Source organism: Manis pentadactyla, chromosome 11 (genome assembly GCF_030020395.1).
Source record: "Manis pentadactyla isolate mManPen7 chromosome 11, mManPen7.hap1, whole genome shotgun sequence".
In the NCBI taxonomy this organism is placed as follows: domain Eukaryota; kingdom Metazoa; phylum Chordata; class Mammalia; order Pholidota; family Manidae; genus Manis; species Manis pentadactyla.
In genome coordinates this window covers 40,436,712-40,564,260 of record NC_080029.1, presented here as the reverse complement: position 1 = coordinate 40,564,260, position 127,549 = coordinate 40,436,712, and the positions used below count along the sequence as shown (strand labels likewise).

Genomic DNA, 127,549 nt, shown 5'->3' with positions numbered 1-127,549 from the left:
AGAAGCCAGGCGTCTGCGGCCATTGTTTCCAGGAACAGTTTCCAGCGGAGAGTGGGGTCCATCTCAGCGTGTGGTGAGGAGGTCACGTGAGGGTGAGGGATCTTCTGTGGCCAGAAGCTGGTAGTTCCTGAGTAAAAGCTGGTTGAAAGTTTGATTAGAGATTTTACCGACTTGGGATTTGATAAACTTTACTATACAAGGCAAGAAGAGACAGACGAGAAGAATAAGTATTATAGGGCCTGCAATGGGCCACAGCCAGGTGAGGAGGGGGTTTGTTAGTATTGAAGAGAATGGGTTGGAATTGGAAGCAGAGTGGAGGCTGGAGGCAAGGTCGGTGAGTTTGGTAATGTCAGTTTCTACAATGCCGGATTCATTGATGTAATAGCAGCACTCTTCCCGAAGGAAGACGCAGGTGCTGCCCTTCTCGGCTGTAAGCAGATCTAAGGCCCGCCAGTTTTGAAGGGTGACCTTAGCTAGCGAAGTGACCTGTCTTTGGAGAGAGGCCAGGGAATCGGCAGTGGATGTCAGGGCTCCCTCAAGTTTGGCGTTGAGATCTTTAATTGCCCACAGAGAGTGACCCAAGGCTCCTCCCGAAAACCCTGCCCCAATGGCTGAGGTGGTCAAAGAGATACCGACCATGATGGGAAGGAAAACAGCCCTTTTTGTGCGCGAGGGCAAGGGAGGTTGGAGCTCAAGAAATTCTGCCATGCTGTAAAGTGTAAGCTGTGGGATTAGGGTGACAAGAATGCAGGGTATATTGGAGTTGGGAGGCAGTGAGTTGAAAAGACTGCCATTACACCAAAAGAAGTGTCCTGGTTGTGTAAAAGTTTTAGAGTCGGAGGTGGGGGTGTAGATAGAGAGGCAGTGAAGTGCGCTGGAGGGGGGTGGAGTTGGGCCTACACAGTGGTGGATGGTAAGATTATCTGCGTATTCTGGTTCCCATAGGGGTATGTCTGCCAGGGGGCGGAGGGGTTGTCTTTCTGCATGGAAGGAGTAGTTGGAAATATTAAGGGGCACGGCGGCCAGCAGTGGGCGCTGTAGTGATGCACACAAGAAACAATTGGCGGTGTTGAGGGTGTGGTTGAGAAAGATGGTGGTGTCTTGAATGAGCTGTAACCAAGAGTAGGAGAGATTAGAAGAGGGGCGGGGATAGGAAGATGAAGAGGCACCATCAAATGTTTGAATAATGACTTTTTTCGGAATGTCCGATATCTGATGCAACTTGAGAGATCTGGGAATGAGAAGGAACATACTCTCGAGAGATATGAAGGGTACCGTGGGGAGGTCGAAGACCCCCCCGTAGTAAACTGAGGCTGTGACTCCGGCAGCCCATTGAGGGTCCCAGGGATCAGGGATTGATAAGGAGAATGAGCTGTTGGGATATTTTATGAAATGGTTGGAGGAGTAATACTGTGAGTACCGAGAGTCACCCATGTAGTGAGTGGCACAAGACCAGTAGGTATATCCCCCATAGGTGTCTGGCCACTGCCTGCATGAGGCTTGTTTTTGATCGTAGAGGAAGCAGAGGTAGGAAGTGAAAAGGGGGCTGCTAGTGAACACTTTGGAGGAGGGAGGAAAGTGAAGGTACAAAGGCTCGGAGCAGCCTTTTAGAGGGCAGTCTGATGTGGTAATGAGGGCAGTGGTTTTTGTTTGATGCTGTGTGTAAGTCTGTCTGACCTTGAATCACCATACAAAGGAGGCTGGGGTGACAGGGAAGACGAGAGAAATGAGGAACGAGGGCGAGAGAGCAGTAAAGGAAGAAAAAATCATGATTCGGGTATGGATGGCAAAGGGGGTGAACAGGAGATGCGGAGTTTCAAGGGATCAGAGGGATGAAGTGTGGAAGAGTAGACAGTGTCTTGGGCTGTATCCGAAGGACTCTGGGTTGGGTCTTGGGTGTCCAGAGGAGGTGGGTCCTGGGTGTTTGGTTTCAACCTGGAGATATGAATCCAAAGGGTGACAGAGTTATCAGGCAGTGAGAGCTTAGCGGCCAAGGGGGTGCAGAGAATGACTGGGTGTGGACCTTCCCATTTTGGGGTGAGAGGGGGCTTATTTTCTGGAGGCTTATAAAACACTAGTTGACCGGGTCGTAAGACAGGAGGGTTTTGGGAAGCAGATGGGTCCGGGAGGAGCCAATCCTGATATGTCCATAATTCGGTGCAGAGGAGAAAGAGTAGCAGAAGGGCCATGTTGGGAGGAATTGGTCCTTTGTGGGGAGGGAGCCCCGGGGGTAAAATTGGGCAGCCGTACATGATCTCAAAGGGTGACAAGAAGGAAGGGTTTTTTGGGAGGGCCTGAATGCGGAGTAGAGCTAAGGGAAGTAAGTGAACCCAGTCAAGGTGTAATTCTAGAGATAGTTTGGTCAGGATGTCTTTTAGAGTCCTATTGACTCTTTCTACTTTTCCCGAAGCCTGTGGTCGATAAGGACAGTGTAGATGCCAGGGGAGTGAGAGCAACTTGGAGAGGTTCTGAATGATTTGGGCAGTGAACTCAGGGCCGTTATCTGATTGGAGGGAAGTGGGCATCCCGAACCTAGGAAAGATCTGGGTGAGGAGGATAGAGGCAACCGCGGAAGCTCGTTTGTTAGTGGTGGGGAAAGCTTCAACCCATCCTGAAAATGTATCTACCAACACGAGTAGGTATCTGGTAGGCCATATGGGGGGCATGTTAGTGAAGTCTATTTGCCAATCTGCGGCGGGGACATTACCCCTTGTTTGATGAGCCGGGAAGGGTCGGGCCTTGAGGGGGGTATTAGGGTTAGTGCGTTGGCAGATGGTGCACCTGCGGGTGATTTGGTTAAGTAGGGTTTTGTCTGCAGGAGAGAGAGAGAAAAAGGATTGTAAAAAATGGATCAAGGATTGGGGGCTAGGATGGAACAGATCGTGTAAGAAGCGGAAGAGAGACTCTTTGTCCTGGGAACAGAGGGTGTCTTGTGATAAGGCTAAAACCGCAAGGGCAGACGGATCGTTGTCTGGTACATCTTCTGATAGGGTAACTGACCGGGCTACTCTGTCAGCTTTGTTGTTACCCCTTGTAATGGGGGAGTCATCCTTTTGATGTGATTTGTAGTGGACTATGCCCAGTTGGTGTGGGAGTTGTGAAGCCTCTATAAGTTTGGTAATTAAGGCTGAATTAGTGATGGAATTTCCTTTTGTGGTGAGGAGGCCTCATTCTTTCCATACTGCCACATGAGACAAGAGAATGTGGAATACGTATTTGGAATCAGTGTACAGTGTGAGAGACGTGTCCCGGGCTAGAGTGCAAGCTCTGGTGGCCGCAATGAGTTCGGCCTGTTGATTGGTTGTACCGGGGGGGTAGGGCTTGTGCTTTGATGACGTCTTTGAGGGAGACTACTGCGTATCCTGCATAGTGGGTGCCCTCATGTTTAAAGGAGGACCCATCAGTAAACCAGATGAGGTCAGAGTGTGAGAGGGCTCCTTCGGAGATTGTGGAGTGGCAAGGAAGGAAGTTGTGAAGGGCTTCCAGGCAATCATGCAGGGGAGTATGAGGAGAGTAGGGTAGAGGAAGAAGAGTGGCCGGATTCAGGGGCTGGCAGGGGAGGAAAGAAATGTCTGGATTTTGGAGGAAAGAGGACAGTAAGGTCAGGAGTCTGGAGGGAGGGAGAGTCTGTAAACTTTTGTAGGTTAAGAGATCCTTTAGGTGATGTGGGGACAGAATGGTAAGGGGCACCCCGAATGTCAGTTTATGAGCTTTCTTCTGCAAGAGCTGTCCAGCGGCTAATGCCCATAGGCAGGGGGCCCATCCCTGAACTGTGGGGTCTAATTGCTTGGAAAGATAAGCTACTGGGGCAAAGGATGGGCCATAATGTTGGCCTAGGACTCCTAGAGCTTGACTGGACCTCTCATGAATGTATAATGAGAAGGGCTTTGACAAATCAGGAAGATGGAGAGCTGGGGCTTCCACAAGGGCTCGACGGAGCTTAATGAAGGAATGTCAGGGTGAGGAGGATAATGGTTCTTCAGGGGGGCCGTTGCTGAGGTCGTATAGGGGTCTTGCCAACAGGGAGAAGTTAGGGATCCACTGTAAAATACCCAGCCAGGCCTAGAAAGGAAAGGATTTCTGTGTTGGTTTTGGGAATGGGCAGGTCAAAGAGGAGCCGTTTTCTGTCTAAGGTAATGGACTTTCTTTGTTTAGATAGAAGTAATCCGAGGTAAGTGAAAGAAGGGGAAGAGATTTGAGCTTTGATGGGGGATACCCGATAACCTCTGGAAGCTAGAAGGTTAAGTAGGGAGGCAGTGTCAAGTTGAGACTGTTCCCACGAGGGACTGCAGAGTAGAAGATCGTCCACGTATTGTGTTAAGGTGGACTCAGAGTGATCATGATGAAACTGTTAGAGGTCCTGAGCTATGACCTGTCCAAAAATATGGGGACTATCTCGGAAACCTTGTGGCAAAACTGTCCAAGTGAGTTGTTCAGAATGTCTTGTGTATGGGTCCGTCCAGGTAAAGGCGAAAAAATCTTGGGAGGAGGGGTCCAGAGGGATAGAAAAAAATGCGTCCTTGAGATCTAGGACTGAGAAGTGGGAGGCCGAGGCAGGGATCCACGATAAAAGGGTGTATGGATTTGGAACTAAGGGATGGATAGGGACGATGACCATGTTAATGAGGCGGAGATCTTGGACTAGGCAGAAAGATCCATTGGTTTTTTTAACAGCTAATATGGGGGTATTAAACGGAGAGTGAGAGTGTCTGAGGTAATTTTTGTTTAAAAGGTCCTGAATGATGGGTTGGAGGCCTATGAGGGCCGAAGTGGTTAGGGGGTATTGGGCCTGACAGATATACTGTGAGGGGTCCCGTAATTTAATAGAGGCAGGAGGACATAGAGCCATGGAGGGACTTGTAATGTCACAGACCTTGGGATCTACAGGATGTATGAGGGCGAAACTGGAGCTTTCATTGGTTAGAGGGGGTCATTGGCTATGAGGGCCATCAGAAAGTGGGTACTGGGGGCTGTGGGAGTGGATATAGTTATGGAAACATGGAGGAGAGAAAGGATGTCCCGTCCTAGTAAAGGGATGGGACACTGGGGCATAACCAGGAAGGAGTGGGAGAAAGGTATGGGATTGTCCTGGATTGTGCATAAAAGGGGAGGGGTTTTCAATGGGAAGATCTGTTTTCCTCCTACCCCAACTATAGGAGTAATGGCTGGCGTGGTAGGGCCCCCATGAATGTATAATTATAGCACACAATACAAATTAAGTAGCAGAATGTTAGTCTTCAGCCTGCAAATGTGCGCTGGGAGAGCAGTGAGTAGAAAGCAGAGAGTAATGAGGTCCTGGAGAATAGTTTTGAGGTCACTAAATATTCACCTGAAATTGAACAGCTTAAAGGGCATCTATTGGTCTACTCTTAACTTGGCCTTTCCTGCAAGGTACTCCTTGCTACATTTTACTAAACTTACCAAGAAAGCTTACTTGATGTCACTGGAAAAAAGTATCTTAGTTCACAGAAAATGAAAGCTTGAGCCCAGTAATAAGAGCTCTCTAGAAGACCACATTCCTACCACCAAAATGTAATCACTCTATGCCATTTAAAGCTGAAAGCTAATTTTGCTCCCTCTTTTAAGGATTTATGAAACTGACATGAAAGGATTTTTCTACTTCCAGTTTTGCTTTTCCAAAATCTCTTCTCCATGTTACAGCAAGAACAAAACCCAAATCAGATCATGTCACTCCCCCGCATAAAAACCTCCAGTGGTTTTCCATCACACTTAAAATCAAAATCTTTACTATTGCCTATAAGTACTGAATACATAGTACTATCTCCCTCCTTGATTCTGCCCCAGACATCCCAAAGTTCGGTAGGTTCCTTGACACACCAAGCTCACTCCCACCCCAGGGCCTTTGCTCTTGGCTGGGACACTGCACCCCTAGATCTTCCATGGCAGCTTCCCACTGTCATGCATGCCTTCTCCAGCCGCCACCTCCTCTAACAGGCTTTCTTTGATCAACTGGTCTAAAGTAATGCTCTCCCATGTTGCTTACCCATGCCATATTTTGCTCTATATCCTTTATAAGTACCTATTCCTCTGCAATGACAGTTTGTTTAGGTCTTTTGATATCAGTTAAGTCCCATGAAAACTGTCTCTCTTCTTCACAATATCCTCAGCACCTAGAGCATTGCCTGGCATATTCCAGGTGTTCAATACCTATTGATTAAACAAAATGCATGGTGAATCAAGTCTATAACATAAAAATTACAAACAGTATAACATATAAAATATAGGGCTGGGAGTCCTTCTTTTGAAGCAGTAGGAAGAACAATCTAGAGTTTAGGTCCAGATCCAAATGTCTGCCTTTGGTACAGATGGTATGAAGAAGAAACTCATACAGAAAGGGTCAGCCCTGATGGTGGAGGCTGAAAGGAAAGGAGTGACACACAGCAGCAATTCACCAGAGAATTCCGCTTTATTAGGGAAAGGTGCTGGGTTATATAGGAAGGGGCATGGAGTGATTGTGTTGTCACTTCTACAGGGCTGGTGGCTATTGGCTAGGTGCTGGGATTAGGGGAGCGAGGGGTGATTGGGGCTCAGGTGGCGCCGGCGGGAACTGAGGACCCGGAAGAGAAACAGGAATTTCGCCATCTTATGGGTGGGGGCCCTTCATTCCCCCCTTTCTCCTGTATGGGGTTGTGGACCTTGCTTTCTCTCTGACTGCTTCCTGCTGAACGGGGGCGGAGAAGGGAGTGAGGGCTTGAGGGCTGGGAGGAAAGGGTTGATAGGACTCCCCACAGTAAGGGTGAGTAGATGTGGACTTCTTCAGGTTGGAAATCAATGAAGGTTCCCTGTAACCATAGGTTGGGGACTTGTTGATTCTAATGGTGCGAAGAGGATACAGGTGCCAGAAGCCAGGCATCTGCTTCCATTGTTTCCAGGAACAGTTTCCAGCGGAGAGAGGGGTCCATCTCAGCGTGTGGTGAGGAGGTCACGTGAGGGTGAGGGATCTTCGGTGGCTAAAAGCTGGTAGTTCTTGAGTAAAAGCTGGTTGAAAGTTTGATTAGAGATTTTACCAACTTGGGATTTGATAAACTTTACAAGGCAAGAAGAGACAGGCGAGGAGAATGATTATTACAGGGCCTGCAATGGGCCACAGCCAGGTAAGGAAGGGGTTTGTTAGTATTGAAGAGAATGGGTTGGAGGAGTAATAGTGTGGGTACCGGGAGTTACCCATGTAGTGAATGGCGCAAGACCAGTAGGGACATCTCCGTAGGTGTCTGGCCATCGCCTGCAGCAGGCTTGTTTTTGGTCATAGAGGAAGCAGAGGTAGGGAGAATAAAGGTAGCTGCTAGTGAACACTTCTGTGGAGGGAGGAAAGTGGAGGTATAAAGGCTCAGAGCAGCCTTTCAGAGGGCAGTCTGATGTGGCAATGAGGGCAGTAATTTTTGTTTGATGCTGTGTGTAAGTCTGTCTGACTTTGAATCGCCATACAAAGGAGGCTGGAGTGGCGGGGAAGACAGTAGGAATGAGGAAAAAAAGCGAGAGAGAGCGAGGGAGCAGTAAAGGAGGAAAAAGTCATGATTCGGGTATGGATGGCAAAGGGGGTGAACGGGATTTTGGAGGAAAGAGGACAGTAAGGTCAGGAGTCTGGAGGGAGGGAGAGTCTGTAAACTTTTGTAGGTTAAGAGATCCTTTAGGTGATGAGGGGACAGAATGGTAAGGAGCGCCCCGAATGTCAGTTTATGAGCTTCCTTCTGCAAGAGCTGTCCAGCGGCTAATGCCCGTAGGCAGGGGGCCCATCCCTGAACTGTGGGGTCTAATTGCTTGGAAAGATAAGCTACTGGGGCAAAGGATGGGCCATAATGTTGGCTTAGGACTCCTAGAGCTTGACTGGACCTCTCATGAATGTATAATGAGAAGGGCTTTGACAAATCAGGAAGATGGAGAGCTGGGGCTTCCACAAGGGCTCCACGGAGCTTAATGAAGGAGTGTCGGGGTGAGGAGGATAATGGTTCTTCAGGGGGGCCCTTGCTGAGGTTGTATAGGGGTCTTGCCAACAGGGAGAAGTTAGGGATCCACACTCTAAAATACCCAGCCAGGCCTAGAAAGGAAAGGATTTCTGTCTTGGTTTTGGGAACAGGCAGGTCAGAGAGGAGCCGTTTTCTGTAAAAAATCTTGGGAGGAGGGGTCCAGAGGGATAGAAAAAAATGCATCCTTGAGATCTAGGACTGAGAAGTGGGAGGCCGAGGCAGGGATCTGCGATTAAATGGTGTATGGATTTGGGACTAAGGGATGGATAGGGACGATGGCCATGTTGATGAAGCGAAGGTCTTGGACGAGGCGGAAAGATCCGTTGGTTTTTTTAACAGCTAATATGGGGGTATTAAACGGGGAGTGAGTGGGTCTGAGGTAATTTTTGTTTAAAAGATCTTGAATGATGGGTTGGAGGCCTATGAGGGCTGAAGTGGTTAGGGGGTATTGGGCCTGACAGATATACTGAGAGGGGTCACGTAATTTGATAGAGGCAGGAGGACATAGAGCCACGGAGGGGCTTGTAATGCCCCAAACTTTGGGATTTACAGGGTGTATGAGGGCAGAACTGGAGCTTTCATTGGGTAGAGGGGGGTCATCGGCTATGAGGGCCATCAGAAAGTGGGTACTGGGGGCTGTGGGAGTGGATATAGTTATGGAAACATGGAGGAGAGAAAGGGTGTCCTGTCCTAGTAAGGGGATGGGACACTGGGGCATAACCAGGAAGGAGTGGGAGAAAGGTATGGGATTGTCCTGGATTGTGCATAAAAGGGGGGGGTTTAATGGGAAAATCTGTTTACCTCCTACCCCGACTATAGGAGTAATGGCAGGCGTGGTAGGGCCCCGGTATTCCTGCAAGACTGAGAAGGTGGCTCTTGTATCTAGGAGGAAGGAGATGGGGCGACCGTCTACTATTAAAGTAACCCTGGGCTCCTGGTTGGTGATGGAAATGGTCGGGCGAGAAGCCCCCGGGCTCGTCAATCTTCTTCTGCCAGCCCCACTACGGTGGGTTTAGGATGGGGGTTGTTCGTCCAGCCTCCCCTTTGGGTGGCTGGGCAATCAGACCCCCAGTGACCCTTTTTGTGGCATCTGGGGCATGGGGTGGTAGGAGGTCTGGGGGAGGGGCATGCAATGTCCTTCTTGTCCGCACTTGAAACAAGCTCCTGGGGGGGGCTTGTTTGTAGAAGGGCGCCCAGGTTGTGGTTTTATCAGCTGGGCCAACATTTGGAAATTGGCCTGATCAGCCTTTTGTTTACAGCGTTCTTTCTCTTCTTCCCGGTTATGGAAGACTTTAAAGGCCACTGTTAGGATCTCAGTCTGTGGGATAGCGGGGCCCTGTTCTAACTTTTTGAGTTTAGCTTTAATGTCGGGGTAGCTTTGAGCTAGGAAGTATGTCATAAGGACATGTCTCCCGTCAGGCGTTTCTGGGTCCAGGCTGGTAACTGTAATAGGGCTTGAGTGAGTCTGTCTAAGAACTCGGAGGGAGTTTCCTCCCTCCTTTGAATTATGTCTTGGAGCTTTTGAAAATTGACTACTTTGCGAGCTGCCTTTTTCAGACCTGCTCTTAAGCAGCAGGCAAAGATATCTCGAGATCGAAGACCGACGGCGGTGTTATAATCTCAGTGTGGGTCTTGTTCAGGGACAGCGGTGGGGCCAGAGGGATAGGTGGGGTTAGTCCTGTGGGTTTCAGTGGCGTGCGTTTGGGCGAAGTCCCAAACTCGTCTACGCTCTTCAGGAAGGAGGGTTTTGGCTAGGAGCATGAAAATGTCATGATGTGTGAGGCTGTATGACTGCAGGGTCCATTGAAACTCCCTGATATATGTCATGGGATCAGTGGAAAAGGAACCTAGGCATTTTTCAAGTTGGGCTAAATCTCCTAAGGAGAAAGGGACGTGAACACGCATGATGCCTTCGGATCCTGCTAGCTCCCGGAGGGTGGCAATAATTTTGGGAGGCCCTCGGGACCGAGTCTGAGGGGGACTGAAGGGTTCTGGCTCAGTCTGTGGGGGAGAAACAGGTGATGGGGGCAAAGACGGAGGAGGCTCCTGGAACTTAGTTAGAGGGGGGCTGAAAGGCTCAGGCTCGATCTGCAGGGGGGTGAGGTGGGGGAGGTGATGGTGGTGGAGGAAGGGGGAGGGGCTGTTGTAGGAGAGGAGGGGGAAGGGAGTGAACGGGAGGCTTCTGTGGGGGAGAGACGGCTTGCAGGCTAGGAGAACTTGGGGGGAGGCGGAAAGCTTCAGTATAGGGAATCTCCTTCCATTTTTTCAGGCACTGGCAGTAGTTAAAGAGATCGCGAGTGATGTTAGGATCAAGAGTTCCCCCTGCGGGCCATTGGTTGTTATTGTCTAGGGGGCATGTCGGCCAATCTTGGGAGCAGTATTTGCGGAGAAGTTTTGGTTTTATATCAGGCGTCAGGGAGAGGGTGGCTAGATGCTTGAGCAGGCATTCAAGAGGTGAACTTCCAGGGAGGGATGAGGAGGCTCCCATGGCTAAAGGACAGAGAAGGAGACAAACAGGGGAAGACGAACGGAGACCCTCGGACTGGGAGCAGACGGCAAGGAGACAAAGGGCGTCCCCGGTGATCCTTGTGGGTCTGCGGAAACTCGTATAACGAGTTGGAATTTCTTAGGAAGTGTGGGTCGTCACCCAGACTTCTCTAAGAAGGCAGAGTGCTGGAGTCACGAGGTACCTAGTACTAGGAGTTTTCGGCAGAAAGAACGGAAGGGGGGGTGGAAAAGGGAGCGTTCTCATCCGCAAAGGAGTCACCTCGTTTATGGCTGTCGGAGGAGGGGCCTGAGGGTCCGCTGCAGCCGTGAAGGCCTAAGGCAGGGAGAGTTCCCTCCTCGTCCCCGAGTGTCAGGGCCTTGCCGGACGATCACGGTCAATGGCGCTGCAATAGCTCGGGGAAGAGTGGCCCACTCTGGGGGAAAACTTACCCAAAGGCCAGAGAGGAGCGGTGAGTGTGATGAGCCAGCACTGGAAAAAAGAGGACGAGGGCAAGCTGCTGCTGGTGTCGGGGGAAGACGGGGGGCCCAGTTGGGATGTCCCGTCTTCCGGGTTTCGGCACCAATGAAAGGAAAGGAGTGACACACAGCAGCAATTCACCGGAGAATTCCGCTTTATTAGGGAAAGGTGCTGGGTTATATAGGAAGGGGCATGGGGTGATTGTGGTGTTACTTCTACGGGGCTGGTGGCTATTGGCTAGGTGCTGGGTTAGGGGGGCGAGGGGTGATTGGGGTTCAGGTGGCGCCGGCGGGAACTGAGGACCCGGAAGAGAAACAGGAATTTCGCCATCTTATGGGTGGGGGCCCTTCAGAGGCAGAACACTCCAGCAGAGGATCCTTGTCATGTGTACCACCTACCTTACCATTGACCCTCTCTAAGCCAAAGAACTAGTAGTTAAAACAAGTCATGAAAAGAATGATTTTTTTGCCCTAAAACTGTTAACTGTAATGTAAGCCTATACCTAGGCCTATAGGAGACAGAAAATGTTGCATGGATGGTGTCAAATAATTTATAACATGTTGTTATTAAAAACATTACATGATGTGCTTAAAAGCGACCTGTTACATTTTCTTGTGTGTCTGTGCACCATGGTATCAGGCAATGTGGTAGGTTCTTTATGTGTAGGATTTCATCTGTTTCTGCAAGATGATCATTCCCATGTTCCAGATGAGGAAACAAAGGCTGAGAGGTGAAATAACTTGTCCACAGTCTCGACAGAGCACTGAGAGGATTTGAGATGTCCTTTTTTGGCTCCACCATGTTTAAGACACTTAAAAATTGTTTTGAACATCTTCAAGTGGAACAAATATGCGCTCCTCCACAGTTTTACCCAGCTTGATCTCACACTTACAGACATACCAGGTCCTACCTTAAGTGTTGGAGTTTTCAGTCTCTGGTGCTAACCTGAGTTCACCCTACCATCTGCTGCTTCCCTGTGAAGAGGATTCTGTCCTGTTTACACCAATGGCAAGACGAGGAGGCTCTCCTCCTGGGGTGGGGGTCTGTGGGTGTTGTCAGCTTTTGTCTTGCTAAGTGGGATTTGTAAGCACTGTGTCCCTGCTGCCAAAAGAAAGAGAGGAGTTTATGAAGAGAAGGGAAAAAAGACGTTTTCCTTGAGTGGAGAGAACAGGAAAATGGAGGAAGTGATAGTTGGAACCAAAACTCTAGGAAAAGTGATGATTTTACATAGAGCTTGAGAAGTATTTTGTTATGCAACATGCAGTATGATTCCTCTCCCGTCTCATGAAGACACCTTTGGTAAGGACATCATTGTTGGGACAGTTTTCTCTTGCGTGGGAAAGTGCAGTGCACAGGACCTCAGGAGAGAGAAAGTCATCTCAAGAAGGCCTAGTCAGCTTCTGCAACAGAAAAGGCTGGGATTTTGGAATCAGATGGCCCTAGGTCTTCAAAACAGCTCTTTTCCTCAGCCTTAGTTTCCTCTTTTTTAAAATGGAAAAGTAATATCACCTTTGCAAAGTTATTGTGAGAATTAAATAACACCCATGAGGGGGCCTGGTATGGTGCTTGGCACATTCTAGGCCAAGTTCATTCCCTTCCCTTATATTGAATACAGTCTTTTCTGTAATTCCCATCAGTTGGTTCTAGTTATACTCTGCAGGTAACAAAGGGATTCTGTGACCTTTTTCATGTGATGGAGCTCTAGTTTGTCTAGATCCTTCAAGAAAAGAAAATGTGTCTCGCATTCTCTGCATCTAATTGCTCTCAAGCTTAAAATGACTTCATTTTTAAATTACTGCTTTTACTACCCAATTAAAAACACTTTTAAGAAATAATCAAGAGAAGGATTAAAAGTGAATCTAAATACTGGACAAATCTGTCAAATAGTCAAAGAATAGATAAGTATACATCTGACCATGCAGCTTTTCTAAAGGCAAAGGATCTAATTTGGTGATTAGGTAACCTTACTGAGCACTCACTAGGTATCAGGGATGGACCAGCTCTTCTACTGGGTGCAAATAAATGAATGCAAAAATAAAAGAAGCCTTGGATTAATACTTTGTCTATAGGCACACACCTGATCATCTACATTTGCCCTCTTACAGCACTAAATTATGTTTTCTACCTTTATCTTGCATCTACCTACCACTTCAGCATTTTATTAAAAAAAAATAATAATAACAATAAGGGAGAAATGTGGGATTCACATATAAATCATGTATAAAAATCAAACGAATAATCGTATCTGACTTGATTGTTTATAGTTCATGATGCGTGATCAAAACCGAAAGTTTCTGCGATATGACTGCCCTTGCACTGTTCACCATGTAAGAACTTATTCACTATGTAAGACCTTGTTCACCACGTAAGAACTTGTTTGTTATGCTTCAGCAGATTGGGGACTGTTGAGATATAGGCTTGGGGTTGATTAATGACTGTGCATTGAGTCCCCTATACAGAATTTGATTGTTGTTAACAACCATTTGATCAATAAATATGAGAGATGCCCTCTCAAAAAATAAATAAATAAAAATAAAAAATAAAAGAAGCTTAAACAGATGAGGAAAATTTATTATCCACCCTGAAAATAAATTTCTGAGGTAGGCAATTGCAGGGATCACTCAATGTCTCAGCCACGTGCAGGACCCTGCCTTTTACCATCTTCCCCCTTCTCCACGTTACATTGCTTCTTTGCAAGATGGCCTAGAAGTTTCAGGCTCACCTGTAGACATAAAAACATATGATCGAATAAGGCATTTTCTGTTGTGTAACTTTTTATTAGGGAGGAAAATCTTTCCTAAATCCATCCCTGCAGGATTTTCCCACAGGTTCTGTTGGTCAGAATTGCATCACATACCCATGCCTTAAGCCGGTGCTTCCCACCTGTTTCACATCATGACACAAATAGAAAGATAATGTTTTTATGATATAGAGGCGTACCTGGGTGAGGTTGCTTTTGTCCAGATGGGACTATCTCAAGCATCTGAGCCTCACTAAAATCAATACTCCAAGAGCTTGAAGGAACAATACAGTGTAACATCTATAACCCATTCAAGACATACCAGTGTGTGCTGGCACATAGATGGAGACCCTCTGCTCTAGGCTATGGGAGACAGAGAGAACATGTATCCATATTCAAATTCTACTGAGAGAAGGGCCTACCAGTGAGGAGAAAGAACAACATGGTGGTCAAAGGTACCTTATCTATTCTAAATCTCACAGTACATCCTGAGATAGAGGCTAGTGATTTAAGTGAATTGCTTAAGGTCAGAGAACCAGTAAGTGGCCCAACTGGCACAGTGGATGCGGATCAAGTGGTGTGCTGGTAACTACTTAACAACCAGCTCCCCAGATGTAGTTCTGACGTGCCTGTTGGTTAATATTTTCACTCAAGATAAAACTGAAACAACAAAAAATGTATATGGGAACTTACTTATCAATGATGTGACTGACTCCTTTGCTGAATTGGATGTTACTGTGCTATTCGCCATATAACAGCTATAAACATAGCATGCTTTTAAAATCAAGAACCTGCACTAATAAGTTTTGGTGTCACATTCTTAAATGTAGACAATCAACAAAGCAATAAGTCAAGCCTGACTTGTGGCATTTTCAGATTTATATGGTGTAAATACACCCTCCACAGCCAATTTTAAGCTACACCAAAGTGAAGTCACTGAATGCAGCATTGGGAAGAAATGTGCAGTAACACATTCCAGAGTATTTCCATGATACAAACTATACACGTAAGTAACCTCAAGAGCATAGATTACAGTAAGGTTTATTAAAATCATTTGGAAGTGATGAGTTTATAATGTATATTATCTTTGTTCAAAACTTATTTAATTGGAAGTTCATATAACTTAATTTTTAATACTGCCTGTATAAGAAACTGTTGGCAAAATTCCTGAAAATGTAACAGTCTGCTCTCAGAAGCTAGTATAAGCCCACTCCACACACCACTGTTGATTCTAAGTGCATGCTCTTTCTACGCCTGACTCTCCTTACTGCCTTTATTACTGGCAAATAAAAGCTAGGAATGATCTGTAGGATGCATACAGGGAAAAACCTGGGTACCAGTTATTTCTTCCCATGACCCTTCCTAGTTCCTACTGCTCTGACACTCAGTTCTTTCTATAAAGCATGAGAACAGTCCTAGCCCTGCCTACCCATAAGGATTGTTGTGAGGATTAAATTGGTTGGTCTATATGGCAGGCTTTGTAAACTGCAAAGCCAGATACAGGAAAAGGCCTTTATTATAACAGTCATTTCATCACTAGTTTTCAACCAGGCCACCATTGTTGAGGATGCAAAATGTGTTGCGGCTTTGAAAGGCATGGTTTAGTTTGAGATCTTCTTTAACACCCACAACAGACAGTAATTGCCCAGAAAAACTGTTCTCAAGAAATCCAAGTTTTTGCTAGTCTTCACTAAAAGTAGCTCTCTCTACTGGGAGAAAAACAGGTTTTTGTTTTTTTTTTAACTTTTACTTTATTCATTTCTAGTTGGATTGTCTGAAGGGACCTCTCCCTGGGGTTGTGAAATGTTTTTTAAATCCAATTGATGAATAAAGGTGCCTTGATTTTTATTTTTAATTTCTAAGCTGCTTTGCTTTTAGGATCAGACCAATTCACTGAGTTATTTTGTATGGATTGTGCCCCTATGCTCAAGGTAGTTGCCTAATTGTAAATTGGATTCAGTATCCCAAATACCCTAAATTGAAATCCAAGGGTAGGCAACTTTATAAAATACTTGCCTTGAGTTTGCTGAACTTCTCTTTGGTCTGTAGACAACTTTTCTGCCAGGCTTTTTCTTACATCATGCCCTTTGCCCAAGCTGATCTCTCTGCCTCCAAAGCTCTCCCCTGATTCCTTGCAAAGTTGACTCTTACTTATCCTTCAGCTCAGATGTCACCTTACAAAGGTCTTCTCTGAACATGTTTCATCTCTTTGATCTATTTCCGTATTTATTTTCTTCACAGCACTCATCACAGTCTACGGCTTCTTTGTTTATGTGTTTACTTCTTTGTTTATACCCTTCATTATAATATCAGCTCCGTGGGGGTTGGGATTTTGCCTGCCGATATTGTTATCTACCCCCAGCATCTTGCATAGTGCCTGGCACACCAGAACTGTTGAACAAATGAATTTGTCTGACAAGATCCACACCATCATTGAGGGCCTGCGGCCCCAAGACAGTTCTCTTGAGGCAAGAGCCTACCCTAAAGACTGTCCAGGTCTTGGCCTCTGGTGCTCACAGTGGCCCATGTTGCTCTCAGGGCCCAGGAGGATCCACAGTGGCCACACAAGACTGCTGGCTCCCATCTGCCCCATTCTACAGGGCCACCTCAGTGATGTCACATAGGACACAGTTCTCTAATCCTTTTCATTCTATGACAGTCTTTTAAACAACTAAGCTTTTCATGACCCAACATGTTTGGAGGGGGAGGAGGAAGATCAGGGCAGGGGGCATATTCCACCCCAAAAAGAATTAGTTTAGGGATACCATCTACTAATATATACTGCTTCAGGAGAAAGTGTGTAGCAGAGACTGTAATTTGGGCTAAGCTAAGTTAAAGTGAGAAGAGAAGAATGGGGAAAAGAAGGGTAAAGGAGAGAAAAAGAAAACAGGGAGAAGAGTGATAAGAAGGAGAAAACAGAGAAGAGGACAAATGAAGAGGATATTTGTGAGAAAAAAACATGGAACAGGTAGTGGAGGAGGAGGAAGGAAGAGTTGAACCTATGTTTGAACCTATGCTCTGCTTGACTCTGTGACTCTTGACTAGTGACTGACTTCAGTGTGAAAAGGTGGATGGCTCAAGTGAGGGGGATTCTCAGCTCTCCCTTGAGGGTCACTTATATTGCTAGCATTTATTTTGAGAGACCCAAGCAAAGCTGTCTCAAGGGTGACTCTTCTAGATGGATTCATTGTAGTAATTTGGGAACAAGGAATGTAACACTTTTCTTAAACTCATGATTGTGGAGGTGAAGGAGAGAGGATTGCTGAGCAGGTTAAGCCTTGAACTCCTCACACAATCCCTGTCCCCACCCTAAGCCTCCCAATTACTAGGATAATCGCATACAATTAAATTCAGGACTTGAAAGCCAATCTCTCAGAAAATCTTCCTGTTTGGTAACTGAAACATGAACATATTTCCAAAGCAGAGTATTATAATACACCTATAAAAATTACTAAAATACAATTATGATAATATCACTGATGTTTCACAAAAGCTATGAACATTCCAAATATGTGTAGGAGGCCCAAGTAAAAGCCTTGTAGTTCAAAAGAGAGGAAAACTTTTTATCCTCTTTTTTCAGTGTTCTTTTCCTCCCTTCTGAATAGTTGGAGTTTTTTTGCCCTAGTATAATATTTATGGATTATTTGGCATAACATTTCAGGAATATAATATTTACTATAATAGTAAGGGAAGGAATATTATAAAATCAAGCATATTTATTCAGACAATATGCAGATATCTTTGTTCCAAATTTTAGAATGTTAATCTTATAAACCATGAGTTTCCTAGTTCATTCCAAAATGTCCCTGCAAACCAGAAATAAGAAATAGTAGATAGGTGCAGCTTTCTCAGCAATGTGTGATACACTGTGCAGACTCTCGAAACTCTATGCTCATATTTTCTATTTTTCTGCTATAATTGACCCAGAAAACCCTCAACTATAGAGCAGAAAATATTTTCAAAGTTTTTAGCATAAGATTGTACAATGTGCTTTATAAAAAAAAAAGAAACATCTGTATGTGAGGTGAATATAGCCTATTTGGCTTCTGATTTTGAATAATAGTTTTTCTCAGGCTAACTAGTGGTTTACTTATTTAACTAATTTCCTCTCATATAACTTAGCATAATCTTTACCTTTATCTTTCATAATATATGTTCCTTCTATATTATAATATGTTCCTTCAGCTTTTCTTAGGTTTTGTGTGAAGTGGTTGTTTTTACTTCTTGAGTTGAATATTTAATACACTGATTCTCTATTTATTACTAAGAAAGTAGGAGTTTTCCTGAAAAGGGTTTGGTCATATATCATAGAATTTGATGTGAGGTTTTTCTCATTGTTCTTACTATTCTGTTATTGTAAAAATATACAAACTCGGTGCAAAGGTGATTAGCAGTATGCGATTTAAAGCAGTTTCCAGATGTTTGAAGTTTTCTTCTTTCTTTATTGTTACCAGCAAAATAATGATACAGTAACACTATTGCTACTGTAACTAAAATCAGGTAGTATGGTCTGTATGATTTGGGTGTTTCTTTTGTTTTGTTTCTGTTTTTGTTCCCCAGGTGTGGGGATGAGAACGTGTTAGAAAACTATAACTTTTGTTTTCCAATATATAATCCAATAAATGCTTGATTTTTAATTAATGTTTTCAGGGTGTTTGAACAGAATACATAGTCTTGACTTCAGCATATAGTATTTTTGATAGGTTTGCCATGAATTATCTGGCATAATTCATAAGTTAAATTATTTTAGACTGTACCCTCATTAATTTAAAAACACACTCATTCTGCTTATTGCTTTATTCTTTATATGTCATTTCCTTTATCAGACATTAAAATTGCAACCCTTGATTCCTTTCTGATTATGTTTGCTTAGTATATTTTGCCTACTCCAAAGTCTTATATACTATGACACCCCCATTATTGAGTTTACTGTTTTGTTTAATCTCTCAATTGCATTAATTTGTCTTTACATAGGTTTTTCAGAAATAGCACATGAATGATAGTTTTTTAGTTCTGGTATGTTTGATTATATATTTCTATTATCTTCACATGCAAATGCTGAGTTTGCTGAGTATAGGATTCCTGGAATATTCCCTGTTACCCACAGCATATATATATAAAACTTCATTATTGCCTATCATCTGACATTACAAAGAACTTTGAGGCCAGCCTGATTTGTTTTTGTTTCTTTTTTTATTTTTTGGCATGTTCCATTTGACTGATTTCTTGTATTCTTGAAATTATCTTCACCAGATTATGCTTTGGTGTTAGTTTCTACTAAAATTATCTCTTATTTGATGAATGAAAGACATGAATGCCTAAAGAAAGGAAGTAGAAAGATAAACAAGACCTTCAAGTTCTCTTTGGTCCACTACTGCCATTGGCAACCCGGGCTCTACCTTATGAATAAGAAAGCATCAATGGTGCTCCAAATAGTGGTTGCCATGTGGGGTTTTTTCTATTTCAAAATGGCAATGAGTCCAGTAGCATGCTAATCATGTTGTTACTTGTCTGAAATATTAAGGATTTCAGTAAGGCAGAGTTTCAAAGATCTTTGATCTAATTTACTTTTCTTTTTTTGACAAGTGTGTTAAGTAATTAGGAAATCTGTCCTCAGGTAATACATAAATGCGTAAGTGAATTTTAAGTCTTTATTATGATAATAAAATGCATAAGTGAATTTTATTTTTGCTTTGTATACCAGTAAATCATCCATCTTCAGCTTATCCTAAGAAATTCTAACACCGAAGATATTAGGTAGACTGATTTTGGGGTTCCTTGAAGAACTGGCCTGCCAGTGACCATTTGGTGATATTGTTAGATCCTGTTGTTAGGTCCCACGACCAAAAGTGACAGGAACAGATCCTTCCCAAAGAAGTCATGTTGAAAAAATTGGAGATGGCTTTAAAAGCAGTAAATGGTGCAATTGACAGAAGGATAGTTTACACAGGTAGCTTTTATTCTAAGAGTTGGGGCAACAAAGTGGCAGGTACACATTTCTACAGTAAACTCGAGATAGAACGGAGAGGCCTCATGACAAATTTACCTTTTTATCGGCCAGAACACAGTTTGGTTAATATTTTCAGGTGTTCTTTTTAGTCTTATGATTCAGTATTTGGTTTTTCTTTGTATATGACAGAGCATCCTTTTAAAACACAGATTTTTATTTTAAACTTCTGTTGATTCTGCAAACGTGGTGTAGGTTAAATCCATGAACAGGTTAAGTCTCTGACTTAACCCAGCCAATCAGAACTCGTGCTGGTGATGTACAGCTTCCCAGTTCTGATTCATTGGCCTCCTAGGGTTTGTCATTCTATCCCCGGTGTCTGCGAACAGCGTGCATCGGGTTTTCTGCAGTCTAGCTAGCAAAACTGGATTTTGGCTGCCTGCACGTGCAGTTTCAAGTAGGTTTAGCTTATCTCTAACTCGTAGCTACTACATTGCCGATTATTCTTCAGATTTTGAAAAATCCTCCGTTCCTTTAACCTCACTGGGGGTCGTTGGAGGCCCCCAGTGACAGACTCACGTGATTGACTAATTTGTGCAAATAAATGCAATGTGGAATCCCAGGAGCTGGACAAGAGACTTGCCAAAACTCAGAACATGTGCCCCGGGCGTGTATCAATTGCACTTGGGCGTGGGTGGATGTCGGTAGGTTGCGTGTGTTGCTGCTTTTCCAGACGCTAGGTGTGTGGCTGGGACACCTGCGTGCGCCTCCCGGGGTCACTGGGGAAGAATAACGAGGCTTACGGCCCTGGGGGAGGCGGCCTGGCGGCTGCCCGGAACACACCGTAAGTTCACAGAGCCAGGCAGCGATCACGCAGCAACTGCGCCGGAGAGAGTCGTTGAAAGCTCTCGGTCAGTCCTCGACGCTTTGCGGACCGCGCCTACGCATGGAGTAGGGTGTGTACTTGCAGATGAGTGGAAGGGCAGGGGCGGGAGGCACTGTCGCCCTATGGGGAGCTTCCGAGTCCCGGCTAGGCAGATTGCAGGGCTGGGAGAGGCTCTCGAGTCCCGAGGCTCTTAGTCGCACACTCTGTCCAGCCCCACGCGCCAAGGCGTAAAGGCCCCGGTCCGGATTCCGATCCGGGATTCGGAGGCTCCCTGCGGCCTCGCCAGGAGCAGGAGGAGCCGGGCAGGGCAGCGACGTCATTTGAGGGCGCCCCTCCCCCGCCACCGGCCCAGGCTGCAGTTCCTGCTCAACAACATCCGGGTCTCTCCAGCTGCTCCGCCGCGCCGCAGCTGTAGAGGCCGCGGAGCCGGCGGGGCGGGGCAAGCGGAGGAGTGGGGGAGGGGCAGCACGGCCCCGTCGTGAGCGCGCCTGCGCGGGGACGCGCTCAAGGCGACGGCGGCGCTTCGGGCGGGAGCGCGCGCGGGAGCGAGGGAGCTGTGGTCTCGGCGCCTGCCCGGCCCGCAGCTTCGGTTGCTCGGGCGGCTGCATCTAGGGAACGGGTGGTTGGGGAGGGGGGTGGGGGGGAACCTCAGGCAGGTGGGGCGCGAAAGCGATGAATGTTCGGCTCTTCCTCCTCCTCCCCCGGGACCCGCTCTCCGCCTCCCGCTTCAACGCCCGGATGATCTGAGTCTCGAGGGCTCCGAGAGCCGGGGGCCCGGACTCAGCCCGGCTCCTCCCCTCCGCCCCCGCCCCGGCCTGCCCTGGCCGGCTGCGGCCGCGGTGACCCCCCTCCCGCCCCCTACCCGGCCGCCGTCGCCGCCTCCGCCTCGGTGGACCTAGGACCTGCCCGCCGGCGGCTGCTCCGGGTAAGCGCGAAGCTCGGGCCGAGGGCGGGCTGGCGGCCCGGGCCTGCGCAGCGGCAGCCAGGCCTGGGCCTGGGGCCTGTAAACAAGCCGGGCGTCTGCCCGGGCGCTCCCGGGAGGAGACGCGACAACTCCACCCCCTGGCCCGGCCTCCTCCCCGGAGCCGGGCGGCGGGCGGCAAGGGGTTAAAGCTCCGCGAGGGCGGCGGCGGGGAGGCGGCGGCGGGGAGGCGGGGGCGGGGTGTTTGTGGTGGCAGCGCGGGGAGGGAGCACGACCCTCCCGCCGCCGAGGCCTGGCGAGGTGTCTGGCGGCGACGCGGGCGAGGGCCGCCGGCACGAGAGCGGCGGGCGGAACTTTTCGCGAGCTGAGAGGGGGCGTCGTGGCGCCTAGCGCTCCTACCCGTCCGACTGCGCCGTCCCGGCCGCCCTCGGCTCCAACCCCTGGAAGGAGGCCGGTGGGGGGAAAGAGGGAGGCTTTCTTTGGACCGGACTTGGCTTCAAAACACCAAATTCTGGAGAATTTGCTTCAGGTTTTATAGGGGGCAGAACTGAGAGTGAGGTTCCTTCAGAACGCATGTCGTCACTGATGCCTCCAATTCATTCATTATTAAGGCAACGAACAAATCCATTGAAGTAAATCACACTGATTTCTTCTCGACTCTAACAGTGTAAATTGTGGGTAGAAGTTCTTGGTGTTAGAGTTTGGTTGCGGTATGGTTCTGTTCTGCTTGTAGATTTTAAGTATTTTCTGGAAAGACGGCTGTGGAGATATTCCATCAACCGCAGTATTAGGCGCGTTTTGAAAATTTCATCACCGGAGGTATTTTTCCTTCTGTCTCCTCAAGCACCGCAAGGTACTTAACAGATCCAAAGATTAGGCTTAAATTGTCCAAGCCCAGACATTTATGCGCACCCCCAGCTCTTAAGTTTTCTGCTTATGGGAATAATGAGACGAATGCATTCTATGGGATTGGAAGAGTTGGGAAGGTGTAAAAATCCATGGGAGATGGGTAGTACTTTCCCAGAGTAGATGATTTTGACATTATTGAAGGAAATCAGACTAAATTGTTCTGAGGAGAATGGCCTAATTTTTTCAAATTTGCACGTCGGATTTTACACACAATCACTTCCAAATGCAAAGAGCTCTGAAGAGTCCGGGGATTGATTGATTTAAACCGAACTCTACTGAGCCTTACGGGTTTCAGATCTCTAGGTGTCCAGCAGGGCTTGCTCCTCAACTCCTCTTTAATTGGAACAATTTCACTTTTATACTTGTATCTATTTACATACTGGGCCTTTTTTAAAGATTTTATTTCTGTAACTCTTTACATATTAGAAAATTGACTAGGGAGATACCCACTCCACCTATTTTCTAATCATAGTTGTTACTTTTACCGATTTTGTTTCCTTTGCCAATACCTCATGTTACAGTTCTGTTCTGACATGTAACATATCTGGTTAAACTTTCAGTCATGTAGGGATGATTGCTTTAAGCCTTGCAAATTATAGCAGCCCCACATTATCACAACTATAATAAATTGCACATGCATATAATGAAATGCTGAAGACATTTTTTATTTTATATTATTAAACATTTTCACATCACTGAAGTAATTATATTATGGAAAAGGTATATTAAGACTGGTAAAGTTTAGCTAACCACTTCAGTATATATTTGAGAAGTAAAACGGTTGAATGCTGGAGTCATAAAAATTTCTTTTTGTAGGAGTGCATATGTGTGTAAACATGGATTGTGTCTTTTAATATTTTAGTTAAAGGTCTGAAGTGATAACCATATTTACTGTATAACCTGTTGAAAGGGAACATTGCACTAGGAGACATGAATTGTTTACTGATGGCTGTGCTCCAAAATATCTGTGTCCAAGTCCTTTAACCTTTCAAGTCAGCTTACAAAACAGTAAAGCCTAAGGGTTAAATTATATCCTCAGAGGCACCATTCAATTTAAAAATTTGTAATTCTCTTAACATTGTTCAGTATGCCTTGACCAAATGCCTGGTATGTGTCAGTCACTTAAGATACTTGAGTCTTCTAAAACTGATTTTCTTTCTGGGTTTTGTCTTATTTAAAAGAATCATAAGTTGGTGACCTTTAGGAAAGGTATTCCTATAGGTATCCTTTACTGATTTTTTTCTGTTGGGATTGGGAAGTCCAGAAAATTCTTGGGAGGAAGGAGGATGGAGATTCCACAAGAGAAAAAGGGTGGTTGAGACTACAGGTTTGAACAAGCTCAGGACCCTTGGTAATTTGATGTGAAGGGCATTATAAGAACACATGAAGGTTTTTTGTCAGTTCCGGCTGGGTCTTGCTTATCTTGACTTGTTAATAACCCTTTGTTTGAAAATTTGTTCCGTAATGCCAAATTTTTGTTCTCAAGGAAATCTACAACTTGTCACATGTGGAATATTGCTAAGCAGTTACCAGAAACCTAGTATTTGAATTTGTTCAGATTATACCTTGATTGTTTATTGTAGTGGCTAATAGAATGTGTGGCTAATTCCAGTTTAACTATAAATGCTTATTTACTTAATAATGTAAAAATAAAGACTGACATATGTCCACAGGGAGCTTGTTATCCCTAAGATGCTCACCCATGAGAGAGGGATTAATCTCTTAAGGTGTAAGTCTGTAATCATGTAGAAAAAATTAATTGTAAGGTACCATTTTGATGATCCCCCTAAATGATTAACTCTTGCCTGGGCATCTGAGTGGTACTCTTGACAACTTTCTATCCTTAATCAAATCGGAAGAAAGAGGCAGCCATGTAAGAAAGTACTCAGGTAGAGTCCTATGAATTAAGCCAAGAGGTAAGAACAAGGTGTGGCCCTGTGAAATACATGGGCTTTGCAGGATGGGAAAGTGTTATGAGGCCACTGGTAAAAGTCTGTGTCTTCTCATACTTTGGGTAGTAACTTTATGTAGAATATGTTCTGTGTCCCATCTCAAGTAATGCTATCAAAATTTTTAAAATTCAGTTGCTTCACTTATTATTTCACTATTAGCCAGGAAGTATAAATTCTTAGACTTTCCACCTGGAATTATTTACCACCTGTGAAAGAAGCTTGGGTTAAATTACATCAGAATCAAAAAGTTGATTATATTCTTTCTTCTTATGCTCTTTCAAATGTCTAATGAGCTCCATATTACTTAAGTAACAATTTTATATTGCTATGAGTTTCCAGAATATATTCCTTGATGATTTTGACCTTTGCATGTCCATTTGAAATCTGCAGATCAAATTTATGTAGCATTCACATTTAGGATCTGGGTTCATAGTCATTAGAGTTTTTATGGCTGATATGATTGGAATTAAAATCCTATGAGACCAAACTACTTCTAGATACAGAAGAAAGTGAGTAATAGCCAAAATTTATTGACCATTACTTGTATTTTCATTGTAACCCTCTAAAGTATTTGATGCTATCTCTGTTTTATAAGTGAAGAAATACAGGCTCAGAGAATCTAAGTAACATGTCTGTAGAAAAAAAATTCTTTTCAAAATACTCCTGAGTGGATTTTTCCCAGTTTGATGAGCCTACTTATTCCTAGGAATCAAAATTCAAAAAACTGAATGTTAACACTTGTGGTTCAGATTCCTAGAATTAAGAGACACCTTATAAATATTTGTAGTTGTCTTCCAATACAAGAGTGTCTTCTAAAGCATTCAGAAAAGATTTAAGAAATTCACTTTCTTATTCCCAAAGTTTCAGAAGTGAACAGTTTGAACAATTTTATGTCTTCAACTATCATTGTTCAGATTGAAGAATGAAATCAATATTAATTCTCAAATGGTTGATATTCTTAATGAAGGACTACAGGAAATGCTTCTGAGTACATAGTCAGTAGAGCCACATTGAAGGTTCCAGAGAAGGGAAGTTAGTAGAATTTTCTAGGGGGGTGAGCTTGGACAAGCTCCTTGATTTCTCTAAGCCTCAATTTTCTTTCTCCATCAAAGGAAAAACCTTTCTCATAATTATGTAAAATTCTTGACATACATTCTATCATGAAGGAAATACCAAAAAAATGGTAGCAATTTTAAAATAGAGTACAGCTGACCTTTTAATAAGGTGTATGGGGCGCTAGTGGCGCTGACCCCTTGTGCAGTTGAAATTCCACAAATAACTTTTGTCTCCTCAAAAACTTAAGTACTATACCCTATTGTTGACCAGAAGCCTTACTAATATAGTCGATTAACACATATTTTCTGTTATATGTATTCCATACTTTGTTCTTACAATAAAGTAAGCTGGAGAAAAGAGAATGTACTTTCAAAATTGTTAGGAATCTCTCCAAAACTATTTTCCAATATATTTCCTGGGGGAAAAAATGTGCTTGAAAGTGGACCTGTACAGTTCAACCCCATGTTGTTCAAGGGTCAACTGTATATGAAATATTGAGTTACTTAGGGAAATAGAGGCTTAATGGGTATGAGATGGTTATCTATTAGTGTAGTTGTAGCAGTGAGCCTGGAAGTCAAACTCTGACTGAGAGGGACTTTGGGAGGAGTTGTAAAGTTTGTGGGTATAAGGAACTTGTATTTGAATAGACTGAAAGAGGTAATGGAAGAGAAGGTTGAATATCAGTAGATTTATTTGTATGAAACTGGAGAGAAGTCTTGGTTTGTAGTTAATGATTAGGTATGAGTACATGGTTAAGCAGAGGATAAAGAGTGAGAGTAATAAAGCAAAGGTGAATGTTCAGACTAGAATGATCAGTAAATGCGGAAGGATTAGATTTGGTATTTTAAAGAGGAGTTACAGTTCATGGCTAGAAATGGTCAAGAAGATACTACTACCGAAAAAGATGCAAAGAGTTCTAATTAACTCAGTTCTTCCTTTTAAAAAACAAAAATAGTGAGTCTCCATAAAAGGCATTAAAGCTTTATGTATGGGTCTTACATTGAAAAATTGCACTGGAATAGTTCAGGTCTTAATACTTCATACCCAAACCATGGTTTTTAAACCCTCCAATGGGTCTTTCCCACTTGCATCTTGTTACCTCCCTCCCCCATTCTATAGACCATCACAAAATTCTTCCTGGAATTCTATTTTTATTATATTATTTCTCTGTTCAATATACTTATTTTACCTCTAGAATAAAGTTTAGAATTCTTGGTTTAGCTTTTGACATTTTTCGTGATTTACACCTCAGGACAGATTTATTTCAACTGAAATGATACACTTGCCATCTCTGAAACAAACCCTGTACTTTTCTCTCTGTGGATCTTTGCTCATGACAATTGGTAGCTTGGAATTCTTGCCCTTCCTTCTCCAGCTTTTTTTTTTTTTTTTTTCTTTATCAAAGCTCATTCCTAATATTTCCTACTCCACAAAGACTTCCCTGATCACCAACATTTCATCTCTCCTTTCTCTTTATTGCTACAGCAGTATCTATTGTATTATTTGTATGGCTTCTTTAATCGTATACTTTACTGGTAGGTATTTGTATTTTAATTAAAATTGTGTGTTCAGTTCAGTTTTAAAATTCTGAAGGGAAAAATACAATAACTTTTTGTTATACCCAAAGTCTGCTAGCACGGTGCCTTGTGGATAGTAAATAATTCAGATATTTTGTAATTATTAGGCAAAATGTGAGAATGGAAGTAATTGCTGTAGGAGGTGGTGGAAGAAGTTAAGAGCTTTCAGGAACAGACATCTTTCTTTTCCTGTGTTTTTTTTTTTGGCTGACCCTGGATATTTAAGTATAAAGATTATACAAATCTGAAAGGTTGCAGAGTTCTTATGTTGGTACAGAAAATTAGGTTGACTAGTTCCAGACCTCATGATTTAATTTTAACTTCCCATGATTTGGCTTCAGGGCTTAACAAGACATTCATAGTCATGAATCTTTTTCCAAAGTTGTATTTGCAAATATTATTATGAACTAGGCTTCCTTTTAAACAGAGGAATTGTGGAATCATAGTAATTAGAAAGAAAGGAGATCAACTGATTTAATTTGAATAAAACAAATGTCTAATACATGGATAGTCTGTGTTCATATAAACAACTAATCTAAACTTTAAGCATTATCAAACTGTTCAACTATTTCCAGTATTTAGAAAATATATGGTTAAGTTTCCTTCATTGACTTTTTAAGTGGATAATTTTATATAGGAAGTCTGGCTGCTTAGATCCATTTATTGGAAGATGATACTAATGAGATCAGTATCATGACTTTGATTCTTTTGTGCCTCTTAAGTTTTTCTAGTCTTGACATTAGCTAGTAACAATGATAGCTAACATTATCAAGCACTTACATGCCAGGCATTATCATAGAAAATTTCAAGTACTGTCTGATTAAATCTTCATATCTATCTCTCTGAAATAGATGTTATTATTACCTATGTCTCAACAGATGAGAAAATTGAGAAGGGGTTAAATTACTTATCCAGAGTTTCACAGCTACTAACAGAAGCCCAACACATGTCCTTGGTCTTGTCATAGTAATTATATATGTACGTCACTGCAGTTTTATTCTTACTGCTGTAAGAAAGTCTGCTGCAATTGTGATGGGCTAGAAAATCTTTGTATATGAAGGATATGACTACCGTTCCATTGCACCCAGAATGAATCTTGTGATTGAGTTGGGAACTGAGGTAGAAGTATATATTAAATTTGGTAAGTACAGTATCATATGGCATGTCAGCTCCCTTGAGAACTTTTCACCAAGAAGAACAACTAAATTTTTTAGTGTTAAAAAGCATGTAACAGTGAAATAAGTCAGGCTGAAAAAGAAGTATCAAATGATTTCACTCATATGTGGAGTATAAGAACAGAGAAAAAAAACTGAAGGAACAAAACAGCAGCAGACTCACAGAACCCAAGAATGGACTAACAGTTACCAAAGGGAAAGGGACTGGGGAGGGTGGATGGGAAGGTGGGGATAAGGGGGAAAAAGGGGCATTACAATTAGCAAACAAGGGGGGTACTCAGGGAGGGCTGTACAACACAGAGAAGACAAGTAGAATTCTATAGCATCTTACAACCCTGATGGACAGTGACTGTAATGGGGTATGTGGTGGGGACTTGATGATGGGGGGAGTTTAGTAACCATAATGTTGCTCATGTAATTGTAGATTAATGATACCAAAAAAAAAAAGCATGTAAGACATAGCTATAAAACAACTAGTCCCACAAGCCATACACAGTTATGCCTTATGGCTTATTTTGCTCATGTTTGCTACTTTATAATCCACTGACATATGATTTCATCAGTCTTTTATTCAGATGAAATTTAGTGAGTTTAAGAAGGTAGTCTTAAACATAACTCACCGAATTGGGCCTACAGCAGAGATTATACTATAAATGGAACATTTCAGAATTAAGATTTATTAAAAATAAATTTCCTTAAAAGCAGGGCCAGGTTTCATTTATTTTAAATAGGTACTCAATATATGATTGTTTAATCTTTATAGTCTTCCTGCCCATTTTGTGATGAATACATGACAAAATTGAATGCAAGCCAGAAATACAGGAGAATATCAGAGAGTATAGGTCATGTATAATCTAATTTAGATTTTGGCTGGTACTTTGTATTCACCTGTGATGTGACTATCTCAGTCAGGGATGCAGATAAACAGGGTCTTTTTCTTTTTGTTTTAAGTAATGCTGTATATGGTTTAATTATTTAAAGTGTACATTATTCAAGAACTGTACTGTCTCAAAGAATAAGGGCACAAAATTTATTACTGACTTTGAATTAATGTCTTTTCTTTAGCATGAGTGGTAAAAAATTGTCGAATTTGGTAGTATATCTATAGGAGATGCAGCTTGCTAACCTATCATTGTTACCAAAAGTCAAAAATGAAGATGTCAGTGATAAGAATAGGCAAGTATGTTTTCTTTTTGTTTTTGTTTTTGCAAACAGAATTGCAAAACTTAACCAGGCTTTACAAAAACATCTTTTCCGAATGCTGTCATGCTTCAGATTGTAAATAGGTAGTAAATACAATTTTCAGTTTTTCGTAAAGCAATGGAATATAGGCATTCCCAGTTTTATTGTGTTTCACTTTATTAGGCTTCACAGATACTGTGTTTTTTTACAAATTTAAAGTTTGTAGCAAGCTTGAGTTAGGTAAATATATGGATGTCATTTTTCCAACAGCATTTTCTCACTTAGTGAGTGTGTCTGTCACATTTTGGTAATTCTCACAATATTTCAAACTTTTTCATTATTATTTGTTATGGTGATCTGAGATCAGATTATGACTTGCTGAAAGCTCAGGTTATGATTAACATTTGTTTAGCAATAAGGTATTTTTAATTACAGTATGTACAGATTAAAACATAATGCTCTTGTACACTTAATAGAGTACAGTATCGTAGACAGAACTTTCATATGCACTGGGAAACCAAAAAAATTCATTTGACTCACTTTATTGCAGTGATCTGGAAGTGAACGTGCAGTATTTCTAAGCTATGCCTGTATTGTCCTTACTGAGAGTCTGTAAGGCTGTTGTGGATGTCTAGGGGCTGATCTTAGAAGTGGCAGCTTTTGTTCTGTCATCAACTCAGAGCCTAACCCGGTATTACTCCATATTTGTCATCTTTTTCTCCGTCTGTGTAAAGGCTTCCTGTTAATATAAGCAAGTACTTCAACAACTAGTCAGCCATCTAGTGTGATCTTGTACTAGTTTACTACAGTCAGAATAAGGAGCTCCTTAAGTGCAAATGGGATTATTTATTTATACAGTAAAACTCCCAGACTAAGTTGAAGTTATTTTTGTCTGAAATACATTGAAAGTAGATTTCCTAGCTCCCAGGAATTATTCTTTTGCGTCTAAATTACTTTTCACTCTGCTTCTCACATAGAAAAGACTTTTAAAAAATTTTACCCATTCATGAATTTTGAATAAATGAACAGATAGATGAATAAGTAAATAGCTCAAGGAAAGGGAATGTGTGGGCTCTACCCTCTGGTCAGAGCTACATCTTTTCTCTTTGTTCTCTCCAGTATATCTTACGTGGCATTTTTCAGTAATTAGAGAGTGTATCTCATTATGGTCAGAAACTTATTTTAAGTCATTAATGAACAGTAATCTGAGAATAAAGTTTTTGATTGCTAAGCTGCAGATTTGCTTTAGGGTTCAATATTTTCTAATTGGAAATCAGTTACATTTCTGTAGCAATTTTAAAAATTAACCTGTATATTCTATAGAATAACAAAATGGAAATGGTTAGTTTGTTTGCAGGGTATAGTTTGTTTGCAAGTCAACTTCTGTGGGAATACCTTTTCCTGGGTAGAAAAGAATCCCTAAATCTGTTGACATGGAAGAATTTGTGGTGATGGCGGTCATTCATTTGTCCTACATATTAATCAAGTGTCACTATGTGTTAAGCACTCTGAAGAAAAAGGATATGATCTTCTTCCCCCATGGATCTTAAAATCTAAAATGAGAGGTAACTCACAGGATTTTGTGCTATGATAAGGGAAATACAGGATTCTGTGATCTTATGACTAATGGTAGATCTGTTTCCTGAGACTGGGATCTGGGTGGAAGAAGTGACAGAGTTGAGAGATTGTTTTGGGCCACATCATTTAGCCCAATGGTTAATCAGTAGCTAATGAAGTGTATATGTGTGTGTGTGTTATTTCTTAAGCTATTAGAAAGATAGAATTCTCACTCTAAAATTTTTTTTCTCTTCCCCAGCACTCTTTTCCATATACACAAAGCATTCCATGTCACAATTTATGTATTCAGTGATTGATTCTCTTTTAAAGAACTTTAGTTATTGTACGGATGGAAGTCTGTCTCTTAGAGGCAAAAAGTTTTTGGCCCTTTATTCCAGCAGGGACATTTTATATGTGTAAAATATTTAGAATTCCCACATATTTTTGTCTGAATTAACCTTTTGCCATCTTAAATATTTAATACATTTTATTTTCCCTTCTTTCAACTTAATATACAAGGTTATCAGCAAACACTTACAAATGCTCTATATGAGGGATTATGTTTGTTTTAAGCAAAAGAAAAAAGGATGGATTGGCCAAGACAGTCAGTTACTGTTTTCTGGGTCAGAAATTCTGAGTCTGAATCCTCAAATACACAAGGATTAAAACATAGCAAAACTGGGAATTGAATCCACTTCTCAGTCTGTACACAAGTTATCCAACACTGAAAATTTGAATGAGTTAAGAAATTAGGCAAATTGGAATTGCAGATACCAGAACATTCTTAGAAAACTTTAAAAACTAAATAGCTCTATGCCATCTAAAGCTTTTCAGTATTTGCTTGTGCTATAATTATTAGTGAAAATAGGTCAGTATCTAATCTTTATAGCCACTAGAACACTGCAGCTAAATTTAGCTTAGATATTTTTCAGGCAATTACATACTTCTAAAGTTTACTTTTAAAATTATGCAGTTATATACCTTTGTAGAAATTTAAGAACACTACCTTGTGAAGTATGTCATTCAGATCACAGTATGTCTAAAAGATGTTGGTACATAAAAAAACGTGAAACATGAAGGAAACATCAAAGATGGCAAACTATCTCACACACATTGTGAAATTGAAACTGCTGCTATGTGCAAACTGACTGTGGTTTGTGTACTTGTGAATTTTTACCTAATTCTGTAAAGAGTATTTCTGAATAATTTTTGGTAGGAAAAATGACCTGTGTCATGGGCTTTACAGAAATACTATTTAGCATACAAGAGCTTTATTTGACTTTGGTTGGTTTGATTGTTCAGTTTTGGTTTACTTTTTCCAATTTCATGTCTAAGGTTTTCATTTAGGGCATATAAGTTAGAGTATTTACTCAGTATTTTGCAGTAGAATTCATTTGTATATGAAATTTGGTTTGTTGGAAAAGGTTAAGTAATCACATATTGAAAAAGTGAAGTAAATATTTAGTTGAAGCTGTAAGTTGAAGTATTGGGCAGTTGAGAAATTTTCAGAGTTCAGCTGTAACTTTATCTAAAAAAATGTTAATGTATTTCTTACTGCTACATAAACTCTATAGTTCTCTTTTAACCTGTTTTATGAAGAAATGAAATATAGATACAGAAAGTCATGTAAACCATTAATCTTTTAAGATGATTTTATTCAGATATACCTTATAACATAGGATTCACCCATTTAAAGTTTACAGCTCGGTACTTTTTAGTATATTTATAGAATCGTGCAACCATTGCCACAATTCAGTTTTAGAACATTTTCATCAGCCCAGAATGCTTGTAGTTATTAGCATTTAAACTCCCCATTCTCTTCTCCCAGCCCTTATCAACCACTCTACTTTCTGTTTCTGTAGATTTGCCTTTTGGATATTTCATAATAGATGGAATCTAGATAGCTTTTTGATCAGTGATTTCTAGCCTTTATAAATATCCTGTATATCACATGCATGTCAGTTATGAATAATTTAGCCTCATTTTATAGCTTAGCCCCTCAGCTTTCCCTAAAATGTTGCTGTTAGTCTAAGCCATTTCTCTTCTACCTCTCAAACTCATCTGTTAACTGAAATGTTTCCCTTTGCAGCCAGTTTGCCTGATCTCTACCTTCCTACTCCCCTAAGCCCAAGAATGAGGAAGAATTAGTAGCAAGGAATGGAAAATAGAAGAAGAGATTGCTCATCTGGGAAGGGACAAAGTGATAAGAGCAGGAATGGAAATGGTATAAAATTTGCAAGAAGACAATTTATATTTTTTTACAGAACTTTGTAGGTATTTTGAAACTGAACCGTAGTCATGTGCTGTGTTTTGGGTTGTTAGAAGATCTTGAGGTTTGAACCAGTGCAAGAAGGGAAACCCATACATCTTGGAATTATTCTTCAGAGGAATCCAACAGAAAATTAAGTGGCATTGTCTCCCTGGGATTTCAAGTTGGAGGGGCAGAATCCTGTTCTGGGTGCCCCCATCCTCACTGGGTTGCCTTGGAGGCCTAAAATTAGCCAGAGAGTGGTGCTAATAGAGAAGTTACTGCTGCCAGAGAAAATCTGATTTGATTTGATAGATCAGAAACTTCTGGTTTGATTAGAATTGTTAGACTTCAGGGACAGACAGCCAAAGTGCCCCCAAAGAACCAGAATACTACATACAGCTTTAAAGTCAATTAAGTCCTCTAGTAAGCAAACCAGAAATTTGGGAGGAGGGGAGTGCCTCTGGTATTTTGTCTGGTATTTTATATATATATAATTTCTTCTTCCTCATTTTTATGTTTTATTTTTTAATCTTGTTAAACATTTCATAAAATAGTTATTTTATATCTTACATTTGCTAATTCCCATGTCTGATGACTTAAAAGGGACTTTTATGTTAATTTCTGCTCAGGGCAGCTTGTTTCCTTGAGTTTTTGGTGATTTCTTTTATGAGTTTATACTTGATTAAATGTTCAACATTCCTCCATCATCTGTATAGTTGCCTACAATTTTTCTTCATATTTTTGAAGCACAAAAAAGTTTTCATCTTCCTCTTTATAATTAATTCCTAATTTAATCAGCCAGTGTATTTACTGTTCTTTGTATCTCACTCCTGGCTTCATCTTTCTTGCTAAAGTATATCCTTTAGTAATGGAATGTGGCTTCTAAATGTGCTTAGTTTTTGCCTGAAAGTATGTTTTACACATTACTTTCTCTTGTTAGCAAATAAAGAATTCTTGGTTAAAAGGTTGCTTCCCCCACTTCCTATCAGCACCCTCAAGAAATTATTTCATTGTACTATGAAACTTGGCAAACTTGGATCTCTGAGAAGTCTGGTCTCTACCTAATTGTTAAACCTTTGTATATAATTTTTCTTTCAGTTTTTAAAAAGATTCCATTTCAGTATCCTTTTGTCACTATTTACTGTGTGACTTTGGACAAATTCTAAACAGATGATGAAATACTATTTATCATTGGAGTTGTAGCAATTATGCTGATATATATAAAATATGTGCAGGACAAAGTATATTGTGTGATATAAATGTTAGTATTTGTTGTTTACCATACTTAATGTTATCAAGACATTCCCATGATATGCCATGTGTGTATTGTGTTATCCGTAGGTACTCTTTGAAATAAACTGATCTGAAGACTCATATTTTCTAGAAAATTTCTTGCCCTTTATATCTTTGAATATTGATTTCCAGCATTCCTTCTTAATCTCTGTTATGTTCTAGGCAATTGCTAAATACCATTTTACAGTTTATTAATTCACACCTTGACTTTGTTTTGCTAGAGTTTACATGTCCTCAGTTGTTTTTATTTCTCTGTGAGTATTTTTCTCATGTTCAGATTCTCTGTGTCTCTGTCCTCTAATAGCCACCTTTTCTGGTTTGATTTCTGACTTATTTTTATTCTGTCTCTTCATGTCTGTGGTTCTTTTGAACTTTGGAAAAAATCCTTAAACACATTTTATTTTCAGATTATTTTTTTCTTCTAGATTGAATTCCTACAGTTGTTGATTTTGATGGCTATCCATCTTAGTGTAGTTTCCCTCATGTGTTTTAGAGGTTGGTTTTTGCTTTCTCATATTAAATAGAAGTTTTCTATTTTCTTTCTTTCCACTCTTCTAAAGCAAGATATCTAGTGCTGTTGCATGCACCTACATCTTGGCCTCAGGGTGCCCAGTCTGAAACCATATATTGTATTGGAGACTTGGTTCCCCTGATTCTTGATAACATCAGGATCAGGCTTCTCTCTCCAGGAATAAGACACTAACTAAAAGAAGGTCTATACTTCTGCTCACTGGGTGCCTTACTTCATCTAAACTATAGCCCCAGGCATTAGTAAGTAGGTTTTCCCAGCTCCTTTTACAGGCAGCAAGAGCCCCTCCACCCCAAGCATTAGTTTCTTTGAGCCTGAGTTCTAACCCAGCCTTGCACTGGGGCATTTAAAAGTGGTCCCTGTTCGATCCTGTCAGGATGTAGACTTTGTCCATCTCTGCTGCTTGAGCTCAGGAGACTCAGTTTCAGCTTCCCAAAGCACTTTGTATTTCAAGAGTGTATCTTAAGCAGGTGGCTTTTGTTTTTCTTAATTTTCTGTTTTATAATTAATTCATTTTAAAACACCTTTGGAGAAGAGGGGCACTTCAAAGTGTGAATACACAAAACCATTTAAATGGAAGTTGACATTTAAAATTAGTGTGTATCATACAATATCCTTCAGAAAGGTACTGGTTTATTCTTCTACTTATGAGAAGTATACATCTTTACTCCTTTGCCAAACGTGGACATTAGAAATTTTTAATCTTTGATAATGTATAAAAAATTTGTGTTTAATGTGTAGTACAATTGCTCCATTTATTTATTGGCTATCTGTTTTTCTTTCATGAGTTGTATTGCCTGTTCATGTTTTTGGTCCATTTCTTTTCCTTTAAAGTGTTCATTCTGGTATCTTAGAAGAGTCCTTTGTCTATTTTAGGAATATTAGCTTTATCACATGTATTAGACATACTTATTTTAAAGATAATTTGCCCTCAAGCTATGAGCTTTGTTTTATAGTTTAGAAGTTTTATTCCTCTAGAGTCATTTTAGAGTCAGTCTTTAACCTTTTTGCCTTTAATGTACAAAATCCTTTCCTACTGTAAGATTATAAACTGTTTGCCTAGATGTACTTGCATGATTTTGTTATTAATATTTCACCCTTAAATCTTTAATCACCTGCTATTTATTTTAAGTTATACAATAGGGATTCACCTACCCTTCACTGGAGGGCAGGAGTGGAATAGGCCAACTGTTCTTACACTGTTCATTGAATTTTTGTTCCCACACTCTCTTTCTGGAGTCTCAATTCTATTCCACTGATGAATTTATTTCTGCAATAATATTCCCTCTTAAATACCATAATTTGAAATTGTTTAATATTAAGTATGACAAGGTGTAATGCTTTTTAAAATGTTTTGGCTAGTCTCAAACATTTATTCTTTCTTATGAATATTGGAATAATTTCATAAAGTCTGGAAACAAAAAGACCCAATTGTGATCATGTTGAATTTATTGATTAATAAAGGGAGGATAAATGTCTACAGCAGTGAATCTTCCTATCTCAGAAAAAAGGGTGTCTTTTACTCTGAGGTTTTCTCAAAGATTCTGAATAGTTTTTGTTAATTATTTAGATATATTTCTATTGTTATTTTTTCTTTATTTTCTAAGTGAATACTATTAATAGTTTTTATATGGCTTTCTGTAGTCATTAACTTTAGTTATTGAACTTTTTCCCTCATGTTTTAGAAATTGAGTTTGCCATCACAGTCGTTGTCTGCAAATAATAATTTGATCTCATAATTTTATGCCTTTTTAATTTTAATCTTACTGCTTTCATCACTATTTCTAGACATTGCTAAATAATAGGGGTAAGGGTAGGTATCCTTGTTCTTATTTCTTTCCTGGGAATTGTTGCAATCATGATGCATCCTCTGGCTTGAAATACATATATCATATTAGGGAATTAATTTTATCAGACCCCTTTTACTATATGAAGAGGTGATCCTATGTTCTCATTTGAACTTTTAAAAAGATGGCTTATATTAATAGGTTGCTGAATATTAACTCCTAGTTGAATTGCTAAAATGAACCCTACTTGGTGATTTGTAAAAAATCCATATATTTTACTTAGGGGTTTTTGCATCTGCACTACTGGTGTTTTTGAACTACAGTATTATTTTCAGTGCTGTGTTTATCAAATTTTATATCGGGATGATGAAAGGTTTTAAAATGAAGTGGAAAGTTTTTCTCTGTTCTTTAGGCAATTTGGGAGTTAAATGTTCTTTTTAAGGCTTAAAAGACCTTCGTTGTAAAATTGTGTTTTTAATAATTTACTATGAAAGCAATTAAAACTTTCAGAAAATTTGAAAGAAAGGTACAGTGAACTTCCATGTTTATCTAAATGACTGATTGTTAACATTTTGCCACATTTGTTTCACAAACTTCCTTTTTTCCCTGTGTGTGTGTGTGTTGTGTGTGTGCGTACATGTATTTTCTCTTTGCATGCACAAATACATATAAGCCAGCATGTGCACACACATTTCACTTTTGTTGTCACATCTCTTTGGTCTTTTTTTACCTGAAATGGTTCTTCAGCCTTTTTGTTTTTTGTTTTTCATGATGACCTCTGGAGCTTTTTTGATAACTTTCTCATTTTGTTCCAGAGTTACTGGTTTTTATTCCATCACTTCTTGAAAAAAAGTTGGTAATTTGTTTTCCAAGAACATTGTCAGTGTACTCCATATTTTCAAATTTTTTAGCAAGAGATTGTACAATGTGCTTTATAAAAAAAAGAAACATCTGTATGTGAGGTGAATATAACCTATTCGGTTTCTAATATTGAATAATAGTTTTCTCAATTAGGCTAACTAGTGGTTTACTTATTTAACTAATTTCCTCTCATATAACTTAACATAATCTTTACCTTTATCTTTAATAATATATGCTCCTTCTATATTATAATATGTTCCTTTAGCTTTTTCTTAGGTTTTGTGTGCAGTGGTTGTTTTTACTTCTTGAGTTAAATATTTAATATACTGATTCTCCATTTTTTACTAAGAAAGTGGGAGTTTTCCTGAAAAGGGTTTGGTCATATATCATAGAATTTGATGTGAGGTTTTTCTCATTGTTCTTACTATTCTGTTACTGTAAAAATATACAAACTCAGTGCAAAGGTGATTAGCAGTATGCCTTTTAAAGCAGTTTCCAGATGTTTGAAGTTTTCTTCTTTCTTTATTGTTACCAGCAAAATAATGATACAGTAACACTATTGCTACTGTAACTAAAATCAGGTAGTATGGTCTGTATGGTTTGGGTGTTTCTTTTGTTTTGTTTCTGTTTTTGTTCCCCAGTGTGGGGATGAGAACGTGTTAGAAAACTATAACTTTTGTTTTCCAATATATAATCCAATAAATGCTTGATTTTTAATTAATGTTTTCAGGGTGTTTGAACAGAATACATAGTCTTGACTTCAGCATATAGTATTTTTGATAGGTTTGCCATGAATTATCTGGCATAATTCATAAGTTAAATTATTTTAGACTGTACCCTCATTAATTTAAAAACACACTCATTCTGCTTATTGCTTTATTCTTTATATATCATTTCCTTTATCAGACATTAAAATTGCAACCCTTGATTCCTTTCTGATTATGTTTGCTTAGTGTATTTTGCCTACTCCAAAGTCTTATATACTATGACACCACCATTATTGAGTTTACTGTTTTGCTTCATCTCTTAATTGCATCAATTTGTCTTTACATAGGTTTTTCAGAAATAGCACATGAATGATACAGTTTTTTAGTTCTGGCATGTTTGATTATATATTTCTATTATTTCACATACAAATGCTGAGTTCGCTGAATATAGGATTCCTGGAATATTCCCTGTTACCCACAGCATATATATATAAAACTTCATTATTGCCTATCATCTGACATTGCAAAGAACTTTGAGGCCAGCCTGATGTGTTTTTGTTTTTGTTTTTATTTTTTGGCATGTTCCATTTGACTTTATTCTTGTATTCTTGAAATTATCTTCACCAGATTATGCTTTGGTGTTAGTTTCTACTAAAATTATCTCATACTTGATGAATGCTGTCAATCATTAAGTTCAAATTTTCCCTCAGTTTAAGATTAATTTCTTCTGTGAAGTTTAATTTCTCTTCTGATATTTGATTTTCATTTTACAGTGTGCTAATTAAACTTTTGTATCTGCAGTGTTTGTACCTTTCTCCAATCTCACTTTTATTTCTGTATTCTTATTATCTTCATACTGGATGATTTTTCTCCTATTTTGGTTTTTTAAGCCTTACAGATTATTTTCTGTAGGTTCTTTGCTTGTTGTTAGTGCTTTTCCTGCCATTTAAAATATTACAATGATTTTTATCTCTTAATTTCTTCCCTTAGCTCTGTTAATACTTTTTATATTTTAATTTCTTATTTTTCATACACATTTATTCTCTTACAGTTTTGGAGGTCGCAAGCCTGAAATCAGTTTCAGTGAGCTGAAATCAGCGGGAATGTGCCCACTCTGGAGGCTTTAGGGAAGAATGCATTCTTGGCTGTTTCCGGCTTCTGGTGGCCATCAGTGTTCCTTGGATTGTAGCCATATCACTGTAATCTTGTAATCTTCAAGGCCAGCATCTTCAGACCTTTCTTTGCTCTGTTTTCACATCACCTTCTCCTGCATGTCAAATCTTTCTCTGCTTTTCTCTTATAAGGACATTTGTGATTACATTTAGAGGCTCACAAATAATCCAGGATAATACCTCCATTCCATGTTTCTTAATCACATTCTACAAAGAGTCTTTTTTCCAAATAAGAACATTTATAGTATTAGGACCTGATTATCTCTGGCAGCCATTACTTAACCTACTACAGGTATCATTGTGTTTTGCTACTTCAGGGTGAGGTGGTTATTCAGTGAAAAATCAGAGTAGAGTAAATCCTTATGGATTGTGTGCTGTTACAGCGCAGGTGTTGTCCTCTTACCAAATGATGCAAACTCAGATGCCATGGTGGAAAAGCAGATGAAATGGTCTATAAAGTCTTTCTTAATAAGGGGTAGTAGGGACTTGGGAGAATGATGCATGTTTGGGGAGAGGAGCTAGAAATATATGTGAAGGTCAAATTCTAGCTACCAGCTTGCAGTCCTTGTTGGTAGCAGCTTTTTTTTCTCTTTCATTCCTTAGGAGTTGATTTTTACATAGTAAAATAATCATGTTTATCTCTTAAAATCTTCATATTGGTATTGAAAATAAGAGTTTTTAAAAGGAAATTCATCAGCATTTTAAAGTATTAATTTCCTAATGCCATTTACCTAGGTATTCCTAGAACTTAAGTCTTCTCACTTCTTATACATTTCTGAGAATAAGTTAATTGTTTAATTAATTGTAATTAATCCGGGTTGCTTATTTATCAGTGAGGAAAGTTAGTAAAGGAGTTGTCCAAAATCACACGTTGGATACATCTAACTCTTAGATATAAGAGAGAAAAATCATTGTAGTATTTTAAATGGCATGAAAAGCAATAACAGCAAGATATATCTAATCATATGAAAGGCATTTCCATTTTTTTCGTGTTTCATATGTATTTGGCTATTAATATGAGGATTCTAAAGATATAGAAGGAATATCTCTCTAGTGTTAAATGGGATGGTTCACCAATTTCCAAGTTCTTTTTACTTTATATCTTTGAAATTTAATTTTTCTAGATTATTTTTTAAAAGCATGTTACCTCCAACTTTTTCTGTAATGTTATTGGAGTTAAACTAATGACAAGTCATAGAGATGAACTTAATTTTAAAACATAGTGGATGTTTGCTTGTCTGAATTTTTTGACAAGTAATGTATGAGTCCTTGTGTGTGTACTTTGAGTTCTCGTGTGTATCTGAAAACGTATTCCACCTCCTTTCCCCCATACACATGAATAATAGTTTGGATGATTATGTACTTCTAATTCATTAATCTTTACTCTTAGAACTGTTTATTCTCATTTGTCTTTTAGGATTCAGTTTTACAGTTGCATGGCTAATACCAGATAATACTCTTTCCCTTGAAGATTACCCAAGGTTTTACTAGATGCTTATGTTAATGGTATTTTTTTCTTTTCTTTGAATTTCTTCAATTGTGGGTCACTAGGTTTGCATTTTTAGCAAATTATCTTGCTAGGTTTTCAGATTTTCAGTGAGTATTATAACTGGAGGGAAAATTTCTTGTCTTTGATGAGAGCCTCTGTATCTGTTTTCTCCACCAGAAAGTCTTATTTTTCACAATCATATTTACTCTCTGAGTACAGTCTCCCTATTACCAAATTTTTATTATTTGCATCTACTTTTTATTAATTCAGCAAACATTTATTGGAGGTCTGCTGCATGCTTTGTGCTAGGGAAAATTGACCTAGGTTATTTGAAGGAGGCTCTTCTGAAGAACTGATACTTGAGTTAAAATCTGAAGAATTAGTATGAATTAACTAGACTTAGAGATGAGGGAACAGCTTTTTATGTAGAGGAAGTAGCATTTGTTGATATTATTTGGATGAAGGGAGCATGACAAGTGCTAGATACCGTAAGCAAGCCCTTATGATTGGAATAGAGAATGTGGAAAGAGAGACATTATGAAGTGAGGTAATTCTAGAGAAGGTTGGTAGGTGTCTGACCACTTGAGGCCTTAATGTGAACCATATTATAGAGCTCCTTATCTCCTCAAATAATGGAAAGACATTGAATAACACAGGAAGTGATATGATGAAATTTGTATTTTGAAAAGTTTATTTAAGGTGCAGTTTGTAGAATGAATTGGAGGGAGGCCAGCATGCATGTGAAGAGACAAAATAGGCTGGTACAGCATAGCATAATGCAAAGAGAAGTGATGGTAACTTGAAGGTAAGGTGGTTAGAGAAAAAAATGGTCAGATTTTTTTTTCTGGATATCTTCAAAATATTTAGGAAGTATAATCCGTAGGACTTCATGATGGATGGGACATGAAGTGGGAAGGTATCAAGAGAAGAGTTCCCTGGTTTCTATTCACTGATGAATGATGGTACCATTCACTGACAAGAGCTGCAGATATGTGAAAGAGGGTCTATGTTTACAAAGCCTTAAATGTCACTATTTAGTGTCTTAGGAGGTGAGGATGGGCCTGTAAAGAGAAAAATGGAAAAGTTAGGGGTAGAAGGAAAGCTGGGAGTGTGTAAAATCTTGAAGTCAGTGGGCAGAGTATTTCAAAAGGATGTGTTGCGTTGAGTGCTGCTGTGAGCATTCAATCAGAGGACTGCTAAAAATGTCAATTGTATTAGGTAACTTGGAAGAACTTCTTTTGGTGGAATGGCCAGACCACAATTTGGAGCATCAACACAGTTTTTTTTAGTGAAGTTGAACTGTAAAGGGGAGAGAGAGGTAGGTTGGTAGCCAGAGAAGAATGGTTCACATAAGACTTTTTTTTAAATTGAAGTATCATTGATATATAGTCTTGTTCTTGTGTTGGTTTCAAATATACAGCACAGTGGTTTAACAAATATCCATTTTATTAAATCCTCACCCCCCATTAGTGTGGTTACTGTCAACATAGAAAGATGTTACAGAATCATTGAGTATATTTTCCATGCTGTATTACTATCTCTGTGACCAGCTTATATTATGATTGAGGATATTTGTGCTCCTTTATCCTCCTCACTCTCCTCACCACCCCTACCCAACCCCTCCCTCATGGTAACCATTAGTCACTTTTCAGTGTCTGTGAGTCTAATGCTGTTTTGTTCATTCTGTTTTGCTTTATTTTTATATTACACAAATAAGTGAAATCATATGGTTTTTGTCTTTCTCCCCCTGTCTTATTTCACTGAGCATATTACCCTTTAGATCCATCCATGTTGTTGCAAATGGCAGAATTTCTTTCTTTATGGCTGAATTGTGTATGGCTCCATTGTGTATATGTACCACATTTTTGTCCATTCATCTATTGATAGACACTTAGGTTGCTTTCATATCTTGGCTATTGTAAATAATGCGGTGATAAACATAGGGGTGCTGCATGTATCTTTTTGAATCAGGGATTTTGTTTTCTTCAGGTAAATTCCTAGAAGTGGAATTAATGGGTTGAATGGTATTTCTATTTTTAGTTTTTTGAGGAACCTCTATACCAGCTGCACCAATTTACATTCCCACCAACAATGTAGGAGAGTTCCCATTTCTCCACATCCTCACCAACACTTGTTATTTTTTTGTATATTAAGATTTACTATTAGTAGTCAACATTTGAGTGTCTTTTTAAAAGTTGTACTCTAATTAAAAGGGAGAGAGTGAATGTAAAGGAGAACAAATGTTCAGAATAATATCGTAAAGTTCCTGAGAAAACATCTAAGTTGCATAAGATTCCTTTGAAGGAAACTTGGGCTCCAAAGCTGCAGTAGAGGAGTTTTATCATAAGTAAGAGGCCAGAGAGTCCTCTGTTATAACAGAAAGGTATGATAATAGGATGGGTATATATGTGAGTGGAAGTTTGTATGTTTGGAATCTAAGATGAGTTCTAAAAGAATTCCTTGAGGTGATCTCATTTATTGGTTTGGTTTTTTTTCTGTGATGTATAATTTGTTTTTCATTTCCATGAACCTACTTTTAGAGTGCCTTTTTTTTTTTAATTGACAACCTGCAAAATTGTTTTATTCAGTGTCAACTCCTATCTTAATGGGTAGTTTCTAGTTTGGAGTTAATGAATACAGAATGAGTAATGAATACCCCACATGCAGCACCCCCCCACCCCTGCTTTAACTTACGATTCTTTAAAAATATAGCTTCTTGTTTTTCTTTGTTCATTATTATATTTCATTTAGACTGAGTATTTGTGATGGGCTTTGCCAGAAATTGCAGTTAGTTCACTGTTGTTTTCTCATTCCCAGACAAAAAAGAAAATTGAGGTTTTTTTGCCTTTCTTCTTTTCTTTTTAACTTTCCTTCCATTTTTTTCTTTACTTTCTGTGTGTGTGTGTGTGTGTGTGTGTGTGTGTGTGTGTGTGTGTGTGTGTGTGTGTGATCGATCTCTGGCAGTTTAGTTTAAAAAGCAAATTAATGTAGTGTAGGCAGAGGAAGAATAGCACTAAAGGAACTTTCAGCTTTATTCTGCCACAATCTTCCCTACCTATCTGCCTTGTCTATTTCTTTAAAAAGCTTGTGTTTTTAGATTTCCATTATTTGTTGGCAAGTGTACAGAATAGCATGTATAGGAGAATTTTAAGTACAAGTCTAGAAACTTGGGTCCTATTCTCAGCCTTACTGTTGAACTAGCTGTGTGACCTTGGGCAAATCATTCTATTTCTCTGCACCTTCTCTGTGGCAAAATAGGTTAGACATAATTTCTGCATTTTGGCTCTGATTAATTATACAAGTTATCAAAATCAAATTGTAAATATAAATATGTGTAGTCATTTTTTTAAAAGTAACTATCAATGAGAAATTTCAGGCAAAATGAGAGAAAAATTACTCAAATATCAGCCTTTTTTTTTTCCTCAAAAAAATTGCTATAAAATTTTGTTCATATGATTATTTATCATTACTGTAGATAATGTGGAGATGGCTGCCTTGGACTACAAAATATAAATTATGAATAACCATGTCTCATAGTTTTGGAAGGTAGGAGTAGTTTGTGTACTGTAAATTATCTTTTGCAGAAATATAGCTACAAGGAGTCTTAACGTTTCTTCACTGAACCCTAGTTAGGCAATATATTGCTTAATATTCTATCACTAATAAATGTGTATTCCAGAGGTCAGCTGACCATTTGTCCTCTTTAGAAAGTCTGTCCACATATAAGCTTTGTTGGGCAATGTAGAATATATTAAAGATTTGGGAGTAACAGAGCATTTACATCCCACTCCAAATAACTTGAGTGGGCCCTGTTATATACACTGCTATGTATGCTGCTAATGTTGCATTTTTTCCCTCTTCCCCCAGTGAACTTCAAGTCTTGGTATGGTATAAAGCTTTTTTCCTCTGAATCTCCCCCAACCTTTAGATTTCTTACTACTAATGCCTATCTACTCCAGATTTTCTTCCCCGATTTTTATAACCCTACCTTATCTCAGTGCTTATCAAACAAGGGTCCTCCAGTTACCAGCATCTATCCTCCTTCAATTGCCTATTTAACAGTGATCTTTTCTTATGTGAGTATTTTGATTCTTACTTCCATCTTACATACCTGATCAAAGTAGTGTTTCTCAGAAAAAGGGCTTGCCCTAAGAATCCTCACATCAGTTACTACGAGAATATAATTTTCTCCACCCTGTTCACATATGTCTATTTTGTCTTCTGTTTATGAAGCCTGGAGGGATTCTGTATTAGATGGTGTGTCCCTAGGTAAACAGAAAAAAACCTTGTAGATTTTTATTCTTCATTTTTTTACTATAGGACTGCCCAAACTGTCAGTTGAATAACTCTTGCTGTTTCAGGGTTAATATGTTGCCTAGAGAATTTAACAGTAGACTATGTGGAGCTTTTTTTTTTTAATTTTTCTTTTTAAATTCAAGGTAATTCTGAGCAGATTAAACAAATGACCAGGTAGGTTCAAGACTGCTATTATTATGAGATCAGTTTTGCTTAATAAAAGGCAATGGCTGAACTTTAATGAATGACTTCCTGGCCCAGGCTTAGAATTTTTCAGTTTAGTAGTTTGGTTTTAAAAGACAAAACATGTTCATCAAATTTTCTGATTATATCTAAGATGAATTCAGTCTTAGGATTCTCATAATACTTTTTGAAAAGTTCAGAAATGAAATGCTAGGGTTGTAATAAGACCCCACATGTGCTTAGAGTAGATTTAAGACTAGGCAAAAACTAGTTTCTCTTAGAAGCAAACTTTTATGGGCAAATTGAATTCCCTTGGGGTTTACTATTTATAGATATGTGCTAATTTAATAACTTGGCTATATAAAATATTCTTTAGTAGTCCACTTATGGAAGATGACTGTGTAAACATAGTATTTACAAGTAAATAATTTCTGATAATTTCTGGTAAGTACAATCTTTACATAACCATTTGCTGTATTTATGTAGCTATAATTGGCTGCTTCACTAGGATTCTACAGATTACTCAGAATCCCAAGAGGTAAGATTTCTGAATTGCCTATTTTCAGTATGTGAAAGTCTAGCCACAGAATTATTAATTTGCCCTTCACTTTAGTTTCACATTTGCTATGGAGCCAGACTAAAATTTTATCAGATGGTTGATTTGGTTTGTTACTTTTTTACATTTCTAATAATGTATATTTTTCCAAAGTGTAGGGGTTATTTTTAGAACATGTACCTTTTTTATCTTTATACAATTATTTGTTTGGTAGTTTCTTATGTATATCTGGAAAATACCTACTGGACTTTTCTACTGGATAGAATAAGGGCCCTGTCAGGTAATGTCAGAATCTAGATGTGGCCGTGTATGTAGGAATGTAGTAATAGTCAGATAGTTTCCATTTGATTTGCTAAGTCCTCATTTTTGCCAGACTGTGTGACTGCTTTGCAGCCATTACCTCATTTAAGCATTGCAGCAACATTCAGATATAAGTATTAATATGCCCATTGTACAGATGCAGAATGCTAGATTAGTAGGTAACAAACATCTTAAGAGTAATACCTCCATCCTCCCCTTTAGCCTGGCTAAAGGAATTAAGGTACAGAGATGAGACAACTTGCAATTGACCTTCAGCAGATCATTTAACCTCCCCATGGCTCAGTCATAATTCTATCTACCTACCTGTCTAGGCATTCCATCTATTCTTTCACACAGATACTCAGATACCTAGGTTCCAACCCTACCCTGGAAATTTGTTCATCTTAATTTTTCAAAAGGCCCACAGATAATTCTTTTGTACAGCCATGATTGAGTAAATGGTGCTTTAGAGTCCGGCAGGCTTGAATTAGAGTCCTGATTTCTAAATTTATCAGTTGAGAGACCATGGCCCAGTTCTTTAGTCTCACTAGGGTTCTTACATCTATAAATTGGAGATATTATTGCCCACATTAGAGGGTTGTTGAGAATGAATGAGGTAATGATTGTAAAACATTTAACATAGTGTTTCAGATTTCTTAAACATTGTCTATTAAGATGTCATCATTATGTTAGCCTTTGTCCAGAAAAACACTAAGACTTGCCACAATAGTATCAATTTGGTGTCTGAAAAGTAATCTGATGAATACCACCGGAAGGAAGGCTGATGGCTAGTTCTCATTATTTGCCTTCCATTAGTGGACTTGTAATATGGAGACAAGGAGTAGGTGGATATTTTTTTCATACCAATTATCCAGACTTCTCTGCCTGTGTATTAGTTTGGCCCTAGTAAAAAAAAAGAGCAAGGGTCAGGGAACGTTGCAGGTTGCTAGAAACTCTGCTTCCTAAGGGGTTTTTTTTCTTCCCCTTTATCTTTCACCTTCTGCTTAGAGTTTAGCATCACTAGCTTCATCAATCCCCTAGTCTCATAAATCCATCCTGATTTACCTTGGCACTTTTCCCCACCCTTCTTCCACTACCCATTTTCCCTTCACTTCCATTAAATCTCATTTTATCCTTCTTTCAGATTTCTTTGAGTTCAGTTGTGACTCATTTGGTGGCTTGGACCCCAAGTCTCTGTGTTCCCAGGCTGTTACCTAGGAAAGGCAACCTAAATCCTGGCCAGCTGTCTTTCTGCCTTGTGTGGGCCCATTACAGACCAGGGGTTTTAGATTTTGATTATTGGGAAAGAAGTAGATTAGCTGAGCTTTCAGGCTTGTTCACAGGGCTGTCCCTAGACCCTTTGATCTCCTTTACCGTATATATCCGATGATCTTGGAGTACAATAATAACGGTACGTTATTACCACTAGATTAATAGACTACCAGTAGGTTACAAAAGATTAATTTTGTTATATGTAGTAAGCTTTGTTACATGTATATATAATTGCATTGCAACTGGAAAAATGAGGCTAGACCACTTAGAATAACTTAATAAATTACTGGCTTTACTGAAGACTGAAAAACTAGAAAAAAGGTAGAATTTGAGCCAGACTTTTAGGGAAGGGTACACTTTTTTTCTGTAAGTAGGGAGGAGAGGCAAGGGATTCCAGTTAAGGGGACTGACATAGGCAAAGGCTTAAAGGAAAGAGTGTGCAAATTTGAAATCGATCATTTTTAACTCATTTAGGTCATTTTTAAGAAGTTAATGTAGTAATAAAATTTAGGTACTTGTGAATCAAACTTTGGAAAATCCTGAATATTCAACTAAGATGTTTGTTTGAATTAGTAGGCTTTTGGTATGTCCTGTGAATTCATGTGGTTTTCTTAATTAGTGTATACATATAACTTAGTTCTGAGGTTCTGTGAGAGATTCACGTGTTTAAGTGCAGCCTTGAATGCCTGTTCTGGTTCATAAAAGTCGACGGCCACTGCCACGTCTCCTTTTAATTTCAAGTGGTTGTGCCTTAGGAAAAGTGTCCAATCAGTACCTCTGTCCTGATCCTTTAGTTATCTCTGCCTGTTGTCCATTCTGAGCAGTGCCTGATAGGCCTTTCTCTCCCTCAGTTCTTCCTTGTTAAACATCAGGTTCCAAATCAGCAATACGGTGAGTGTCTCCCAATCACAAGAGTTGTGATATTTGAAACTTTCTATCTCCTTCACTCTTAAAAAGGTTGTCAGATATGTATTTTGTTTACAAGCTAGTTACTAACTTTCCTGTTTCTCTTCCTTTACAGACCTAGAGGATCAAGACATAATGGGAGCATTTTTAGACAAGCCAAAGATGGAAAAACATAATGCGCAGGGGCAGGGTAATGGGTTGCGCTATGGGCTAAGCAGCATGCAAGGTTGGCGAGTTGAAATGGAGGATGCACATACAGCTGTGATTGGTTTGCCAAGTGGACTTGAAACTTGGTCATTTTTTGCTGTGTATGATGGGCATGCTGGTTCTCAGGTTGCCAAATACTGCTGTGAGCATTTGTTAGACCACATCACCAATAACCAGGATTTTAAAGGGTCTGCAGGAGCACCTTCTGTGGAAAACGTAAAGAATGGAATCAGAACAGGCTTTCTGGAGATTGATGAACACATGAGAGTTATGTCAGAGAAGAAACATGGTGCAGATAGAAGTGGGTCAACAGCTGTGGGTGTCTTAATTTCTCCTCAACATACTTACTTCATTAACTGTGGAGACTCAAGAGGTTTACTTTGTAGGAACAGGAAAGTTCACTTCTTCACACAAGATCACAAACCAAGTAATCCACTGGAAAAAGAACGAATTCAGAATGCAGGTGGTTCTGTAATGATTCAGCGTGTGAATGGCTCTCTGGCTGTATCGAGAGCCCTTGGGGACTTTGATTACAAATGTGTCCATGGGAAGGGTCCTACAGAGCAGCTTGTCTCACCAGAGCCTGAAGTCCATGATATTGAAAGATCTGAAGAAGATGATCAGTTCATTATCCTTGCATGTGATGGTATTTGGGATGTTATGGGAAATGAAGAGCTCTGTGATTTTGTAAGATCCAGACTTGAAGTCACTGATGACCTTGAGAAAGTTTGCAATGAAGTAGTCGACACCTGTTTGTATAAGGTAGCTAGACATTTTTTTAAGATGAAATGATTTTATGTTATCATAATTCCTATAGTGATTAGTCATCTTAGAACACTCATTCTCAGAAATAAGTTTTTGCATAATTGCAGGATACTCTTTACCAGTTATGAAAATATAAGAACATCTTTTAGAAATACCCAATTTGCATTACCCAAACATGCAAGAGTTATAATCAGAATGTTTAGTTTTTTTATTAACCATGATTATGTGAGCCTTTAACATTGCAGGAAATTATCAAAGGTAAAGATATTATATCAAAATGCTTGCTTTAAAAGAAAGGATGGGAAAGATTAGGCCTCAGTGTCTAGAGGTGAAAAGCATATTAGAATTTTAATATTTTTACCATGTGCGGTAGTGTATTCATAGGGAGTGCTTTGAGGCTATGGTCCAATGAATCTAGCACCAACAAAGAGAATTTAATGATCATTTGTTGTGATGTAATACAAATAGCTTCAGACATGGAGTCAGAAGAAACTTAGTAATGAGACTGTATGACTTCAGGTAAACTATTTAAATGATCTGGAAAATGTTTAATTGTAAAAAGGTAAGAGATACTATTACCATGTCTCATGGGGTTGTTGGGAGTGATCAGACGGGATTGTGCATATAGATGAGCCAGCTCAGCCTCTCTATTTTACAGGTGAGGAAGCTCTGTGGACTTAAGAGTCAGACAGACCTTGAATCAAGGCTTACTTCTGTTACTCTTATAGTATACAGTCTTGAACAAATTGTTTAACCTGTCAGCTATAGAATGGAGATAACAGTATCCAACTCATAGGACTGTTGAGGAATTAATGAGCTAACGTCTACATATGAAGTGCCTAGTTTGGCAAATAACATGTACTTGATACATACTGCTCCCTGTCCTAAAGAAGTTAAAAATAACTTGTATGAAATTATACATTTTACTTCTTCCGTAGCAGCACTAAGACTAGAAACTAAACCCTTAGGTTCAGTGTTCTTTTTACCACACTGTTCTGTTTTGTCAATAATGCTCATTAATTAAATCTTCGAATTTTTTTTTAACAAATGTTGATTTTATAACTTTTCTGAGGTTATTATGTGACCTTTAGCATGCAGATATAAAGAGTCAACATAATATTATTTGTAGCTTTATATGCACACTGCCAGCTCTACTTAAAATCTTAATTAAAATCTGATCATACTTAGAAATCAGGCTTATGTAACATCCAACACAAATCGAGTTTATGTAATATCCAATATGTTTTTTTTAAAAAAAAAACAATAGAGCAACAGCTTAACAGTGTATATACTGTTAATTTCTGAATTTGGGAAGAACTAAACTATGATGCTTATGTTCTTTGTCCCTTCTGGTATGCTTAAAAAGAGCAACTATTTGTTGGGTTTATTCTGTAACTCTTGAGAGTTAAGTACTTGTTAGCTAAATTAAAAGCCTTTTTCTTGAGAGAATTGTCAGATTCAGTTATTAGTAAATTATGACCCAGATTCCACTTTATCTCTTCTGCATTCTACTGTATTTTAAAAATTATTCAGTACCTTACCATTTGTCATATTTTATACATTTTTCCCCAAGAATCTTTTAAATATTAAATTCTTTGTATTGGTTTGCTTAAACTAATGATACAAGATCAATTTTCCCATATAGTGGAATTAAATACTTCAAATGTAAAAGGTAACTCCATTTACAAATAGGAAGGGGAATGTGGGGACAACAACATTGATTCAAGTATTTTAATTACAGTTGACCGTTGAACAACACAGGTTTGAACTGCGTAGATCTGCTTTTCTCTGTTTTCTTTCCCCCAGTAACTGTATTGGTAAATTTTTTTTGTAGATTTGTGACAACTTAAAAAAATAATTCTTTTCTCAAGCTTACTTTAAGACTACAGTGTATAATACAAAGATAAAATACATGTTAATAGACTGTGTATGTTATCAGAAAGGCTTCTGTCAACTTTAGGCTACTAGTAGTTAAGTTTTTAGGGAGCCAAAAAGTTACATGTGGATTTTTGGCCATATGAGGGTTGGTGCCCCTAACTCCTACATTTTTCAAGGGTCACCTTCACAACATTTTGAATACCTGTGTGTCTTTAAAAGTGAATGTATCTCATAAAAGTCCATTTCTTTTTTAATGATGAAAGTTAAAAGTTGGTGTATAAACTGTGTATGTGTATGTATGTGTGTAAATATACTTCTGATTTCCATACTTCTGTTTACTGTGAAGCAAATTAATTAGCCCACAATTCATTGTAATTTATTTTAAATATAAATTTATCAAGTATACATGTAATTACAGGTCAAATCCTGTTGTAAGGAATACCACTAAAATTTTGTTTTTTTGAATGAAAGTGTGTGTGTATGTGTAGTTATGTTAGGTAGGTATTACTTCATGTAAGCCACCAGTAAATGTTCAGAAATATTTTCATTTTACCAAATTTTTAAAAATGATTGTAACAGTAAAATTTAACCTGTGATTTTTCTCTCCTGTCTTTTGGAGTGTTGGTTATACTCTACACAATATATGCTGTATGTGTGTTGGGGGTGGGGGGTGTCCCCTCCACATATGCATTTTTTTTTCTCCTTTAAAAAATACGTATTTTCACTAGAACAAGTATAATATAATTGGCATGGCTATAAAGGTTTTCAAGGCTTTGAAAAGCAAAAAGAAAACCAAATATTTTCTCAAACTTTTTTCTTCCCAGGGAAGTCGAGACAACATGAGTGTGATACTGATCTGTTTTCCAAATGCACCCAAAGTATCACCAGAAGCAGTGAAGAAGGAGGCAGAGCTGGACAAGTACCTGGAAAGCAGAGTAGAAGGTGGATCATTTAACAAAAAATAAGTAGCTTTATTAAAGAAAAACCTCAACACAATCAAACTTTCACATTTTAGCTTTTAGATCTTTACAAGCCTTTGATATCCAGTGTTTAGTATACAAAAGTGGGAAAGAGCATTTCTGTAGTAACTGTTCAGATGTTTGCGATTGTCCTGTCACAGTTATATTAGAAATAGTAACTAGTGTGGCCTGTACATTCTGTTCAGGATACTTTTGTTTAAAAAGGCTAAAGTGTTTGTGTGCTTTAAAATTCTTGATAAACTCACTCGCATGAGTATTTTATGCCAGGGAAGTATGATTTGTGGTTTAATTATAAACATTATTTATGGTGGTGGTAATTTGAATGCCATCATTCTGTGTAAACCTGTGTTTATGAATTTAAGATCTTTAGGACTTTAAAAAAAAATAATTTGGAGATCACAGCCTCGTTATTGACAATGTTCATGTGCCACAGCTTTAAAAATTTTATTTTAAATGGTTTTAAGGCTTCTTGCCCAAGTCATAAACTGCCTCACTGATACAACATAGACCTGAATAGAAGACATACTTGGTCTTTACCTGGCAGAAATGTAAATGTTCGATAAAATTAAGAATAAGTTGGGAGTTCCAGGAATCTATTTGTCATTCTGCAAATTACTTTGAGACAATTAGATGTTTGTAACTCTCAAGAGTAATGCTTTTAAATATTTGAAAAATTTGATCTCTGATGCAGCTACTATGTGGATAAATATGAAGTTCCTCCAGAGAATTCTAGTTTACTGCATATATTGCAATACGCTTATAGATTATGCAGTTTCTTTAAGCAGAAAACTTGACATGACTATAAAAGTGTTAAAATACATTGGGGCTCCTAAAGTCATTAATTTGCAGGTCAGAGATCTCTAATAGCATGTAAGCATTGACCCTACACACAAATACATCTTGTAGTGCCTGCATTATTAACATTAATATGCACTTTAATTTTGTTTTCTCCCTTTTTACTGTTTGATACCAATTATAATCAGTCTGATATTAGAATCATGATTGGTTTTGATTTTCAGTACTATCTAGAGCTGCTATTTTGGTTTTTTTTTAATGCTCTCCCCCACTTGATAATGGTATATGTAGCATGTGTATGTACCATATAGTATTTCATTCATTGGACATACTACTCAATGAATTTGTTTCCTCACTATTACCAAGAGTCTTGAAATTTATATATTTTAAGTGAATCATTTCAATATAAGTTACTTATATATAATAAATTAAAATACTCAGAATGCTACCAAATCATATCATACTGTTTCAAGTTGCTGGTTAGTGTAAAAATAAGAAACTGTAAGAATATGTATTGGGATAAGTTGATATTTAATTTATTGGCACTTTAACTTGGGAATACATGTTTTCTTACTGATTTAAGAAAATAAGAATAAGTACTTTTATTAACTATGAAATGGGATCAAATTTTAGAATTGAATCGCTACTTTTTAGTGCATACCTTTAAGTTTTTTATGCAATTCTAAATAATTGCTTTAGATAACATAATTTTATATTACAATATTAAGTTTTATATTGCTTTTTTTATCAAGCAAGAATTGCCACCTGAACAGAGTTTACATTAATACTCAATGTTTTTGATATGTTGAAGTGTTGTTATACTTGAACCATTCAATTGGAGATCATTGTGTCATAAATACATATTCTTTACTAAGGTAGATTTGAAGAGACTGCAACTAGAGAATAAATATTACATTAATTAAAACCACTACTATATTTTGAACTGTAGAAAGAATGTAAACTATTTGCATTGTAAAAGTTGTTATATGTCTTAAAAAGTGAAAAATACTCCATTCAGCTTCCAAAACAGACACCAAATACCTTTCTCTTTCTTTTTTTCTTTTTTTTAAATACGTGCCTTCACTGAATTACTGTGACCTACTAAACCTCATTTTATTTGCTTTGAATACTTTTGGCTTCTCTGTCCACCCGACAGAAAAGGACAAAGCTTTTCAGCTCTCCTGTTATCTGTTCCCTTCTAAATACTTGACTTTCTAGGGTTGTGAAAAGATTTAACTTGTAATATAAGCCATCACTTAAGGTTGTGGTCCTTCTAAGCCAATTTGATATTAAATATGTGTGTATGTGTTTTTAAAACCTTCGCTCCCGAGTGCCCAAGCCTTAAAGTTGCTCATTTGGAGATAACTGATAAAATCCCTCTGCCTTGGTGGAGAGGAGTGGGGAGGAGCAGTATGTGTTTATATATGAGTATGTGAAACATACACAATTCTACACAAAATGTATTGTCCAAGAGCAATTAAAGGAATATTAAAATTGTTTCTTTTTCCTTTTTAAGAGCAGAAGGAAGCAGGCTAGTGTAGTATTAATGGGCAGATTAAATGTATTGTCCCATGTGTAATAGGAGATAACTGTTTTTAAAGCTGACTTTTTTTTTAAGATTTGGTTTTCCTGTAATTTTCTTCACAATTAAAATATCCTGATTTATATTTTAATAAAGGAGATGTAAGTTACATTAAATATAGATAATTCAAGGTAATGTTTTTTTAGACCTGAAACCATCATTGATTGAATTTATCATCAGTGTTCATTTCTGTTGTATCTAGTTATCTATCCAATAATTGTATTGGCTTAGCAGAGACTGTATGTTAAGTGTATTATAGCTTTAAATTGTGAAATTGTGCAGTTTAGGTAAACAATCAAATCCCTTTATTTTTGTACAGCAGATTCCCAGCATTAGAACCATGTAGAATAAATATATTAGATGTTAAAGATTACACAATAAAGGAACTTGGCAAACCAAATCTGAGATCCTTGCTTTTTGTTCAGATTTAAGATTGGTTTAAAAAGAAATAAAAGGAAAAAAAAATAGATGGTAAAATTTGGCCCTAATTCTGAAAGAACAGTTTGAGCCATTTAAAGAAATACGGGTAGGCAATGTTTGTCTTTTAATATTTGGTTTTAGTGATGAATTAATATTTTGAAATTTGGTCAAAGGATGGAAGATCTTTATAGGTATTATTTTCAAAGATAATTATAATTTGAGAACTAGAATGATAATTTTCCTGCCCCAGTTATGACAAAGGACATTTCTTAGTGTAAACGTTTAAAAAAAAAATTGAACTGAACTTGAACATACAACTTACAAATAGCTCTGGCATGATCTTGCATTTAGAATAAATATACTAAACTCCCAAGTAGAGACTTACTGTACTAAAGTGAATAGTTTGAGAATTCTTTGAGCTGTTTATATATAGTTGTTGGTATTCTGTGGTATAAGTAACAATGTGCATCTGCATGGCAGATCATATCACTATACCTATTTAATAACTGGATGTTTTGAAATTAATTATTTTAAATGCAGTTGCATAATTTATCAGATTTTCTCTTTTTAAAATTTGTGGAATTTAGACTTATTTCCATTTAATAGGCTTTATTCAAATAATCAACTAAGGAAACATCAATTTATTGCTTAAAGATACTTAGATGAAAATTAAACAGTGGTATTCAAGTATATAACCTAATGTGTACATGCTACTTAAGTATTATTTTGCAAATATAAACATGTATGTCAAATGATTTGGGTTAGTATATAATAAATAAATCCCCTATACTAAAAGGCCTTATTTTTCCCCCAAATCTTGAAATTGTTAAACTGTTATCTTTTTAAAAATCTGTGCAGTATATTTTCAGGGCAAAGTTCAGGAAACATGTTTCCAGTCCAAAGAGAGGGGTTGATCTCAGAAGTAGCTAGTTGGCATCTTAAGAAGAATATTTTCATTTGTATACACATATCCTGATTATGTAATATATTGATTTTAACATAAGGATTTTTTCCCCATGTTTATATCTTGTTTATTTTCATTCTTTGAAGTTAATCTGGCAAGTATCTCCTGTATCATCCTGTGCACCCCTTTTTCATAAATTTTCAAAGGTCAACTTGACTTTTTTTCCTATACCAGTTTAGAAAATCTCAAATGTGGTAAATGCCATCTTTAAAACCCTAAGTTATCTTTGTTTCAGTCTTTTCTTTTTTTAGTTATTATTAAATTTGAATAACACTTACAAAAAAAGTACTTCTGATTCCCAGAAATCATAAAGAAGCAGGGGGAAGGCGTTCCTGACTTAGTCCATGTGATGCGCACATTAGCAAGTGAGAACATCCCCAGCCTCCCACCAGGGGGTGAATTGGCAAGCAAGTAAGTTTCCTTCTGCATACTCTTCCTATTTATCTCAGTACATGAAATATTAGATGTCTGTTGATGAAATGTATTTATCTAATATTTAAAATGATGCAAATATATGTGTTTTCAAACCTGTGGTTGTGTTTTTCAGTATTAATGATACATGGTGCTGATTTAGAATGGGAATGTCATTGTAACTAATTACACTGAAATCTGTCTTTAGTGGAGGCTTGGATTACATTGATATACTCATAGCATTAACAATATAGTGAAATAATTTTTTAAATAAAATTACATAGCACTATGAAGTTCTAAGTATCATTATTATTACTACTACTATAATTCAATTTTGTCAGTTCTAGATAACTTAACACCCCAGAAATGAGCATCTTTCTCTTACTCCATCTGGGCCATTTTTCTGCATTTCTGATTTTCTCATTGTTTTGGTTGTTGATTGTTGGTTGGGTTTTGGTTTGAGGGCAGATAGGAGTATGCATTTCTTGTCTTTTATCTTTGCACTTTTGTTCATACAGCTGGACTAACCTGTGTTAAGTATTAATACATTTTTATAAACTAAAGTGGAGGCTTTAAGCAATTTTATAATTGAAGACTTAAAACACTTTTACCTCAGCTAGCCATATAATTGACCAACAAGGATACATTGACTAATTTCCTTGATTCTCCACTGTGTTCTCTAAACGTAGCCATGTTCTTTGTAATCTTTTCACTAAATGGTAATTGTAAAAATTCCTGTTTGAAGCTTTTATTTCTTGGAAACCTTTTCTTGCAATATGACCTGTGGAATGACTGTCTATAAAATTACTTAAAATCAATTTTGTAAGTAGGGAGGCTGTAACTTACAAATACCACTACAGCTTTTTTAACAAAATATTATTCAAAAACTAATTCCTGAACTTGTCAGAGAAATGTCATATTTGACTTTTCAGTTTTAATAGAGCTTTTTTAAAGGGCCACTACAAAAAGCAGAAATGTAAAGTATATCTAAATTATTTTACTACAACAGATGTTCAAGTTATTTGTACTTCAAAACTAACATTCATCTCTTAACCAGAATATATTAGTATCATATCTTAACTGCTTGGTCAATTCTGACTCATAACCACTTAACCCAGTTCAAATATAAGTAGACCAGATAGACTGAGTTTTTCACTTTGAACTTTTGTCTTTTATTAATTGGGTTGGTGAAATGTTACATTTCAGAGTAAACTCACCAGCACCTTAACTTTAGGGCCCAAATATCTTAAAGTGAATCTCACTAATGACAGTAAAAAATAGGACTAAAATAATTTTTAAGTGTAAGATTATCTTTGATATTTTAATGAACACCTGGCTGTGCATTATTAAAGAGTTTCGTGCTTTGAAGAAGGATTAACTTTCTGCATTTTTTAAATTTAGGCGGAATGTAATTGAAGCCGTTTACAATAGACTGAATCCTTACAAAAATGATGACACTGTAAGTAGCATTTTAGATCCCTCTGCTCCCCTTCCTCTTCACTCTAAATGCATATCCTTCCTGTTTTCTTTTTTTTATAAAGGTAGTATTGATATACACCCTTATGAAGGTTTCACATGAAAAACAATGTGGTTACTACATTCCACCCATATTATTGAGTCCCCACCACCACTCCTATCACAATTGCATTCACTGTCCGTCAGTGTAGTAAGATGCCAGAGTCACTACTTGTCTCATCTGTGCTATACTGTCTTCCCCATGATCCCCCACAGCATGTGTACTAATCATAATACCCCTCAATCCCCTTCTCCCTCCCTCCCCACCTGCCCTTCCCCACCACTCCCCTTTGGTAACCACTAGTCCCTTCTTGGAGTTTGTGAGTCTGCTGCTGTTTTGTTCCTTCAGTTTTGCTTTGTTGTTATACTCCATAAATGAGGGAAATCATTTGGTGTTTATCTTTCTCCGCCTGGCTTATTTCACTGAGCATAATACCCTCCAGCTCCATCCATGTTGTTGCAAATGGTAGGATTTCTTTCTTTCTTATGGCTGAATAGTATTCCATTGTGTATATGTACCACATCTTCTTCATCCATTCATCTACTGATGGACACTTAGGTTGCTTCCATATCTTGGCTATTGTAAATCGTGCTGCAGTAAACATAGGGGTGCATACATCTTTGAATCTGAGAACTTGTATTCTTTGGGTAAATTCCTAGGAGTGGAATTCCCGGATCAAATGGTATTTCTATTTTTAGTTTTTTGAGGAACCTCCATACTGCTTTCCACAGTGGTTGAACTAGTTTACATTCCCACCAGCAGTGTCCTTCCTACCTATTTTTATAGAGCTGTTCAGTGTACCCATTTTCTTTACACACACCCCTGCTTGATTGCTCTGAGCTGTGCCTGCACCACAGTACAGGACATAATCATGGTGAGTGGCCACCTCAGAAAAAAGAAGATTTTTAAGCCTCTGTAAGCAATCAACTTCAGAAGGTTTGTCTCCACTATATATATATTTTTTAAGTTGAGAATAATATCTCTACTCAGAATCTTGAATTACTTTGAGCTTTGTAAGCAGCCACAGCAGAACTTCAGAATGCCCATCTCCACTAAACACTTTTTGTGCCTGAAAAAACCTTTGCCAAGAACCCTGAAGTATATACTTCATTTAAATATTAAAGTTAGGAAGTTCTATTTATATAAACAGACATTAGAATGCCGTATTCTCCAATTGTATATCCTGTTACAATTCTGTTGCAGTATGATAGTCACAGAAAGTGGTGACTTCAAATCATTTGGGCTCTGAACTCTCCTGAAGCCTCTTCAAATGTCATGTTGTTTGTCTTAATCTCTAAAGCAGTGAGTAGTAGTGTTCTAAAAATAAATTGGGTTTTACTGAAGAAAATAATAAAATTCTTTTTAGTAGTTTTATTAGTTTAGAAATGCATTTGGTCAACCTCATGGTAAGACCTTATTTCAAGTATTTCATTCCAAGATAAGACAAGGGTTAACAACTTTTGAACAGATTAAATATTGGTGTTTCATATGCACCCATACACAAATACTTCTTAAAAATTTATATTCTGAAAATCAACTTTACAAAACCTTTCTGCATTATCCAGAAAGTAATGTATTTTGACTCCTCTCAGCTTTAATTGAGTCCCCTTGTTTTGCTTTGTTTCCTTTTATAAAGGACTCTACATCAACTGATGATATGTGGTAAAACTGCTCATCTAGCCATGGAGTTTACCTTCACCTCCAAAGGAGAGTACAGCTCAACTTCCTTGAACCTTTTAAATATCCATCCTCAACTTTAAAGAAGGGCATGTGACATGGGTAGGAGTGACGACACCAGAGAACAGCAGTACAACAGCTAGCCCAGAACTGGTTTTTTTTGTTTGTTTGTTTTTTTGTAAATTTGAGACTTACATAAACGTGATTTCAAACCATAATTCATGTTGTAAATCAGACTCCAGCAATTTTTGTTGTATGATTTTGTTTTTTGTAAAGTGTAATTGTCCTTGTACAAAATACTCATATTTAATTATGAACTGCTTTAAATCACTATCAAAGTTACAAGAAATGTTTGGCTTGTGTGATGCAACAGATAATATAGCCCTTTCAAGTCATGTTGTGTTTGGACTTGGGGTTGGGACAGGGAGAACAGCAGCCATGTCAGCTAGACACTCGGATGTGCATGTGATCATGGAGCATAATTCCAAAATGCTGCAAAGTTGAACATTCAGGAAGTCAATTGAAAACTGTCTTAATGTTCTTGGCAGTGTTGGCATTGTTGAGAAAGCTGTTCCCTTCATACAACTGTCGTTTAGGTTCTTTCCTTGTTGCCATGAGTATTGCAGCTAATGCAGTATATTCATAAGGATATTGATCTTGGGGCTAAAAGGCCTTGATTCTTTGCACCTCTTTTACAAGTCCTTACATTTAATTACTAATTGATAAGCAGCAGCTTTCTACATACAGTAGGAAACTGCCACGTTTTTGCTATCATGATTGGCTGGGCCTGCTGCTGTTCCTAGTAAGATATTCTGAATTCCATTTTATCAATAAAGCTTGATTTAACAAACAAGAAATTTAATCATGTATGTGTAATTCCTCCTTTACCCCACCCTTTTAAAACACCATGCCATTGTAAATGAGAAGTTTCTCATGGGGAGAGGTGTTAAGTCTTTTATTTGGAAAATACTATTATTCAAGGCATATAGATGGAACTGTTTCCCTTCCATTAGAAAGATGAACAGATTTAAGTCTCTGTTGTTCCTTAATCTGTTTTTTTCCATGGGTTTCTTTCTGGCTGCTTATTTCTTCATTAAGATGTGTATTAGCTTGATTTTGCCTACTGTTTAATTAAATTGTCAAAGCTTGACAATCTAACATTATGGTAGGTGTGTATGTGTGTAAGAGTATGTGTGTGTGTGTTTGCCTGTGATTTTTAATTGGCCCAGTGTCTTTAGAGTCCAAGTAGTTAAGAAGATGTATTTGTGATTTGAAATATAGCATGTTGATAATATTTAGCTGTTGGCCTTTAAAAATAACTTGCAAAGCTTAAAGAGTTATAGAAATAAAAATAACCTAATTTAATTTAGGCTTAAATTCCTCTGATTAAGCATGTGAAAATAAGTTTTAAAATTTGTCACATTGAAAAGACTACTGTTTTGTGCCCTTCTGTGTTTTGTCTTTTTAGGTTGAATATTGTATTTGTCACCATGTTATTTAATCATTCAGTAGGCAGATTCCCCATTAGAAAACTTTTAAAATGTAAAGTTAAAAAACATTGAATACAAAGTCAAAATTTTGTGTATAGAAGATAGTATAATCAATTTTGTTTTGTTTTTTCCCTAACTTGGAAATATACATATTTGTATATATAGCCTTAAAACTAATGTAAAGTTAGGGGAGTAGTGGGAAAAGTAATGTAAAATGTCTGATTTAAGTAGTTACATACCAGCAAAATATTTTCATTATCCCTCTTATTTGTGAGGCAATTAAATGTAACTTAATTGTATTTAATTTATATCTTAATCCAGCATGAATGAAGAAAAACAAATGCTATTTATATTTAAAAATTTGTAACAGTTGGAATTACAAAACAAATTCCATACTCACAAATATATGATTAATGTCTAAGTCTGTGGTAGAGTGCAAAGTATGATAATGTTCTAAGTTATGGCTTTGCAAACATCTAAATGTGCATTTAATGAATACCAGAGCTTCCTGTGTCAGTTAATTACCATACATACTGGTACTGAAAACTAAATCCCTCTTAGAAGTAGTTAGGTCCTTAATTTTTTAAGTAGACTGAAGCTTTTAGTTCTGGAAATTTTAAAACCTTGAATTGGACTTTGACATGGAAAATCTTAAATCACAGGTAAAAAATCTGTGATGGGAATTTATATTTCAGACCATAACAGCATATTTAGAGCCTCTTTTATTTGAGAATCTTTAAATAAAAAAGAGGAAGTTAAAATATTCCTCTGTTAAAATTATTAATGCTGAAATTAGGCTTGGAAGTGAGAGAGTATTAAGTGTGATCTAAGAAGACTAAATCTTTTCCACATGAGTTAGCGTTGCCATACTAGGTACAATTTTTCGTTATAAATATACAGGAAGTATACATAATATCAGCGGATTGTGTGTGTTCTTAATTCCTGGGGGCAATGGTGGGGAACCAACCACATTTTAAAAGGCACTTTTGCACCTCTATTATGCACTTCATTTTGTACCACTTAAATTCTTGACTCCCACCCCCTTTTGTGTGCAAATTAGCATCTCAGGGCAATGCCTCAACTTTTTGATGTGGTATATGTTATTTTCTTTGGAGGGATACAGTTCTTCTGTGATGATAATATTCTATTCAAAATGTACTTTCATTTAAATGTTTTAATAGGATGAACTCAATTTGCCACCTTTAATAGGAAATTCATTTTGTATAGCACTCTTGTTACCCTAACATTAAAAAATTTCGCTGATGTTATTGTTTTAGAAAGGTAAGCTCACTTAATTTTCACTTTCTAAAGGAATATACTTTTACAGATAACAGAAGCAGTACTCATTATTAGCATTAACTTTAAAAAAAAATCCGAGTGGTATTTTACTTTTTCAGCTTTAAAACTATTTCAAACATATTTTTTATTATAATGCATTAACTTGCTTCTAGAGTACTATGCAATTAGTTTACCACTCCAACCACTTAATTTTTTTTACTAACTTTGTAACATTAAGAAATTTGAATTAAAGAATAAATCTATTGCGTAATACACATAATCTGAATTATAGCAGTACTTTTAGAGATTATCTGTTTGACCATATATTAATCTAGCTAATAAGTCAGCTTTCCCACAAAACATAGTGTTATCTGCAAAACACTGTTCTAGGCTAAGCACCTTGGAACTATAAAGAAACAAATAGGTCCCTGCCCTCGAGGAGTTTACAGTTTGGGTTAGAATTATAATCTAATGTGTGTTAATATTATAACTGAATCACTTATCCAAAAAAAAATAGTTACCGCCCACCCACTGTTTGCCAGATGCTTTCCTGAACAAGGTGGTCTCTGTCCTAAAGAGCTAGTTTGTACTTCCTTTATTCACTTAAAAACTCCCGTTTTTTTCTTCTCTAACATTAAATCTCATTCTGCTCAACAAAGGAATAAAATTGGACTGATGGGCTCAAGTCTGTTCAGTATACTTGATTGCCCTTAACGAATGGCATTTATTCTTCCTGCTGACAGCCACCAAGTCAGAGGAATAGGTAATGGATTTCTTAAAATTCTCCAACTATGGAAATACTGGTGGAGTTTGAGTTTATGGCACTTAAATATAATATATATGTAGCTAAATTTATCTTATTTAAGTAAAACTCTTTTTCTTGAAAACACACTACCAGTGTTAATATCCAATGTTAGCCAAATGATTACTGTGGTTTAATTCTTAGAAATCACTGCCCATGTTTACTGGACAAATTCATACAGGAATTGAGTTTGTGACTTCTGAAAGAACTGATGAGATTGGTTATAGGTTTTCCTTTTTTAATTTGAATTTCACAGTATATATGTTTAATTCATGAAGTTTGAAGATGTTTAAGCCTTTAATGTTCTGATTACTATTTGTACAGTATTATATTAGGATTTGTTATTAGAAAAGAATGTGTAAATATCTCAGTACATGAATATTTCTCTTTTGAGGTTTTTCTTTGAAGGAACCTTAGAGAGTTTCATTTATTTTTGCTTGCAGATACTGCTGGTGAGATGACATTTTTTTGAGTGTGATCTAGTTTTCTATTTTTTTGTTTAGACAGGAAGAAGACTTCTTTATAGCTTAAAATTTTAGAGGCCTAATTTTACTTTATTTCCTTCAGTAATGTGCCATGGGTTTTGGATTGTATCTGTTTTAAATTATATATTACTACAGAATACGTTTGAAATATTTAAAAGTACATTTTCCAAATGTAATACTGTATGGTTTTGTTGGTTAGAATAAGTCTCAGTTTAAGTGTTAGTCATTACTGATATAACGCTGTACAGAAACAATGAGAGGCCTTTGATCCCACTTTGTCCTGTGAACTTTCTCTTTTGTTCACCTCCACACAGATTGTTTCCCTATTGCCTGCTTTATATATTAAGCTAGTGGCCTCTGCTCTCATGTTTCCTAATTAATATTACCAGCAGGTAGGAGTACACCATTTAGAAGAGCTGAGATGTATTGAAATTGTAGTTGACAACTTATAGTTTTATTACATGAGTGGAAAAGGTTGTTTAAATTGATAAAACAACAAACTGACATTTTTTCTCCCTTATCCTGCATGAAATGTTGCTTCATTTCCTCTACTACTCTATTGGTAGTTTCTCTTTTATTCAAACTGAAACAGGCCAATTCCATTTTCTTGAGCAAGAAAGCTTAGTGGATTACCTCACCAAGGTCAATTAATACTATGTAAAACTAGGCTGAAAATAAAATTTGGGAGATGGAGTGGTGAGGAGATGCCAGTGAGGACAGAGAAGAATTATTAATTTAAAAGCCATAGAAAGGTCTGCCTTGGATCCAGCTGTATATTATTAAGAGCTGTTGTGCCACATAAACTAGTGAGAACCAACCAACCTTGCTTCTTTGTATAATTTGATTTTTCCTGCAAAGGGGGAGGTAGTGATAAAAATTACTGCTGCTTCAACTTAGAAACAACTGGGAAAGATAAATGCCATGTTTCTTCACCACAAAACTCTTACGCTTCAGTTCAATTTCTCCAAAATCTAGTTTTCTACTAATAGCTTTCTCATTGAACTAAATATTTAGAAAAATTGTTTAGAGTTTTTCCCTTCTTTTTACATAGTCCTCCTGATCTGTAAAAGACACTTAGTAACACTGCATTTGTATGGTACTGTCTAAGTTAGATTTGTGTAGGAGTTTGGGTAGCTGCAAAACAAAATTAGTAATATCTTAATTGGTGTAGTGAACAGCACAGGATCATTATAGCATTGGTTCTTAACCTTTTAAGGTCATAGGTCCTTTGAGATTAATGAATCCTAGGAACTTCCTCACCCAGGAAAATGCTTATGATGTGTGTAACTCCCCAAAGTTTACAATATTGTAGTGGTTCATGGACTCCTGGGTAAGATTCCATACACAGCATAATAGGGCCCATACAAAATACTTCAAGGGTCAAGAAAAATTGACTCTATTTTAAGGAATTGTGTCACTTTTTTAAAGATTGATGAGGTGGATGGGGCTTAGGCTAGAGTCTGATATTAAAACATCTTTTTTTAAGGTTGTACTTGGGGGAAAAGAAGAGTGAGTGAGTAGAGGTGAAGAAAAAAACAGTATTTGGACTAGTTTTGGAGAATAACTTTCTCTAAGTTTGCCACTTTTGTAACAGGAAAGAGGTAAAACAAATTGTTTCTGGAATGTTTCTGACCTGCATAGTGCAAATACATGTTCACAAGCAACCATTTCATTGTCAGATCTCACATTTTAAGATTTTGAGCTTCCTGGTGTTAGAGTTTGTTAAATATTCAATTCACTTTAGATTCTAAGGAATTGAGTATTTTCTTTCTGATACAGAATGTTGAAATAGGATCTAACATAGCCACCAATGTAGAGGGTTAATAAGATTTCTACTACATTATAACCATCATGATAAAATTGATAAGCTTGTTGCATTTATTGCCAAAATTAGATGTTGAGTTACAGCATATTTAATTCCCATTTATGGGAATTTTGAAACATAGAAACTGTTGTCTTAGATGGTTAGCTTTTGACTAAATCAACTGCATTACCTGTGGGAAAATATCTTGTTTATAGTGATATGCCCCAATACTGTTTGGTTTCACTCTTGACATGATTTATTTCACTTAATTTGTATAAATGATACTGAGTGGAGAGACCATGTACATGTTAAAAGCATGTTGTGTTATATATAGATTCATTTAAAAAATCTATAAATGTAAAATTATACCACTGCAGAAATATTTTTTCTATACACAGTGTATAACAAATTCTCCATAGTAACTCAGTCCTGTTTTCAGTTTATGTGACCCAAACTTTTGAAGGAATTCCATAAATGTATATTTTGTATTATGTACTATTTCCTGGTCCAGAGAAAATATGTAAATTCAGTTCTAACTTTAAGAATGTGCTTTCTGTTTTCAAGTCCACTGAAGAAATTGCATTCAGCCTGTGAATGGTTGCAGATTGTATGTGAGATGAAAAGTAGAAATAACTTTTAGTTTGCAAAACTGGTGCCACTAAATAAACAGGCAATTACATAATGCGTGTGTATTTATGATTGTTTGATATCATTGCAAGCAGCAATTTTGTTCTTCCTTGAGACCTGGAAAATTTAAATTAGTTATTAGGAGACTTAAAGAGAATTTTTTGTTTAACTAAATTTGGTTAATTTGCTTAAAAAGATAGACGTAATAATCACATTTTGAGCTAGACTTTTCCCTTCTTGGTTTTTAGGAAGATTACTGAAAGCTAGTAAGTTTTGAGTTGATGGTTATTTTCATGAAGATATTTCAGAATAAAAAGCCAGGAAGAGTTTGTACCTTTTTGGCAAGAACATTCTCACTTGTCTACTTATAGAGGATATATACATATATTTCTTCTTCCTCAAAGAGTTGGGATTGGGATTGGGAGTGATCTTGAAAAGGACTTCCCAACTGGTATCCCCTGGTGTAGTGCCCCCTTCTGTAGCAGATGTGTGTGTTTTGGGAGACTTCCTCTGCTTATTCTGATCATTGGTTGTACTGCCTGTGTTCATTGCTGAAAGTGTGACTTACAGGCTTGCACAATTAAATTAGAAGGTTTTCAGAGTACATTGAATTGGTGATGGAAGTGAAGTTCTCTAAACTGTAAGAGTTTATTTTCTTAGTTGTAAAATGTTAATGAAGCATCATAACCAAAGGCAACAAGTATTTGAACTAAGTAAGGTTGAGGCAAACAAGGATTTATTTGGCTTATGTGTAGCTGGTACCTATTCACTTGTCAAAGTAGATCTTGTAGTTTTGTTTTTGTTTTTGTTTTTTGCAGTTATTTTGAAAGTTGAATGTGGGAGTGGGTTTCATAAAAAGTGTTTATTTCATGTGTTTTTTCCTCTTAATTGGTTACTTACTGAGAAACTAATACTAGGGTGTTTTTTTCTCCTTTTTTCTTGTTACCACTTAATAGCTCAGACTAAAATTCTCATCAAATCACAGAAATTTTTATTGTAATTGAAAAGTCTGTTCTTAAAGGAACTACTCCAGAAAAACTTGGCTTGCATGACCTCCATAGATAGGGCTTTGTTTACTTGCTACAAAATCAACCACTTACCAGACACTGGTTAAAGATTTCTCTTCTGCCTGTTGTCTAAATGAAATTTGTATTTATTTGTTCTGGTGTCTTACATAAGGTGATTCAGAGTATCTAAAAAGCTTTCTATGATTGTGTGTTTCATGTTAATAGTCCTACTGTTACCCAATACTGAATTAGCTAAAATTAGTTTGTTTGTTGTTATCTGCTATAGTTTAGGTATGGGCTTGAGTCCTCCCAGACCAAAGTACTTTCTCTATGGCTTTCTTTATACTAACTACACACAAGTTTTCCCAGATGTTAATTCAAACCAGTGAAATTTCCAGTAGTTGAGCATTTTTTATCTACCCAAATGGCAGTTTTATATGGTTCAATTTGACAGTTTCTGAAGTAGTTGTTCGTGAATGATCAGATTACAAGTCAGTACTTCTCTGATTATTTATATTCCAATTTAGTCATTTAGTCATGTCGCCTTAAAAGTGGATGACAGGTTTAAAGAAAATATTTATTTATTTATTTGCAAATAGGAAGTTTGATAAATATAGACAATGCCAAATTTATAATTCCTACCTTGAAATTAAGTGAAAGCTCTCAGGATAACTTTATTTTAAATTACTAATTCTTTGTCATTCCCGTTCTTACAGAACTCCTACAGATGCTCTAGTATTAGATCAATTTGTTCCTTGATCAGTGAGAAATGTTATTCCAGCAATGCCCTAGAAAGGAAATAATATTGAATTTAAATGTTAAGGCAAGATTATAATAAACAGTAAAGACGAAGGGAAAATGAAGGTTTTTATTTTGAATTACATGATTCAGTGAGTGGAGAATTCCTTTCAAACATCTTATTAAGGGTGTTGAGATGTATAGATTCAACAGTCTGCTACTGTGAAACTTCACTGAAGCCTCTCTGAAAGTTGCCCTTTTCAGTGCAAAGGTGGATGAGGGCTCTAACTTTGACCTAGGTGACAAAGTCCCATTTAGGTGGAAAGCCATGCTGTGCTCTTCCTGAATATCTTTTTTGTATTATATTTTGCTATTTAAAGTGTTTGCTTTGTTAACAGTTCACTAAAATTGTCCAGTATTTAAAAATCAAAAGATTTGCTAGAAAAGTCTGTTCTAGGTCAAAAGGGTTATTATATGTGTACCTTACATTAGCATATTGAAATTGTTCAGGGATTGTCTTGTTTTTTAAATTCTCAGTGTAACAGACTTGAGTGTATATTTGGTTCTGTTTAATCAAGATTCACTATCAGTGAAAAAGCAGTTATTTTAGCCACTGATCTTTCTACTAATAAAACTCAAAAGGTTTTTTTTTTTAACTAAAAAATCTCCAGAACATTACTAACAAAACAACTAAAATTTTCTATTGACTGAATATAGTAGAAGCACATGGGAAGTGACTGTTTTACTTGTTCATTAGGCAAACAAAAGTCTTTATGTAACTGATGTAAATTCATCTTTTATAACTGTCTGCATTTCTTAATGAATTTTGACAGACTCTGCTGCAATGATCCTTAATAAAAAGAAAGAGAGAGAGGTCTTAGAATTCCCTAAGGGCAAGGAAACTGCTTTGGTGCCTAGAGCTTGCTGGGTGTCCTCCTTTGTATTTACCTTTATGCCTGAAGTCTGAATGCTTGCCTTGTTTTATTACTTTGGGTTTGTTTTAAATATATAAGTTCCTGCACTGCATTCTGCTTCAGGACTTCCGTAAATATTTTTTAGAAAAGTCTGAGGGCATTGAATTCTGCATCGTTGGATATCGTAAGGGTTGCGTGTGCTCTCTCCTGAATTTTACAACATATACAGACTAAACTATTTAGTGACAATATGGTTATAAGTGTAACACCACATATACATACATAGATATCCTTGTTCAAGGTCAACTCCACAGTGCCTGTCACTAGTATTACTGGTTCAACTTGACCTTCAGGGAATTTTGCCCGCTTCACGACCAGATGGATTTGGCATCTGACAGAACCAACAGTGCTGGTAAAAGCTTCATCTCAGGAGGAGCAGGGCTCCAAGGAGGAAAATTCCTGGAGGGCAAGTCTCCATAATTTGAGATAAGGAAGACAGCAGTAGCAATTTTTGGAGATCGTATAGTTGGCTCTAAAATCTGTTGGAACTGTCTTGGTATTTTAGTTTCTTGGACTGAAAGTCACTTTTGTTCAAAAATCATTTGTTCAGTTACATAAATTTGCTTTATGTGAAAATAATTGTATTTTTAATCATAAGACTTTAACAAGTCATTTAATGAAGTTTACATTTTTCTTTTTGGCAAGGGAGGAAGGAGGAAATGGAATGTGGAGGAGGGGAAGAAGAAATAAGGGCGAGAAAAAGGTTTTAAAGTGAGAATATACTTTTTATTTAAGTTAAAAAAATTCTGTTTTTCTGAAACTCAAAGTGGAATTTTGGGCCCCATAAGTCATCCTTATGTTTTATAGCAGTCAATAATACATCCCTGCTTTGTAGATTAGGTCTTTCTTTGTTCTCCATTATGTCCCTCCAGAGGCCCTGGATTAGGGGAAGGAGGGACGATTCAACTTCACTTGTCAACTGTCATGTGTAGGTTCAATTAGGAAAGCAATTAAAATGAGGCTTAAGATTGCAGATTTCCCATCTTTTAATCTGTTCCCTGGCTTCTCCAAAGCAGTGGTTCCAAACCTGCTGGAAAGTGGTTCTTGACATGCTGGTAGGACGACCGACCTAGGATGCTTTTAAAAAAATCCTTAAGTGAAGGGTAAGCTGGAAGGGTCACACTGGCCCCACCACCATCCCCATTGACTGCACCCTCCCTTGCCCCTTCTCAGATCTCTGTTCAAATCCCCTCAATGTCTCCCATTTCACTCAGTAAAAGCCAAAGTATTTCCAGTGGCCTACGAAGCCCCCTATATGATCTGGTCCCTGTGACCCCTTGGACTTGCCTCCCTCACCCTAGCCACAGGGGTCTCCTGGCTGTCCCCAGAACGTGCCTGTCTTATTTAAACCTTAGGGTCTTACAGGCACTTGCTTTAGCTGTTTCTTATACCTGCATTGTTTCACTGGCCAAACAAGTCACATCTCACTTAAAGGGGACCTGAAAGGGACAAACCAGACCATCTGTGAACAACCTAATAACTACCATGGGGGCACAGTATGCATTTGGATGAATAAGGCTGTGTGTGTGCACGTGTGTGTGTGCATAAAGAAACTAAGACTGTTGGTGTATATCCTCCAAGAGACGTGGTTGTATTTGAACTCTGCACTGAGACGAGTGCCGATAGCAGAGTCTGGGACCACATGGGATGTTCTCATATCGAACGTGCTCTTAATTCTAAGAGGTTAGTGTTCTTGCATCTTTGGGGTGGAGTGGCTGACATTGAGGGCGAGGTTGCAATTTGCATGGGCAGGGCTAAGTGGGAAGTTTTCCAAGCAAACAGCTGAGCCAAGGAAAGAAGGGTAGGCAAGGCGGCTGCCGCCGCTGAGAATGCTGGTCTACGCAGGAACCTCCCACACTCAGACTCCTCACAGGGATGGGAGAGGTTTAGCTGAAGGTAAAAGGAGGCCTGCTTTCTGTCTTTTGCTTCTTGAAAAGAGCTTTCACTAACTTTGTAACTTATACTAATGAATATAACATTAGTACATAATTGGACATATATGAACATTAATATATATTAATGAATATAACTGTCCCAAGTCAGCTTTACTCTCAAGTCTAGTGGCATTTCGTTTAACACATGGAGGAGCTGTCCTCCCCTCCCACACCACCTGCCCCAAGCCTAACAGTCCAAACAATTTTGGCTAATCGCCCAGTGAGAAAAATTTATCTGTTATGTCCTCTACCCACGTCAAGTTCTGGAGCCGCTGGAAGAGAGATGGGCCGCAGAGAGCCTCGGCAGGAGCTGGGGCAGACCCGCGCGCCCGCAGGGCAGACGGCGCCACCCTAGCCGAGCCGCTCGGACGGCCGCGCTCCGCTTGGAGCTGCGCGCAGAGGCCCCCGGGCGGGGGCCGCGGGAGATGCTGCTCCAGGTGTCCTGTTTGCTCCTGCTCGGCTGCGGCACGCTGCCCTGGCACCACCACCCTCCACGCCCAAACAAGACATTAACGTTCAGAATGCAAAGTTGGAGCTAAAAGCAGTCAAGTATTTATCATTTTCCGAGTTTTTACAACAGCATACATTTCATAGTTTAAAAAGCAGCCTCCAATTTATCAGCACCTTATTTTTGATGTGACTACCTTAAGATGTGTAATTATTATACGCATATTTTTGAGCCGCTTCTAAAGCTACTCCCCAGTCCACGGGTTGTGAATGCTAATTTGGGTGTGAACACGGCAAGACCCTCTATCAGGAAGCTCCCCCTCACCCACGGTGCTCTGCTTCCTTTCACTCTACAGCAGAACATGTACTAGCTGTGGCTAGGACACGAGGTAAAACAATAATATAGTTTTCTAAGTAACTGGTTCTCTCGAGTAAGAAGTTCTCTGAACGCAAGTGGTGAGCAAAAACCAAAAGCAGAACACAACCGCAAAGGCTGTGCTCACTGGATCCTTCATCATCCTGCTGCTCCACTGGCCTGCCCGACGTTGCTACGGAGAATTATTAGCCATTATTAAATAAATAAACCCCTGCTGTCACTAAGTCGGGAGAATGCCAAAGCTGCCACTGTCAGAGGCCTCTCCACTGCCAGTTGAAATTTATGCCGTGGCGACCCCGAAACTCAGCAGGCAGTTCAGGTGGGCACCCTTCGCTGTCCCTACTGTGCGCCGCACACCGGCGGATACCCGGGCGTCGCCTCATCTCTAGACAATGATTCCTTTTTGCTTTGAGGCGATAAGGGCACCGAAGAGAATTTTGTTTGTCACAGAGCGTACAATTTTAAGCTAGACTACCCAAAACCTCCAAGTTTGGTGACAGTCTTTCTAATCATTTTCCAGTGATGCAGGGAAAAGATAGAAATTCTAACATACATGGATTGTTGTATGAATTAAAAAATATTAAATAAAATATACTAGATTTATCCCCTACCAGATTTAAATAACCTGTTTTAAAAAAATTCTCAATCTGTAAAACTTTTTCAAACATCTTTGATAACATTAGCCACCTGAATTCTCAGAAAAAAATCTCAACAGCTTTATTATCTTTTGACATGAGTTTTTATTGTTAAAATATACATAATAAAAGTTACCATTTTAACCATTTTAAATATGAAATTCAGAGGCATTAAGTACATTCACAATGTTGTTTGACCATCGCTGCTCTTTCCATATAGCATTGTCCAAACAAACTCTTACCCATCGAGCAGTAATTGCCCTTTCTAACCTCCCCCCTCAGGCCTTGCAAACTCTATTCTACTCTCTACCTCTAGGAATTTGCCTCTGTGAAGGATTCATAAAAGTGAAATTATACGCCATTCAGTCCTTTTGTGACTGGTTGATTTTACATAGCATAATATTCTCAAGTCTTATCCATGTTGTGGCATGTATTGTAATTTCATTCTTTTTCATGGCTGAATGTTATTCCAATGACGTGTACCAAATTTTGCTTATCTGTTTATCCATTGATTGACACTTGGTTTTTTCCCCACCTTTTGGCTATTGTGAATAATGCTGCTATGAACATGGGTACAAGTTTTTGAGTCCCTGTTTTCAATTGTTTTGGGCATATATCTAGAAGTGGTATTGCTGGGGCATACTGAAATTCTTTGTTCAACTTATTGAGGAACTGCCAGACTGTTTTCCACAGCAGCTGCACCATTTTACAGTCCCACCAGCAATGAAAGAAGGATCTGGTTTCTCCACATCCTCCCCAACACTTATTTTCTGTTTGAATAGATGTCCTGATGGATAATGGTGGTATCTCACTGTGGTTTTGATTTGCATTGCCTTAATTAATGTTGAGCATCTTTTCACACGCTTTTTGGCTATTTGTGTATCTTCTTTGGAGAAATGTCTGTTTGAGTTCTTGGTCCACCCTGTAACTGGGTGGTTTGGTTATTTTGGTGTGTTGAGTTGTAGGAGTTCTTAATATATTCTGGATATTAATTTCTTATTATATAGGTGATTTGCAAATTTTTTCTCCCATTCTGTGGGCTGTCTTTTTACAGACTTTGATAGTGTCTTTGATACACAAAGTTTTTACTTTTTATGAAATACAGTTTAGTTTTTCTTCGTGTGCTTTTGGTGTCATACCTGAGAAATCATGTCTAATCCAAGGTCATGAAGATTTGCACCTATGTTTTATTCTAAGGGTTATAGGCTCTTAAATTAGGTCTTTGAACCACTTTTGAGTTAGTCTTCTGTGTATAGTGTAAGGTAAGGGTCCAACTTCATTCTTGTGCATGTGGATATACATACACTTTCCCTAGCACCATTTGTTTAAAAGATTACAGTTTTATTTGTGACAACAGATTGAGCTGTTCCTTTTCTCTTCCTGTCTCACCTGACACTGGGCACAGGCTGGAGACAGCCCCATTCTCGTCAGCCAGGTGAGACCATGGAACTGGGGAGAAAGGGACGGGAAGACAGTGTAGCAAGAGACCCTTGGCCTTGTCCTGAATTTGAAAACAATGGGCTCAGCTAAGGAACTGGCTCCCTTTCATTTTGGCTTATGTTCCCAAACTCTTTTATAGTATTTATACATTTGGATGATGGCTGTAGAAGAGTAAATGTGTTCCTAAATATAGCATTTAATTTTAGCTAGACAAAGCCTCAGGGTTACATCACTCAAGGATATAATAGCTCCAGCCTCCTACACATGGGTAGCCATTGCTGTTCACTTTCAAGGTTTTATCACATGGTGGCTCAACTTGTTTCTACTACTTCAGCTGCCACCAACTGATGGATTCTGTCCACAGTTCTTAAGTCCAAACTCTCTAAGAGAGAGGATCTAATTGGCTGGCCAGTCAACGTCCATTCTCAAGAGTGTCATTGGGCTGAGCTCCTTCCCTGGCCCATCTTGTGGGCCGTGGCTGGCTTGTGAGACAGCTGCCTTCGATGCAGGTGCCAACCTCTGACCTAGGTGGCAAGGTCACCTGGAGGATGGTGGGTACTCAGCAGATCACATCCAGTGTGTGAGTGGAGGATTAAACTCAACATTTCTCACGTACATGCAAGCCCACAAGCTAATCTCTGTAGGAGATAAAGATGTGGGAAAGGTTTGATTCCTGTCACTGAGGAACAGCAATAGATTTCCTATGCAGTTACGAGACAAGCCAGTGAATGAACAGGGAGGTGGAAGACTGCAGTGTCCAGTTGGTGAATAATGTTAATTCTGCTCGGAGTCAAGGATGCAGGTCAGCTGCCTAACTCGGAGTCTGCTCCCCACTCAGAGTCAGTGAGTGATCGTTGTTATAATGGAGACAGCAGATAAAGCCTCCCAGGCATGTTCTTGTGTCCCACCCGGTTCTGCTGGACCAAAAAGGGTTGGGGAGCAGGCACGGCCAGTCTGTGGTGCTACAGCTTTTCTGCAAATGGAAGAGAGCAGGGCAGGGGCAGAGTCCTTTAGGGCTGCCACTGTCTTTCTAAACAGCTCCTAACAATGCCCCCAGGAGCCCAGGCTGGGCCTTGAGGGAGCTTTGAGCACATTTAGTTCTCCAGTCCCACCACTACCTGGGCTTGTCAGCCGGTCAGCGGACACCATCCTTTCACGGCACAGCTTTGATGTGTTTCTTGGAATTTGTGGATTCAGATGAACTTTTATCCCTGAGATCTGTGCAGCACCTTCAACAAAGTCTCAGGAGCCAGTTAGGGAAGGGGAGTTGTGACTTCTTACCCGAGGACAGGTGCCTAGTCCTCTCTCACATCCCCTCTGCTTCTCAGGGGCCCCACATCACTCCCCTATATTCCTAAATCCTGGACTTGCTAAGGCCTTCCTGAATCTCTCCCAAGGGCAGAGCTGGCTATGAGCTAGCATTCCTACCGACTCCTCAAAGGCGACATAGGCCATGGAAGGGCTGGTGGGGAGCAGTGGCCGGGAGACCTGCTTTCTGAAAGAGGACTGTTAAAGCCTCCAGGACTGGCTCCTTAGAAAATGCATTGGTCTCAATGAGAATCTGCGGGGACTCTTGGGACTTGGGCCTTATCATCCCACTCCTGAGAAACCCCAAGCCAAAGGGAAATGCTGAACACAGTCCTTTGCATTTGGGTCATGATACATGATTTGTTCATCCCTCTGTCGTCCAAGATGAAATTATTTACTAATTATTCCCTTCTGGTCTTTTAACTCCCCGTTGGGGACTTCCCAGCCTCAATCCAGGCCACAAGGTCTCCTGAGCCCAGTAGAGATGTGGAAGTAGGGAGCAGTCTTTTTAAGTCTGCCTTCCTAAAGACAGGCCCACAGACACAAGCTAATACACAAAACCAGCTTCAACTGCATTGTTCCCTTCTTCAAGATACAGGACATGACAGGCTTAGATATGGACATGGCTATTCTCTCCCACAGCCACTTCACACAGGGCCAGATGAAGCAAATCAAACCAGCACCACCTCATGGCTGACGTCTATGCATGTGTCCTGGGCCAGGGGCCGCACCAAGTGCTTCCCATGCAGCATCTCATTTAAATCCTCAAATTAACACCATGATGGACGTGTGATAATTGTCCTATAGCTCAGATAAAAAATGGAGGCTAAGACAAGGTTTGAATCCAGGGGGTCTGCCTCCAAGTCCAGCCCCCTAACCACTCTGTGGCCCCACTGGCAATCTGTTGAGTGGATGAACTTTAGCTTTTGCATTAATCTCAATTTTACATTACAGCAAGTGTGCCGCTTGGGGCTACTGAGCTGACTCCAGGGGCACTCCTTGCTCTGTTCTCTGAGATTCCTGCACTCCATTACGCATGGTTATCTAGGGCTAAAGAGAAGCGAGCTGCAGACTTTGTTCCCTGGGTAAATTCCATTTCCTTTTCTATTGTCTAAGGATTCTTAGTGATGTAACATTACACCCAGCATATCCTGCTTTTAAAAAGAAACCTCCATTGAGGTTGGCAAATTACCACTTACAGCGGCCTTGAATGATGAAGTCCCAGGAGGTGAGTGGAAGGGCGCACCTGGGGTCAGTAATTACAGGCTGAGCGGAGGAACGAGGCGGGCACGGGAGCCTGGCTCCCGGGGGTCAGAGAGCACTGGGAACGCCAGCTTCCTCACCCCCCGCACCCCCACCCCCGTCCTGCCCCGCCTCCTTCTGCTCCTCACTCTGCATTTCTTTTTTCATCTGTTTTTCCTCACCTCCAATCTTTGTCCATCTTCCCACACCAGCACCAGATGGCCTGTGAGTGTCACAATAAAAGCTCTTAAGGCATCCTCATGCCAAACAATCTGTTTTGTCTCTTCATTTGGGTTTTCTGACCTATGTACTATGAGTGAGAATATGCCAGGAACACTTCAGGAATTTACTCCATAGACAAGACTGAAGGGGTTAGAAACGAGGTCACAATGTCCACCATCCCTCAAGCTGGACTTCTTCAGTTACTGCTTTTAATTTTAAAGCAGTTTTAGTATATTTTATATCTGCAAAATAATTGAAACTGTTAGACCTCTACTGTGGCTATTTAAACTGTAATTTAAACTAATGAAGATCAAATACAATAAAAAATTCAGTTCTTCAGTTGCACAACCTTACTTCAGGTGCTCAGTAGCACATGTGGTTGGTGGCTACCACATCAGGTAGTGCAGGTAATAGAACCTTTCTGTTACACTAAAAGTGCTGCTGGAAAGTTCTGGTTTAGACATTTGTCCTAATGCTGATGACACTTCATGGGGCAGAACTTCTTAAGGGTGAGCGAAAAGATTCTGCTAACGGCTGAATCAATACAAAGCCTCTAGGCAGCCTCGGCCCAGTGCTTTTGGGAAACCACTTAGGCAGTGATCCCATCTGTTACCTCCTTCTCTCCAGGGATTATCTGAGTTCCGAGGGTGAAACGGGGGCTCCAAGAATTATCCTGGCATTAACAGGGCATTCAGGACATGTGACATCCTCTGTCCTTGATGGCATTTGGATATTGGCTCAGACTCTGATGCTGCTTGGACCTGCAGGGGTCTCCAGCACGCACGTTCCAGCCTGCTTGCTGCCCCATTCCCATGTCACGACTGAGAGACTTCCTCCAGGCTGCCAGCCTGCTCAGTCCCTTCCAGCCCCTAAAAAGGGCTGGAAGGGACAAACCTTCTGGCTGCCCCTGCAGACCACTCTGCTTTGAGGCTGCCCCCAGACCTTTCATGTGTAACAGTTCCTCTACTCTCTGATTCCCTCCAAGTTGATCTTAATTTTTATTTCCCACTCCCTCTTTGGGGCTGAGCTCAGGATGGTGGGCTCTGTGTCCATTCTCCAGGTCCCAGAAAGCTCTTAAGCTCTAGTCACCCAACCTTAAATTTCTCCCTTCCTCCTCAGATCAAACCCATATCTCCTTTTGGAGGAGAAAACACCACCTCTGCTTGTGTTATTTCTCCTTTCTATGGTTTATGCAGAGGTCAGCAAACTTTCTGAAAAGGGACAGATAGTAAATATCTTGAGTTTTGCAGTCCAGACAGTCTCTGTTGCAACCACTAAACCTGCTGCTTTAGTGCAAAAGTAGCTACAAACAATACATAAGCAAGTGGCTGTGTTTTAGTAAAACTTTATTTATAAAAACTTTACCCCTAAAGGTCAAGCCTGCTGACCCCTGGTTTATAGAATAAAGTCTGTACTCTAGGTTCTCTTGTCTTTGGCCCTTAGTATTTAGAAACAAGCTTTTAGAATTAAAAAGCATTCAAGTGCCCAGCTTTTATATTTGAAAGTCAGATGAAACCGCTTTGGATTTTAAAAATCTAACTTTGAACTCATCTACCAAGAATTTCCACCTTTCTTCTGGGATATTAGTCCTACCCTAGCGCATATACAAAGTCCCCATGGATGTTTGAATAGTAAGAGAAGGATATGGATAAAGAATCAGAAAATAGTCACAAGTTTTCTTTCTCAGTTACATTACAAAAATGGACTTAACAGTTCTTATCTATGATTGTGAGGATTAATGAAAAAGGGTGTTTTATAAAATGTGCCTCCCACGTTGTCAGGTATGTTCCAAAAATGCCCCTCCCTTTCCATTGCTAAACCTCTAGGGTCAAAGCCATGTGAGCAACAGTTGGAAGTCCTGCTCTTTCCTAAAGTATCTGCACTCATCAGCTTATTGACTTGAAATGCATTATTTTTTCATTATTAAAAAAAATGCAGATTTTCCCCAAAGGAGGAATTTTAAAATTCTTACCTTTTTCTTAAAGCCACATGGCAGAAAGCTGAAGGCCAGAACTTTGAGAAAGGAGACATCAGCCAGCTGGTTTTGAAATGGGAGAAAACAGTGGCTCCTGCAGGAAGGTCCTGCCTGTCCACCTCAGAGAAGAGGATACTGAAAATGAAATGGAGGCTGAAATCGCATTCCGCACACTTCCTCTGTATGAGTCAGGACTTTCTTGGTGACAAGTGATAAAAACTTAACCAAATTAGGTTAGGCAAAAGGGGAATTTGTTAGTTCAGAGTATGTACAGTTGAACAACTAAATTGTGGCTGGTCAGGAGTGCAGTCGGGTCTCAGGAACAGCTGGGACCAGGCATCTGTCCCCTTCCTACTCTCCACAGCCTTTCTTACCTTCTATGCTGGGCAAACCAGCTTCCTCTCTATAGGAGGCAAAATGGCTGCTGATAGCTCTTAAGCCTCAATCTCTTCTCTACTGTCACTGGGAGGCCGGTAATTCCTTTTTTCACTTCCAGTTTTAAAATCCCCAGGGAATGACCAGTTGGCCCAGCTGGATCCGTGCATCCGCCCAGCCAGTGGTGGTAATGCCTGTTCCTGTTCCCATTCCCGCGCCGGGATGAGGAAGGTGGCAGGCCTCAGAGTGGGTCACATGCCCCACCTGTATCCCAGCACAGGCCCAGAACAGCAATGCTTTGTTTTGTTGTCATGTCCAAAATTGTTTATTACCATGTTTGTTCAAAGCTTTTAGATTTTTGCTCGTCTTGGGCAAACTCTGCATTTGTGGCTGAGGTCTTGGGAACCATGTGTTACAGGAACTGTGGGCCTTTGCTGGCTTTATCGTGGGTTAGGCTCTGCTGTAGAGGCAGGCCGTGTGTGATGAGCCCTTCTTTCTGGCAAAGCAATTCAGCTCCTGTCATACTCGGTTTCTTCCTGCATCACTGAGTCAGCCTAATGCAGCCCCTCGGCGGCCAGCCTGGTGTTCCCCAAGGCTGAGGATCTAATGTCAGTAGGACACAATTCAGTTCACACTGAATATGGGTATTAAGTCTTTTTACTGAAGGTCCTGTCAAGAAAACAATATCTGCCCGCTCTCAGACACAGAAAATGCCCCTTGCAGTAAGAGCGCCTGCCTGTCCCCAGGACAGCTAGACGGTTTTGCCAAGGTCAGTTTGGCTGATCGTTCTCAGTGGTGACCCAAAGAGGATTAAGTTAACATCTGACCTTTAAAGAGCTTTATCTTTGGGGAACCGGGCTAATTGAAAATTAAAAGGCTCCTTTTCAAAAGTATTTAGACTACTGCCTAGGGAAAACATGAACACACTGCTTATAGCAGCAGAAACAGCAATTCCAAACAGTAAGCTAAATTTACCACCACATGGATGGGCTTGGCTCAGGGATTCCGGGGTGGGTTCCTGTCTTAGTTCTGCCACTTTCTAGTTGTGTGGCCTAAGGCAAGGATTGCTCACCTTTTCTAAGCTCTGTTGTCTTATTTGTAAAATAGGTGTAGTAATAGCAACCATCCCATAGGTTTTTGAGAAGATTAAATGAGATCATACACAGAAAGCCCTGTCATTTAGGTTAGTTATTAATATCACTGTGAACATATTTACATTTTTTAAATGTTTAATTTTGCTTACTTATTTGCCCTATCACGTTGATGGCTGTCTTTCCAATGGGTTTAAGCCCCAGGCAACTTCACTATGGATTCAATGTGACCAAAGAAATGACAGTAGAACGTTCTTAGGGTGAAAAGGTTAAACCCAACTTTATTTCCATAGTGGCAGGTTAATCACTGGAATCTCTTCCACTCAGCGAGTCTGCATGCAGCAAGCTGGTCTCTGCCTCTGGGCCTGTCCTGGGTGCTGCCACAATTCCAGCCTCTGCTCTGCTCCCCTGCAGCCTTGCAGTCCTGACACCGTGTCGCCCAGAGCAGATGACGATGCATTGCCCACATGTGTGTACTGAGCCAGCCAACCCGGGCCAGGTGAGAACCCTGGCCACAGGAACCTTTACTTTATCCACACTCCACCCTCCAGGATTCTTGCCTCTCAATGTATGTGCCCTCAGTCCTCTGCAATGGTCCCTGTGCAAGGTAGCTGGAACATTGTAACCAAATTCCATAATCTACGACAAGATACAAATAACAAAAATTACAACAAATTATAATAACCCTCACACCTGAGGAGATCCATTGCCACCAAGTGGTCACCCTGGCTGTATTCAAACCAGTTCTATTCAAAGGAATTAACCAAAAGGACCATGGGTGGAGTGGGCCTTACAATATCCACCTTCTCCAGCCTCACCAGCAAAAAGTCTTGCAGACACACAGGCTGATCTTGCTGCTTATCTCTGCCTTCTGCTTCGTCCTCAGCAGCCGGAACCGCTGCTCCAGTCTCAGTTGTTGCCACAGCTCCTGTCCAATTTCTCTCTGTCTGCTCCTGCCTTTTCAAACCAACCAACATCTGGGTCCCCGTGAACTTCACGGGGTCGTTTAAATTCTTCCTTCGAGAAGCAGACTGTATTTCCTTTTGTGCTTGATCCTGAGGACAGAAGCAAAGCATGGACTGCTCCACAAGTTGAGGAGGGGGCTGCACCTCTCCTGGAAGAGCCCGCGGTTGCCGAGTCCTGGCTTTCCACCAGCTTTCAACCAGGTGCGGCCTCAACTGAGGAGGGGCTGATGCCTCTGGCACCGGCAGGGCCTCCATCCCCACCTGTTCGTCAAACCTCAGCTCCTCCATTTCTGGGGCTGACCGCTCCACTATATCCTTCACCTGCCCCATGGCACCTGGCAGCCTGCACGCTCGTGCTGCTCCTTCTCATGCTGCTTCCTCTCGGGCCACCACGACATCCTTTACTATTTCCACAGCACTTCGTAGTGATGCCATTTCAGTCAGCAACAAATTTTCTTTCTCTTGGGGTGGACCCCAGTCCTCCACCCCTGCACAGTACCACATGTCCACAAGGGAACCCTCGAATGTCTCCCTGCTCGTAGGTGCAGCCTGCTGAAACACTCCTTCTATGAGGGCAGCCTGTTCATTTTTCTCGATCACCAGTGAACCCTGCCGATGTCGCCAATTGTCTTGCCAATGGGTTTCAGCCCTGGGCAAGTTCACTATGGATTCAATGTGACCAAAGAAATGACAGTAGAACGTTCTTGGGGTGAAAAAGTTATACCCAACTTTATTTCCACAGTGGCAGGTTAATCACTAGAATCTCATCCACTCAGAGCGAGTCTGCATGTAGCAAGCCCGTCTCTGCCTCTGCCCCTCTTGGCCTGCACAGCCATCCTCTGGGCCTCTGTCCTCAATGCTGCCACCACTCCAGCCTCTGCTCTGCTCTCCTGCAGCCCTGCCACCGTGTCGCACCCAGAGCACTGGGCAGGGCTCTTTATATAGAGTCGATGACACATTGCCCACATGTGTGTAGTGAGCTAGCCAACCAGGGCCAGGTGAGAATCCTGGCCACAGGAACTGTCACTTTATCCACAATGGCTAAATGGAATCTCGTGACAAAGTGACTCGTTCTCCTATTCCCAGAACTCAAGGAAAACTCCAGGTTCTGAGATGGAGTTACTTGGGACCAGAAGCTGTTAGCACAACACAGCAGTGCCAGCATTCCAGCTGTGCCTGGACATGACTGGGTACCATTATTGCAATTCTGCTGCTGCTAAAGCCTCCTTAAGAAAGGATAACATGAGAATAGCGATGGTTATATTGCCCAAAGAAGCCAGGAATATGTCTGTCCTCTTAAGTCTGTAAATACTTTTCCATTCAAGGAGACACTGATCATTGTTAAATATTTTCATCCAAATTAGTGGTCTTGATGTTGATATTCTTTTCATTGGTTTATACGATACTTGAAGTTGTCTCCTTAGCATTCTGGCAAATGTCATACAGCCATCAGCACTTTGACATGACCGAATGTAAGATCCTGGGAGAGAGTTTAGTCTCATTTCAAAGGTTTTAGCCCCTTGCCGCTCCAAGCCTGGTGCATGGACCAGACTCTGACAGCACCTGAGAATGCAGGAGCTCGGGGCCTACGCCGGACCTGCTGTGTCAGAGCCTGCGTTTTAACAAAAATCTCAGGTGGCACTAATGCACACTACAGGTGGGGAAGCACTGCTCTATTCTCAGCTTTAGCTGTACATCAGAGTCACCTGGAGATGCCTGGGCGCTCCCTACAAAGGCCTGGCTTAACTGGCATTGGGATTCCTAAAACCTCTTCGGGTGACTGCGACGTGCAACCAGTGTGGAAAACTGGTGCTCCAGGGACATTCTTTCCTCTTCCTCTGCCCCCTGCAATATTTATTTCTCTATAAGTGAAAATCGCTCAAGCTTCAGCAAAGGTTCATCTCATGTTGTTTATATCAATGGATGGATGCACATTTTCTAGATAATGTCACACAATTTGAAGATTCACTTTGCATTTTAAAAATAACCTTTAGAGGATTCCCGGAAGATGGCGGCGTGAGTAGAGCAGCGGAAATCTCCTCCCAAAACAACATATATCTATGAAAATATAACAAAGACAACCCTTCCTAGAATAAAGACCAGAAGACACAGGACAATATCCAGACCACATCCACACCTGAGAGAACCCAGCGCCTCGCGAAGGGGGTAAGATACAAGCCCCGGCCCCGCGGGAGCCGAGCGCCCCTCCCCCCAGCTCCCGGCGGGAGAAGAGCAGGCAGAGCGGGAGGGAGACGGAGCCCAGGACTGCCGAACACCCAGCCCCAGCCATCCGGGCCAGAGTGCAGGGCCCTCGATACTGGGAAAACAGGGCAGCAAGAACAGTGAGCAGGCACTGGAGGCTGGGCGACAGAGGACATAAGAAAAGCGCGCGACCATTTTTTTTTTTTGCTTTTTTGCTGCTTTGTTTTGGCGAGCGCTTTTTGGAAGTCTTAAAGGGACAGGGACCCCAATATTAGGGAAACAGGGCAGAAAGACCGGTGAGCAGAGGCCAGAGGCTGGCACTGGAGAATAAAGAAAAACGAACGACCACTTTTTTTTTTTTTTTTTAATTAAAAATTTTTTTTTTTTTTAATTAAAAAAATTTTTTTTCTTGTTTTTTTTTTGTGGTCGTTGTTTTGTTTTGGCGGGTGCTTTTTGGAAGTCTTAAAGGGGCAGGGCGGGTCACTTAATCCAGAGGTAGGGAATCCGGGACCTCTGGGCACCCTAACCCCTGGGCTGCAGGGAGCAGGGAGGCCCCTTACGGAGATAAATAGCCTCCCAGCAGCTCCTGCTCCAACGCGACTCCACCATTTTGGAGTAGCTGCCCGAGCCAGGCCACGCCCACAGCAACAGCGGAGATTAACTCCATAGCAGCAGGGCAGGAAGCAGAAACCCTGTCTGCGCGCAGCTGCGCAGCACAAGCCACTAGAGGCCGCTGTTCTCCCAGGAGAGGAGGGCCACAAACCAACAAGAAAGGAAGTCCTTCCAGCCGTCACTCGTCCCAGTTCTGCAGACTATTCCTATCACCATGAAAAGGCAAAGCTACAGGCAGACAAAGATCACAGAGACAACACCAGAGAAGGAGACAGACCTAACCAGTCTTCCTGACAAAGAATTCAAAATAAGAATCATAAACATGCTGACAGAGATGCAGAGAAATACGCAAGAGAAATGGGATGAAGTCCGGAGGGAGATCACAGATGCCAGAAAGGAGATCACAGAAATGAAACAAACTCTGGAAGGGTTTATAAGCAGAATGGATAGAATGCAAGAGGCCATTGATGGAATTGAAATCAGAGAACAGGAACGCATAGAAGCTGACATAGAGAGAGACAAAAGGATCTCCAGGAATGAAACAATATTAAGAGAACTGTGTGACCAATCTAAAAGGAGCAATATCCGTATTATAGGGGTCCCAGAAGAAGAAGAGAGAGGCAAAGAGATGGAAAGTATCTTAGAAGAAATAATTGCTGAAAACTTCCCCACACTGGGGGAGGAAGTAATCAAACAGACCACGGAAATACACAGAACCCCCAACAGAAAGGATCCAAGAAGGGCAACACCAAGACACATAATAATTAAAATGGCAAAGATCAAGGACAAGGAAAGAGTGTTAAAGGCAGCTAGAGAGAAAAAGGTCACCTATAAAGGGAAACCCATCAGGCTAACGTCAGATTTCTCAACAGAAACCCTACAGGCCAGAAGAGAATGGCATGATATATTTAATACAATGAAACAGAAGGGCCTTGAACCAAGGATACTGTATCCAGCACGACTATCATTCAAATATGACGGTGGGATTAAACAATTCCCAGACAAACAAAAGCTGAGGGAATTTGCTTTCCACAAACCACCTCTACAGAACATCTTACAGGGACTGCTCTAGATGGGAGCACTCCTAGAAAGAGCACAGCACAAAACACCCAACATATGAAGAATCGAGGAGGAGGAACAAGAAGGGAGAGAAGAAAAGAATCTCCAGACAGTGTATATAACAGCTCAATAAGCGAGCTAAGTTAGGCAGTAAGATACTAAAGAGGCTAACCTTGAACCTTTGGTAACCACGAATTTAAAGCCTGCAATGGCAATAAGTACATATCTTTCAATAGTCACCCTAAATGTTAATGGACTGAATGCACCAATCAAAAGACACAGAGTAACAGAATGGATAAAAAAGCAAGACCCATCTATATGCTGCTTACAAGAAACTCACCTCAAACCCAAAGACATGTACAGACTAAAAGTCAAGGGATGGAAAAACATATTTCAAGCAAACAACAGTGAGAAGAAAGCAGGGGTTGCAGTACTAATATCAGACAAAATAGACTTCAAAACAAAGAAAGTAACAAGAGATAAAGAAGGACACTACATAATGATAAAGGGCTCAGTCAAACAAGAGGATATAACCATTCTAAATATATATGCACCCAACACAGGAGCACCAGCATATGTGAAACAAATACTAACAGAACTAAAGGGGGATATAGACTGCAATGCATTCATTCTAGGAGACTTCAACACACCACTCACCCCAAAGGATAGATCCACTGGGCAGAAAATAAGTAAGGACACGGAAGCACTGAACAACACAGTAGAGCAGATGGACCTAATAGACATCTATAGAACTCTACATCCAAAAGCAGCGGGATATACATTCTTCTCAAGTGCACATGGAACATTCTCCAGAATAGACCACATACTAGGCCACAAAAAGAGCCTCAGAAAATTCCAAAAGATTGAAATCCTACCAACCAACTTTTCAGACCACAAAGGCATAAAACTAGAAATAAACTGTACAAAGAAAGCAAAGAGGCTCACAAACACATGGAGGCTTAACAACACGCTCCTAAATAATCAATGGATCAATGACCAAATCAAAATGGAGATCCAGCAATATATGGAAACAAATGACAACAACAACATTAAGCCCCAACTTCTGTGGGACACAGCAAAAGCAGTCTTAAGAGGAAAGTATATAGCAATCCAAGCATATTTAAAAAAGGAAGAGCAATCCCAAATGAATGGTCTAATGTCACAATTATCGAAATTGGAAAAAGAAGAACAAATGAGGCCTAAGGTCAGCAGAAGGAGGGACATAATAAAGATCAGAGAAGAAATAAATAAAATTGAGAAGAATAAAACAATAGCAAAAATCAATGAAACCAAGAGCTGGTTCTTCGAGAAAATAAACAAAATAGATAAGCCTCTAGCCAGACTTATTAAGAAGAAAAGAGAGTCAACACAAATCAACAGTATCAGAAACGAGAAAGGAAAAATCACGACGGACCCCACGGAAATGCAAAGAATTATTGGAGAATACTATGAAAACCTATATGCTAACAAGCTGGGAAACCTAGGAGAAATGGACAACTTCCTAGAAAAATATAACCTTCCAAGATTGACCCAGGAAGAAACAGAAAATCTAAACAGACCAATTACCAGCAACGAAATTGAAGAGGTAATCAAAAAACTACCAAAGAACAAAACCCCCGGGCCAGATGGATTTACCTCGGAATTTTATCAGACATACAGGGAAGACATAATACCCATTCTCCTTAAAGTTTTCCAAAAAATAGAGGAGGAGGGGATACTCCCAAACTCATTCTATGAAGCTAACATCACCCTAATACCAAAACCAGGCAAAGACCCCACCAAAAAAGAAAACTACAGACCAATATCCCTGATGAACGTAGATGCAAAAATACTCAACAAAATATTAGCAAACCGAATTCAAAAATACATCAAAAGGATCATACACCATGACCAAGTGGGATTCATCCCAGGGATGCAAGGATGGTACAACATTCGAAAGTCCATCAACATCATCCACCACATCAACAAAAAGAAAGACAAAAACCACATGATCATCTCCATAGATGCTGAAAAAGCATTTGACAAAGTTCAACATCCATTCATGTTAAAAACTCTCAGCAAAATGGGAATAGAGGGCAAGTACCTCAACATAATAAAGGCCATCTATGATAAACCCACAGCCAACATTATATTGAACAGCGAGAAGCTGAAAGCATTTCCTCTGAGATCGGGAACTAGACAGGGATGCCCACTCTCTCCACTGTTATTTAACATAATACTGGAGGTCCTAGCCACGGCAATCAGACAAAATAAAGAAATACAAGGAATCCAGATTGGTAAAGAAGAAGTTAAACTGTCACTATTTGCAGATGACATGATACTGTACATAAAAAACCCCAAAGACTCCACCCCAAAACTACTAGAACTGATATCGGAATACAGCAAAGTTGCAGGATACAAAATCAACACACAGAAATCTGTGGCTTTCCTATATACTAACAATGAACCAACAGAAAGAGAAATCAGGAAAACAACTCCATTCACAATTGCATCAAAAAAATAAAATACCTAGGAATAAACCTAACCAAAGAAGTGAAAGACTTATACTCTGAAAACTACAAGTCACTCTTAAGAGAAATTAAAGGGGACACTAACAGATGGAAACTCATCCCATGCTCGTGGCTAGGAAGAATTAATATCGTTAAAATGGCCATCCTGCCCAAAGCAATATACAGATTTGATGCAATCCCTATGAAACTACCAGCAACATTCTTCAATGAACTGGAACAAACAATTCAAAAATTCATATGGAAACACCAAAGACCCCGAATAGCCAAAGCAATCCTGAGAAAGAAGAATAAAGTAGGGGGGATCTCACTCCCCAACTTCAAGCTCTACTATAAAGGCATAGTAATCAAGACAATTTGGTACTGGCACAAGAACAGAGCCACAGACCAATGGAACAGACTAGAGAATCCAGACATTAACCCAGACATATATGGTCAATTAATATTTGATAAAGGAGCCATGGACATACAATGGCGAAATGACAGTCTCTTCAACAGGTGGTGCTGGCAAAACTGGACAGCTACATGTAGGAGAATGAAACTGGACCATTGTCTAACCCCATATACAAAAGTAAACTCAAAATGGATCAAAGACCTGAATGTAAGCCATGAAACCATTAAACTCTTGGAAGAAAACATAGGCGAAAACCTCTTAGACATAAACATGAGTGACCTCTTCTTGAACATATCTCCCCGGGCAAGGAAAACAACAGCAAAAATGAGTAAGTGGGACTATATTAAGCTGAAAAGCTTCTGTACAGCAAAAGACACCATCAATAGAACAAGAAGGATCCCTACAGTATGGGAGAATATATTTGAAAATGACACATCCGATAAAGGCTTGACGTCCAGAATATATAAGGAGCTCTCACGCCTCAACAAACAAAAAACAAATAACCCAATTAAAAAATGGGCAGAGGAACTGAACAGACAGTTCTCCAAAAAAGAAATACAGATGGCCAACAGACACATGAAAAGATGCTCCACATCGCTAATTATCAGAGAAATGCAAATTAAAACTACAATGAGGTATCACCTCACACCAGTAAGGATGGCTGCCATCCAAAAGACAAACAACAACAAATGTTGGCGAGGCTGTGGAGAAAGGGGAACCCTCCTACACTGCTGGTGGGAATGTAAGTTAGTTCAACCATTGTGGAAAGCAGTATGGAGGTACATCAAAATGCTCAAAACAGACTTACCATTTGACCCAGGAATTGCACTCCTAGGAATTTACCCTAAGAATGCAGCAATCAAGTTTGAGAAAGACAGATGCACCCCTATGTTTATTGCAGCACTATTTACAATAGCCAAGAATTGGAAGCAACCTAAATGTCCATCAATAGATGAATGGATAAAGAAGATGTGGTACATATACACAATGGAATACTACTCAGCTATAAGAAAAGGGCAAATCCAATCATTTGCAGCAACATGGATGGAGCTGGAGGGTATTATGCTCAGTGAAACAAGCCAAGCGGAGAAAGAGAAATACCAAATGATTTCACTTATCTGTGGAATATAAGAACAAAGGAAAAACTGAAGGAACAAAACAGCAGCAGAATCACAGAACTCAAGAATGGACTAACAGGTACCAAAGGGAAAGGGACTGGGGAGGATGGGTGGGTAGGGAGGGATAAGGGGGGGAGAAATAGGGGGGTATTAAGATTAACATGCATGGGGGGGTAGGAGAAAAGGGAGGGCTGTACAACACAGAGAAGGCAAGTAGTGATTCTACAACATTTTGCTATGCTGATGGACAGTGACTGTAAAGGGGTTTATAGGGGAGACCTGGTATAGGGGAGAGCCTAGTAAACATAATATTCGTCATGTAAGTGTAGATTAGTGATACCAAAAACAAAGCAAAAAAAAAAAAAAAGGGCAGTTCCTGTGTGGTAACCTCCAACGAGTTCTACACAAGGGTATAAAGGGCATATAAAAGTGTAGGCAAAGGGTCTGTTTGTGTTTACACAGAGGATCAAAGCCTAATTGGGCTACCCCGAAAATGAACTAAGATACGATATGAAAAAGAACTTCCAACATCAGCACTCTCTGGAAGACTCATGCCAGAAGATGATCATCGAAAAACCCCAACAAAGATCCACGCACTGCTACAGCTGTAGATGCACTCATCCCACCAGTTCCTGGACTTGCCATGGGAATGAGGAAGGAGATATCTAAGCTGGCCTGTGCATACAGTAAAACAACAAAATTGGACTGGATCTATACTGTTGGAACTCAACCAAGAATTTGGAGAAGTGCAAATTGTAGCGCTCCAAAGTCTTACAACTACAGACTATTTACTGTTAAAAGAACATATGGCATGTGAACAGTCCCCAGGAATGGGTTGTTTGAATTTGTCTGATTTCTCTCAGACTGTTCAAGTTCATTTGGACAATATCCACCATATCATAGATAAGTTTTCACAAATGCCTAAGGTGCCTAACTGGTTTTCTTGGTTTCACTGCAGATGGCTGGTAATTACAGATATGCTTTGGTTATGTAACTATACTCCTATTATGTTAATGTGTGTGTGCAATTTAAGTAGTAGCTTAAAACCTATACATGCTGAAGTTACTCTACAAGAAGATATATCAAAGAAATAATCAATCTTCCCATGTTTTCTTCCGCCTGCTACTTCTATAGCTTTTCTTCTTCCTTCCTAATTACAACCCTTAAATAGAATTCGTGCCTCATATCAAATTTACCGAGTATCATAATTCTTCCAAGTGGTAAAGATACCTCAAGACAAATGCTGGGCATAGAAGCCACAGGGCATAAATATGCAAAGAAGTAAAAAGCTAACTTTTTCAAACAATAAGGCTTCTCTCTCACTTACCAACTTCACATTTCCCTGTATGGCCCCGGAAGATGACTGGTTAGCCAGAGACGGGTAAGATTCCTCAAGGGAGGAACAACCTAAGACAGGCACAGTCGCAGGGGGGCCATCAGGTGAGAAATTGGGGATCAACAGAGGTGAGGCTTAGAACCTCACCCCCCCGTTCTGAGAGAAATCTTCTGCATACGTGGATGTTTTATTGCCCTGGTCTAGCTTGGATTAACACATAGTCTACAGGCACACACCTGATCATCTACATGTGCTCTCTTACAACACTAAACTATGTTTTCTACCTTTATCTTGTATCTACCTACCACTTCAGCATTTTATTAAAAATAATAATAATAAAGAGAGAAATGTGGTATCCACATATAAATCAAGTATAAAAATCAAATGTGTATTCATATTTGAACTGACTGTTTATAGTTCATAATGCATGAGCAAAACCGAAAGTTTCTGTGATGACTGCCCTTGTACTGTTCACTATGTAACTTATTCATTATGTAAGAATTTGTTCTACATGTAAAAACTTGTTTGTTATGCCTCAGAAGATTGGAGACTGACAAAAATTAGGCTTGGGGTGGAATAATGATTGTGCATTGAGCATTGACTCCCCTATACAGAATTTTATTGTCGTTAACAACCATTTGATCAATAAATATGAGAGATGCCCTCACAAAAAAAAAAAAAAAAAAAAAGGACAGACTTCCAATGGTAAAATAAATAAGTAACCGGGATGTAATGTATAGCATAAGGAATATAGTCAAGATATTGTAACAGCTTGGTAGGGTGATAGCTGGAACCTAGAATTATGTATATAAATGTTCTACCACTGTGTTGTACACTTGAAACTCATGTAATGTAATAGTGTGTGTCAACTATCCTTCAATAAAAAATAATTATTATAAAAAAAAAAAAAAAAAAAGAAAGTGCATTTACCATCCTTCACCAGTCTGTTTCATGCTGGTCTGAAGATGGTGGTAATATATACATGACTGGCTCAACCTCATGCTTATCCTACAACCTTCCCCACCAGCCAGCTACTTCACTCTGACTCCTCAGGAGCCTCCTCAGCCCATCACCATGAGTTGTCTGTCCACAAGGGGCAGAGCATTGTGCCAAGTAACTTGGGAACACTCCCAAGATTTAAAACCTGAACCTGCTAGCCATCCAGTGTGAACCATGGAGCCCACACTTTCAAGTGTGGACACTTGAAAGCAAAAGGTCTGGTTTCTAGTGCAGCAGAATGTGGGCTTGGCAAGGCTCAACATCTCTGGGCTTTCCTGCCTGTAAAGACAGAATAACAATTCCTACCCCACAGTGTTTGTAAGGATTTAATGAAGACCACATTTACAACAGTATTTTGTAAATCGTAAAACCCCATGCCAATGTGGAATATAAAAATGATCATAATACAAAATGTAACACGGTAAATGCTAATTAATTGATTAGACAGAAAATAAATTGATTTCTGTTGGACTGATAAAAAAAAAAAAAAAAAAAATAACCTTTAGGAATTTCTTCTGAACTTTTGCCAAGGTCTCCACACCCCTCTTTTATTGTGAAGCCCAGAACTAGACACAGTCTTCTCGTACAGCCCTAAACAGCACTAAGCATCAGCATAAAGGGCTTTTGTGTCCTTTTGAATGAAAGGTACTGTTACAAATAAAGTCAGACCATTTGAATTGGGGGGAGTGTTTGATGGCCAAGCAAAAGATTTTCTCATGCCTGTTACTCAGTCTGGTAGTGGATGAGCCAGTTGTACAAAGAGAATATCTGCCTTCCCAATTCTGAGCTTTCCTATAGGAGCAATAAATGTGTTGTTATTTAACCAAATAATTCATAAGCTTTCTTACATCGGTAATTCACAGATAACTAAACAGGTAAACTCACCCTGTACCAAACTTTAAGGCAGTTCTATGGATTCAGAAGTGTGGCTGATGTCATGAGGATAAAAGTCACCTGAACCTTAGACCTTAGAGCCAAGGGGCCTCCAAACTTGACTACTAAATTTGTAAGAATCACCTGGCCTGCCTACTACACACATACAGATGTCTGGGCAAAGGTATTTGTGTTTTTAAAAAATCAGATCAATTCTTTTCAAACTTTACCGCTTGTTAAAAATTTCAATGCCCATTCCGTAAGTCTGTCTGGGCCGGGCCCTGAGAGTCTGCATTTCTTTTCTTTCTTTCTTTGTTGTTTTTTTTCCCACTATTGTCTTCATTTAGTCATAAAATACATTACATACAGACCAAATCTTTCATGATAGTTGAGATTGAGATTCTGCATTTCTCATGATCTTGCAAGTGATGCCATGCAGCTGGGCAGGGACCACACTTTAAGTGGAAATGCCCTAGAAAATTCTAATAATCAGCCTGCTGGGGAACTTTAGGCATCTCACATGTTGCCTGAAATATAAAAAAGCTTTTCTCCACTTTAATGTTTATCAGCAGTTCAGGGTGTGTCAGTGAGAGTGAGACATAGATGATATAATGTGTCAGTGGGCAAATTCAGTTTCAATCAGTGGAAGAAACCTGGGTGAGAATGTTTACTTACATTCGTGCTTTGACAATGCAAGAAGAGAGTGGAATTCTAGTTCCTTTATTTCTCTAGTGATCTATTTTTTAGAGTTCACCAGCAAACACAAAGGCAGGAGGAACCGTTACTTTAAATTCATATTATTTTAGCTGATGTATCTGGAGCACGGTGATAAATTAGTCATGACGTCTAGTCTGATTCACAATCATATTCTAGCCCAATTTACACTTCGCATTTGCAGAACTGAAATGCGATGCATTAACATGGTGCACACTTCACTGAACCCACGGAGGGAGGCCCTCTCTCCGCCCTGTTACTGAAGCACCTGCCTGTAGGGCCAGGTCAGCAGTGGGCCGGCCTCCTTCACGGAGCTGAGAGGCAGGAAGGAAGGACCGGGCACCCAAGCCTCAGCCGCCGCCTGTGGGGCAGAGCCTGCCGGCGTCAGGGAGTGGGTGTCGCTAACTTCCCGGCCTAATGAGCGGGGCAGGCTTACTCCCGGCAGGGGGGAGCGGCCCGCGGTTATTACTAAACAGACAGATGGCAGCTGCCTGGGCGATACAGGGCGCGCTGGCCGACCCGGGTTGCCCCTGGGCGCACGGGGCGCGCTCGCAGGGCCCGGCGCGGGGGCGGAGGCTGCCTGCCGAGGTCGAGCCTGAGTCCCGCTCGCTGGCCCGGGCGGCGGGGCCTCTCAGTGGCTTCATCGGCGCCGCGCGGCGCCCGGGGCGTGTGAATGCACCGGGCAAGCGTTTATCCCGCCTGCCAGCGCTGGGCGCCGAGCTGAGCGCGGACTGAGCGAAGCCCTGGTCTCCCCTCGGCAGCCTTAAAAGCCCGAGTGTGGCTGGGGAAGCAGCTGGCACGCACACCCTCAGGATTCTACCCAACCACTTTTGGGGAGTAATTTCATGTGAAATGGGTCGTGGCTATGATTTCCATGGGGCAAACCTATTTTCTAAATCCCCTATCATCTATATATCCTACCTTTTGATATCTGTTAAATGACTTTTCTGTGACTTAGGGATGTATTCAGATTGGGAAACTAATACAAAGCTAGAAAAAAGTAAACCTCATTTAGAAATACACTTTTAAAAGTACTTTCATTGAAAATAGTAAAATGAAATGAAATGAGCCTGCACTAGCCAGCGGGGGGAGGCTTCCGGAGAGGACGAGGGAGTCAGGCGTCTGGGCTGCCGTTCCGGCAAGGGGCAAAAGGCAGTGGATTTGAGAGTTCTGAGGACGGAATAGCCTGACACTAATTTTCAAGCTGCAAAGACCGTTGAAGACTGAAGACAAACAGCATACATCGGAGTTCATCTCTAAGTCAACGGGAAGTGTTCCCAGAGAAGAACTGTGTTCACACTTTCTGGCTAAGTTTCTACAGCTCTGACACGGGCTGCCAGAATAACCACATGCATGTCCTGGTGCGTTTCAAGCCTTTCACTCCGGCTCGTGCGGCATAGAGAAGCCTCCTCTCCCCAGACCACATGGGCTTCTTGACACCCTCCCTCAGCAGTGTCCCGGCCCAGGCTTCCTTACTGTCTTCCCAGTCACTTTGTGGTGCTTTTCACTGAAGCTGGGCAAGGGCAAGGTTCACTCATTCATTTGGCAAACATTTAAGAGCCTTCTATGTGCCAGGCCCCAGTGCTCAGACTCAGAACAAAACAGGCGAGTTCCTGTCCACTTGGAGGTCGTAGGAAGCAAGATAAATCAATAAAATCTCTGGACAGTGTCCATCTGATGATAGGCTGATGCTAGCTTCCTGTGAGTAGGCTCTTCCTGAAGGGCCCCCACCCATAAGATGGCGAACTTCCTGCTTCTCTTCCGGGGGCTTGGTTCCCGCCGGCGCCATCTGAACCCCAATCACCCCTCGCCTCCCTAACCCCAGCACCTGGCCAATAGCCACCAGCCCCGTAGAAGTAACACCACAATCAGCTCATGCCCCTTCCTATATAACCCAGCACCTTTCCCTAATAAAGCGGAATTCTCCGGTGAATTGCTGCTGTGTGTCGCTCCTTTCCTTTCATTGATGCCAAAACCGGGGAGACGGGACATCCCAACTGGGCCCCGTCTTCCCCCGACACCAGCAGCAGCTTGCCCTCGTCCTCTTTTTCCGGCGCTGGCTCCTCACACTCACCACTCCTCTCTGGCCTTTGGGTAAGTTTTCCCCCGGAGTGGGCCACTCTTCCCCGACGAGGAGGGAACTCTCCCTGCCTTAGGCCTTCACGGCTGCGGCGGACCCTCAGGCCCCTCCTCCGACAGCCATAAACGAGGTGACTCCTTTGCGGATGAGAACGCTCCCTTCCCCCACCCCCCCTCCTTCCATTCCTTCCGCCGAAAATTCCTTCCGCCGAAAACTCCTAGTACTGGGTACCTCGGACTCCGGCACTCTGCCTCCTTAGAGAAGTGTGGGTGACGACCCACACTTCCTAAGAAACCGACTCGTATACGAGTTTCCGCAGACCCCCAAGGATCATCGGGGATGCCCTTTGTCTCCTTGCCGTCTGCTCCCAGTCCGAGGATCTCCGTTCGTCTTCCCCTGTTTGTCTCCTTCTCTGTCCTTTAGCCATGGGAGCCTCCTCATCCCTCCCTGGAAGTTCACCTCTTGAATGCCTGCTCAAGCGTCTAGCCACCCTCTCCCTGACGCCTGATATAAAACCAAAACTTCTCCGCAAATACTGCTCCCAAGATTGGCCAACATACCCCCTAGACAATAACAACCAATGGCCTGCAGGGGGAGCTCTTGATCCTAACATCACTCGCGATCTCTTTAACTACTGCCAGCGCCTGAAAAAATGGAAGGAGATTCCCTATACCGAAGCTTTCCGCCTCCTCCCCCCGCCTCCCCCCAAGTTCTCCTAGCCTGCAAGCCGTCTCCCCCGCAGAAGCCTCCCGTTCACTCCCTTCCCCCTCCTCTCCTACAACAACCCCTCCCCCTTCCTCCACCACCATCTCCTCCCCCATCTCACCCCCCTTGCAGTTCAAGCCTGAGCCTTTCAGCCCCCCTCTAAGTCCCAGGAGCCTCCTCTGTCTTTGCCCCCATCACCTGTTTCTCCCCCACAGACTGAGCCAGAACCCTTCAGTCCCCCACTGCCGTGGGTCTCCGCTCTCAAGATATCTTCACCTGCTGCTTAATAGCAGGTCTGAAAAAGACAGCTCGTAAAGTAGTCAATTTTCAAAAGCTCCAAGACATAATTCAAAGGAGGGAGGAAACTCCCTCCGAGTTCTTAGACAGACTCACTCAAGCCCTATTACAGTTACCAGCCTGGACCCAGAAACGCCTGACGGGAGACACGTCCTTATGACATACTTCCTGGCTCAAAGCTACCCCGACATTAAAGCTAAACTAAAAAAGTTAGAACAGGGCCCCACTACCCCACATACTAAGATCCTAACAGTGGCCTTTAAAGTCTTCCATAACCAGGAGGAGGAGAAAGAACGCCGTAAACAAAAGGCTGATCAGGCCAATTTCCAAATGTTGGCCCAGCTGATAAAACCACAACCTTGGCGCCCCTTCTACAAACAAGCCCCCCCCCAGGAGCTTGTTTCAAGTGCGGACAAGAAGGACATTGGACAAGGGCGTGCCCCTCCCCCAGACCTCCTACCACCCCATGCCCCAGATGCCACAAAAAGGGCCACTGGGGGTCTGATTGCCTAGCCACCCAAAGGGGAGGCTGGACAAACAACCCCCATCCTAAGCCTGCCATAGTGGGGTTGGCAGAAGAAGATTGACGGGGCCCGGGGGCTTCTTGCCCGACCATTTCCATCACCAAACAGGAGCCCAGGGTTACTTTAATAGTAGACGGTCACCCCATCTCCTTCCTCCTAGATACAGGAGCCACCTTCTCAGTCTTGAGAGAATACCGGGGCCCTACCATGCCTGCCATTACTCCTATAGTCGGGGTAGGAGGTAAACAGATTTTCCCATGAAAATCCCCCCCTTTTATGCACAATCCAAGACAATCCCATACCTTTCACCCACTCCTTCCTGGTTATGTCCCAGTGTCCCATCCCTTTACTAGGACGGGACATCCTTTCTCTCCTCCATGTTTCCATAACTATATCCACTCCCACAGCCCCCAGTACTCCCTTTCTGATGGCCCTCACAGCCGACGACCCCCCTCTACCCAATGAAAGCTCCAGTTCCGCCCTCATACACCCTGTAAATCCCAAAGTTTGGGACATTACAAGCCCCTCCGTGGCTCTATGTCCTCCTGCCTCTATCAAATTACGTGACCCCTCTCAGTATATCTTCAGGCCCAATACCCCCTAACCACTTCAGCCCTCATAGGCCTCCAACCCATCATTCAAGATCTTTTAAACAAAAATTACCTCAGACCCACTCACTCCCCGTTTAATACCCCCATATTAGCTGTTAAAAAAACCAACGGATCTTTCCGCCTCATCCAAGACCTTCACCTCTTCAACATGGCCGTCGTCCCTATCCATCCCTTAGTTCCAAATCCATACACCCTTTTATCGCGGATCCCTGCCTCGGCCTCCCACTTCTCAGTCCTAGATCTCAAGGACGCATTTATTTTTCCTATCCCTCTGGACCCCTCCTCCCAAGATTTTTTACAGAAAACGGCTCCTCTCTGACCTACCCATTCCCAAAACCAAGACAGAAATCCTTTCCTTTCTAGGCCTGGCTGGGTATTTTAGAGCGTGGATCCCTAACTTCTCCCTGTTGGCAAGACCCCTATACGACCTCAGCAAGGGCCCCCCTGAAGAACCATTATCCTCCTCACCCCGACACTCCTTCATTAAGCTCCATCGAGCCCTTGTGGAAGCCCTAGCTCTCCATCTTCCTGATTTGTCGAAGCCCTTCTCATTATACATTCATGAGAGGTCCAGTCAAGCTCTAAGAGTCCTAAGCCAATATTATGGCCCATCCTTTGCCCCAGTAGCTTATCTTTCCAAGCAATTAGACTCCACAGTTCGGGGATGGGCCCCCTGCCCACGGGCATTAGCCGCTGGACAGCTCTTGCAGAAGGAAGCTCATAAACTGACATTCGGGGCGCCCCTTACCATTCTGTTCCCTCATCACCTAAAGGATCTCTTAACCTACAAAAGTTTACAGACTCTCCCTCCCTCCAGACTCCTGACCTTACTGTCCTCTTTCCTCCAAAATCCCGTTCACCCCCTTTGCCATCCATACCCGAATCATGACTTTTTCCTCCTTTACTGCTCCCTCGCTCTCTCTCGCTTTTTTTCCTCATTCCTATTGTCTTCCCCGCCACCCCAGCCTCCTTTGTATGGCGATTCAAAGTCAGACAGACTTACACACAGCATCAAACAAAAATTACTGCCCTCATTGCCACATCAGACTGCCCTCTGAAAGGCTGCTCCGAGCCTTTATACCTCCACTTTCCTCCCTCCACCGAAGTGTTCACTAGCAGCTACCTTTACTCTCCCTACCTCTGCTTCCTCTATGACCAAAAACAAGCCTGCTGCAGGCGATGGCCAGACACCTACGGGGATGTCCCTACTGGTCTTGCGCCATTCACTACATGGGTAACTCCTGGTACCCACAGTATTACTCCTCCAACCATTTCATAAAATATCCCAACAGCTCATTCTCCTTATCAATCCCAGATCCCTGGAACTCTCGATGGGCCACCGGAGTCACAGCCTCAGTTTACTATGGGGGGTCGTCGACCCCCCACGGTACCCTTCATATCTCTCAAGAGTATGTTCCCTCTCATTCCCAGATCTCTCAAGTTGCATCAGACATCGGACATTCCGAAAAAGTCATTGTCCAAACACTTGACGGCACCTCTTCATCTTCTTACCCCCACTCCTACTCTTGGTTACAGCTCATTCAAGACACCACCATCTTTCTCAACCACACCCTCAACACTGCCAATTGTTTCTTGTGTGCATCACTACAGCGCCCACTGCTGGCTGCCGTGCCCCTTAATATTTCCAAATACTCCTTCCATGCAGAAGGACAACCCTTCCGTCCCCTGGCAGACATACCCCTATGGGAACCAGAATACGCAGATAATCTCACCATCCACCACTGTGTAGGCCCAACCCCTCCCCACTCCAGTGCACTTCACTGTCTATCTACACCCCTACCTCCGGCTCTAAGACTTTTATGCAACCAGGTCACTTCTTTTGGTGTAATGGCAGTCTTTTCAACTCACTGCCTCCCAACTCCAATATGCCCTGCATTCTCATCACCCTAATCCCACAGCTTATACTTTACAGCATGGCAGAATTCCTTGAGCTCCAACCTCCCTTGCCCTCACGCACAAAAAGGGCTGCTTTCCTTCCCATCATGGTCGGTATCTCTTTGACCACCTCAGCCATTGGGGCAGGGTTTTCAGGAGGAGCCTTGGGTCACTCTCTATGGGCAATTAGAAATCTCAACGCCAAACTTGAGGGAGCCCTGACATCCACTGCCGATTCCCTGGCCTCTCTCCAAAGACAGGTCACTTCGCTAGCTAAGGTCACCCTTCAAAACTGGCGGGCCTTAGATCTGCTTACAGCTGAGAAGGGCGGCACGTGCGTCTTCCTTCGGGAAGAGTGCTGCTATTACATCAATGAATCCGGCATTGTAGAAACTGACATTACCAAACTCACCGACCTTGCCTCCAGCCTCCACTCTGCTTCCAATTCCAACCCATTCTCTTCAATACTAACAAACCCCTTCCTCACCTGACTGTGATCCATTGCAGGCCCTATAATAATCATTCTCCTCGCCTGTCTCTTCTTACCTTGTATAGTAAAGTTTATCAAATCCCAAGTTGGTAAAATCTCTAATCAAACTTTCAACCAGCTTTTACTCAGGAACTACCAGCTTCTGGCCACAGAAGATCCCTCACCCTCACGTGACCTCCTCACCATATGCTGAGATGGACCCCTCTCTCTGCTGGAAACTGTTCCTGGAAACAATGGCCACAGATGCCTGGCTTCTGGCACCCGTATCCTCTTGGCACCATTGGAATCAACAAGTCCTCGACCTATGGTTACAAGGAACCTTCATTGATTTCCAACCTGAAGAAGTCCACATCTACTCGTCCTTACTGTGGGGAGTCCTATCAACCCTTTCCTCCCAGTCCTCAAGCCCTCACTCCCTTCTCCGCCCCCGTTCAGCAGGAAGCAGTCAGAGAGAAAGCAACATCCACAACCCCATAGAGGAGAAAGGGGGGAATGAAGGGCCCCCACCCATAAGATGGCGAACTTCCTGCTTCTCTTCCTGGTCCTCGGTTCCCGCCGGCGCCACCTGAAGCCCAATCACCTCTCTTCCCCCCTCAATCCCTGCACCTAGCCAATAGCCACCAGCCCCGTAGAAGTGACACCTCAATCACCCCATGCCCCTTCCTATATAACCCAGCACCTTTCCCTAATAAAGCGGAATTCTCCGGTGAATTGCTGCTGTGTGTCACTCCTTTCCTTTCACTTCCCTTTTGACTTAGGAGAATTCTGACACATAGTGTCCTCCATACTATTATTATGATTATTCAGTAATTTTGAAGAAAAAGATATAGCTAATGGAGGAACCCATATGTTTGAAAGAATAGAAAAAAAATCTAATTCCTTCTTATGAACTTCTCTGGTGGAAGGATGATTGGCCACATGCAAATCTCCCAGTAATGTGGGTCTGTGGATAGAATAGCAGTTTGACTATGAGGCTTTAAGGATAATGGACTTCCGGTCTCTATTCCTTCGAACTCTTAGGTCAGACGGTCAGTGCAGGGCCTTTGGTACCCATCTTCACTGGGACCACAATCTATTTACCCTTTTTAACTCCCCCTCACCCCACTCATATCCTCACTTCCCTCCTTCCCCACCTTCGGTTTTATGACCAAGCATTATCATTACTCCCTTGTCTCTGCCACAAGATGTGTCAGTGATTTCCAGAGCTTAAAATAAATTGTGTATCTACCCTAGAGGAGCCAGAACAGACTGACCCATATGTCCGATTCCTTTGCTTTTGGCCACAGCAACAGGAATTCATTGCGGTGATGCTGTCTGAAGATTTTACCATCGTTGGGGAGGAAGAAATTTCCTCTACCCTTCGAGGTTCTGTTCTTCTAGCTGGTCTAAGAATCAAATTGATATGAGACAGAGGAACAGATAAAAACCAAAGTTTAATTACATATGTACAGGGAAGCCATTGGCATGGGTTCCAAAGACAGTCAGGGAGAATGAGGTGTATATGCCATCCTGAAGCAAGAAGAACAGGGTAGGAGTCTGAGGCTTCAAAGGAGAACGGAAGCAACTCACAGGAATATGTAAAGAGTAAATGTTTGATAATTAAACATTTGCTGGGCCACACAGTAACCATGAGGGGGCACAAAGAGGAATTTTAACAGACTTGGCCAAATCCCTCCCAGTCCACCACTCCTAGCTTACGTTATGATATAGTTATCTAAGGTGATAGCTCTCTTCCTGGAGCACGTCCTCTGTCTAAATTCTTTTTAGGCAGTTGGGGGGGTGGGAGGTCACAGTTTCTTTCTGAGTCTTTTGGGCCTTGATTGTTCTCAACTCTGAAATAGTCTGCATGTCCCAGTGCACATCTTGGGGCAGCCTGCCCTTAGCCCCTACACCAGTCACTTATTAAGGAGTTTTTGGAACTTGATATCAGGATGTCATATAAGGCCACAGGAATATTAGATGTGATTGATTGTACACACACACCAACTCACATTCACACTCATGCTTAAGTCAACTCTGTCATAAACTTGTATGTTCCCATTATGTAAGCATGGGCTTATTTTTTCTTTTAACACCTTCATTTTCTATATAGAATCTGGATTTTAAAAAATCCTTTGTATTATTTGTATTAAAGCATACAGATTTTTAAAAATCCTTTGTTATAGGTTATGGTTATGGTTACACTTCCTGGAGATGATTAAAGGTAATATGTGGATGAATGCTTAAAAATTTTAATAGTTGTACATATATTTTAAAGTATGTTTGAAAAATACAAATAGCTTATTAAACCATCTTCACAGAAATTACTCAGAAGGCAAAACATGTTTTTAAAAAGTGAGTTGATAAAAAATTTTAAGTTACTTATGATGCACATGGTACTCAGATATGACAAAAATAACAGGCATGCCTATTTAAGGCATTCAAATTTAAGTCATGGGTTCATATATGATCCAGAAGAACCAAATAAGACATCTGCAGTTGGCCCTATAGAAAGGGCCCTTAACAAAGTGTGTTCCAGCCTGACTTTGCCAAGCTTCCATTAGTCCACACCAGCACACAAAATCAGGTAACGATGGCCTAAGAAACAAATGTGGTTTTTTGCAATTCAAGAAGATTCTGCCATACAATTTTATCAACAGAATATTTTCCAGCTCACAGGACATCTGTGTTCAGTGTGATCATGGCTTTAGATCTTTAGAGCTTGAAGCTATTAGAAATATGCCAGAAATCCTCCAGTCACAGCAAAGCTGCTTCTTTTAGGAAATCTCCCAGTATTTAAAAGCCGGTTTGGAAAGTGCTGTATAAATCATGAGCTAGTTTTTGCTTCCTTTCAACATTTTAACATTAACTCTAAGAAGCCCATTTAACATAACTCCAAAACTTAAAATGACTTTGCTTATATTTTTATAAGAGACAACTACACAGACTCTGAACCATCCCGGGTTTCTCAGCAGGGGTGCTAATGGGCTCGGTTGGACGGTCAGCTTAAGCATCCTGGCTCCTGGGTGCTGAATGACAGTAACACCCTCTCCAAGTCTTTTTTTTTTGACACTCAGAACTACCTCTGCTCCCTCCACACACACATTCCAGCTACCCTCACTCGAGAACACAACTGCCTTACTTACTGAAAAGACACAGGGGACCCAGAAAGGAGAAGACATTTGCCCAAGGACCTACACCGAATGGTGCTGTTAGACTTCCAGGCTGAAAGAAGCAAGAGGGGCCAGACCGCCTCAGATCCTGGGGGTAACTGAAAGCTCACACAGGAGGTGAGGAAACCCGGGAACACCTCCGGGGGCCACCCAGCCAGGCCTCACACAGAAGCAGAGGACTGTTTCTCACTCTCACAGATGGAGCAGGTGTGAGCTCTCAAGGGCAGCTCAAGGACTTGGTCACCATGTCACCTCTCCCAGGGACTCGTGGGGACTGGGGACTTGGCTTTCTTCTGACCACATCACTCTCTGCCTCTTTTTTCCTGCTTTCCTTCTCTTCAAACTGTTTCCTTATTGCCTGTGCCCCTGCTACCCTCTCTCTGATTGTCCTCCATTCATACTTATCTCAAGAAAATACAAATGGGAAAATTGAACGTTACTAATATAAAGCATGCCTTTGGTACCAAGTTTTCTTACCTGGGCACCCCAAGGCCACGGAGACAGCAGAAAGCTGATTGCTTTCGCTTAGCACCAATAGCTGTTTCCCAGCAGGGGGCAGCATAGCTTGCAGGCGTCCACGGTCCTATTGCTCAATCTGGATCTGGAAGCCAGACTGCTGGGGCTACAAAGCCCGCCCCACCCCACAGCCCCTGTGTCACTTCAGCTGTCTGTGCCTCAGTTTCTCACCCGTAAATTGACACATTAACAGTATAGAACCTCAAAAAGGCCTATGTGTGCAGGGTGGGATGGAGGACAGAGTTTAAGTGAGATAAGGCATTACAAATACTTAGCACTGAGTAAATAAGCATTTGATAAACAATAATCTGTGCCACTGCTGTTGTTACTAAGTAGTAGAAAATGGATTATTATTTTTATTAAGTATGAAGTTAAAACTTGTATCTCCTGACCACATCACGCCCCTCCCCCTCACCAAGTGCTTTTCAGACTTTTCCGCTCAAGCATCTCCCTCCGCCAAAAGTGGCGAGGACACAGCCCAGGAAGTCCTGGGGCAAGCCTGGAGCTGCTCGAGTGAAATCACTTGTTTTATCTTGGATTTATATTGTTTCACATAGTACTTATGCGGCATGAATAGATTCAGTGTGCCTTTTTATATGCTTATCCTTAACAGAGCCATATTTGTTCTAACACAAAGTGTTTTAAATTACTTACCAGTTCAAATGTTGAGTGTTTGCCCAAAAGAAGTCTTTAGAAAACTTGTCCCAGGGAGTTTACCACGTTGCTCTCGAAACACATGCCTAGGGGTGTGCATGCCTTCTTGTGTGTCACCATGATTCTCATGCCTTCATGGTTAGGGGTTTTCCTCCCAGGAGGTCAGATAGAAAGACATGCAGTTATTAGATTGTCAAAGATTTATGGCTTTTTATTTCGTGGAAGACATGCAGTAAATACTACTGAGGATTCAACCACATACCATATCTATGTTCCAGGAGTTTATCATGTTCAGTGATGCTAGTGATGTCTTCTGGGAGTAGCCCACATCTTTCAGCCTTCCCCAGCTGCTGAGGAGAGATGTAAGCACATTCAGTGGCCCAAATTTCAGTGGCTGCAGGTCCCATTCTCCCTACTGACCACACAGAGCACTTTCTTTCACATGGGCCCCTCTTGGCTAAAGGATTTCTAGGAACACCCTTGTGGAGGTCCTTCCGGGAATTCACAAGTCAGTCCTGGTCATCCCTTGCTGCTCTGGGGGCCAAGTCACAGCTCAGTCCCAGGACCCAGCAAATGCACAGAGGCTGGCACCTGCCCTTGTTTTCACTGCCTCCACCAGGGTGCCACTAGGGCTGAAAGTGTGCTGTGCCCTAATTCCAGGGGCCATCACTGTTCTCATGAAAAGAGGAGGGTCAATTTTCACTTTTGCCCAGTTGGGGTCCCACAGAAATACTGCTTAAATATGTGCAGGTGACACCTTCTTTCTTTGCCACCTGAGCCAGGACTCTGCTGCCTCCTTCCTTGAGAGTTCCACAGAGGGGCTGCCTGTTCCCCACATTCCTCTCACTGCTGTCACCACTGGTGGATATGCACAGAGCAGGAAACCCTCCTTGGCTCAATGCAAGTGGAGCATGACTGTAGCCGCCCAGGACTGATAGAACTTGAACATGGGGGCTGCATTGAAAGGCCAGAGATCTAACTCAGCACTTGGGAATGTGAGAAGAGCCCACTGGGTTGTATTCAGCTTGAGGGGAGAAGGGGAGGTGTTCCCCTGCAAGTCTGTTAGCTCTCCAAAGTGCTTCCGCCTTACCTGTGCACACACACAACCCCACATCTCATGACACATGGTGTAAACAGAGCTGGCTCCCACCACATTTCCTGTAAGCATTTTATGCAGTTTGGTTTTGATTAGAGCTGTATATTTCCAAACCCATTTGAACAAAGATAAAATCTTTTTTACCGGAGGTTCCTCAGACTTTAAGTAAATCAATAAGTACAAATAGCTCTGGGAAGCTCTTTCAGGCCACGATGAGCCACCCTCTCTCTCGCCTCCGAGCCTCTGCCAGGCTATTCCCTCTACCTGTCTTACCTTTCCCTCTCTCCTTCTTCAGGACATTCACTCTGAGAAATTCCTATCTTTCCTTCCGGTCTCAGGTTTTTCCTCTGAGAAGATTTCATTGACCTCTGGGCCCCAATTCTGCCTCTAGCACCTCTCTGTTCTTACATGAACACCTCAACTTTCCCTTCTCATTGTCACTCCTTATGGCACTTGCTTGTTTCATTGTCTCTGTCCCCTGGAAGGTTTAATCCCCCATGAGGGTGAATTATAATTATGAAAAGGCCAGCTCTTGCCTGAAATTCAACAGGGAGGTCATCGGCATTTATTGAGTGTGGTTTAGCCCTACTCTCCAGAAACCTTCTGTGTTATAAGATAAAAAGGAGAAGAACAGCTATGTGGGCAGTATATTTTCTTTTGGTGTAAGTCATGTTCAGATGAGCAATATGACCAAATCGTGACACAGCCAATCTGAGCTTTAGATCATCTTACCAAAAGATTCGACTCATTTGTGTCCAGTAATATCAGTAACTGAGGAACTGGTTGATGAAACAATCTCCTCTTCCACAGGAGGACTGTCAGTGACTTAGTCATTGTGTGATGGTTCTGCCCCTGATGGTTCCCCAGGCTTGACACAGGGGAACTTGATCTTAGGAAGCCCTTAGATTGCAACTGAATAGTAAAGCTCCCTTACGACAACTTTGCCAATAGTAAGGCTGTTAGAGTAGCTCCCTATAAAACTGGCAAGTCTGTAAAAAGCAGAGAGAAGTGTGGTGTAGAGCAAAGAGTGGCATAGAGAAAAGGAGGAGATGGAGCCCCACCCAGCTCCACCACTTCACCTTCCTGTGTCTCACGTCTCTAGAAAGAAGCACAGGATGGAATGGGCTCTTTCCACTCTGCAGGTGCTGACATCTGGTTGCACTCTGGGCAAAGATCCACTCCAGGCCAGCACGGGGCAGTAACAGGTCATTGTACCTGAGCTTTCTGGGATGTAGAGCTGCATGGTAGTTAGGGTTCAGGTCTCAGACAAGCAAAGCTGGGTTTGATCCCCTGAGTGGGCCTCTTACTCACTGTGCGACCATGGACAAGTCTCTTGCTTAAGTGTCAGTTTGCTCATCTGTAAAATGGAGATAATAATACCAACTTCATCAGATCATTATGATTAAGTGAGAGATGTTCTTATACATAAAGTACAGAGAACAGAGCCAGGCACACAGAACGTTCTCAATAAATGTTCTCTATTTTTCTTAAGTGACTGTACACAGTTTGTAGTACTTCTGTATTTTTGTAATGTGTGTGTACTTCTTAAAGTTAGAGCAACAAATAGCACTTCTACCATTAGTAATAGAGCCTTTCTCTCAGTGCAGCATGTTTCTGACCCCATTGTCTATGGCTTATTATTTCCATTTCAGGGGAGGACTTGTGGAAGTCAGGCAATTGTACATAGTTTTCTATCTCATAAGCTGTGGCAGTTGGGGGAAAACTGAAATACCTATAAATTATTTCTTTTAAAGAAAGGTGGTTTATTTTTTGTAGCATCACAGTGCATTGTAAAAGTAACAATTCTTTTTGAAACTCATTTTTAAGAAGGAACTTTTCTATTTTTTCAAGTCACTGAAGCGATATATACCTTATATGATTGCAGACTTCCTGGCATGTTTTCTGGCATTTCCTGGTGGGCTACAAATATTCCTTTGAACATTCTCTGGTTAACTGCCAGGAAATGGAAATACACAAGATCTGAACTTAGCAAAATTCAGTCTTTCAGATTTTCAAAACAAACTTGTGGTTGGGTAAAATGATCAGCTTAAAAAAATAGTCTAAAGAAATAGAATGCAAGAGAAACATTGGCTTTCTTATGAGGAAACTGACTCATGATTAATTTACAAGTGGGTTATGTCATAATGAATAATTCAGTCAATTTTTCTAAGTTTATTGACTTGTAAATTCAGTGAGTGAGACAACATAATCTTGAGAATTGTTGGGAGGAAAATTCAGGTATTTTGAGAAAGGGAGGAAAGGCTTTTTACTTCTTGGTAATAAAAGAGACAAATCCTTCACTTCATTGTCCATATTCAAGGCATGGAGAATCTGCCACCCATCAGGTCCAGACTCTAGGGGGCGCCATGTCACTTGCCAGAAAATCACAAAGGGAAAAAATTCATGGTATTTCTGATTATTTTAATCTGTATTTTTATTTTTGGCAGGGTCACAGAGAGACTCAAAGGCCCAGAGTAAAATATATGTGATGGAGGAAGACTTCTTTGACCAGTAAGGCTAAGAGGATCTTTCAAGGGTTTCCTAGTCTAGTATGGGTACAAAAGTAGATTGGGTGAGAGAGTTTTCAAAGGCATTACAAAAACTATGGAGCACTTAGTTTACTCTTTTAGTCCATTTGCCTGTGTTTTGTTAGGCGGTAACTATAATTTGTTACATGATAACTCCTTGCCATGATAATTTTTTTAAAAAAGCATTTTCAGTTCAAAGCAGCATCTCAAATCTTTGTTTTAAACATCCCCAACCCTGTGCCTAACTTCTAGAACAGAGACAAGAGTCAGTGAAATACTAACTGGATTTGTTACTGATTGCCCTGAGTCACTCTCACAGCTTCCGTGGTGATAAAATTCTTATATTGATATTGTAGACTTTTACAAATAAAAATGATTACTGACATTATTGTAAATTTTGACTATCAATGGAATTACAATTTAAGGTATAGAGCATAAGTCTGTGTCAATTTTAACTTACTTTTTTTTTGATGTTTCCATAGAAGCAAATATAAACTTAATATTGTTATAATTTTCAAGTATTAATGGCATTATTACTGTTGTACTATAGCCAAAAGAGTAAAGTTCTGCAATGGTTCTGATCACTTTCCCCCTTTTCACTTACTCTCCACTGGGCCTTCTTAGAGGCAAGCATGGTCTTGCTGTTCACCCTGCCCAGTAACTTTCATGTGGATCAGCATTTACTTCTTAGATGCAACATACCCAAGCCACACCCCTTACCCGAACTCCTCTTGCCTCAGCTCTGTGCTCCAGCAAACTGGACTGTTCACAGGAGGCAGCTTCTCCTGCCTACATTATCTCCACCTGTTCAAGTCCTGGCTATCTTCCTTATTAACAGTCACCGTTTCCTATGCGTTTTCTCTGTGCCAGGCATCACCCTTAGAACACCACAGGGCGTCATCTGGCATGATCCCATTACAAGCCTGGAAGTGGGGAATAACTCTATACCTGTTACAGATGGGGAGTCTAAAGCACAGAAAAGTAAACCGACTTGTCCTAGGTCACACCGCCGGTGTGTGGGATGGGGCCAGGACTAGAAGTCAGGTCTGTGAATTCCATGCCAGACCACCACACCTCCTGGTGCTGTATGCCTTTCTCAGCCACAGAGCTTTGCCTACTTTCCCGCCTGGCCTTGGGAGGTCACTCTTTGACTCTGGAGATGGAACTCTGCGGTGTTCCTCTCCGGCCCTGGCAGCACCTCCCTCAGTGCTATGTACCTGTTAAATTAAATTTACCTGGCGAGCAATTCATTGCAAAATATCATAGTTCTGACAGATTCAATGGAAGTTCAGAGGAGAGACGCTGTGTAGCCGCACATGGCCTCCTGTTGGGGGGGAAATCCGAGGGCTTCGAAGGCCTGGGCTGGTTGGGCGGGCAGCTCAGAAGAGTCTGCTCCCGGAGTGGTGACAATCTAAGCGGGCTGTAGGCGGCCAGAATGATCGTGGCCTCGCGAGGAACTATGGGAAAAGTAGTGCATGAGACATTCAATGACATTTATGCTTTGGGAAAGGATAAGAGACCGGATAGATTAAATGGGCTTTAGGGATTATGGGACAATAGGAGTGTCAGGCAGAGGAATGTATATAAAGCTTCCTGTTAATTTCATATTCTACTGTGACTTTATGTTCCTGATACTCATTTGCGTTGTGCTTAGTTTCAGTTCATTCATTTTTAATTTTGTGTAATATTCTCTTATATAACTAATAGCGCAATTTATCTATTCTAACATGGACAAACATTTGGGTTATTTTCAGGTTTTTTTACTGTTAGGAATTTTCGCTGCTATGACTATTCTTGTACATTTTCCCTGGTGCATATATGTACCATTTTCCCTTGTGTGTATACTGGCTGGGTCATTTGGCATGCATTTTAAGATAAGGCCAAATATTTTTCCCAAGTGGCTGTATCTATCTACACTCCCACCAGCAGTGTATGAGAGTTTTGTTCCTCCACATTTTTGCCAACATTTAATTTGGTCATACTTAAAATTTTTTTCAATACAGAGAGTGTGAAATGTTTTCACAGATTTTCTCTTTATGGTGTTCTGATTTTTTATTGTTGGTCTTTTCCTCCACAGTTTGTGTTTTTAGAGTCTGGTTTAAGAAATATTTCCCAATGTTCAGGCCATAAAGATATTCACCCCTTTACAGTTTTGCCTTTAACATTTATGTCTTTAATCCACCTGGAATTTCCACTCAGATGTGTGTTTGAGAGTGTTTTCTTTCTCTTTCTTTTTTTTCTGTACTCCTTTCATGTTTGTTAAATTGTTAAAAGCGAAGGAGTCTGGTGTTTAATCTTTGTGAAATTTTTAACTACTAAATTCAGTTTTTGTAATGTGTATAGATCCATTACAAAGTTTTCTATTTTTTCTTAAGTCAGTTTTATGATTTATATGTTTTTTAGCATTTGTCCATATCTCCCAAGTTTTCAAATGTATTTGCAACAGTTTATAATACCCTCACAATGATGAAAAAAAACTGTGGCAGCTGTACCTGTGCTTCCTTTTCAGTCCTGACTCTGCTAATATCGTGTCCTCTATTTTTCACTTGATCAGTTTTTATGGAAATTTGTATTTTATGTCCTTTCATATAGCCAGTGTGGGACTTCATTGATTCTCTTTGCTTTCTCCTTCACTAATTTATGTTCTTATCTTTATTATTTCCTTCCTCTTCTTTCTTAATGTGCCCTGTTGTTCTTTTTCTGAATTCTAATGCTCTGCCTTCCCTTTTTTCCAACATAAGTATTAAAAATTACAAATTCTTCTGTAGCTATCAATTTAGCTTAACCCCACAAGTTTTGATATGTTGTATGTTGTCATTTCTTCCTCAATATTTCCTCATTTTCATGATTTCTTGTTTGATCTGTGAACTATTGAGTATGTTTCTTTCTTTGTCTGATTTTTTGGTTAACATACAATTAATTTAAATTTAAAAGCTCAAATTCCCCTGAATTTTTATACATTTACATAGTTACTCTAATTCCCTTAGACATTTCAAATTAGTTTTAAGTTCAGCACATCTGATTCTCTCAAACATTTCAAACATCTAAAATGCAGACTTATACATCAAAATCAATAAGAACTTTTTAAGCATTTAGCTAGACTTACCAATTTTGCGATTCAAATTCTCTTAACTAGTTTAAATATCTGAAAAACAAGCTAAGTTTCATATAATGATAACAGAACTTTCTGGTACAAAAGTGTAATTGTTTTTTTAAAAAATGCCTTCCTTTCCAGGATGTGGAGAAATGAGAACCTTCCTACATTGTTGGTGGGAATGTAAATTGGTATAACTGCTATGGAAAGCAGTATGGAGGTTCCTCAAAAAACTAAAAATAGAAATACCATTTGACCCAGTAATCCCACTTCTAGGAATTTACCCAAAGAAAACAAAATCCCTGATTTGAAAAGATATATGCACCCTTATGTTTATCACTGTACTATTTGCAGTAGCCAAGATATGGAAGTGACCTAAGTGTCCATCAATAGATGAATGGATAAAGAAGATGTGGTACATATACACAATGGAATATTATTCAGCTATAAAAATATAAATCCTGCCATTTTCAACATCATGGATGGACCTAGAGGGTATTGTGCTCAGTGAAATAAGCCAGGTGGAGAAAGACAAGTGCCATATGATTTGACTTATTTGTGGAATCTAAAAATTAAACAAAACTAAATGAACAATATAGCAGTAGACTCACAGACACTGAGAAGTGACTGGTGGCTAACATGGGAGAGGGGTTCAGGTGGGTGGGTGGGGAAGCTGAGTGGGACAAAGGGAAACAAAAATTCTCAATCATAATATAAATTGGTCATGGGGATAGCAGTATAACATGGAGAATATAGTCACTGTTTCTGTAACATCTTCCTATGTTGACAGATAGCAACTGCACTAGAGGGGGTGAGGAGTTAATAAAATGGATAACTGTTGAACCACTGTGTTGTATATGAAATTTGTATATCAATGATACTTCAATAAAAAAATTTTTTAAAGAATACCTTCCTTAAAACTATCAATTCATTCATAAAAAATGGAATACAGTTTTCATCTTATACCAGCTCAATTTGCTCTATCATCTGATGTGGAGAAAGTGAAGATTCCTGTGGCCAGGATTCTCACCTGGCCCTGGTCAGCTTGCTCACTACACATGTGTGGGCAATACATTGTTACTGACTCTATATAAAGAGCTCTGCCTAATGCTCTAGGCTGCTGCATGGCTGCAGGAGAGCAGAGACGAGACTGGAGTGGTGGCAGTACCGAGGACAGAGACTGAGATGACTGTGAGGGTAGAGAAGCTGTGGATAAAATGGAAGGTCCTATGGCCAGGGTTCTCACCTGGCCCTGGTTGGCTAGCTCACTATACACGTGTGGGCAATATGTTGCTATTGACTCTATATAAAGAGCCCTGCCCAATGCTCTGGGTGACACGGTGGCACGGCTGCAAGGCTGCAGGAGAGCAGAGGCTGGAGTGGTGGCAGCGCCAAGGACAGAGGCCCAGAGGATGGCTGTGCGGGATGGCTGTGCAGGACAGGTGTGTGAGCAGAGAGGCCCAGAGGCAGAGACCGGTTTGCTGCGTGAAGACTCGCTCTGAGTGAACGGGATTTTAGTGATTGGCCTGCCACCATGGAAATAAAGTTGGTTATCACCCTTTCACCCCAAAGAAACATTTTAGTGTCATTTTCTTTGGTCACATTGAATCCATAGGAAACTTACCTAGGACTGAAACCCATTGGCAAGACAGAAGCCCAGAGGCAGAAACCGGCTTGTGCATGCAGACTCACTCTGAGTGGATGGGATTCTAGTAATTAACCTGCCACTGTGGGAATAAAGTTGGGTATAACCTTTTCACCCCAAGAACGTTCCGTTGTCAGTCTTTGATCTCATTGAATCTATAGTGAACTTGCCCAGGGCTGAAACCCATTGGCAAGATACTATCCAATACTCAGTACTAAAATACAAGAGGAGAAAAAGGTAATTAGGTGACAACTCTGTATTGTGATATTGATCTAAGAAACTCATAACACCTGTATGGACCTTCCAAGACCCATCCAGAAGCTGCTAGGATTAGCTTGTTCTGTGCTCAACTTTTGTCCGATGCACCAACCTTCTATACACCTGCCATTCACCAGAGAGACAATGTAGGAAAACAGAAATTACCATGGCCAGGGTCCTCACCTGACCCTAATCTACTTGATGATGTAATTGGCCTACTGCATAGGTACATGCTTACATATGTGTTGGCAATGAGCCATTACTGTTTGTGTGTTATATAAAGAGCTCCACCCAGTGTTCTGCTGGGAGGGGGAGGAGAGGGGGGAAGGCCGAAGTGAATTGTGGATTGCAGACTTGATGGACACATACATGATTCTAGCACTCCATCTGCCACCACGAGAATAGGGCTTGGTATAAATCCTTTTGCCCCTAATGTTCAGTTGTTGTTATTCAGTCTTAGCAAATCCAGAGTGAACTTGCCCCAGTCTGCGACCCTCTGGCAAGCCATACAACCAATCACATAAGGTTCCTTTCCTTGCAAGATAGGCCTTTCTCTGAAAGTTTCCATTTAAAGTGTATTCTAACCTCCTTCATTAAGACCTAGTGCATCCCAATGGAATCCTGGACACATGACTCGTGCTGCAATTGTGCACCCCTTCCTTTTCACAATTCTAATATGTTTCACTGACCTGGTTGCTGAGGTGACTTACAGGAGGCTGAACAGGCTACAAGAAGGGAAATGAAGGTAGAGTAGGCATACAGGTTGGCTGTGTCTGGGATCCGTCCAGAAGTAGAGGGAATTTCCAGGTGGTTCCCAGTAGAGAATCCCCCTTTCCTATTTCCACATCTCCACACCCTGAAAATGCATAGGAAGGCAGAAAGGAAAGCATGAGCAAGAGAACAAAGGCTCTGGTGTCTGAGGCTAGAGTATTTACTCTCAGGGTCATCCAGTGCTGACGCTGAGTTCCTGTGTCACGTGAGCACATTAGCTGCTGCCTAATGAGAACCATCAAGTCAGTAACAGACTGTATTTCCATCTCAGTGCCCTGTTCACCAATATATCAGAAGTCAGTCTCATGGGAAGGTCATTAAACTGTTGGTCTAGTTGATTGGTCTAATTTTCCTCACCTAAAGAAAAAAACTAGTTACTGGCAATAAAACAGCCCTGGCTGTAAAGCAATATTTCTGTATTATAATCTTGCACCTAATTCAGACCCCACTATGGAAGCTTGACAAAATCTCCCTTAATTTCTCTGGACTACAGATTACTTATTTATTGAAGAGGGCGATTAATTCCAAAATAATCAGTTTCTGAAGATTTCCTGGCTACAGGCCTGATACATCTTGGGGTCCTGTGCTTCTTCTGGAATCCTCCCATACCATTTGTTAAATAGTATTGTGTGTAACCAGGGCTGTTCTTTTCTTAGGACTCAGGGCTGGGCAATGGAACTCTTAGAGCTTTTTGCTCTGCCCTGAGGTTCTATCCCCGTCTTGCCTCTCCCATGCTCAGGATTCAAGAAGTCAGAGAACAGTTCAGTGTGGGAAGACTTAAGAGCTATTGACTTCTAGCAAATGAATGATATGAATAGGAGCTGTACACTCTGAAATTTTCTGCCTGAGGTAGAATTCCTACTCAACCACTTACTGTCTGGTCTTAGATAAATTAAATAATCTCTTTATGCCTCAGCTTCTGCATCTGTAAAATGAGGTGAATAATAGGAAATAGGTATCTTACAGGGTTGGTGTGAGGATTAAATGAGACAATACATAATTATGAGTGTCCAGCATGTGGTGAGCACTCAATTATTATAAACTGTGCTTACAAAAACATTTAATCTGAAAGTAAATTACCACATTAACTACTCATTGGTACATAGGTTACCTCAACATCTTTTAAAAGCATATTTTTGAGATATTAAAGATGGCAGCATGAGAGGAGAGACAGAGGCTTCCTCCTAAAACTGCATATAATATGAAAATACAATTAAAAGAACTGATCCTGAAAGAGCAACAGGAAAGAAGACTGTGCCAGACTGCATATACCTGGAGAAAAGAGCAGACCTCACAGAACAGGGTAACGTACCAGAGCTGTGGCCTGGCAGAACCCAAGCCTTTCCCTCACCCCAGCTCACAGGCGGAAGGAAGAGAAATGGAGCAGGGAGGGAGTGGATGCCTGGGACTGATCAACACCTAACTCTGGAGATCTGCTCTGGGAGCACAAACCTACATTCAAGGTGCTTTCATGATACTCTAGTAACTAGGGGATTGGAAAGCTAAGACAGGCAGAATTCCTGGAGAGAGTGAGATTCCAGCCACTTGTGGAAATCAGGGATCCATATCCGGCTGCTCTGGGACAAAAGAAAGGTGGGCAGTCTGAGAGACTTCCTAACAAGGAAGCCCTTAGTAAGAGGGCTGCTAAAGGGGCAAGGATGGCACAGAGCTTACTGCTCAGGAGAAAGGACAGGTAGACAAAATTGTCTGGGTGCACTCTGCACAGCAGGCAGGATGCTTTCACGATTTCCAGGTGCTCCAGCTCCCTGGCTGGCTACACAGCTCCAAGGACCCCCCTCTGTGATAGGTGCTACAGCTCCTTAGCTGGATATACAGCTCCAAGGACCTCCTACCGCGCCTTTCTTCCGGCCAGCCCCACCTGGCTAGCAAACCGGCAAACCCTACCCTGGCATTAGGCCAGCCAGAGGGAAGATCTGTCTACAGAAACTACAAATGCAAAGCATAGAGGCTTATACCTGTGTGCTCAGCCCACTGGTTCAGGCAGTGGTGACTGGCATAGTAGCCGGGAAGCAGGAAACAGCTCTTTCCTTCCCCCAGGCACCGATACTATACCCCTGCAACCCCCAACATTGCTTCAGGAGCTGAGCAGCTCCAGAGAGTAGAGCTTTGGGGCACTAGAGGGCGCCATATGCAACTATGAAATGGCAAAGATTCCTGGTTCAGAGTAAAATTAATATAACCCCCAAGAAAGATGACATGGAACTCATGACTCTTCCTGAAAGGGAGTTCAAAATAAAAATCATTAACATGCTAATGGAGGTACGGAAAGATACTCAAGAACTCAGGAATGAATTCTGGTTAGAGATCCAATCGATGAAGAGCACAATGGAGGGTATTAAAAGCAGATTGGATATGCTGGAGGAGATGATAAATGAAATAGAAATTAGAGAAGAGGAATACAAACAAGCTGAGACACAGAGAGAAAAAAGGATCTCTAAGAATGAAAGAATATTGAGAGAACTGTGTGACCAATCCAAATGGAACAATATTCACATTATAGGGGTACCAGAAGAAGAAGAAGAGAGAGAAAGGGATAGAAAGTGTCTTTGAGGAGGTAATTGCTGAAAACCTCCCCAATCTGGGGAAGGAGATAGTCTCTCAGGCCATGGAGATTCATAGATCTCCCAACACAAGGGACCCAAGGAAGATAACACCAAGACATACAGTAATTAAAATGGGAAAGATCAAGGATAAGGACAGACTACTAAAAGCAGCCATAGAGAGAAATAAGATCACATACAAAGGAAAGCCCATCAGGCTAACATCAGACTTCTCAGCAGAAAGTTTACAGGCCAGAAGGGAGTGGCAGGATGTATTTAATGCAATGAACCAGAAGGGCCTGGAACCAAGATTACTTTATGCAGCAAGATTATCACTAAGATTTGAAGAAGGGATTAAACAATTTCCAGATAAGCAAAAGTTGAGAGAATTTACCTCCCACAAACCATCTCTACAGTCTATTTTGGAGGGACTGCTATAGATGAAAGTGTTCCTAAGGTTTAATAACTGTCACCAGAGGTAATAAAACCACAGTAAAGAAGGTAGAACACCTAATTACTAAGCAACTGCAAAATTAAATTAACTATCCCCAAAATCAACCAAGGGATAGACAAAGAGTACAGAATATGATACCTAATATATAAATAATGGAGGAGAAAAAAGGAAGAGGAAAAAAAAGAACCTTTAGATTGTGTTTGTAATAGCATATTAAGTGAGTTAAGTTAGACTCTTAGATAGTAAGGAAGTTAACCTTGAACCTTTGGTAACTACAAATCTAAAGTCTGCAATGGCAATAAGTACATACCTCTCGATAATCACCCTAAATGTAAATGTACTGAATGTACCAATCAAAAGACATAGACTCACTGAATGGATAAAAAAACAGACCCATCTATATGCTGCCTACAAGAGACTCACTTCAAACCCAAAGACATACACAGACTGAAAGTGAAGGGATGGAAAAAGATATTTCATGCAACTAATAGGGAGAAAAAAGCACAAGTTGCAGTACTTGTATCAGACAAAATAGACTTCAAAACAAAGAAAGTCACAAGAGACAATGAAGGACATTACATAATGATAAAGGGGTCAATCCAACAAGAAGATATAACCATTATAAATATCTATGCTCCCAAAACAGGAGCAACTACATATGTGAAACAAATACTAACTGAATTAAAAGGGGGAACTAGAATGCAATGCATTCATTCTAGGAGACTTCAACACTCCACTCACTCTGAAGGACAGATCAACCAGACAGAAGACAAGTAAGGAGGCAGAGGCACTGAACAGCACAATAGAACAGATGGACCTTACAGACATCTACAGAAAGCTACACCCAAAAGCAGCAGAATACACATTCTTCTCAAGTGCACACGGAACATTTTCAAGAAGAGATCATATACTAGGCCACAAAAAGAGCCTCAGTAAATTCAAAAAGATTGAAATTGTACCAACCAGTTTCTCAGACCACAAAGGTATGAAACTAGAAATAAATTACACAAAGAAAATGAAAAATCCCACAAACACATGAAGTCTTCACAACATGCTCCTAAATAACCAATGGATCAATGACCAAATAAAAACAGACATCAAGCAATATATGGAGATAAATGACATCAATAATTCAACACCACAAAATCTGTGGGACTCAGCTAAGGCCGTGCTAAGAGGAAAGTATGTTGCAACACAGGGGTACCTCAGGAAAGAAGAACAATCCCATATAAGCAGTCTAAATTCACAATTAATGAAACTAGACAAAGAAGAACAAATGAGGCCTAAAGTCAGTAGAAGGAGGGACATAATAAAGATTAGAGCAGAAATTAATAAAATTGAGAAGAATAAAACAATAGAAAGACTCAATGAGAGCAAGAGCTGGTTCTTTGAGAAAATAAACAAAATAGATAAACCCGTAGCCAGACTTATCAAGAAAAAAAAGAGAGTCTACACACATAAACAGAATCAGAAATGAGAAAGGAAAAATAACTATGGATACCACAGAGATACAAAGAATTATTAGAGAATACTATGAAAAATTATATGCTAAGAAACTGGATAACCTAGAAGAAATGGACAACTTTCTAGAAAAATACAACCTTCCAAGGCTGACCAAGGAAGAAACAGAAAATCTGAACAGACCAAATACCAGCAATGAAATTGAACTAGTAATCAAAAAACTAAGAACAAAACTCCTGGACCAGATGGCTTTACCACTGAATTTTATAAAACATTTAGTGAAGACTTAATACCCATTCTCCTTTAAAGTTTTCCAAGAAATAGAAGAGGAGGGAATACTATCAAATTCATTCTATGAGGCCAGCATCACTCAAAATACAAAACCAGGCAAAGACACCACAAAGGAATAAAATTACAGACCAATATCCCTGATGAACATAGATGCAAAAATACTTAACAAAATATTAACAAACCAAATTCAAAAATACATCAAAAAGATCATCCATCATGATCAACTAGGATTTATTCCAGGGTACAACATTCGAAAATCCATCAACATCATCCACCACATCAACAAAAAGAAGGACAAAAACCACATGATCATCTCCATAATTGCTGAAAAAACATTTGACAAAATTCAACATGCTTTCATGATAAAAACTCTGAACAAAATGGGTATAGAGGGCAAGTACCTCAACATAATAAAGGCTATATATGACAAACCCACAGTCAGCATTATACTTAACAGTGAGAAGCTGAAAGCTTTTCCTTTAAGATCGGGAACAAGACAGGGATGCCCAGTCTCCCACTTCTATTCAACATAGTACTGGAGGTCCTAGCTATGGTAATCAGACAACTCAAAGAAATAAAAGGCATCCAGATTGGAAAGGAAGAAGTCAAACTCTCCCTATTTGCAGATGACATGATATTGTACATAAAAAACCCTAAAGAATCCACTCCAAAACTACTAGATCTAATATCTGAATTCAGCAAAGTTGTAGGATACAAAATTAATACACAGAAATCTGTGTCATTCCTATACACTAGCAATGAATTAGCAGAGAGAGAAATCAGGAAAACAATTCCATTCACAATTGCATCAAAAAGAATAAAATACCTAGGAATAAACCTAACCAAGGAAATGAAAGACCTATACTCTGAAAACTCTAAAAAACTTCTTTAATTTCTCATGAGAGAAATTAAAGAAGATAGCAATAAATGGAAACACATCCCATGCTCATGCATAGGAAGAATTAATATTGTCAAAATGGCCATCCTGCCTAAAGCAATCTACAGATTCAATGTAATTCCTATCAAAATACCAACAGCATTCTTGAATGAACCACAGAAAATCCTCCTAAAATTCATATGGAGTCAGAAAAGACCTAGAATAGCCAAAGCAATCCTGAGAAGGAAGAATAAAGCAGGGGGAATTACGCTCCCCAACTTCAAGCTCTACTACAAAGCCACAGTAATCAAGACATTTGGTACTGGCACAAGAACAGACCCACAGAACAATGGAACAGACTAGAGAATCCTGATATAAACCCAACCACATATGATCAATTAATATATAATAAAGGAACCATGGACATACCATGGGGAAATGACAGCCTCTTAAAGAACCGGTGTTCACAGAACTGGACAGCTACATGCAAAAGAATGAAATTGGATTATTGTTTAACCCCATACACAAAAGTAAATTCGAAATGAATTAAAGACTTGATGTTAGTCATGAAACCATAAAACTCTTAGAAGACAACATAGGCAAACATCTCCTGAGTATAAGCATGAGCAACTTCTTCCTGAACACATCTCCTCAAGCAAGGGAAACAAAAGCAAAAATGAACTTATGTGACTACATCACACTAAAAAGTTTCTGTATGGCAAAGGACACCATCAGCAGAACAAGAAGTCATCTGACAGAATGGGAGAATATATTTCTAAATAACATATCCAACAAGGGGTTAACATCCAAAATATATAAAGAACTTATATGCCTCAACACCCATAAAGCAAATAACCCAATTAACAAATGGGCAGAGGCTATGAAGAGACAGTTCTTCAAAGAAGAAATTCAGATGGCCAACAGACACATGAAAAGATGCTCCACATCACTCATCATTAGGGAAATGCAAATTAAAACCACAATGAGATATCGCCTCACACCACTAAGGATGGTCAGCACCAAAAAGACTAAGAACAACAAATGCTGGCAAGGATGCAGAGAAAGGGGAACTCTCCTACACTGCTGGTGGGAATATAAGCTAGTTCAACCATTGTGGAAAGCAATATGGAGGTTTCTCAAAAAACTAAAAATAGAAATACCATTTGACCCAGGAATCCCACTCCTTGGAATTTATCCAAAGAATACAACTTCTCAGATTCAAAAAGACATATGCATCCCTATGTTTATCGCAGCACTTTTTACAATCGCCAAGAAATGGAAGCAACCTAAGTGTCCATGGATAAAGAAGAGGTGGTACATATATACAATCGAATACTATTCAGCCATAAGAAAGAAACAAATCCTACCATTTGCAACAACATAGATTGAGCTGGAGGACATTATGCTCAGTGAAATAAGCCAGGCAGAGAAAGACAAATGCCAAATGATTTCCCTCATTTGTGGAGTATAACAATGAAGCAAAACTGAAGGAACAAAATGGCAGCAGACTCAAAGACCCCAAGAATGAACTAGTGGTTACCAAAGGGGAGGCATGTGGGAGGCCAGATGGGGAGGGAGAGAGAAGGGGACTGAGGGAGAAGGGGATTGAGGGGTATTATGTTTAGTACACATGGTGTGGGGGATCACAGGAAGAACAGTGTAGCACAGAGAAGGCAAATAGTGAATCTGTGGCATGTTGCTGCACTGATGGACAGTGACTGCATTGGGGTATGGGTGGGGGCTTGATAATATGGGTAAATCTGGTAACTGCATTGTTTTTTCATGTGAAACCTTCATAAGAGTGTATATCAATCATACCTTAATAAAAAATTTATAAATAAATAAATAAATAAATGAAAGCAGATTTCCCATATGCTGTAGTGAAAAACAATTACTTTTGGTGCTCAGTTGTGGTGGATATGTCACACTACATGGGGAATTCCAGAATTACTGATCTGGGCTTTCTTTACCTGAACTCATCGCTGTAAAGAGAAAACAGCTAGAATATGGCTGACAATTGACTCTTTTTCTTTTAAAAACAGTGGGACTTTTAATCCTTGCATTCAGAGTAATACCTGTCAATCACCTTTTTCCTAATTAAATTTACCTGGAGTTCATTTTAAAGAAAATAATTCGTTCAGCCAAAAGTGGTTGCATATTTATGCTACAATTAGTTAAGAGCTCCACAAATGAGCCCCTCCCCCTGGGCCTCTGTAAAGAAAGGAGAATGCAGTTGAGAGCCTACAAGATTTCAGAGCAATTAAGCCTAGAAATGCAGGTGTTTGAACACCTGTTTTCCCCCTCCCATGCCGGCTGCCCCAGCCACCCCTCATCAGCAGGTTAAAATAATTAACTTACCCTATTGGGAGAAAAGCCCAACAACTGCTAAGAGCAACAAGTCTTTTCTCCCCTTTCTCAGATTAAAAGAGAAAAATAAAAAGGTTCATGGGTGGTCTGCAAACAGGATGGGGGAGAAAACCTTCGTCTCTGTTAGAAAAAAAAAAAGACAAAATCAAGTGACAAGGAAGACATTGTCTCCCTCAAACGGACTGAGTGGCTTGCTTAGGTTCTGAATTCTGTTTGTTTTGAGAGAGTGACTGCAGTGCTGTTCAGGAGCACAAAAAAACCTATTTTAAGGGATATTTATGTGAAGAAATAAAGCAACTGGGGATGTTGTGATTTTGTCTGACCTGTCTTTTGTGAATACCTACCTGCAAATTTACAGTAAATCTCAACAACAGAGTCCCTCACAGGATAAATTGTGGAAATTTTATTTGGGCTTTTAAAAACTGATTAGCCCATAGCTAGGAAATCAAGAAATTGTTAGAAAAAAAGGGAAATTTCAATGTGGCAATTTGAATCAATTAAATTTTAGCATTTATACTTTGTGTATCTGGGTTTTGTTTCCCTGGGTTCCATTACGGCTACCTTTGAATGCTATTTGGCATAACTAGAAAAGATCATGAAGGTAATTTTATTTTTTTGATTATTGGTACTTTCTCTGTTCAAAGCACAAGTTTGGAAACTTTCAGCATTTTAATTGGAATAGGTGTTTTGAAAGATGGAAGGATACAAGTCAGCAATCTGCTGAAGTTGGAATTTGGTTGGGTATACATGCAAATATGCATACTCATTTATACTTTTCCACTTTTCTTAAGATGATGTAAGGTGGCTCCAGTCATATTTTGGACTTTAAAAGCTGTGACAATGCCCACATGAAATACAGATTACAAGAAACAAAGGGATTACTACATGCTGTTAATTCAACCCCTGTCCTGACCAATATATGTGTTTATATAATCCTTACGATTTTCAAAGCATTTTTCCACTTGCAGTATGTAAGTCGGGTCTCGTAACACCTACCCTTAGGGAGGAGGAAATCAAGGGGTTAGAGACGTCCAGGGAGGGGGAGGAAGAGCCGCGCTAGTTACGGAGGGATATTAAGGACCTGGCCATTGAAAAAGTGGTAAGACTGGGACTTCTGCACCACTACCACCACCATCCCCTCAACCCTAGGCTCCCTGATGCCAGATGCAGGGCTAGTTCCACCACCACCCAGGCCAGGTGAGTTCTCAAGCACAGCGAGCGTTTTGACAAACCGGGACTGAAGGTCGCTGTTCCTCGTTCGTGGCGAGCTCTTGAGAACAGTAGTATTTCTAAGTGACCAGCAGGTGGCGGAGTAAACTCTGTTCCCAAATCTATTCCAGGGATTTAATTATTTAAAAACTAAGGGCTGAAAAAATTCACTACCAGCTCGAATAAATTAGGCACTCAGGTTTCATTAAAATATCAGCAATACTGATATTTAATATAAAGATTTAACTCCACCACCAAGCTCAATGTTCACTATAAAGCATGCTGGCTTTTCTTTTCTTTAGCATTGTAACACAATTGCGAAGTTGTTTTTTACAGTTCCAATTCTCCTGTTTCTTCAGACTGTGCTACTGAGTCAAAGAGAAATGCTGGCTTGTTACTTGAGTTCGTTCTCTCTGTAAGGAAATCTTTTTAATGGTTAGCGGGGTGTGACATCAATCTGCCAAACAGCTCAGCTCTGTCTAAACCCAGGAATGTCTTTATTAAGTGTTCACTGTTGAGCACTAGTTTCCTCCTAGCCTGGCTAGGGAGGCTAGCCGGCCGGAACTCCTGGAGTTACATTGCACTCCTGGCTGCATCCTGAGCTGCTGCCCAGGGAGGTGAATTGAAGACTTCCTCCTCACCAAAGCCGTCCTCCCCTTCACTGTGTCTTACTTCACAGTGCTAAGATTGAAGGGGTTTGTAAATCTGGATGCCCCCCAAATCCTTTGTTCAATACTTTCTTCAGCTGTCTTCGTGCATTCTTAGTGCTGCCATCTAAACATTTTCAGTGATTTTTACTTAAAGTACAATCATATGTAGATATTGTACCCATACACATTCTTATTTCTGCACACACATGCATTTGCTTTTGCATATGTATGTGGATATTTACATACATTTATATGATATCAAATCTCACTACAGTGAATTTCTTTGGATTATCCGACTACCCATATTGTCTTGGAAATCATGATGCCTCAAATAAGTTTTAATCATGGAACAAGGTTATATAAGTAATAGGAACTAAGTGATACCACTTACTTCCTATCATTTATAACTAACGAATGTGAAGATATTTTATTTTAGTTTAATTTTTTGATAGGAGTACATATGTACATAGGCATCCATAATAAAGAAAATGCACATTGAGAATACACATGTTAATATCTATTTATACGTGCTTTGTCTTTTTTCAGAAAAAAAGATTTCAAAAGGACTTAACAGAGTCAAATGAGAGTTCATATACAATCACTAGGAAATTTAGAGATCTTGTTTTAAGGATGCAAAGACTGAAGCCCAGTATGGTTAAGGCTTTACTCTGAGGCACAGAGCTAACTAGAGACTGAATAGGGACTGGAACAGGAGGTGTTTATCTCAAATGTTGTGAATTAGATAAGATGGAGAGTAATTCATTGGGACTTTAAAAAGTGTTAGTGAATAGGTGGGCAAGTGCTACAGGAATCAAGAAAGAATGGGAAAAGGTGGAAATTTTTATGTTCGTGGGGAATGGCGTTCTACCACTGGTGGATGACATGTAGTTACTGATGGTGGTGGTTATTTTTGGGTATTTAAAACAAAGCATTCTCTTTGGCAACTTGAGAGTAATACCTTCCTCCCAATTCCAGAGCATTTTGGAAAGTGGAATAGAGTTCAGGAAGAGCTGGGAAAAGAACCCAGGAATCCTTGCATTTCATCTCCTTTATGTACCACGAAGATAATTCTAGGTGAGGATTAAAATCCAGTAACTATTTCATTAATGTTATAAATATCTTTAACACATTTAGCTGCTAAAATTTAATAATTATTAACAACTGACCTTAGAATTGTATAATACCTTTTGTGAGCTGATATGTATTTCAGTTGACTGAATAAAGGTAAATGTTAATAGTATTAGCTATTTGCTTGCTCTCTAAGTCACTGTAGTTATCAGAAAAGAATGGGGCTTATTCAGCCTATCTCAAGTCCTGTCATAACTCTGTTCTTTTTTAAATGAATTCAGGGGAATCCAACAGGACAAAAGAGAGCACCAGGAGAACAAGTGTGTTGACAGTGATTTTGGAAGTCATTTTGCCTTTTTCTAAAATGGAAAATTCTATTTCATATCCATGTTAAAATTTTCTGTGCTCAATTCTCCCATTGGCAAGTATATACATAAACACACACACACACACACACACACACACGTTTTACAAAGACCCTGAACTGTTCTTTCCAGGGTTGTTTTTTATTTTGAAACAACACTAAACCTACATAAAATTTGCTTTTAAAATGTGCACTTTTTGTTTGCTTTTCCAACATTATGTGTTTCTTTATAGATTGGGTTGACAGCTGGAAGATCTTTTTTTCCTGTTTCATCCTAGAAGCCCAAGGATCGATGCCAACTGCATAGTTAGATATCAAGGCAACTTTTCCAGCTGTGCCCCAGCTGTCCTCTATTATGCTCGTTACCATGTCCTTGGTGTCATTTTTCTGATTTGAGTGAAACCTATGCAAGACATTAATTGTGTCTCATTACTGGTCCTTGCTCTTCTTTTAAGTCTTGGTATGTATGACTGCTCCACGTGAAGTACAACTGATAAACAAAACAGCAGTGTCTTCCTCTGTACATTGTTCACGAGGCAAAGAGTGCGTGGGAAATTCATATTTGCCAGTGTATTTAAGGACATTTTTTAGGGTCCTTTGAAAAAGTCTGTTGACCTATTTCTACCACAATACCAAGTCAGATCCAAATATTGGGGTGTTTTAGCCAGAATGCTAATAATTACAAATTCTTTCCATTAAAATATTGCAGGATTTTGTGCAGCTCTGTCCAGTACTAACAGAATAAAAAGTGCTACTACTGCAAACCTGGGGAAAATGTGAAATAGAAAAATAGAGATACTGCTAGGATAGCTTCTGAATAGTTTATTAATAAAACAACATTCTGGCCTGTGTTATCTAAAATCTGGTCTTAAGGCAGTCAGAGGAGTGAAGTAGTAGAACCCACATTCAAGTCTCATTTAAAGTATTTTCTAAACCTATGCTAATTTTGATCTTAAATTTGATAAATGCTGCTTTAATCTGAAGGTCATAAGAGAGTAACTACTCAATGATGTCATGATCATTTATTCAAAGACTCCTTATAGTCTCCAGAGGCAAACTATAAACATCAGGGCCAAACCCATCATTAGACAGCACAACCCTAAAAAGAACTTTCTCTTTTGTTCAGCCAGAGGATACCAGAGATTATAAGAAATGTGAAGTCCATCAGCTATTAACTTTAGGCCTGAATAAATAAGAGAAAATATAATTGGAGCACTTTCATCAGAGAGCAATGTCTGGACTAAAATACACATTATATAGCAAAGCAAAGTTTTAACAGGTACAGAGAACATTAATTCATAGTGATGAAATTTTTCGATTCCAACATTATCTTTTAAATTTTACAACTATTTCCATATGTCCTGATGACTGATACTCTCACATTTTTTAGTATGCAGTGGCAAAGTACAATACTTACTGATCAACATGAACTTATTTCAACATGAAACTTTTTGTAGGTTTATGTGTGTTTCCTGCAGTTATATTCACTGAGAAAACAGGATATTTTTAGTGGAAATAAAAATTCATCCTCAAAGATAACATCATTATAGGAAAAAAAAACCTTTTTGACAATTACTAATTGATTTTAGTAACACATTCATTGTACCAAAAAAATGAGTATTTTAGGGGCCAATGGCCTGAAATTATACTTTCTTGTATTGAAAAAGGTTAATTAGGAATTGAGTTTAAAGTTAATGTTTTGAAGGTCAGCTGCTATGCTATTGGGTCCTGTGACCCTGTCGCAAGTAATGACAGCGTTAACACAGAAGTTATAGCTTTCCTTTCACTTGATGACATAATCTCTTTAATTGGTGTTGGGAAACCTGCATGTGAAAGGAGCATGGAAAACACCTAGAGACTATAATTTTACTCTCTCCATTCACAGGGCAAAAGAAGCCTGAAGAATGTATGCGAGACTCGTTACAACCCCTAGGCTGTCAACACAAAGCCCTCACATTTCAACCAAAAGTTTTAGGAATGATCAATTCTGTTTAGTTTAACTTCGACTGGTGAACTATTAACCTTTTCAGAGAAACTGGTGAATGCTTAATGTCAGATAATCATCTATGAGAAAGCTAAGAGGGTGGGTAATGTGGTGTAACTGATTAGAAATAAATGTGAGAAGGTAATATTTGCAAAGTTATTAGGCATGCTCCCTGAAAAAACTGCCAGAGTGAGACTATCTCTTACATTTTCCACAACATTTGACGTAATTCTCTTTCGTAAATCTCCTGTGGTTCATCATCCAGACTTGGTATGTCACATTTTCATTTGAGAGTTTAAATTCTCCTTTTATGCGGAACTGATCAACATTGTTGTGACCCTGTTTCCCAATGAATTCTGCCTAGTAAAGAAGAAAGCTACTGTGGAGTGGCCCTTGCAATATTTGCTATGATATACTTGGTAAAAGGAAGAAGAGAATGCCGAAGTTTGCTAAGCCCATCAGCATCAGGTTAGCAGCTGCTCATTGCAAAATGGAAGGGCCTTGGGTCTGCCTTTAATGTAGTTCCTATATGCATATAATGTAACACTCAGTATTTCAATTTTCTTACCTCTCATGATATTTTTTTAAAGTATCATTGATACATAATCTTATGTGGTTTCAAATATACAACACAGTGGTTCAACAGTTACCCATGTTATTAAATACCCCCTCTAGTGCAGTTACTATCTATAGACATAGTAAGATGTTACAGAATCATTAACTGTATTCTCCATGCTGTACTACCATCCCCATGACCGATTTATATTGTGACTGTGAATTATAGTGCCCATTAATCCCATTCTGCCTCCCTTCCCACCCAACCTCCCACAACCTCTCCCGCTTGGTAACCACTAATCACTTCTCAGTGTCTAAGAGTCTACTGCTATTTTGTTCCTTCCGTTCTGTTTTGTTTTTAGATTCCACAAATAAGTGAAGTCATATGGTACTTGTCTTTCTCCACCTGGCTTATTTTACTGAGCATAATACCCTCTAGATCCATCCATGGTGTTGGCAAATGGCAGGATTTCTTTTCTTTTTATGCCTGAATAATATTCCCTTGTATATATGTATCACATCTTCTTTATTCATTCTTCTATTGATTGACATTTAGGTTGATCCATATCTTGGATATTTCAAATAGTGCAGTGATAAAGATAGGATAGGGGTGCATATGTCTTTTTGAATCAGGCCTCTCATGATATTTTCACCTCTTAAGTTCTGACATGCCTTTTTAAATATTAGGTGTCAATCTAACCAAGAAGCACCA

The 127,549-nt window shown here is 40.2% G+C and overlaps 1 protein-coding gene and 1 non-coding gene across 2 annotated transcripts; one reads left to right on the top strand and one right to left on the bottom strand.

Moving 5' to 3' along the window:
- The first annotated feature begins 21,155 nt into the window (after window positions 1-21,155).
- Window positions 21,156-66,193, top strand: PPM1A (protein phosphatase, Mg2+/Mn2+ dependent 1A). Its single transcript, XM_036919300.2, has 6 exons — window positions 21,156-21,448; window positions 48,571-49,424; window positions 52,130-52,247; window positions 56,349-56,457; window positions 57,859-57,916; window positions 59,610-66,193. Exons 2-6 carry the CDS (start codon window positions 48,591-48,593, stop codon window positions 59,637-59,639), a joined length of 1,149 nt encoding a protein of 382 aa, XP_036775195.2. The 5' UTR covers window positions 21,156-21,448; window positions 48,571-48,590; the 3' UTR covers window positions 59,640-66,193.
- A 26,097-nt stretch (window positions 66,194-92,290) lies between these two features.
- Window positions 92,291-92,359, bottom strand: LOC118929450 (small nucleolar RNA SNORD127). The gene has a single exon (XR_005031576.1). It is a non-coding gene; the product is annotated as a small nucleolar RNA SNORD127 (small nucleolar RNA).
- Between the last annotated feature and the right edge of the window lie 35,190 nt (window positions 92,360-127,549).

Coding starts and splice junctions, on each gene's coding strand:
- PPM1A (XM_036919300.2), top strand. CDS start 48,591: ATGGGAGCATTTTTAGACAAGCCAAAGATGGAAAAACATAATGCGCAG. Junction 49,425..52,129: donor TCGACACCTGTTTGTATAAG/GTAGCTAGACAT, acceptor TTTTCTTCCCAG/GGAAGTCGAGACAACATGAG. Junction 56,458..57,858: donor GGGGGTGAATTGGCAAGCAA/GTAAGTTTCCTT, acceptor TTTTAAATTTAG/GCGGAATGTAATTGAAGCCG.